Source organism: Rutilus rutilus (assembly GCF_951802725.1).
Source record: "Rutilus rutilus genome assembly, chromosome: 13".
NCBI classification, from domain to species: Eukaryota; Metazoa; Chordata; class Actinopteri; order Cypriniformes; family Leuciscidae; genus Rutilus; species Rutilus rutilus.
Window position 1 is genome coordinate 6,814,082 of NC_140218.1, and position 144,179 is coordinate 6,958,260.

At 38.5% G+C, this 144,179-nt stretch overlaps 4 protein-coding genes and 3 long non-coding RNA genes across 14 annotated transcripts; 3 read left to right on the forward strand and 4 right to left on the reverse strand.

Annotated features, from left to right (window-relative positions):
* Nucleotides 1-6,254: 6,254 nt before the first annotated feature.
* Nucleotides 6,255-32,307, reverse strand: LOC311302615 (E3 ubiquitin-protein ligase TRIM39-like). 5 transcript variants are annotated; one of them, XM_084428603.1, is made up of 9 exons: nt 32,189-32,259; nt 24,528-24,623; nt 24,295-24,403; nt 13,992-14,548; nt 9,549-9,644; nt 9,187-9,420; nt 8,947-9,094; nt 8,606-8,632; nt 6,255-8,480 (listed from the first exon to the last, which is right to left on the reverse strand). In XM_084428603.1, exons 4-9 carry the CDS (start codon nt 14,544-14,546, stop codon nt 7,942-7,944), a joined length of 1,599 nt encoding a protein of 532 aa, XP_084284729.1. In that variant the 5' UTR covers nt 14,547-14,548; nt 24,295-24,403; nt 24,528-24,623; nt 32,189-32,259; the 3' UTR covers nt 6,255-7,941. The 5 variants fall into 5 exon arrangements, with proteins under 5 accessions (XP_084284729.1, XP_084284730.1, XP_084284728.1 ...); XM_084428604.1 differs by lacking the exon at nt 32,189-32,259 and adding an exon at nt 27,515-27,644; XM_084428602.1 differs by lacking the exons at nt 24,295-24,403; nt 24,528-24,623 and having other exon boundaries at nt 32,189-32,307.
* Nucleotides 23,159-25,500, forward strand: LOC311302655. Of its 2 annotated transcripts, none has more exons than XR_014629632.1 (6): nt 23,159-23,258; nt 23,356-23,435; nt 23,567-23,687; nt 23,803-23,872; nt 24,110-24,219; nt 24,936-25,500. It is a non-coding gene; the product is annotated as an uncharacterized lncRNA (long non-coding RNA). The 2 variants fall into 2 exon arrangements; XR_014629633.1 differs by lacking the exon at nt 24,936-25,500 and adding an exon at nt 24,376-24,390.
* Nucleotides 32,308-34,495: 2,188 nt separating the features above from the next.
* On the reverse strand, nt 34,496-48,507 carry LOC311302621 (E3 ubiquitin-protein ligase TRIM39-like). Of its 2 annotated transcripts, none has more exons than XM_084428616.1 (7): nt 48,373-48,507; nt 43,640-44,196; nt 42,548-42,643; nt 42,189-42,422; nt 37,850-37,997; nt 35,749-35,775; nt 34,496-35,646 (listed from the first exon to the last, which is right to left on the reverse strand). In XM_084428616.1, exons 2-7 carry the CDS (start codon nt 44,192-44,194, stop codon nt 35,105-35,107), a joined length of 1,602 nt encoding a protein of 533 aa, XP_084284742.1. In that variant the 5' UTR covers nt 44,195-44,196; nt 48,373-48,507; the 3' UTR covers nt 34,496-35,104. The 2 variants fall into 2 exon arrangements, with proteins under 2 accessions (XP_084284742.1, XP_084284743.1); XM_084428617.1 differs by having other exon boundaries at nt 34,502-35,646; nt 42,548-42,607.
* Nucleotides 44,478-50,921, forward strand: LOC311302648 (protein-glutamine gamma-glutamyltransferase K-like). The gene is made up of 4 exons (XM_084428656.1): nt 44,478-44,695; nt 50,141-50,301; nt 50,490-50,596; nt 50,749-50,921. The coding sequence occupies exons 2-4, from the start codon at nt 50,179-50,181 to the stop codon at nt 50,909-50,911; spliced, it is 393 nt and encodes a 130-aa protein (XP_084284782.1). The 5' UTR covers nt 44,478-44,695; nt 50,141-50,178; the 3' UTR covers nt 50,912-50,921.
* A 131-nt stretch (nt 50,922-51,052) lies between these two features.
* LOC311302626 (E3 ubiquitin-protein ligase TRIM21-like) lies at nt 51,053-62,538 on the reverse strand. Of its 2 annotated transcripts, XR_014629623.1 has the most exons (8): nt 62,346-62,538; nt 59,178-59,497; nt 57,148-57,222; nt 56,809-57,021; nt 55,199-55,346; nt 53,783-53,809; nt 52,781-53,660; nt 51,053-51,465 (listed from the first exon to the last, which is right to left on the reverse strand). XR_014629623.1 is itself a non-coding variant. In XM_084428624.1 (7 exons), the coding sequence occupies exons 1-7, from the start codon at nt 62,431-62,433 to the stop codon at nt 53,116-53,118; spliced, it is 1,416 nt and encodes a 471-aa protein (XP_084284750.1). In that variant the 5' UTR covers nt 62,434-62,538; the 3' UTR covers nt 51,053-53,115. The 2 variants fall into 2 exon arrangements, 1 of the variants encoding a protein (XP_084284750.1); XM_084428624.1 differs by having other exon boundaries at nt 51,053-53,660.
* A 13,724-nt stretch (nt 62,539-76,262) lies between these two features.
* LOC311302705 lies at nt 76,263-77,459 on the reverse strand. The gene is made up of 3 exons (XR_014629655.1): nt 77,363-77,459; nt 76,479-77,277; nt 76,263-76,298 (listed from the first exon to the last, which is right to left on the reverse strand). It is a non-coding gene; the product is annotated as an uncharacterized lncRNA (long non-coding RNA).
* Nucleotides 77,460-102,859: 25,400 nt separating this feature from the next.
* Nucleotides 102,860-105,923, forward strand: LOC311302695. The gene is made up of 4 exons (XR_014629650.1): nt 102,860-104,322; nt 104,418-104,476; nt 104,543-104,589; nt 104,717-105,923. It is a non-coding gene; the product is annotated as an uncharacterized lncRNA (long non-coding RNA).
* The last annotated feature ends 38,256 nt before the right edge of the window (nt 105,924-144,179 follow it).

Below are 144,179 nucleotides of genomic sequence, written 5' to 3' on the forward strand. Positions count from 1 at the left end.
GCAACATACACTTTCATGATGGAGGGAGACAGCCTTCGCTCCAACCCTTCTTGCAGGAAGGACAGCATAGCTCTTATCTGTAATGCTGCCTGGATCATAATCATACACTGTTCGTTCACTGGTCAGAGGAGGACTGGCCCCGACTGAGCCTGGGTTCTCCCAAGGTTTTTTTCTCCATTCTGTCACTGATGGAGTTTAGGTTCCTTGCCACTGTTGCCTTGGCTTTTGGCTTGCTTAGTAGGGGACATTTAATATTCAACAATATTATAGATCTGTCTTAAGGTGGATGATGACACAATTTTCTTCTAGAAGCAAAGTTTGTTGTATTATTTTCATGTTATCACTGTGAAGCTGCTTTGATACAATCTGTATTGTAAAAAGCGCTGTATAAATAAAGGTTACTTGACTTGATTTATCGGGCATCTCCGGGGGTCTTCCCGGTGAGAAGAACAGCACTCAGCGAACAGATTCCTCTTCAGGGTGTAAGCGCGCCTCATAGAGGGGGCTCTCGATGAATAATAGAGTGCTATGATGAGTTACATTTTGGATTTTGTAGTTGTATGTTGTGCTTGTTTGTATAATGATGATTTTAAGAAATGAGTTTTTGAACATGTACTTATAATACTTAGGTGACAATGTTATGCTGTGGAATTCTGTGATGAGTGTTACGGGGAAAGGTTACACATCATGACAATGGTTTGTCCCACTGGTGTTTGGTGGGAAACTTGTATATTTAATCCATTGTCTGAGCGTGTTTGAGAGGGGGGAAGCTGCATCATGTAGGCCTATACTGTGCAAGCTTTTGAGTATGTCTGAGGTGAGACATGCAGTTTATTCTTGTTGATGTGCCACTAAAGGCTTTGTTTAGTGCCAGGTTTGTTGTTTGTGTTTTTAGCACGAGTATAATAGTGTTGCCAAGTCTGATTAATTTCTGCGAACCGGTTCTTTCGGACAGTTTGTTTCAATGAACCGGTTCAAAAACCAATTGTCGGTTTCTGACGTCATCAAGCAACGATGGCATTACGCATTTATTTTCTAACAACTCAGTGCAATGTTATATCAATGAAACATTCAAATAAAGTAATTTGTGTCAATGTATATTAAAACATAAAAAAATAAGTTATTTGTGTGAATGCATATTGCACATTATATCCTTTCATTCACTCAGCCTAAGTTAATGGTATTTGTGGTCACAGTTTAATTCGCGGATCAGATGTGAATTATGTCAGATATGACTGACCACCAACATTGAGTAGTTTACATCCTGGATAAGATTCTAAACATTTTTGCACCTACAGCACACATTACAGACATGCATAAACGCGGATATATTCTACATGTCTAAATTTAGCCTAGAATGAATAAACCATCCATCCATCCATCCATCTTCTTCCGCTTATCCGGGGCCGGGTCGCAGGGGCAGCAGTCTAAGCAGGGATGCCCAGACTTCCCTCTCCCTAGACACTTCCTCCAGCTCTTCCGGGGGGACACCGAGGCGTTCCCAGGCCAGCAGGGAGACATAGTCCCTCCAGCGTGTCCTAGGTCTTCCCCGGGGTCTCCTCTCGGTGGGACATGCCCGGAACACCTTCCCGGGAAGGTGCCCAGGAGGCATCCGGAAAAGATGCCTGAGCCACCTCAGCTGGCCCCTCTCGATGTGGAGGAGCAGCGGCTCTACTCGGAGCTCCTCCCGAGTGACTGAGCTTCTCACCCTATCTCTAAGGGATCGCCCAGCCACCCTGCGGAGAAAGCTCATTTCGGCCGCCTGTATCCGGGATCTTGTCCTTTCGGTCATGACCCACAGCTCATGACCATAGGTTAGAGTAGGAACGTAGATTGACCGGTAAATCGAGAGCTGAGCCGCCTTCTTCACCACGACAGACCGGTACAGCGACCGCATTACTGCAGAAGCTGCACCGATCCGTCTGTCAATCTCCCGTTCCATCCTTCCCTCACTCGTGAACAAGACCCCAAGATACTTGAACTCCTCCACTTGAGGCAGGAACTCTCCACCAACCTGAAGTGGGCAAACCACCCTTTTCCGACTGAGAACCATGGCCTCGGATTTGGAGGTGCTGATTCTCATCCCAGCCGCTTCACACTCGGCTGCAAACCGTCCCAGTGCATGCTGAAGGTCCTGGTCTGATGGGGCCAGCACGACAACATCATCCGCAAAGAGCAGAGATGAAATCGTGTGGTCCCCAAACCTGACCCCCGCCGGCCCCTGGCTGCGCCTAGAAATTCTGTCCATAAAAATTATGAACAGAACCGGCGACAAAGGGCAGCCCTGCCGGAGTCCAACATGCACCGGGAACAGGTCTGACTTACTGCCGGCAATGCAAACCATGCTCCTGCTCCGGTCGTACAGGGACCGGGTAGCCCTTAGCAAAGGGCCCGAACCCCATACTCCCAGAGCACCCTCCACAAGATGCCGCGAGGGACACAGTCGAATGCCTTCTCCAAATCCACAAAGCACATGTGGATTGGTTGGGCAAACTCCCATGAACTCTCCAGCACCCTGTAGAGGGTATAGAGCTGGTCCAGTGTTACACGACCAGGACGAAAACCACACTGTTCCTCCTGAATCCGAGGTTCTACTATCGGCCGGATTCTCCTCTCCAGTACCCTGGAATAGACTTTCCCGGGGAGGCTGAGAAGTGTGATCCCCCTATAGTTGGAGCACACCCTCCGGTCCCCCTTCTTAAAAAGAGGGACCACCACCCCGGTCTGCCAGTCCAAAGGCACTGTCCCCGACCGCCACGCGATGCTGCAGAGGCATGTCAGCCAAGACAGCCCCACAACATCCAGAGACTTGAGGTACTCGGATCTCATCCACCCCCGGTGCCCTGCCACCGAGGAGTTTCTTGACTACCTCGGTGACTTCAGCTTGGGTGATGGACGAGTCCACCTCCGAGCCCTCAGCCTCTGCTTCCTCAATGGAAGACGTGACGGCGGGATTGAGGAGATCCTCGAAGTATTCCTTCCACCGTCCGGTGATGTCCCCAGTCGAGGTCAACAGCTGCCCACCTTCACTGTAAACAGCGTTGGTAGGGCACTGCTTCCCCCTCCTGAGGCGCCGGACGGTTTGCCAGAATCTCTTCGAGGCCGATCGATAGTCCTTCTCCATGGCCTCACCGAACTCCTCCCAGGCCCGAGTTTTTGCCTCCCCAACAGGGTGGGAATTATGTAATTTTAGGGGCAAGGCCATTTGGCCTCCACCTTTTCTTTTTTTTTAGGGGCACCAAGGCCATATGTGATGCGATCTGGGAAAACCCACCACATGGTGAAATTTTACCTATTACAGGTTTTGATATCATATGGATGCTGGTATCAAGCCCTTTCCAAATCAAGTTTTTATTTTTATCATAGCTTGTTGGTAGCAGAAGTTATGTTTATCTGAAGTCGGACGATCTCTATGATTTTCTGGAACGGAATTTTGAAAAAAACAGGTTTAAATAACTGTCACCGTTGAGACGCGTCCATCTCGCGATTGTTATGAAACTGCGTGACGTTATAGTTTAAACAGGATTGGCGCGAAATGCGCACTATACACATTCACTGTACATGTATGTGGTTTATTTTAAAGGTAAACTATCTTTGTAGTGTTACGAGACGGACAGGTGTATGGGATATATTGTTTTGTTTTTTTCACCTCTGCCGGGCGTTAATGGTCGCATAGAATGCATTAGAGAAAGAGTATTTTTAGCTTGACACTATAAATCGCTGTTTTTCTGCACTAAACAAGGGAATTTTGCCAAGATATTTTCAGAGATAATAGAAAAGATGTTATAGAATAATAATTTTATGGAAAAAAAATTTTGACAAAAAAACTGACATTCAAACTATTTTGGAATTTACTGAAAACGGCCCAGCGCGACATCCAACGGGTTTTCCCAGATCGCATCACATATGACAGGGCACAAAGGCCATCGTACAATTCGATGGTTTTCCCATTCAGATTGATACCATAACATCCTAATTTGGAATAAGACATGGATTATGACTTTTTTAATAAAAAAAAAAACATTTTTTAATGAGAGAGAGAGCACCATTACATCCAGAAGGTATACACCCTCACACAACAATAGAAACAACACAAATGCCAATAAAGCATTCAGAAACAACACAAATGCCAATAAAAGCATTCAGAAACAACACAAATGCCAATAAATTAATAATTTCCTGCATTGTCGAACGCTCTTCTTCATGTGTTTCAAATATGGACTATAATGTTCAGTAGAGCGCCCTCAGGCTGCTGGTATGAATTGAAAACACAGCACATCAGTATACAGCGCTCATAATGATTACATCGACGCATTTGGCTATAAATTCAATAAAATATTATTCCTGTCAATAGAAATATATCAATATTTCTCCAAATCTGCACACTTTTGAGCTAAAAGCCGTGAGGGACGTTGTTTTGTGAATCGCTTTCATGACGACAGCACAAGAGTTTTTTATGAATGGGAGCGTCTGACGCTCATAATTCATATTAAAGGTATCGACTCATTTTTGCATTTCATAACTCCTGACACAAATTAAGACATAACTGTCAATATAAATTTCTCAGAATACAATAGTGGTCAAATACTGAAATGTGAGTCTTATATCTTTTTAATGATGTAAGTTATAGTTTGTCAAGGTAATAACATTAAATCTTATAGTAACTGAACTATAAAAAAAAAAAAAAAACGCTTCAGTGCGCCGACGCCGTTACCTCTGGAACCTTGCATAGGGCCCTTTTCTGAAAAGGGCACTTATCTACTAGCAAATAGATTTTGATATTTTTAGGTCAAACCGTTCTTGTCTGTCAGTCTATAATGCAGGTCTATGGTCACGGTCTCAAAGAGCAGCCATCCACAGAGTCCAAATTAAAACAATTCCCCATCGTCCAAATTAAACAATTCCCCATCGTAAGTACACATTGATGGCCTAAGACACGAAACGAGCGGTTTGTGTGAGAAAACGAACAGTATTTATATCGTTTTTACCTCTTGTAACACAGCGACGTCCAAGTGATCTGAGGGCGCCCGCGCTTCCTGTTGTGTGACGTGTGCGCAGACTGGTGCATAGATAGACATATAGATTTCGCCTTGGCTACGGCAGTTCATGAACGAATGCCGTAGCCAAGGCGAAATCTAGTGTATATATCTATGCCCCAGTTTCGACAACAGAGTGTCGTTCTTCTGTTGGTGCTGACGTTACATGCTTCTTGCACTGCTGTTTTGATGCGTGAGATCATCGATGTGATTATGACACTGCACCTGCGCGAATCCACAAACTAATTGAAGTTCAGAGACTACTTGGGTGGAACTTGGACAGGGCCAGGGCACACAGGCCACTGTGGCCGTACGATGATTTTTTTTTCACGAGGCATGAAGGCCAAAGTGTAGGGCAACGGCGGCCATGGCCGCGTGGCCGCGGTATAATTCCCACCCTGCTCCCCAACCACCCGGGCTGCAGTCCGCTTGGCCCGTCGGTACCCGTCAGCTGCCTCAAGAGTCCCACAAGCCAGCCAGGCCCGATAGGACTCCTTCTTCAGCTTGACGGCATCCCTTCCTTCCGGTGTCCACCACCGGGTTCGGGGATTGCCGCCTCGACAGGCACCGGAGACTTTACGGCCACAGCTCCGAGTGGCCGCGTTGGCAATGGAGGTGGAGAACATGGTCCACTCGGACTCAATATCTCCAGACTCCCTCGGGATCTGGTCGAAGCTCTGTCGGAGGTGGGAGTTGAAGATCTCTCTAACAGGGGATTCGGCCAAACGTTCCCAACAGACCCTCACAGTACGTTTGGGTCTGCCGAGTCTGTCCAGCTTCCTCCCCCGCCATCGGATCCAACTCACCACCAGGTGGTGATCAGTTGACAGCTCCGCCCCTATCTTCACCCGAGTGTCCAAGACATACGGCCGGAGGTCAGATGAAACAACCACAAAGTCGATCATCGACCTCCGGCCTAGGGTGTCCTGGTGCCATGTGCACTGATGGACACCCTTATGCTTGAACATGGTGTTCGTTATGGACAAGCTGTAACTAGCACAGAAGTCAAATAACAGAACACCACTCGGATTCAGATCAGGGGGGCCGTTCCTCCCAATCACGCCCCTCCAGGTGTCACTGTCGCTGCCCACGTGGGTGTTTAAGTCCCCCAGTAGAACGACGGAGTCCCCAGTCGGAGCACTTTCCAGCACCCCTCCCAGAGACTCCAAGAAGGCCGGGTACTCTGCACTGCCGTTTGGCCCGTAGGCACAAACGACAGTGAGAGACCTATCCCCGACCCGAAGGCGCAGGGAAGCGACCCTCTCGTTCACCGGGGTGAACTCCAACACATGGCGGCTGAGCTGGGGGGCTATAAGCAAACCCACACCAGCCCGCCGCCTCTCACCATGGGCAACTCCAGAGTGGTGAAGAGTCCATCCTCTCTCGAGGAGTGTGGTTCCAGAGCACAAGCCGTGCGTAGAGGTGATCCCAACTATCTCTAGTCGGAATCTCTGAACCTCACGCACAATCTCAGGCTCCTTCCCCGCCAGAGAGGTGACATTCCATGTCCCTAGAGCTAGATTCCGTGTCCAGGGATTGGGTTGTCTAGGCCCCCGCCTTCGACTGCCGCCCGATCCACTTAGCACCGGCCCCTTACGGTCCCTCCTGCAGGTGGTGGGTCCACGGGAGGGTGGCCCCACGTCACTCCTTCGGGCTGAGCCCGGCCGGACCCCAAGGAATGAATAAACCAGTCTTTTAAACTCCTTGATTTTGCCTAACAACTTAAAATATAATCTGAATGCATAAACTAGCTATAGTAAAATGTATTTACATCTTTTGACAGAAAGGTTTTTGCAGGTTTTAATAAAATGTTATTTAATAACAATAGCCATAATAAGCATATTTCCAGTATGTTCCTCAGGATTGCATAGTATAGGCTAGTCAGCTCACTCATCAGACTCCTCAGTAATCCTCTGCATACTTCGACCGTTGGTTGAACCGGCTCATTGTTTTTTTCATTATGTAGACTGCACCTTTTGAAATGCAGCTTGTAAAATAAATCACATCTGGCATTTGGAAAACTACTCCATTGTACTTCCTTCCTAATGCCTCTTGACAACACTCTACATGTGCATTTGCATAATAATTACAAAGCTTTTTAGTTTACAAGAAAAATCAGTTATAGATCTGAACACTTGTTTTTATTCAGATGCTGCAGTTATTACAATATAAACCAAAAATCACAATATTTCACAAATAGTTCAATGTTAAAGCTGGAGAGGAGAGAGAAAAAGGCTTTAGAAATTTCCAAAATAACTAGTAGAAACTTTGGAAAGTTTGAAAATTCTGTATATTATGTAGAATTTCACTTTATAATATTAAATCATATTATGTAAAATGTCATAGTAAATTTAAAAAGGAAAGTATAAATGAAAGTTCAAGGCATACAAATCTTTCTATAGACTTGTGACAAATTGGCCATACAAAAAGTATTCTCGTCGCTTGATAAACTTATGGTTGAGCCACTGTAGTCACTTGGACTATTTTAAACATGTCTTTACTAACTTTCTGGGCCGGCAAGTTTCGATCCCATAGAAGCCTATGGAGGAGTGAGACAGCTCTCAGATTTCATCAAAAATATCTTAATTTGTGTTACGGGGTTGGAACAACATGAGGGAGAGTAATTACTGACAGAATTTTCATTTTTGGGTGAACTAACCCTTTAACAACTTACTAACTATTAATAAACAGTAATTAGGAGTTTATTGAGGTTCTTAATAGTAAGTTCTTAATAGTAAGAATTTAACCTTAATCAAAAGTGTGAACATATTTGTTTCACACAACATAACGCACAAATATTTAATTATAGTTGATGTTTTTTTTGTTTTGTTTTTTTGAGGGCCTGCAAATAGTTTTTTTTGCACTTGTACACATTCTAAAAACATTTTTATTTTAGTTTTTCATTTTAACTGACAGGAGTGATGATCAGTGGGTTTGAGTTTTTACCTTCATCATTATTGCATGGGCTGAAATATGGATAAAGTTTGTCAGTGAAAGTCTGACCAGTGAAAGAGTAGATATGAGATCTGGACTCCACGTTATAAAAAGAGACCAGACCCTCCTCAAAATCCACAAACACACCAACCTTCTCAGGTGTCTCTATCTGAGGGAATATAACCGCTGGATCATCACAAGCTATATGTTGATTCTCATTCATCAGAATCAGAGTCCAGACTCCATCCTCAGGTCTCAGTCTGATCTCCCCCTTCCTGTTAATGGATTCTCTGGCCACTCCTAAAGCCCACTGAGTCTTTCCCTTCACCTGCACCTCATAGTAAAATCTCCCTGAACTGAATCCCTGCTTTGCCAGAACACGAAGACCCTGATTAAATCTCTTTGGGTTTTCTGGGACTTTCTGCTTAACGTCTCCATGACTGACTTGTTTTCCATCATCAGACAGGATGAGATATGGATTCGCTGTATCAGGATCCAGAGTCACATCCACTGAGAGAGATCAGACATTATCAATCAACTTCAGATCAAACTTTTTCAGACAGAGAGTAAATAATACAGATTATATAAAAAAGTATTGAAGTGTATTGAAGAAAATGGTATCAGTCACACTGTACCTGCAAACTTCTGCACAAACTTCAACCCTGTGGACACAGATGACAATATAATCATAATTTATTCATAGAACTAATTTCAGTTTTTCTGTAATTGAAGCATCAGCGGCATGAAAATGTTGCTCGTCCATTTGTTTGTGAAACATATGTTTCAGAATCTGTTAACAGTAAATATACTTACAATAGAGGTCTAAGACTTTACAAGGTTAGTTGTTTTATTACATTTTTGAAACAGTGCGGTCCTTTACAAACTGACCTTCAATTGGATTTAACCCATACTATTCCTTGAAAAATGTTCTTAGTTAATGACAAAAAAACAACAAGTGTATTTGATATTCACATACCAGTTTGACTGAGCTGTTCATTCAGTGTCTCATGAGTTTTCTTCAGATGAGTCAGGGCTCTATACAGAGAGTTCACATTCACATCAGAGTCAATCCTGATCTCAGTCCAGTTCTTGGTGTGTGGACGACTGTTGAGGGATGAGCTCATCTATAGCAGGATATAGAAGACTGTTAAATGTTAAATCTGAGTTTGTCCTGTAATATAGTACATGATGACTGATGAGACAGATGATGACAGACCTGTATGAGATGTAGATGATCTTCAATGTGTGAGAGCTGCTCCAGCTCAGTGTTCCTCCTCTTCAGCTCAGTGATTTCCTGATGCAGCTCTTTAATGAGATCTTCAGCCTGTTTCTCTGCTGCTTTCTGCTGTTCCTCCATCATCTTCAGCTGATCAGACTGACATCTCTCAGTGGAGCGGATCAGATCAGTGAAGAGCTCAACACTGGTGGATTTCTCTTTCTCTGTATTTCTCTGATGAATGAGATCAAATAGGTCCGTCTATTAAGTTTTATCTTTTTAATTGATAACCTTTATTAAGCAGAATGAAATATAATGATAAATAAAAGTATCAATTTTGCAATGTTTTAACTTCCACTCACCTTTCTCAGCTCTACTGAGTGCTGGATCTCTTGAATCTTATTTATTCTGTCCTGGATCATCTGATGAATGTCAGTTTGTCTCTTAGCCAGATGATTCTACATACAGTGAAAAACATAACTTTATCCTTTGAAAACAATCTTATTAAAAGTGGCTGGAAATGTCTTTGAGGATAACATTCTTAAAAAGATGACAAAATCAGCATTTAGCAGATTTATAATAATAAAAAACAATTGACAGTTTAAAGGTAGGGTAGTCAATTTCAGAGAGGCTAGCAAGCAAGCTAAGTTTTGAAAAGCATAATATCCCACCCTGCCTTCAGAGTGTCTCCACAGCGTCACAAGAGACGGCGATAAATTACCTCATGTATCAAAGCACATAACATTACAATAATAATGAACATAAACTAGCGTTTCCCAACCGCGAGAGCAGGGGTGCCGTGTAAAAACTCCTTCAAACATTTTAAAATTGCAAAAAAAAAATTTTTTTTATGAACAATCAATCTCGGATGTCTTTGATATCAACAAATAACGCACACAAATTTATAATAAAAATGCAAATCGTAAGTTTTCGGCATTGAATTGCGGGCGGTTGCGCATGATTTAATTCCCGTGCTTCATTCCCAGTGCGTCGACATAAATATAAAAGGTATTTTATATAAAAGGTGCTTTATTTTTCATGGCTTGTTGCGCTTGCGGTCAAATCACACATATTGTCACAACGTCCGTCTTGCCGCGTAGTCACGTAAACACAACGGTTAAATCCGTGCGTTCAACGGTAACGCACGCAATTAGGCCTAATGTTTTTCAGTTTAACACGTTAAAAATATTTAACGCAATTAACGCAGCATCCGTTTTTTCTGTTATTTTTTGGCTAGCGTTACATTATATTGTAGAGGTGGAACCTCTTGATTGTTCGGATAGTCCTTGAAGACTGGTGACTCCGGTAAGAGAGTAAGGGCTTGGAGAGCTACATTAAAAAAATTTGTAATATGTTGGGCACATAAATAACATGTGAAAAAAACAAGGACCGAGACGTCGCCCGGCATGGCATAGCCGGGGCCCCACCCTGGAGCTAGGCCTGGGGTTGAGGCTCAGCTCGAACAAGTGACATGGGGCCGCCCTCCCGTGGGCTCACCACCTGCAGGAGGGACCGTAAAGGGTCAGTGCATAGTGGATCGGGCGGCAGTCGAAGGTCAGGGCCCCTACGACCCGATCTCGGGACATGGAAACTGGCTCTAGGTACGTGAAACGTCACCTCACTGGCAGGGAAGGAGCCTGAGCTTGTGCGGGAGGTTGAGAGGTACAGACTAGAGATAGTCGGAATCACTTCCATGCTCGGCTTGGGCTCTGGAACCACACTCCTTGAGAGACTCTCTACCACTCTGGAGTTGCCCATTGTGAGAGGCGGCAGGCTGGTGTGGGTTTACATATAGCCCCCCAGATCAGCCGTCATGTGTTGGAGTTCACCCCGGTGAATGGGAGGGTCGCTTCCCTGCACCTTCAGGTCGGGGACAGGTCTCACTGTCATGTGTGCCTACGGGCCAAATGGCAGTACAGAGTACACGACCCTCTTGGGGGTCTCTGGGAGGGGTGCTAGAAAGTGCTCCGACTGGGGACTCCATCGTTCTACTGGAGGACTTCAAACGCCCATGAACGGCCCCCCTGATCTTAACCCGAGCGGTGTTCTGTTATTGGACTTCTGTGCTAGTAACAGCTTGTCCATAACGAACACCATGTTCAAGCATCAGTGCACGTGGCACCAGGACACCATAGGCCGGAGGTTGACGTTCGACTTGGTTGTTTCATCCGGGAGGGGCAGAGCTGTCAACTGATCACCACCTGGTGGTGAATTGGATCTGATGGCGGGGGAGGAAGCTGGACAGACTCGGCAGACCCAAACGTACTGTGTGGGTCTGTTAGGAATGTTTGGCCGAGTCCCCTGTCAGAGAGATCTTCAACTCCCACCTCCGGCGGAGGTTCGACTGGACCCAGAGGGAGTCTGGAGATATTGAGTCTGAGTGGACCATGTTCTCCACCTCCATTGTCAATGCGGCCGCTCGGAGCTGTGGCTGTCAGATCTCCGGTGCCGGTGCTCCGAACCCGGTGGTGGACACGGGAAGTAAGGGACGCCGTTAAGCTGAAGAGGGAGGCCTGGCTGGCTTGTGGGATTCCTGAGGCAGTAGATGGGTCCGGCAGGCCAAGCAGACTACAGGCTGGGTGTTTGTGGATGCAAAAAAAAAAAAATCGGGCCTGGGAGGAGTTCGGTGAGGCCATGGAGAAGGACTATCAGTTGGCCTCGAAGAGATACTGGCAAACCGTCCGGCGCCTCAGGAGGGGGAAGCAGTGCCCTACCAACACTATTTACAGTGGAGGTGGGCAGCTGTTGACCTCAACTGGGGATATCATCGGACGGTGGAAGGAATACTTCGAGGATCTCCTCCATCCAAAAAGGGAGTTGCCCTGGCCACCTGCTCTACTGGCTCTGCACTGCAGTCTCCAGTCCTGCAACTTCACGCACCTTGCCCTCCTTCCCTCCCCCCAGGTTCCCCTCTGCTCCACCTCCCTCCTGGATTTATGTATCTGTTAGAGGAGCATCTGGAATCCGCTCCTTAATGATTAAGATTAATGATTTGGTGTGCACACCAAAAGTTAATTTAATTATTTGCACGAGTAGTTTACAAAGTCATTGCAAAGATGCAAACAGATGCGAATTCGAGCCGGGCATTGCGAATGACGCGAATTGTGATACTCATCTCAATCATGTCTTCTGCACAAGTTGAAAAATTAGATCAGAAAATTCTCAAGATGCCTTGTCGCACAAGCCAATCAGTGAAGAGCTTATTGACACGTTTGTGCGCTGGGCACCTGTCATCCTCAAGTAGCGCTAGAAGTGGCTGTCATCCAGGCACAGCTCCTGGAGAAGACAGTGAAATTCACAGAGTTGTGTGCTGTGAACTCAGACACGTTGGTGTTTGGTGTTGTTCTTGATGTGCGTGAATACACTCCTCATCGCGCAATGTTTTTATTTACGCCAAGTGATGAGAAAAACAAGACACATCACGCGAGTAATCTAGAGCGAGTAACGCGATGCAAATGTTTGCTTTGCTTTTGGTTTGCACACACCATAAGGGGGAGGCTATGTCACCAGCTGGAGTTCCCTTAATCTCCACCAGAGGTCACTCCTACTGACTCTTTCTTACTCCGTCCTTTGTATGAGACATTAAAATGATCCTGACTCTCTGTGGTCATTAAAAATTCCAGGATGTCCTTCGGAAAAAGGGGTGTAACCCCGGCATCCTGGCCAAATTTGCCCATTGGCCACTGTCCATCATGGCCTCCTAATCATCTCCATATATACTGATTGGCTTCATCATTTTCTCCTCTCCACCAATAAGCTGTGGTGTGTGTTCTGGCGCAATATGGCTGCCGTCGCATCATCCAGGTGGATGATACACATTTGTGGTGGCTAAGGAGATTCCCCCCTTCCATATTTAAAGCGCTTTGAGTATCCAGAAAAGTTATATATATATATATATATATATATATATATATATATATATATATATATATATATATATATATATAATTATATATATTTAATTATAATCCATTGTCTGTTCTAATGATTGTGTGGTTTTGTTCAGCTGTGTGTGATTACCCTTGTCAAAGTCTGCCTTAAATAGGCCTGTGTTTTCATTCTCAGTTTGCGTAGTCTTGTTTTGTGTTACACTGCTATTCTAAGCGCCTGTAACCTGGTTTTCCTTGTCTTGGTCTAGTTCTTCTTCCCATTGTCCTCAATATCCTTGTTTGCCTGTGTTTTTGGACTCTATTGTATGTTTGGATTGTTTGCTCTATGGTTTTGACCCTATTCGTGTTATATGGATTACCATTCTGGATTGTCCCAATACTGCTGCATTTGAATCTTCAATCCAAGTCTCGGAGTAGTTTGTGACACACCATGCATCATATCTCATTGTATTGGTTCAGGAGTGTCTGAAAAGGTGTCTGCTGTTTGTTTGTGGTGCTCGGTGACTGTGGCTGTGTCCAAAATCGCCCCCTACACCCTTGAATAGAGTACTATTTAATGGGAAAAACATTTGTAGTGGTGTCCGAAACCATAGTGAACATTATTGAGTGCACTCATTCAATCCCACAACGCTCAATGGCTAGGGAATACCCATAATGCACTGTGATGTCTATATTCAAATCGCTGTACAGGTCACTTCAAGTTAAATTATATTAAACTTACTTTAAAAAAATGTAGTTAAATCTCATATAACTTAAAAAAAGCTGAAATTTCTTAAATTATTTTGATTTCAACACTTCATTAAAAAAAAAGTTACATTCTTACTGTTCAAAAATAACCAGGAATAGCCAATGTTGTCGTCCTTATAAGGTTGTAAAGCTTATAAGGGTTTAAGTGTTTTGTTTGTATCTTTTTACCTTCTTTTCTCGACTCTCCTCCTCTATAGGAACAGTGTTGTGAGTCCTGTGTTCTCCTTCAGTGCAGAACAGACAAACACACGTCTGATCATCTCTGCAGAACAGCTCCAGAGGTCTCTCGTGTTTCTGGCATATATAATCCTCCAGATTTTCCACAGGATTTATCAGTGTGTGTTTCTTTAGACGTGGGACATTACAATGAGGCTCCAGATGAGACTCACAATAAGAGTTTTGACACATCAGGCAGGTCTTCACAGCTTTCTGCTTTCTTTCACCACAGACGTCACAGAACACCTCAGATTCTCCTAGATTGAGCTTCTCCTTAAAGAGTTGCGCAACTTGTCTGAGTGTTGTATTAATCTTGAGCTCAGGTCTTTTGCTGAATGTTTCTTTACAGAATGGACAGAAGCAGGTCTGTGTGTTCGTCCAGCACTTGATCAGGCAGGTTCTGCAGAAGTTGTGTCCACATGGAGTGTTGACTGGATCAGTGCACAATTCCAGACAGATGGAGCACTGGAGTTCCTCATTTAGTGCTGGACCACTGGAGGATGCCATGACTGAAAAGATAAGTAATGATGACTATATCATCTAAATTTCTGAAGAGAGCAACTTCCATAATACAAGTTGTATGTGATTTAGTTTGTGTTCTAAAATGAAAATTAGCCCATGATTTACTCACCCTGAAGCCATCCTAGGTGTATATGGCATTCTTCTTTCAGACGAATGCAATCAGAGTTATATTAAAAAATGTCCTATCTCTTCCAAGCTTGATAATTGGAGTTAATGGTAATGATAACTAATGATAATGGGAGTTCCCTTTCGTGGTCACTACGAGTTACGTCGTGACGACAAATGGGGTTTCGCTTAGAAAGCCTATCACCTTCAAGAATACAAAACTAGTCAATGGCAAGAAAATGCCATGAGTCTGCAGAATTTCCATAGCGTAACTCCGCCCCACCTTGTGGGTAAATAAGGAAGTACGCTGGCAACATGCAGATATGTTTTCGCTTCGGAGCCAAGAGTTTTCTTTACTCCCACAAGCCATTCTGAATTATCTTAACTTTACGAGACGAGCGGCTCTCTAGTGTGTTGTGGTGCAACTCGACCACGCCCCCACGCAGGGTGTCCCCACTCTCATGTCTGGACTGGTCGATCCGCCACGCACATTACTGACCTCGCTCTACGGGCGACATCGGTACCTGCGTGATCCCTGGGCCAGGTGATGTCCACAAGTTTTGTCTGCGGCACCGCCTGTCTCTGCCCCTTAGCCGGCCAAACGCCAGGCTAAGCAGCACTCCTGAGACGGGCAGCTTGGAGTTAGGGCTCAGTTCCTCTCAGGATCTGGTAGCAGGACCACTCTTTCCCCCGGCCCTACAGAAGGCCGGTCATTCTGCTTTGCTGCCCCATCGAGGGTACATCTGTGGTTCCCATTACCCTGCTGGTTCAGTTCTTGGGAGCCTGGCTAGAGCTTGCCAACCTGTCCCTCTGGGTCGAGAGAACCATCAGGCTCGGCTATGAGATTCAGTTTGCACAATCTCCTCCCCGCTTCCGGTACTACGTACTACTTCCATGCCCCTGTCATGTGTGCGGAGGTCGCTACCTTACTGGCGAAAGGTGCGGTCGAGATTGTCCCTCCAGCCGAAATGAAGTCGGGGTTCCACAGCCCCTACTTCATTGTACCAAAGAAAACATTCGGCCTCGGGGTTACGGCCAATCCTGGACCTGCACGTCTTGAACCGATCTCTTCACAGGCTTCCGTTCAAGATGCTCACGGCCAAACACATTCTCGAATGTGTGCGGCCACAGGATTGGTTTGCAGCGATCGACCTGAAGGACGCCTACTTCATGTCTCCATTCTTCCTCGACACAGACCGTCCCTACGGTTTGCTTTCGAGGGGCGGACATATCAGTACGCGGTTCTCCCATTCGGTCTAGCCCTGTCTCCTCACGTCTTCACGAATGCTGTCGAGGCAGCCCTTGTTCTGCTACGGCAACACGGTGTTCGCATCCTGAATTATCTGGCTGATCCTAGCTCGCCCTCAAGACCAGGTTTGCAAACACAGGGACCTAGTGCTCCGGCACCTACCCCGTCTGGGCCTTCGGGTCAACTGGGAGAAGAGCAAACTTTGCCCAGTGCAGAGGATCTCTTTTCTCAGTATAGAAATCAACTCAGTCGCCATGTGCGCGCAGCTTACAAGCGAGCGCGCAGTCACTGCTGACTTGCCTGAGACAGTTCAAGGGCAAGAGTGCGGTTCCACTGAAGTTATTTCAGAGGCTCCTGGGGCATATGGCATCCGCAGCAACGCCGCTCGGACTGCATCATATGAGACCGCTTCAGCTCTGGCTTCGCGATCGAGTCCCGAGGTAGGCATGGCAACACGGCACGCTCCGAGTACCAGTTACGCCGACCTGCCGTCAGACCTTCACCCCGTGATCGAACCTTAGCTTTCTACGGGCTGGATTGCCCTTAGAACGAGTTTCCAGGCATGTTGTTGGAGTGCCATGCGCAATGGACATGCTGGCTCCTGGACAGGACCCCAGTGCCTTTGGCATATCAATTGCCTCGAGTTGCTGGCTCGCTCTGCACCGCTTGCATGCGTTGCTCAAGAACCAGCACGTACTAGTCCGATAAGACAATACCGCGACAGTAGCATACATCAACCAAGGTTGTCTACGCTCCCGCCGTATATCGCAGCTCGCTCGCCACCTCCTCCTATGGAGTCAGAAGCATCTGAGGTCACTTCGAGCCATTTATCCTCCAGCACTGTGACGTCAACGCCAGAGTTATGCCTCCAGCAGCTTTCGCAATTGGCTAGGTGCCACCATGTGCATGGTTCCCCGTCTGGGCGACCCCCACATGTGTATTTCCACTGTAAGCCTCTCCGAGCATGTGTCTTTCCCTTGGCGTGATTAGGCGTGAAGTGGTGTGATTAGACTGAGAGCCCCAGTCGTCGTCACAACGTAACTCGTAGTGACCACGAAAGGGAACGTCTCGGTTACGTATGTAACCCTTGTTCCCTGAGTAGGCCACTTCAGCTGTACCGCTGGAACGTCCGAGTTCAGTCTCTGCTCCTCAACGAAGAAACATCTGCATGTTGCCAGCTTACTTCCTTGTATACCCACGAGGTGGGACGGAGTTATGCTATGCAAATTCCGCAGACCCATGGCATTTTCTTGCCATTTACTCGTTTTGTATTCTCGAAGGGGATAGGCTTTCTAAGCGAAACCCCATTCGTCGTCACAACGTAATATCTGGCTGTCTGCTGGAAGCTAGTTATTTTAGTTTTAAATATGGACATTTTTCTTACACAAATGCATCGCTTCACTTCAGAAGGCCTTTATTAACCCCCGGAGACACGTCGAGCACTTCAATCATGAATAGATGCGCTTTGATGGACTTCCAAAGACATACCCATTATCAAGCTTGGAAGAGCAAGGACATTTTTTTATATAACTCTGATTGCATTCGTCTGAAAGAAGAATGCCATATACACCTAGGATGGCTTCAGGGTGAGTAAATCATGGGCTTATTTAAATTTTTGGGTGAACTATCCCTTTAAAAGGCCCCTATATACTTCAAGAGAAATCGAAGAATGAACTGATGTGATGATGTGAACTAGAGATGCACCGATTGATCGGCTGGTGACCGGAATTGGCCGATTTTCACGTGATCGGCCATAACCGGCGACCGGCCGGTCAGTCTGACATATGCCGATTTTATGCCGGTCAAATGCACTCGGGCGCCGCATGATTAACCTTTTGAGCGGTACGGTCTCATATATGAGATTTGTATGTCTGTGCCCATGAGAGTACGGTGCGGTGCCACATTTAGATGTTCAGTGACGTCGCATAACTGCCAGATTCAAACTGTGCTTTCGCGCGTTGGCTGGCCCTGAGCCAGAGTCGGACGCGTTCAGCGCTGTTATGGCACAACTAAGCAGTGTTTTCAACCTCATAATGTTTATTTTAGGTTTCAGATATTTAAATACACATAAGCACGATTAAAACAATACATTTGGAGTTTGTAAAACACACACTGATGTCTGTGGAAGCAGCAATAACAATCTATTCAAATATAATTTGCCGACATGTGTGTTATTCATATCAGACAAACATAGGGGAAGTAACTATAAAGTTTACTCTATTCTTCTCAGTTCACCGGCCACTTTCTTGCATTTATTTCGGAGAAACTGATGAATTCACGTGCTGTAAATCCGACTGACAGGACAACATTGCGGCGCCCATCTCATAGATCAAGATTAAAGGTTTTTAAACGACCACTCACTTACACGTATTTGAGAATCGGAATATCAGATAGGCTAGTTGATGACATGGTAAGCAAGTTTGTGAATATTTTGAATAAAAAAGGAAAAGTGAAATAAAAGCGACACATCTGTCATACAGTTTTATTGTGGCTGCGGTGTATCGCGTGACGCGTCGCCATGGAAACATTAAAGGGAACGTTTGCGAAAAAACTCACTCGGGGGGTGGGGGTGTCAGTTAGAATATTTTAAACTAAGTTACGCGTGAAAGGGTTAAAGAAAAGATGGAAAATAAATATTTGTGTGTGCTGTAAAGTGGTTAGAAAAAAATTAAATCGGAATCGGCTAAAATCGGTATCGGCAGGTCAAACTCAGTGAAAAATCGGAAATCGGAATCGGCCTAGAAAATTGTAATCGGTGCATCTCTAATGTGAACTAAACACCTTTTTACTACCATTGGTCTGTGGCGATTACGTAATAGGTAGGTGTGTGCGGAGGATCCGCCATCTTTGACGTGGAAATCTTTTCTGCCGCATTTTTTCTGTTGAATACGTAGAGGTCAGACATCTGCGAGTGATTACATGAACTAGGGATGTCCCGATCCGATCCACGGCATCGGTATCGTGCTGATACTGGCCCAAAATGCTAGATCGGATATCGGAGGGGAGAAATTTTTTTATCCGATACCTATGATCCGATACCCATTAGGGGTGGAACGGTACGTATTCGTACTGAATGTACGTTCGGTGCATGGATTTTAAAATAAATAAATCTCGCGTGCACATTAATTAATGTAATACGGAACTAACGTTACTGTTAGATACGCGCATATGCGGGTTCTTTAGGGACACCTAATCTGTAGCCCGCCTTAGCTCTGAACGCGCGTCTATATCGCTTCAAACGCTCACTTTATCATTATACGCGCGCGGCGCGTCCTATTCGCTTTGGACGTGCGAATGGATTCAAACTGTTCAAGCATCGAACTAGACGCGATAGACGCAAATTTGACGCTCTATTCGCGTTTGGTGTGAACGCAGCAAAATGAACAGGCTGCGATGTCAAGATTGCAATGCTGGAGTGTGTGTGTGTGTGTGTGTCAGAGAGAGAGAGAGGCACGGGCGCGATCGAACAGTGGAAACGAAACATAAAAACATACTCCGTCATTTTCATACAGGACATCATTAAAACTGCAAAAAGTAGTGGCGCAATGGATAAGACACATGCCTTTGGTGTGAGAGACCCGGGTTCGAATCCACTGTGAGACACCAATGTGTCCTTGAGCAAGACACTTAACCCCTAGTTGCTCCAGAGGCGTGCGACCTCTGACATATATAGCAATTGTAAGTCGCTTTGGATAAAAGCGTCAGCTAAATGAATAAATGTAAATGTAAATGTAAGTGTTTAGCCTACTTATATTTGTGTAAAACACAACATTGTGCTTTTGTCAAACTGTAAACTCTTGTCAAACTGTAACTGTCACCCAACCAAAATCTCTCACACACACACACACACACACACACACACACACGCTGTTTAAAAGCAAAAATGATCTCATCTTTTGGACATTCATCATTGCATTGGTTTTCATTTCTTGTCCTAAAAAAGAGCACTAATCTGTTTATTTTTAAGTTACACATTCTACATTGAATAAAAAAGAAAATCAAATGTGTTTTTTTAAAAGTAGTATTATTTTATACAGAAATAAATTATTTATAATTCAGATGAGAATAAAGTTAAAGTTACTTAAAATTTTAAGGAAACAAATATATTGATCTGAAATATAGCAAATTAATTTTAAATTCATTCAAGTTACCAAACATATCTCAAGGTCTTGAATAAAGGCTGGCAGTCTTTCATTATCAACTGTTGTTGTGGACTATATACTGGAGAAGTATTTGTTCTCCATTTGAGTGAGATGTTTTTATGTGGCTAATTGAGCAAAGTGCTTCCATTATATTTTATTATTATTAGTATTAGTTCAAGAATAAAATAAAAATATCGGATTGATATCGGTATCGGCAAATAGCCAAAGCTGCGGCATCGGTATCGGTATCGGAAGTGAAAAAGTGGTATCGGGACATCCCTAACATGAACAAGGTTGGAACATACAGCTCCTTTATAGTAAAAAATTAAGTTGTACTTCTGATGAAACCAGACACTGACACTATTTTTCATCTTTAATACGGTAAAGCTGCTTGATTTTAAGCAATCTATTGTATTAAGTGCTGCTGTATAAACAAACGTGACGTAACATTTGTAAGATCACTAACTTATAATCTCTCAGCAAACTATTTTATTTTATTTATTTATTGGTTTATTTGATAGGGACCATGCATATTCATGAACATTGTTGTATGAAAATACACCATGTAAATATGCCAGAATTAGTAAAAATAAATACTTTTCATCTGCAGTCCCTAGGCCGGTAACATAAAAACGAACATAAAGACAGGCAACAATCCTACAGCATTCATTCACTATAACAAAACAATATACATGGACAACAATATACATTGACAAAACAAACAAACAGTATAAAAATACATGATAACAAAGACATTGTTCATCCACCTCTATATTGCATTTATTTTAACAGTGAAAGTGTATGGGTAATACATTTATAACAGTTAAAAGTGAGTACATCTCTGGTTTTCTAGGAGCCACTGTTTTAAGTTAGTTTTGAAGGTATTGAATGTAGGACACTCTCTTATCGGGAGGGGCAAGCTATTCCAGAGTTTATCGCCTATTATTGACAATACGTTTTGTCCAAAAGTGGTGCGTCTAAATGGTATCACACAGTCCCTATTTACAGAGGCCCGTGTACTACCTCTGCTTGCAAGTCTTTGAAAAAAGCCATGCAGTGGAGGGGGGGCAAGATTATGAAATACTTTATATACTAAACAAGCATACTTGAAACGTTTAAAATTGTCAAAGCTTAAAAATGTATGTATCTCTCTAAAATATCGCAATGGTGAAATGACAAAGCCTTTTTATCAAAAGTTTTTATGGCTTTCTTAAATAGAGATTCAATGCTTTTAAGAGTAGATATGCTACTTAATGACCAATTTGTAAAATACTCAATATGTGAAAAAATCAAAGTATGTAAGAACAACTTGGCAGCTTTGGTGTCAAGAAATGGCCTAATTTGTTTAAAATTCTGCAAATTAAATGTAACTTTATTTGCCACCTTTTTTACGTAACGTTTGAATGTTAGGATGGAGTCATATATGACTCCTAAATACTTGAATTCATTAACAATATCAAGCTCCTGTCCTCTAAAGAACACATTGGAATGTGACACCTTCATATTTTGTTTAGTGAACGCCATACAGACTGTTTTTTTAGTGTTTAGATAGAGACATGACTTAGTAAGTCATCAATGTGAGCCATTGAAGATGTCAGTGTGGATGCTATCTCTTGGTAGTTCTTATCATGTCGTTAGCCTCATAGCATAATTGCCTAAGTCATTTTTTGGCCAAATTGTGATATCTGCCAAACTTTGCTGTCCTACCACTGCTGCATCATCCTGCCTTTCTGCCTATGTTTTCCAAAAACATTGAAATATGACTTAGGCAATTATGCTATGAGGCTAACGATGTGTAAAGATTACAGCATCATCTGCATCTGAACATCAACATTTTTTGCATGCCTCTGGCAGGTCATTTATATACAATGTAAACAAGAAAGCTACACTGCGTAACTTTTTAAGTTGATTCTTAGCAAAAAACACTTTGTTCTATCAAAAGTATATGTGCTCATTCATGTGTAATTACTTCCACCAACTAATAAAGTATTCTCGTAAGCGTAAAATCTGCCATTTATAATACAGCCATGTTGCGCCTCCATCTTGAAAATACATTCGCCAAAGAGGGACATACCTGGAAATTCAAGCTTCGCCTTTCGCGTTTTTACACTCAGTGACATCGTGACGAATGCGAGGGGGAGATTACTCGCGACTGCCGGCAGATTTGAAAGATTGCTGAAGATGGAGGATCACGCCTATTTTCGAGGACATGTAGCAGAGTCGCCAAGGAAGCGAAAGAGAGAATTAAAACGTCAACGCGACGTTGCAAATCAGCAAGACCAAAGTCAATATTGGAGTAACTTTTCCCAGATGGAAAGAGCTCATGAGGAGCAAAGATTTTAAAACGGACGCCGAAGTTGCCTGCTTTCTTCTCGACAGGTAATTCAGCCTATTTGTGTAAATTCAAAGTTTTATAGTTGCTTGTCTAACCATAGCATGGTCGTGCATAACGCCAGAACGACCTCTAGTATAACTTGCATTACTTTTCCTCGCGTCAATGGTGAAAAAGTATTGTTTACCTTGTAACATAAATCTGTGCTGCGACGGATCACAGGTGATGAATAGTTTTAAAGGCGCAATTTTTTAAGCTATATAAAAAAGGACACTGCACAGTAAAATCTCCAGTGTTGAAATCCTGGTGTTAAGGACTTTTAGAGTAAAGAGTTAATTTTCTGGTGTTCAATTTCAAGGGATTAACACTGCTGGTGTAAACCGCACCCTCTGGCTAGTGAAAATATGTGGAGTTAAATTAATAACACCGAGAGAGTGTAATTAGTTACATCCGGGACATTTACGCGCTGGGCGCGACCAGACGAGCTAAAACTTTTTTCAAAGACGCCATTTTCTTTGACTCGCGATGCAAGGCATACGAGGAGGGAAAACGTATCAATTAAGTGTTTTATCGCATTTATACATGCATTTTATAACATCATATTGTTTTATAACAATATGTATATGCTGTGCATGGCTAAACTGCTCTTTCCATTTTCCATGACAACGATGTGGAGCAGACCAGGATGGTGTTGCTTTTTAAGAGTGAAACGACGAAAGTAAGTGTTTTAACTAATTTACAATATGTATTTTATAACATATTGATTTAAACGAGCCGAAACTTTTTTCAAAGGCGACATCTTCTTTGACTCAATACGGAGCTGACGACGAGGAGATTTGCTTGTAATGTTAACAGGGAAAACGCCGAAAGTAAGTGTTTTTACCTAATTTACGACATGTATTTCATGGCATTATATTGTTTTGTAACGATATTTATGTGATGTGCGCGCTTAAACCTTTCTCACAGACTAACGTTAGGCCCTCCATCTTCTTTGACTCGTGACACAGTGCAGACACGGAGTTTGCTTTTAACAGTGAAAACACAGAGTAAGTGTTTTAACTTATTTACAATACGTGTTTTATAATGTTATATTGTTTTATGATAATATTTGTGACGTGCAAATATCATAAAGTAGCCTATGTATTTATCCTCAAACTCTTTTACTCTCGTTTGCCAGCACACCTAGCGTATAACGTTAACTGAAAAACAGAAGAACAACTCCACAAACTGCGGACCGACAATGCACGTGAAATTGTCACCTTATTTCCTTATTTGGAGGACCAATTTTCTTAAAATTGGTAAGTAATTCTTTCATATTAAATATGTATGCAAAATGTATTTATCAGATTTACTATTGGTTGATGTTTGGATATGCTTTAAATGTACTGATTTTGCTATTTGTGTTTGCTATAGGAGCATTTCTATGATGCACCAAGTAGCTAAGAGTAGCAGGCTGGGTGTTTGAGACTAGAACCTGGTGATGGTAAGATTTAACAGATAACATGCATGTATGAGAGAATCATGGACACAAACATAAAAAAGAATCATAGCTTTGTTGCTATTTGGTAGATTTTCTGTGTTTCATAACACTCATTTTGAATTTGTCCAGTCAAAGTATTTTACAAAAGTAAATATATATATATATATTTTTTTTACTTCAAATAAGTTTTCAAACCTTTTCATGATTTGACAGGTATGTTTTCTTGCTGTTTAATTTTAGACTCAACTGACTGGGAAAAATCTGCCCATCACCTGCCCCCAACATCACAAAGCCACAACAACGGAGCAAAGATTCTTCCGGCAGCTGACTATTTAGTGAGATTTCTTAAGGTGCGTGTCTTAATTTATTCTTAAAGGGATAATTCACTTTGAAATTAAATGTTGGTAGGCTATGATTTAGCTTACCTCAAGGGCATCCAAGATGTCTTTGTTTCTGCAGTAGTTTCAATTTTTATATTTTTAGGTCAAACCGTTCTTGTCTGTCAGTCATATAATACAGGTCTATGGTCACCACCTCAAAGAGCATGCACAGAGAAGTCCAAATTAAACAATCCCCCATCGTAAGTACACATTGATGGCCTAAGACACGAAACGAGCAGTTTGTGTGAGAAAACTAACAGTATTTATATCGTTTTTACCTCTTGTACACAACCACGTCCAAGTGATCTGAGGGCGCGCGCGCTTCCTTTTTTCTGTATACCTTTGCGTGGCTTTGGAAGTGGTAGTTGAATAGGCTGTCGATCAAGGGACAAATCTCTTAGATTTCATTAAAAATAACTTCATTAAGTGTTCCGAAGATGACCAAAACTCTTTCTGGTTTGGAACAACATAAGGGTGAATAATTAATGACAGAATACAAATTTTTGGATGAATAAAGTCATTAATTTACTTGGAAATCAGTAAATTCAAGTCTTAATCTTACCAAAATAGTTTCTTGTTTGAGTCACGAAAGTCTAAGATGGTTGAACTTTTTCCACCATAAACTTGCTGTATTTATAAAACACAAATTGTATTGATTGTAATTGGTCTGATTTTGTGTTGTCTAGGGAACCAGCACTTCAGGATTTTGAGAAAGTTGGATCTGCACAGCCTTTCCTTCTCTGTGAAACAACTATGCACTGAACTTTACTGTTAGCAACTGGACAGTGGACACAACTGATCCACTCATATTCTGCATTTGTTTTTCATCTGCTGAATGTTGTTGACTCAAGCACTGCTGTACTGTTGCAAAGTCGAAGGTACTGAATCAACTTCACTGACACAGGACTTACATTCACTGACATGTACCGGATTTGAGGTATTACAGACCATTTGAATAAGCAGCTTTCATATAATTCTGGTGACAGGAATGCATATATTGTGCCTTCATCATTTATTTTAAAAGTTAACCTATGATGTAAAGGGGCTTGTTAGTTAATAATAAACTAGTTTGTTAAAACAACTGTTTGCATTTTGCCTTTATTTTTAACTTTACAATGAACAGAATTCTACTGTGATCCCAGACTGAGGTTACAATTTAACTTTCTGGATTGTTTTGAAATAAAGGTTTGAAAGAGTAATATAGAGTGATGTTTATTTCAAAGAGTTTATTTTACAGTTCTTTAGAGTGGCAGATGCAGAACACTAATAAGAAAAACTGGTAACTCCCTTAGTGTTTTTATTTGTAAAAATGTGTTTTATCAACACCAGGATGGTGTAATATTTGACTCCTATAAGGTTGAGAAGATTGTGATTTCCATTCTATTAAAAGTGTTAGGTCAACACCAGAACAGGGTAGAATTTTAACTGCACCCAGCTCTGTTTTTTATTACTTTATTTCTTAATGAGGTACATTCTTGTCAGTCTGTCGTAAGACCTGATTTTAAAGATTGTTTCAATAATTGCAAACGCAAGACGACGTAAAGTACATGCATCTGATGAGTTTTATCGAGTTTATATCAATAGCGCGTGCTCTCTATAGGCATATTCATACTTTGCCGCTATGTGAAAAAATCCAGCAAAATGCGCCGGCGCGTTTGTCGACCCCAGAGGATTAACTTTAGCCTAACCATAAATTGTGCTTATATATATGATCACTCACATCAAGACGCCGCTGCAGTGGTGGAGTCCATGCAGGAGGAGCAGCGTTTGGCACTGCGTCGCTTTTCAGCGCGAGCTGCGTGGAGAAGCCCATTTCCACCTCTATTGCGTTTCAAAAGCAATTCCGTGTAAAATGCAGGTTTCACACTCACGGTCTTCCAGGCCAAGTGCATGCAACCACTGGCGCCTAATTTCCAAGTCTGCTGGAAAGCTATGCAGTCCAGCAGTGCTGTTGCAACCAGCAACACTACACCTACGTACCCTCCTGACATCTGTACTAAATACAGATAAATCTATGCTAGCTCATCCAAGGGCGTGGTATCTCGTACCAAGGGAGGGCGTGGTGAACTGGAACCTGCTTACGTAGCGTAGTACCGCTTACGTCACGCAGTACCGCAAACATCCAATAGGAAAATTCAACTGCAGTAGCCACCGTTCAACCTGAAGAGGGCAGCACTCAGACGTTTTTACACCATATATTGTAGAATTAAAACACTTTATACCCAAATGTCAAAAAAGTTACTCGAATCAATGAACAGCACTAATAAAGCCCCATTCTTACAGATCATTAACTAAAAAAAGTTGGTTTAGGGTTTAGTTACCCTTTAATAGCTGATGTAAATTGGTCACAGTCACTCTCCAGGTCTCCTTTAGAGAGGACACCATTCCATTCAATCTCTCCTAATGCCACCCCAAGGTTTTCCTGTTGACCAGCTGGGACTGATTCATACATATTGTTGTAGCTGAGGAATGAAAACGATATTTTTTAAGCTTCCTGGCAAAAAGAATAATATTGTGATCTGACAGCCCCGTCATTAGATTAAAGGTCTTAGTAATTCTTGCTGGTAAATTTGTGAACAATAAATCTATTTTAGTTTCAGACCGATTAGTTATTCTTGTGGGTTGTTCAATTAACTGTGTAAGATTAAAATAGTCTGTAATATTTTTAAGCTTTTTTTCTTCCACCCTTATCACTCCCAATTGACATTAAAGTCCCCCATTAATACTTTGTTAAAATCCAAACTGTGAAGGAGGTTTTTTAACTGATCATAGAACTCAGACTTTGCTGAGGGTTTTCGATATAGCCAGATTAAACTAATTTCAGATGAAAGTGAGATGTTGACACCACATTCAATATCAGTTTCCCTAAGCCATTCAATTTGTTTGCAATTAATAGTAGCCTACTTTTCACATATAATAAAACTCCCCCTCCCTTCCCATGGTCTCTATCTTTCCTAAAAACATCATTACAATAAGGGCCTCCGGGGAGGAACAAGTTAACCTGTCAGTCCAAGAAAATCAATATTAGAATTTACAAGCAAGTTTTCCAGTTGTTCGCGTTTGCTTGCCATACTCCGAACATTTAAATGTCCACCAAACAACCCTTTAACTTTGCATCGAGGGTCCCACACAGTTCGAGCCTGATTAAGCTTTTGGAAAAACTTTGTGATGCGATGTTTTTTCATCACGGGATTCCTAGATCTCTTTGAAGGCATAGTCAATGTTAGACCTACACCATAGCGATCCGGTATGATTCGGGACTCACCAATGGAGACGTTAATATTCCACTCTCGCAACGGGATGACCTCCTTAACACTGCCGCTGGAGTTTGTCGAGCTAAACATACATAGCCCTCAGCTGTAGCCTGTAGACGCTTCGTGTTCCCTTTACGCAATACCATCAGAAATGAACACGAGCAAGAAGCACAACTGGATGTACGGGAAGCCAAAAGGTTAAAAAAGTATTGTATTTTTTCCGAAACGTAATTTTTTTTAATTGTTTTGGAAAACGTTTTTCCCCATCTGTCAGTTCAATCCAGCTTCTTTATTTTCAAATTTAAAACGTATTACCGATTTCAATGCAATGTTTATTAAGGTTCTGAAGGCCCAATGAAAGAAATAGGTCAATTTAAACTGAAATTTCAGTAGGCTATAGGTTATTTTTGATGTTCTAGTTGCTGGCAAGTAAATTATAAGAAAGCTATAGTCCATGGACAAGTATGGGCTTTTTGTTTGTATCAAGTCTTGGTATATCACTATACCTCACTCCTGTCTGAGGAATTATCTTGAGTTATCGCCACTGTCTAGAATAATTATAATTTAGAATAGATTACTTAGCATACATTTTGAAATTGGAGGAACGTCTGCGAATGACATATTTATGGTATTTTTTTATGCCAAATGTGCCTTGAGTTTTATAGCTAATGATTTCTTCATACATTTTTGGATCCATTGTTGGAATGTGCCCGCAAGAATAGAAATTCAGGTGACAATGTTGTGTGGTCATCTCCCCAATTTATAACACCATTTATTAACTTGAATAATTGATTGATTTAATTAGTGCCCTCTGCAATTTTATGTTAATTAATTATGATTAAAATGTTATGTTGCACCCATGTATCTTTAAACATGTTTAAAGAAGGTTGTAATAGCAATATATGGTTTTATTCATATTATTATTTTTTTCATACAGGGAACAAAGTTTACAAAGTTGTATATCATAAATCTGTCATCTCTGACGTTTTGCAATCTTTATGAATAATAATAAGACAATAATATGAGGCATTGAGTTTTGACGTCAACACGGACAGATATAAAGGCAATTTGTATGGGCAAATTCAACTCAGACATTCAGACATGATACAAAAACTAAGAACAAGCGAGATTAATTCAATTCACAGAAATATTACTGGAGTGTGAGAACCATTTTATTATGCTGCAGTGTAGCAAGACATTTACATGTTGCACCAATACTTTTTCGCTTTCCGTACATCCAGCTGAGCTTTGATGCATCTGCTACGCATGTTGTCATTAGACGCACACACACACACTAGCTATGTAGTTGGGAGAAATGCACCCCCTAGAAAGTTTGTGCATATGTGCATTTCTAGACATTTAAAGGCCAAAAAATGTATTTACAAAATAGCTTGAATACCATATCAGTGGGCAGTAGCCTATATTATTTATCAATACCCTCTCTCTCCTCATCTCGATCAATCAATCTTTTTCTCTCAGTCTCCTTATATTGCCCTGTTTATTTCCCTCCTAAAGCTGAACTTTGACTGATAGTCTTTTTGTTTTTCATCTGTCAGTGAAGAAAGTAAACATAGGGTCAACTGATATTTAACCTATTTTTTATTAATCATTTTCTTAGACAAGTTAATTTACTGAAGGCTACGAGCGCTTGGTATTCATTCATAATATGTGCACATTCCTTATTAATCTTTTGCATAGTATGATGAAAACTGCTTTGTTAAAGGTACAATATGTAACATTTTTGTAATAAAATATCCAAAAATCACTTGCACAGTGTGATTTATTTCCTGCAGTTGTGTACCTACAATATCCCAAAAGTTCCCAAAGATTTTTAATTTCAGAGAAATTACAATTTTAAATAATGGCTCATCCCTGTTCACTTGTCGCCTTTCAATGACGTAATATCCACATTATCCCTGGTTTCCGCTCGTACTGCCATAGTAACCATGGCGACAGACGTGGACAACTGCGTTACGTCTAGCGATGTGCTCACACTGTTGTTGTTTCATTCAAACATTATGGACCATGGCAAGCAGACTTTGGGACAAAAGGAGAAAAAAATGAGGATCAATATCAGCATGGCGTTTTCGAGATGCCGAGAGGTAGCGTAGGCTAACTTTGACACTTCGACTAATGCCGCACTTGCATGTACTTTATTAGACAGGTGAGCAAATGTACATAAAACTAATCAATGTTATAGCCTATAGCTCAACATTATGAAATGTTAGAATATGATCAGTATGTTATTCTAATGTTGATCTATCTTACTGCTAGCCTCATACAGACAAACTAACATAACTTTCAACACAATCAAATGCAGTTTAGTGTGATAGTGTAGAACAAGTGAAACAGCGCTGCGTTACCTCACAAGTTTCATTCGTCTAATAAACTGACCTGTATGAGTAGGAATACAGCACTTGCGGGTAAGTTAGTTTGGTAGAATGAAATGTCCTTATTCCTTTGTATCCGCGGGACTCACGTGTGCCGCTGATATCAGTCTCTCATTAGCAATCGCGTCCTGCTTCATACCACAGTCATGTTAAAAAATCTGAATGTTTTCACTCATCCATAAACATTATTAGATCCTTCGGCATGACGACAAGTTCCATAATTCCGCTTATGCATCATCAACATACACCTTTGTTATTGTAAGAGGTTAGCGACCCCTAGCGGACGAAAAAAAAGAATACATATTGAAGCTTTAATGTTTATTGTCTCCTCAAATTGACAGTTGCTAATTACTCCATTCCATGAATCAGGTAAATTATAGGCCTATTTTCAATTCAAAATGGCGAAATTAGACAAAAGTTTCAGTTTGCCTGATTATTTTTGACCGTCATCTAACATTTCTATCCTAAAACAGCTGTCAGATATGAAATGTTTAGTTTAGCTACTTGCATCTTATCTCGCATTTTATGACCATAGTACTATTTTATGACGTTCAAACTACCCGAACCCCCCCCCTGTCTACGGGCATTTGTCTCTGGGAGCCACAGTACAGCACATGTAACCAGTTTTTACACACAACACCATTTTATACAATCCCAAAAAGGTCATATATATATATATATATATATATATATATAAAGGAAAACACAGAAAGGGGTGAAAGTGTAATTTTTCAAACAAATAACCCACTAAATAAACATCTGTAAACACCAGGTTTCATTTTTGTTACAGTTTTTTTTATTCGCTTTGGTACTATTTTCACAAGTTAGGTGTACATTTTCCAAACTCTTAGTGCTAATATCACAACAGATCATCAAAAGTGCACTTTTTTCAAACATTTCATCATGTTTTCAATTGTGTTAGCACAACACACAAAATCACAAAGTATCCTTTTCACAACACAAAATAAGTGTTTCGTCTGCATAAATGTTTCATTCACAGTCACTGCCTTTCATAAAGCTATACTATCAAACTTTTGATTTGCATCTCTTCTTGTTCAGTTTAATACATTTGTCTATTATTTAATCCAACTGATCTTAATGGTTAATCAATGAATCATTTGTTACACCTATAGATTTTATAGATATTGATTCTATATACAGTTTCTATAGAACTTGTTTGCAATTTCCAATATGGAAAACCAAATGTAATGAATTATTTTTACATAAGTGATTTATAGATAATAACCTCCATGATGTTCAAAGTGTGTGAACACGCATGTGTGTGTGTGAGAGAAAGAGAAAGATACAGAGAAATTTGCCATTTGTGCAAATACTGTAAAGCAGAATAGAGTATAAGGGAGAGGAAACAGTCAATGACTGTAAAACATCAGATTGATCAGAGATGCATCAGTAGAAGGGAGACGGGCGGCATCAAATACAGCATTTTACATTACAGTATGTATGCCATGTGATACTGTAAACATGGTAGAGACATGGTAGTTACATTACTGTAACTCAACCTTCATCTGTAAAGGTCCACTACTGTATATTCAGGCAAATAGTCAAAATCATTTACTGTATTCATCGCCAGCAAACTCTGTTCTAGCACAAAACCTCATGGCTGTGCTTCATCACACCTTTTGATAACACACTGGATAGATACTATTACAAACATTATGGATTCAATTACATAAGTTAGGTTATGCACATGTATTTTCTAATGTGGCATAGCCTTGTATTACTGTAATTATTTCAGCAACAACGGTGATTTGAAACATGTATCTTGCATTGTTTGCTGTTGAATGAACTGATTGTTAAAAGTACTAAATTGAAAGAAGATCATACTGTTGTGTTTCGATGATTAAACCAAATGTTCTCATTACATATTACAATAATCCTGTGTTTGAAACAATGATTATGTGGACTGAAAACATGTGCAACTGACTGAAAGCATTACATCAGGTTTTGAAAGAATGACTAGCTGTGTTACAAGTGTGATCAGTTTGGATTTTTGTACTAAGAGTTTTGAAAATGTACACCTTACTTGTGAAAATAGTACCAAAGCGAATAAAAAAAACTGTAAATGGACTTTTACTAGAAAAATCATAATTCGGATTTTTTTTTTTTTTTTTTACGTTCATTCTGTCGCCAGTCTAAGAACTTCCTGGTTCTAAAGTCTCTAAAGTGTGACTGATTTACATCCAAAAAATTACTTTTACTTTTACCAACAATCTGATGCTGCTTCCGAATGTTACCAAACTACTGAACTAAATCAGGGTATCTTCCGTCACTTACCTGTGAGTGAATATCAGATCTGGTTGTTAATTTCAGAGTTTCTGAAAATAAATGTTGTAAGAAGCTTCCAGTTCATTTATTCAGTTTCACTTTTACTTGAGTCTTTACTCATCTGCAGTGATGTCATATAGCTCCGCCCATAATCATAATATGGACCAGTTCCTCATTCATCCCTGCTGAGTGTAAACGGTGCAAGAAACTTTTAGAATATAAAGTTACAGTTTACACAATTGCAGCTTGATAGAAACGACACACTAAACATGAATCACAGTGAAATCCTCTGTGATTTCCTGGTTCTTGTACAAAGGTAAAACAAAGGTAAAACAAAACAATTGTTATGTTTATTTAATGTGTATTGATATAAAATTAAAATTTTAAAGACTTTAACAAGAGGATAGAACTCTACAGGGTAAGTTGTGTTATTACATTTTTAAAAAGTGCGGTCCTTTACAAAATGAGCTTAAATCCGTAAAATTTAACCCTTAATATTCCTTGAAAACATTATTTTCTTAGTTATTGGCAAAAAAAATGTACTGTATTTGATATTCACATACCAGTTTGACTGAGTTTTTCATTTAGTGACTGTAAAACTGTAAAAGGCGGCTGTTGTTTATTGCTGTTTTGTTGTCCGAAATCCCCCCCACCCCCGTAAATAGGGCACTATTAGAGTTGCTGCGTATACGGACCAGTACGTGCTTGTCTAGTAGCGGCTGTTTGAAGCGGCCCAGCGCAAGACGTACTGCTATCAACTCAAGGCAGTTGATGTGCCAATCCAGTTGGGGTCCCGTCCAAATACCCAAAGCTGTACGTGGCACCCCAGCCGGTGGTGGAGGCATCCGTGGAGACAATAGCATGCCTGGACACTTGGAAAAACCGAAATGCAAGGTCTGACCATGGGCTGAAGGTTTGGTGACAGGCCGGGGTGATTTTCACACCCATCTCGGGACTCGCCCGTGAAGCCAGTGCAGAAGCGGCCTCATATGAAACAATCCTGTGGCTGCGGATGCCATATGACCCAGGAGCCTCTGGAAAAGTTTCAGTGGGTCCGCTGTCCTGCTCTTGAGTGAATTCAAGCAGTTTAACACCGACTGAGCACGTTCCTCAGTGAGTCGCGCTGTCTGGTTGACCGAGTCCATCTCCATACGGAGAAAAGAGATCCTCTGCACAGGGGAGAGTTCGCTCTTTTCCCAGTTGACCCGAAGCCGAAACTGGCTGAGGTGACTGAGCACCAGGTCCCTGTGTTCTCACAACTGGGTGAGTATGAGCCGTTCGTCAAGGTAGTTGAGGATGCGAACACCATGTTCTCTCATAGGAACATGAGAGAACATGTCACAATGCAACACTTACCTGGCTCCACGGTTGGGCAGGGGGCGCGTGAGAAGGCACCCCGTTTTCATCCGCACCCTCCTGTGACCCTGAGATAAAGCTGCTATTTTAATGATAAGCAACAGGCAAAAAAAAAAGAAAATACAGACACATTTTTTGTGTGTACAATCTACAAATTAGCCACAATGCAGCAAAAAGTGCACAGCAATGAAGGGGTGACACTCTAAAATATCAAGAGTGCAAAATAGACCCCCCCCCCCTCCATATTTTCATATTTTCTGACGTCATATAATGCTTAAGTGAGGAACAGACTACATCTATTCTCTCTATCTTAGATCTCAAATATCAAGATCACGTTCCAGAACCCGCCGTTCCAAGTGTTGAAGAACGTTTTGTTCCATATAGAGGGATTTTGGTTATGCAGTGTCAGAAAGATCCAGTATGGGTAAGACTTTCAGTGTTTAACAGCAGTTTAATTTCAGCTGTGATGTGTTCATGCACTGTAGATATGCTTCAAAACATAAATTGTACTGCATTAAATATGATATTTAAAGAGTGAAGCTTCCAGAGAGTTGATATTGTCTTTGTGTCTGTCAGTGATGTGGAGAAGCTTGCGACGGTTACACTGATGGAGAAGTTTGTTCCCACCGTCTCCGGCTCTCAGAAGCTCCTGGCATCGATGGACTGCCGTCAGCTCACTCAGGTGCACGGATTCACTGATATTGTGCTCAAACCAAAGTCAAAAACACTGTCATTGTGAAGCCTTCTAATGCTCTCGCTTCTCTTGAAGAATATGTAGTTTGAAGGATCATCTGCATTGAATAATAATTCTGTATTTTCATTCACAGCTGATGTAAGTCAACATTAAAGATCCTCCATGTTTAATTCATATCCTGTCTGTTTGCTGTAAAATTCATCTAGATATTCATGTGTATTTGCATAATTAGAAAGCTGTTTAGTTTATACACAATATCAGTTATAGAATTGAACACTTGTCTTTATTCAGATGCTGCAGTTATTACAATATACACCAAAAATCACAATATTTCACAAGTAAACCAGTGTTCACAGCTGGACGAGGAGGGAGAGAGAGAGAGAGAGAGAGAGAGAGAGAGAGAGAGAGAGAGAGAGAGAGAGAGAGAGAGAGAGAGAGAGAGAGAGAGAGAATGGCTTCAGAGATTTCCTTACAAAATAACATGTACCATGTTTGGAAATGTAGTATATCATGTAGAATTTCATAACATAATGTTAAATCATATTATGTAAAATGTCATAAAAGATTTGAAAAGCGAAAGCAAAGTATTAATAAAAGTTAAAAGCAAACAAATAATTGTGTTGATTAGAAATTATAGACTTGTAATAAATTGGCCATTCAAGTGTAACTGATGAAATATTTTTTTCACACAACATAACTCACACTTTAATTATAGTTGATGTTTTGTCAGTGACTGATTTTTGAGGCCTGAATATACAGTTCTTTTTTAGCACTTGTACACATTTTGTCACATATTGTTAGTAAAAACTTCTTGATTGTGTGATTTATTTATTTTTAATATAAAAACAGTAATCTTTTCAGATTTGTTTTTTATTTTAACCGACAGGAGTGATGATCAGTGGGTTTGAGTCTTCATCTTCATCGTTATTGCATGGGCTGAAAAATGGATAGAGTTTGTCAGTGAAAGTCTGACCAGTGAAAGAGTAGATATGAGATCTGGACTCCACGTCATAAAAAGAGACCAGACCCTCCTCATAATCCACAAACACACCAACCTTCTCAGGTTTCACTCTCAGAGATAAAGAGACAGATGGACTTTCACAAGCTTCATATTCATTTTCATTCCTCAGTATCACAGTCCAGTATCCATCCTCAGGACTCAGTGTGATCTCCCCCTTCTTCCTGTCAATGGATTCTCTGGCCACTCCTAAATCCCACTTAGTCTTTCCCTTCACCTGCACCTCATAGTAAAATCTCCCTGAACTGAATCCCTGCTTTGCCAGAACAAACAAACTCTTATCAAATCTCTTTGGGTTTTCTGGGACGTCCTGCTCAAAGTCTCCATCACTGACTTGTTTTCCATCATCAGACAGGATGAGATATGGATTCACTGTATCAGGATCCAGAGTCACATCCACTGAGAGAGATCAGACATTATCAATCAAATTGAACAGTATATAATAAAGATTAACACAGTATTGTCAGTGTATTGAAGAAAATGGTGTCAGTCACACTGTACCTGCAAACTTCTGCACAAACTTCAACCCTGTGGACACAGATGACAATATAATGATGAATTATTCATAGGACTAATATCAGTGAGTTTCTCTCCACTGGCAGCATCAGTGGCATGTAAATGTTGTTTGTAAAACAATGCAGAATGTGTTTACAGTAAATAAACTTACAATGGAGATCTATGGGACAAATTTAATGAGGATTTCACTCTCATACTGTGTTTGTCTCCTGTTTCCTGTCTTGGTGTTTAGGGGTCAATATGGCAAACATTTATAATGATTGTATAAAAATAAACAAGTTTACTTCTCATCTAAACATTTATGCTTTGTTTATATGAAATATTACATTTTTATGAATTCAAAATTAAATACTGAGTCGTTTCTTGATATTGATCTTGGTGTTAGAGGCAGAATTCTGCTTTCTGCTGGTTAGAGAAAAATATGCAGTGAATATAGTTTTAGAAAAAAGTGTAATGATCATATACATCCAGCAGAAGCCCATAGAGATCTATTCATTTTCTGGAGGTGGCTAACTGCTCTTATTACAGCTTTTGTGGTGTATATTTTGTGAATATATATATTTAAAAAGTTTAAATACATTAAACCAGTATATTTCTTTAATTATCAAAGTTTGTTGTTGTTGTTTGAGGTATGTTGTCGTGTTTTTGCAATGCCACATGTATTTATGCCACACAAGTTGCCACTAAAAGTCAAGACTTGATTGTAATCACATATTATTTATTTCAATAATCCAAATGTATAAAAATAATTAACTTTAGAACAAGAAATGAATCAGCATAAGCAGATATGAAAAGGCTTGAAGAGTGAACAGAGTGTGTGTGTGTGTGTGTGTGTGTGTGTGTGTGTGTGTGTGTGTGTGTGTGTGTGTGTGTGTGTGTGTGTGTGTGTGTGTGTGTGTGTGTGTGTGTGATCATGTTTGATCACAAATTTTTATTTTTCCATTAATGTTATATTTTTGGGTTAGGATTATTAAATATCAATTTCTATTTTAAACTTTTTTGTATTCACTCTGCCTGTTTAATTCAGCCACACATGTTTTTGTGCCCATTACTGGATTTCCATTACACATGTACACACGTTACATCCTTCCCTTGTTGTTAAAGTAAAACTGCTTTAACACGAGTTTACAAGGATAGAACTTTACAGGGTTAGTAATGTTATTACATTTTTGAAACAGTGCGGTCCTTTACAAACTGAACTTAAAGGAATAGTTCACTTTGAAATTAAATTTTGGTATGTTTTAGCTTACCTCAAGGGCATCCAAGATGTAGGTGTCTTTTTTTCCGCAGAAGTTTCAATTTTGATTTTTTTAGGTCAAACCGTTCTTGTCTGTCAGTCATATAATGCAGGTCTATGGTCACTGTCTCAAAGCACAAGCACAGAGTCCAAATTAAAACAATTCCCCATCGTCCAAATTAAACAATTCCCCATCGTAAGTACACATTGATGGCCTAAAGACACGAAACGAGCGGTTTGTGTGAGAAAACGACCAGTATTTATATCGTTGTTATCTCTTGAACACAGCACACGTCCAAATGATCTGACGGCGCGGGCGGGTATAGATATATACATAGATGTCGCCTTCGCTACTGCAGTTCATTGGAACGAAACCGTAGCCAAGGCGACATCTATGTATATATCTATACCCGCCCGCGCCCTCAGATCATTTGGACGCGGCTGTGTTCAAGAGATAACAACGATATAAATACTGTTCGTTTTCTCACACAAACCGCTCGTTTCGTGTCTTAGGCCATCAATGTGTACTTACGATGGGGAATTGTTTCATTTGGACGATGGGGAATTGTTTTAATTTGGACTTCTCTGTGCATGCTCTTTGAGACAGTGACCATAGACCTGCATGAAATGACTGACAGACAAGAACGGTTTGACCTAAAAATATCAAAATTGAAACTTCTGCGGAAAAAAGACACCTACATCTTGGATGCCCTTGAGGTAAGATAAAACATACCAAAATTTATTTTCAAAGTGAACTATCCCTTTAAATTGGATTGAACCCATAATATTCCTTCAAAACATTATTTTCTTAGTTAATGAAAAAATCTACTGTATATGATATTCACATACCAGTTTGAGTGAGTTTTTCATTCAGTGTCTCTAGAGTTATCTTCAGTTCAGTCAGAGCTCTATGCAGAGAGTTCACATTCACATCAGAGTCAATCCTGATCTCAGTCCAGTTCTTGGTGTGTGGACAAGTGTCCAGGGATGAGCTCATCTACAGCAGGAGAGAGAGAAGACTGTTAAATATGTTAATTTTTATGTTTATAGTTGGGTTCATACAGATTCTGTAAAATGAAATTCCAGGACTTTCAAGGACTTTTCAAGCACTACTTTTTTGGATTTCAAGGACTTCAAACAGCACTTATCAAACAATATCTTTATTATTTTTATAAATTACATATATATGGTATCACTAATTCACTTCATAGAGATCAATCCATTGACCAGCGCTGTCAGGCATGTGAAATCCCCTTAACCATTGAAAGGATATTGAAACAGATTTCCATGAATATATGATTGACCTGAAGAATGAAAGTTGTATTATATACTTATCATATACTTAATATCAGCTAATAATATAATAATAGCTCTATATCGCAGACGGGCTGCAGCATTAATTTTGCGTGAAACGATTTTATTTTTTCAACAACAAAAAAATCAAAATATTTTTAATTAGTGATTTACAGATACCACTTTTTGCAGAACGAGCCCAATACCGATACTTTAATTTTTGGTACTCGCCGATACCGATCCCTGAATTTTCACTGCATTTGTAATTTTTAAATGTAGTGGTAGATAAACCAAAAGAATATAAATCATATTAGTTGGCTTAATATGTTTATCAAATATATATTTCCTTCAGTTATTTTCATGCTTAATTAAGCCTGCTAAAATGCATTGTTTGAGCTTCTGTTACTGTCACTCTTCATTCTGCTCTATCATATTTTATCTTTCATTTAATAGCACAGCACATATTTAGACGAGAGCAGATGTCACTCTTGCCTGTCTTCAAAACTTGAGAGCCCTGCCTTTGTTTACTAGGATTAGAGCCCGACCGATAAACGATTTTTAAGGCCGATACCGATACAAATATTTGGTGATTTAAAAATCCGATATTCCGATATATCGGCCGATATATATATTTTTAAAAAATCCAGAAACGCGTAACAAAACATGAACAGATTTTCCCTAACATTAGTTATTTGTAGTTATTTAAAGGGATACTCCACTTTTTTTGGAAATAGGCTCATTTTACAACTCCCCCAGAGTTAAACAGATGAGTTTTACCGTTTTAGAATCCATTCAGCCGAACTCCGGGTCTAACGGTACAACTTTTAGCATAGCTTAGCATAGATCATTGATTCAGACGAGTCCAGTAGCATTTCTTTCAAAATGACCAAAGAGTTTCAATATTTTTCCTATTTAAAACTTGACTCTTCTGTAGTTAAACCGTGTACTAAGATCGACAGAAAATGAAAAGTTGCGATTTTCTAAGCCTATATGGCTAGGAACTACTCTCATTCCGGCATAATAATCAAGGAACTGTGCGGCCGTACCATGGGTGCAGCAGGCGTAATGATATGACGCAGCGCCTAAAAATAGTCCCCAGCTCGGTAACTTCTTCCAACGTGACCGGGACTAAGTTTGTCTAACCTATTACACCTATTTTCAGGCGCTGCGTCATATCATTACGCCTGCTGGACTCATGGTACAGCCGCACAGTTCCTTGATTATTACGCTGGAATGAGAGTAGTTCCTAGCCATATAGGCTTAGAAAATCGCAACTTTTCATTTTCCGTCAATCTTAGTACACGGTTTAACTACAGAAGAGTCAAGTTTTAAATAGGAAAAATATTGAAACTCTTTGGTCATTTTGAAAGAAATGCTACTGGACTCGTCTGAATCAATGATCTGTGCTAAGCTATGCTAAAAGTGGTACCGTCAGACCCGGAGTTCGGCTGAATGGATTCTAAAACGGTAAAACTCATCTGTTTAACTCTGGGGGAGTTGTAAAATGAGCATATTTCCGAAAAAAGTGGAGTATCCCTTTAAGAGTCCTCAGCCTTACTAAAATAATATGATAATGCAGTTTAAAAATAAACTTATTTTTTTTTAAATTAACTTTATTGTCACAACAGAACAGAATATATTAAAGTTATGATAAATATAATGTATATTAAAAATATAAACTTAAGATATGAAACTTAAAGTCCTTTGAACAAAAAAAAATCAACTATTATTATTAATATTGACAGTAATAATTTAAATAAAATCAATGATGATGATATTATTATTATCATCATCATTTGTATTATTATTAAACAAGACAAAGGTCACTCCTAATTCTATCCATCTATTCCATCAAGCTACAACAAACCATTTTCAATCATAATTTGCTGCCTGCCTTCTAAAATCTACTACTTAGTGATGCACTAAATACATTATGTGACTCGTTAAAGGACAATTCCGGTGAAAAATGAACCTAGGGGTAATTAACACATGGTCACCGAGTCGATCGTTCCCTGGGATGCGTTTTCATGAAAATCGAATGTAAAGAGTTTTATCTCTAAAAACAGATTAGCTTATAACGCTAGTATATGTGGCACAGAGTAAGTAAAAGTAAATCGCTAGTTAATACCACTAACAAGGCTCAAAATAGCCTCACACTAATACGGTAGCATAGCCTAATGAGGGTCCCTACATGCATTGAGAACTTTGTAAGTGTACAGACAGTTTAATAAGAAGATACTTTATAAAGACAGTACATTACGCGTTTACAGGCATTCGTCATCTTGGAAAACAGTCTCGACTAGTCGAACCACAAACGCCGTGCTAAGTTAGATTTCACAAACGTAATTCCTATCGACCAGCTCACTTAGCACGGCATTCGTGACTCGATTAGTCAAGACTGTTTTCCAAGATGACGAATGCCTGTAAACGCGTAATGTACTGTCTTTATAAAGTATCTTCTTATTAAACTGTCTGTACACTTACAAAGTTCTCAATGCATGTAGGGACCCTCATTATGCTACCGTGTTAGTGTGAGGCTATTTTGAGCCTTGTTAGTGGTATTAACTAGCGATTTACTTTTACTTACTCTGTGCCACATATACTAGCGTTATAAGCTAATCTGGTTTTAGAGATAAAACTCTTTACATTCGATTTTCATGAAAACGCATCCCAGGGAACGATCGACTCGGTAACCATGTGTTAATTACCCCTAGGTTCATTTTGTTCACCGGAATTGTCCTTTAATGCTGCGGCTAAACGAAGTCAGCAACGCACAAAGCTAACTTTTATGCACAGGCTATGTTTGATACTTTTTCTCTATGTCTAAATGTTCACTCCTCGCGTGCCTAACTTACGTTTTACAATGCAGGGACTGGAACTACAGATAAGCTAGTTATAAATACAGTAATCATTACTTTATTTAGGCAGAATAAGTTCGTTGTGATTTCCAAGCTCATTGATGTTAGCAGTCTTCCTTGTAGAGTGCCCTCTGGTGGACAAACTATGCAGCGCCAACACTCATAACATGGTGTTTCGTCCGTTTTTATTTTATTTTTTAAATATTCATTTATCGTCCATTATAAATGCCGATACCGATAGTTTGGAAAATGCCTAATATCGGCCGATAATATCGGCCTGCCGATATATCGGTTGGGCTCTAACTAGGATACTCACCAAGACGGGCGTTTTTACATAATTTTGTGTGACTTCGGTTTATTTTCTTTGCCATTGACATCCGACTGAACTACAAACTTTCCTCTGATGTCTGTTTAAAGGGGTGTGCTTGACCAGCTCGCGCGTCTGTGCGTCTGTTTCAATCCACCGCGCGTTTTTCTCTCATCAGCTCGCACACCACAGCTATGTGTTACTATATTGCGTTTAATATTCCACTAATAAGATACATTTACTTCATAGACATTACAACCTTCTTTTTTATCCCCATTATACTCTCTGCCATGAGTGTTTCTTTGTCTGGACACACACACTGTACACACGCTGCCAGGGCCTACGAGTAGGCCTAGCCTATGAGCTCGGTATCGGTGCATCATCCCTATTTTTAATAATTCATGCACTTTTCAAGTACCTCTTCAAAAATATGGCTGTTTTCCAGGACTTAAATTTCAAAAAGTCAAATTCAAGTACTTCAAGCACTTTTAAGCACCTTGTAGGCCTACATGTTTGTACGTTGTATGTTCGTATGTTTCACACAGTATAGCTACCTTTCAAACACAGCTAACTCATTTTTCAAATTTGACTTTATTACCATTTTATTACCTTTTGTACAATTTCTAACAGACTGTTACAAATACAATGTTCAAGCAGCTCATCATGTTTGTGAACAGAGAGTTTGTCCTGTAATATTGTACATGATGACTGATGAGAGATGTTGACAGACCTGTATGAGATGGAGATGATCTTCAGTGTGTGAGAGCTGCTCCAGCTCAGTGTTTCTCCTCTTCAGCTCAGTGATTTCCTGATGCAGCTCTTTAATGAGATCTTCAGCCTGTTTCTCTGCTGCTTTCTGCTGTTCCTCCATCATCTTCAGCTGCTCAGACTGACATCTCTCAATGGAGCGGATCAGATCAGTGAAGAGCTCAACACTGGAGGATTTCTCTTTCTCTGTGTTTCTCTGATAAATCAGAACAAATAGAAGATATGTCTATTAAGTTTTATATGTTTAATTGAGAACCTTTATTAAGCAGATTGAAATATTATAATACATGATCAATTTTACAATGTTTTAACTTCACTCACCTTTCTCAGCTCCACTGAGTGCTGGATCTCTTGAATCTTCTTTATTCTGTCCTGGATCATCTGCTGCACATCAGTTTGTCTCTTAGCCAGATGATTCTACATACAGAGAAAAACACATAACTTTATCCTCTGAAAAAAATCATATTAAAAGTGGCTGGAAATGTCTTCATTTTGGCATTGAGAGTGTTGACATAGAAAGGCATAAATCCGAGTCTGAGAATGTGAACAGCTCCAGGGAGAACGTCACGGGTTGCCATCTCTTAATTAAGATGGAGTGCCCTTAATCTCCACAAGATTCTCCTGACGCCTGGGCTTTTATATTATGGACCTCATTTCTCAGTATCCTTTTTATCTGTTCTCATGATTGTGTGATTTCGTTCATCTGTGTATGATTACCGTTGTTAAAGTCTGCCAATTTAAGCCCTGTATTTTCATTCTCACTTTGCATTGTCATGTTTTGTGTTACACTGCTATTCTGAGTGCCTGTATCCTGGTTTATCTTCTCTTGTCTTGGTCTTGTTCTTCTGCCCATTGTCCTCGATATACTTATTTGCCTGTGATTTTGGACTACCGTACGTTTGGATTGTTTGCTATATGGTTTTGACCCTATGCCTGTTATATGGATTACGATTCTAGATTTTCCCAATAAAGCTGCATTTGGATCTTTAACCCAAGTCTCGGAGTAGATCATGACACACCATGGCGTGAACGCAGCATAGCTCATTGTTTTGGTTCAGGAGGAACTGTAAAAGACAGCTGCTGTTTGTTCGTGGTGCTCAGTGACTGTGTCCGAAATCGCCCCCTTTACCCTTAAATAGGGTAATGTTTGATGGGATAGCCATTCGTAGTGCTGTCTGAAACGATAGTGGACGTTACTGAGTGCACTCATTCAATCCCACAATGCACCGCAATAATGAGTGTACAACCGATGTACGCTCAATGGCTAGAGAATACCCATAATGCACTGATTGATCATATCATTTTTTGACAGTGTGCTTCAGGGAATTTCATTTTGTAACATCAGCCAATGTGTCATCCATATAAGTTTATAAAGCTTATAAAGGTTTAAGTGTTTTGTCTGTAACTCTTTACCTTCTTCTCTCGACTCTCCTCCTCTATAGGAACAGTGTTGTGAGTCCTGTGTTCTCCTTCAGTGCAGGACAGACAAACACACGTCTGGTCATCTCTGCAGAACAGCTCCAGAGGTCTCTCGTGTTTCTGGCATATATAATCCTCCAGATTTTCCACAGCGTTGATCAGTGTGTGTTTCTTTAGACGTGGGACTCTGAGATGAGGCTCCAGATGAGTCTCACAGTAAGAGCTTTGACACATCAGGCAGGTCTTCACTGCTTTCTGCTTTCTTCCATCACAGATGTCACAGAACACCTCAGATTCTCCTGGATTGAGCTTCTCCTTAAAGTGTTGCACAACCTCTCTGAGTGTTGTATTAATCTTGAGCTCAGGTCTTCTGCTGAATTTTTCTTTACAGAGTGGACAGAAGCAGGTCTGTGAGTTCGGCCAGCACTTGATCAGGCAGGTTCTGCAGAAGTTGTGTCCACATGGAGTGGTGACTGGATCAGTGAACACTTCCAGACAGATGGAGCACTGGAGCTCCTCATTTAGTGCTGGACCACTGGAGGATGCCATGGCTGACAAAACAATGACAATATATCATATACATTGCTGGAAAGAGCAACTTTCATAATACAAGTTATGTGCACTGACTGAATATTTTAGTTTGTGTTCTAAAATGGATGTTGCATGGTTAAAAACTAAAACCTATAACAACTTAAACAATGAACCACTGTCAAGCAGTCAAACCAGCCATTCGTGCCTTAAAAAGGCATATGAGACAGCATTTTCTGAAAGGAAGCTCCTCCAACACTAACTCTAACCTCACTGAGCTATAAGCTCCGCCTCTAACTTCCAGTCTGAGACTGCTGGCCTTAAAGGCCCCGATATTCTTCAAGCGAAATCGAAAAACGAACTGATGGGATGTCATTTTGAACAAAATCAGGCCAAAACGAACTTCCTTTGGAGTTTGTTTTTGGAGTTCGAAACGGCTTGCCAAAGGAACTTTCCGGAAAACTTCGCTTCGGCTGCAAAACGCTTTTGTACTACCATTGGCCTGTGGCGATTACGTAATAGGTGTGCACAGAGGATCTGCCTTCTTTGACGTGGCAATCTTTTCTGGCTCAGGAAAGAGATTCTGTTTCTGTTGAATCCGTATATCATGAACACTCTCTGGAGAGCTGCTTTATAGTAGAAAATGAAGTAAAGCTGCTTGATTTTAAGCAATCTATTGTATTAAGTGCAATATAAATAAACCTGACGAGACTAGATTGGTGAATTGCAGAGCTTGTGCAAACATATCCACGTTGCTATGAAGATGCTTTTCTTATGCTTTATTTAAAAAAAAAAAAAGCTTGCTGTTTTCTGAATTTTGTGGTGTATTTATCTTGTTATTGAGAGGCAAAAGCGCACGGCACATATTTACATTTTCATCTAATTGTCGCTCTCAGCAGTGTGGATGCCGTTGAATGTTCGCTAACAGTCTCTCGCTGGTCACGTATTTCGAACTTCGTTTTACCCCTAAACGAAGAACTAAAAAGATCTTCGCTGTGAGTATATCGAGGACTTGATGCTTCAGATGACTGTGGTTAGATCTATTGGGCTGCAGAAGAAGAATATAAGGCCCTTAGCCAGCCTAGTTTTCACCCTCATTTTGTATTTAATTATGAGGTTCAAATACTTAATTTTGGTGACACTTTATGCACTAATTAATTTGTGCTGGATTAGCTTGTCTGCTGGTATCTTAACGAGCAAACTTCTTGTTGCACCATATTTATTAACTACAATGTTGTCCAATTGCTTATCAGTTCAAACACGGTGTGGAGTCCACTATTTCCATTAGTTTCATTATCTGAAAAACGCTTGTAAATTATTTTGCATGATGAATAACCAACTTTCTCACAAATTCATATGACAGACCTACTAAGCTTCTTTTTTTTAAAGTGTTTTTGTTTTGAATTTTTAAAGAATTCACTCAATTTAAATTAACATTTGTAGGATCACTAACTTATAATTTGTCAGCAAACTAAGTTTGTTTTAAAGGGTAAAGGTGCTTTATTTATTTGGGCTATATCCACACCATAGGCGTCGATTTGTAGATTTCGTCATTTAGTCATTTTTAACTTAACGTCCATAATAATTGGACTTTGGGTTAGATTTTTTTGACAGTTTTCAGTGGTTAGGAGGAGCAATATGAGAGAGAAAATTGGGGATCATTGATCGTTGTTTAGGTACATTAAACCACATTAAGCTTTTTTCCTTACAAGGCTCTAATGAAGCAGAAACGCTTAATGTCAGATTACGTCCATAATTTGACTTTTGGTTCGATTATTTTTTTTTTGCCCGTTTTCAATGGTTATGAGGAGCATTGGAGCAATATAATTTGGTAATCATTGTTTAGGTACATTAAACCACGTCATGTCATATTGTCAACATGGTAGGCTACTTATGAAGCAGAATAGTGGGTCATAGTCTAATGCTTTTTGAAAACTTAGGGCTTTCTTCTTCATAAAACGAGTCGGACATCATCACATTTTTGTATACATTTTTATTTATTTACATTAGTAAGCTACAGGACATCGTCTTTCAAAACATGACCTGCGCGAAAGAGAAAAAAATGAATGCGTCATTGTACCCAGCACTTCTGAAAATGCACTTCCAAATGCATCTCTGTCTCTGTCCCCAGCACATTTCAAAACCAAACCAAACAACGCCCATGATCCACACACACACACACACACACACACACACACACACACACACACACAAGCTAGGTAGGGGGGTTGGTAGAAATGCACCCCCGAGAAAGTTTTGATTTCTCTGATCTACATATGTGCATTTCAAGACATTTGAAGGCAAAAAAAAATCGACTTTGACTGTCTTATTGATTTTCGATTACTTTTTTTAATTACTGATATTTAGCCTATTTTTATTAATCATTTTCTTAGACAAGTTAATTTACTGAAGGCTACGAACGCTTGGTATTCATTCACAAAATGTAAACATTCGTTATTAATCTTATGCCTAGTATGATGAAAACGGCTTCGTTAATGTTTCGTATCCCCTCACAATAACAGTTGCTAATTATAACTGACCTGAACATGAATCGGGTGAATTATATAGGCCTATTTTCAATTCAAAATGGAAAAATTAGACAAAAGTTTATTAGTTTGCCTGATTATTTTTGACGGTCGTTTAACATTTCTATCCTAAAACTATGGAAGCTTGTTTCCGCCACAAAATAAAATAAAATAAAAGATAATTGCGACTTTTTATCTCACAATTGCGAGTTTACATCTCGCAATTCTGACTTTATTTCTCAGAATTGCGAGATATAAAGTCAGAATTGCGTGTTTTAAAGTCGCAATTGCGTGTTATAAAGTCAGAATTCTGAGATATAAAGTCAGAATTGCGTGTTATAAAGTCAGAATTCTGACTTTTTTTCTCGCAATTGCGACTTTATATCACGCAATTCTGACTTTATATCTCAGCATTCTGACTTTATATCTCAGAATTCTGACTTTATATCACGCAATTGGGAGATATAAAGTCAGAATTGCATGATATAAAGTCGCAATTGCGAGAAAAAAAGTCAGAATTCTGAGATATAAAGTCAGAATTGCGTGTTATAAAGTCAGAATTCTGACTTTTTTTCTCGCAATTGCGACTTTATATCACGCAATTCTGACTTTATATCTCAGAATTCTGACTTTATATCTCAGAATTCTGACTTTATATCACGCAATTGGGAGATATAAAGTCAGAATTGCATGATATAAAGTCGCAATTGCGTGTTATAAAGTCAGAATTGTGAGATATAAACTATTCTGAGGTAAAAAAAAAAAAAAAAAAAGTCCGTCTTTTTTCCCCCTTAGAATTGGACTTTATATCTCACAATTCTGAGAAAAGATGTCAGAATTGCGAGATATAAACTCGCAATTATGTGTTATAAAGTCAGAATTGCGTGATATAAAGTCAGAATTCTGAGATATAAAGTCAGAATTGCGTGATATAAAGTCGCAATTGCGAGAAAAAAAGTCAGAATTCTGACTTTATAAGACGCAATTGCGACTTTATATCTCGCAATTCTGACTTTATATCTCAGAATTCTGACTTTATATCACGCAATTCTGACTTTATATCTCAGAATTCTGACTTTATTTCACGCAATTCTGACTTTATATCTCGCAATTCTGAGAAATAAAGTCAGAATTGCGAGATGTAAACTCGCAATTGTGAGATAAAAAGTCGCAATTATCTTTCATTTTTTTTATTTTGTGGCGGAAACAAGCTTCCATATAAAACAGCTGTCAGATATGAAGTGTTTAATTTAGCTACTTGCGTCTTATTTCAGGTTCAGTGAACATTAAGTCCACCTACTTTGATTTGATTGGTCATCTCAAATATTTTGACATTGATGAGTGATTACAGACCAATGAGCCAGCTCAGATGAGATGATCTTGGTGCAGTAGTGTTAATACTATAATTAAGAAATTATTTCACAATATTAATTATATATCACCTCAGGAAAATGCTTTTGGCAGTGAGGAAGAGGGTCGTTCCAACTACCGGTTTTTCTTTCATTCATTTTGTCACCAGTCAAAGTACTTCCTGGTTCTAAAGTCTCTAAAGTGTGACTTTGACTTTTGATTTTTGATTTCAGCCAAAAAATAACAGTACTTTTACCAACAATCTGATGCTGCTTCCAAATGCTACCAAACTACTGAACTAGCTCTTATATTTCCATCTCTTACCTGTGAGTGAATATCAGATCTGGTTGTTAATTTCAGAGTTTCTGAAAATAAATGTTGTTTGAGGAAGCTTCCAGTTCATCTGTACAGTTTCACTTTTACTTGAGTCTTTACTCATCTGCAGTGATGCTGTAGCTCCGCCCATAATCATAAATATGGACCAGTTCCTCATTCATCCCTGCTGAGTGTAAACGGTGCAAGAAACTTTTACAATATAAAGTTACAGTTTACACATTTGCAGCTTGATAGAAACGACACACTAAACATGAATCACAGTGAAATCTTCTGTGATTTCCTGGTTCTTCAAGGTAAAACAATACAAATTTATAAAGCCATTTGAAAAGTAGCCAAAAATTAAATCATGTAAAAATTGTGTGCACAAAGTCTAATATTTCATAAGTTTACATGCATGGCAGTTATTTCTTATAGTTATCAGATTATTAAAGTTTCTTTAATGTGGTTTTCTTTTTTTTATAACATTTGTCTGCTTTGTCAGTACATGTAAAATGGTTTCAAATCACTCAAGAGTTGCTTTTAAAGTCACTTGCTCTTCTTATAATGCTAAACATTATATCCAAAATCAACACGTGTTTCTTTACAATATGTTTTTCGTTATTGTAAAGTGGCATTACCGACAAATGCACTTCACAGCATACAGACCTGACTAATCAATAATAAAACTCATTGTCCTGTTAACTATTTTCATTATAAATCTGTATTAGTCATTGCAGTCATAACATTATATTTATTATTAGGGCAAGTGATCGCAAACTATTTAATTTATTTATGAGCCGTTCGTCGAGGTAGTTGAGGATGTGAACGCCGTGTTCTCTCATAGGAACACGACCTTTGTGAAGACACAAGGCTTCAGGGACAGCCCGAAGGGGAGGACTTTGCTCTGAAATGCCCGACCCTCGAACACAAAGCGACGGAACGGTCTGTGTCGAGGGAGAATTGAGACATGAAAGTATGCGTCCTTCAGGTCGATCACTGCAAACCAGTCTTAGGTACTGATGCATTCGAAAATGCGTTTCTGGATTAACATTTTGAACGGGAGCTTGTGAAGGGCACGATTCAAAACTTAAGGTCCAATATTGGCCGTAACCCACTGCCTTTCTTGGGCACAATGAAGCAAGAACTGTAGAAGCCTGACTTCATATCGGCTGGTGGGACTGGCTCGATCTGGACTGCAATCTCCGCCCGTAAGACAGGAGCATCGCTGGCCAGCATGAGGTGAACTGGATGTCCCTGAACTTGTGGGGATGCTGGGCGAACTGAATCGTGTAGCAGAGTCTGATGGTCCGAATGAGCCAGCAAGATGGGCTGGGGTAGAGGTCTGCTACCCGACCCGAGCCCGACGGGTCCCGAAAAACTCACAGGTTTTGGGTAGGGTTCGGGTCAATGTTTTATGAATACAGAGAATTTTGTATGTGTACAATCTACAAATAACAGCAATGAAGGGGTGACACTCTAAAATATCAAGAGTACCCCCCCCCCCCCACCACCACCACCACCACCCCTCACCACCACACACACACACACATATATGAACTGATGTGACTGTCACACAAAGCAAGTTTTTGCCAATTTTTGCCAAATAAAATCAACAATGCATCCACAATGCAGTTAAAAAATAGACAGCAAGGAAGAGGTTACACTCTAAAAAATAGAGAGTAGAAAACAAACACTCACTCAAACACATACAAAACTACAGTGACACACAGTGTTTTTATTGTTGTCATTAATGCCATGTTCCCTTGTCTCCCTTCAGCCAAGACTATTCCCTGGACTCTGCTGTATAAGGAGTACATGAGTCATCTGGTGGATCAGGGCGCTCTGATGCTCACGGTCACCGGACGGGTCAATCAGACCAAACAGATTCTGGCCACACAGTTCAACTTCAGACTGCGCACACCAGACCTCATTATCACTGTAAGCCAATGAGACACTAGTCTTTATTTGTGATGTATAACAAGCACAAAACAGTTTTAATTGCATTTTGGTTGTATCTGTAAAGTGTCCTAATAGAAGTGAACTATATAATAGTAGTGCACTAGATGATGTTTTCTGAAGTCATATGATGTTTAAGTGAGGAACAGACTATTTACTCTGTATCATAGATCTCAAACGTCAAGATCACGTTCCAGAACCCGCTGTCACAAGTGAGGAACGTTTTGTTCCATATAGAGGGATTGGGAATGCAGAGCGTCAGAAAGATCCAGTATGGGTAAGACTTTCAGTGTTTAACAGCAGTTTAATTTCAGCTGTGATGTGTTCATGCACTGTAGATTTGCTTCAAAACATAAATTGTACTGCATTAAATATGATATTTAAAGAGTGAAGCTTCCAGAGAGTTGATATAGTCTTTGTGTCTGTCAGTGATGTGGAGAAGCTTGCGACGGTTACACTGATGGAGAAGTTTGTTCCCACCGTCTCCGGCTCTCAGAAGCTCCTGGCATCGATGGACTGCCGTCTGCTCACTCAGGTGCACGGATTCACTGATATTGTGCTCAAACCAAAGTCAAAAACACAGTCATTGTGAAGCCTTCTAATGCTCTAACTTCTCTTGAAGAATATGTACTACATTGATTCAGTATTTTCATTCACATCAGCTGTAAGTCAACATAAAGATCCATGTGTATTTGCATATTTAGAAAGTTGTTTAGTTAATACACAATATCAGTTATAGAATTGAACACTTGTCTTTATTCAGATGCTGCAGTTATTACAATATACACCAAAAATCACAATATTTCACAAGCAAACCAGTGTTCACAGCTGTAGACGAGAGAGAAAATGGCTTCAGAGATTTCTTTACAAAATAACATGTACCATGTTCGGAAATTTTGTATATTATGTAGAATTTCACAACATAATATTAAAATCATAATATGTAAAATGTCAAAGTAGATTTGAAAAGCAAAAGCAAAGTATTAATAAAAGTTAAAAGCAAACAAATAATTGTGTTGATTAGAAAATATAGACTCAGAAATATACAGTGGGGCAAAAAAGTATTTAGTCAGCCACCAATTGTGCAAGTTCTCCCACTTAAAAAGATGAGAGAGGCCTGTAATTTTCATCATAGGTATACCTCAACTATGAGAGACAAAATGAGAAAAACAATCCAGAAAAAAATCACATTGTCTGATTTTTAAAGAATTTATTTGCAAATTATGGTGGAAAATAAGTATTTGGTCAATAACAAAAGTTAATCTCAATACTTTGTTATATACCCTTTGTTGGCAATGACAGAGGTCAAACGTTTTCTGTAAGTCTTCACAAGGTTTTCACACACTGTTGCTGGTATTTTGGCCCATTCCTCCATGTAGATCTCCTCTAGAGCAGTGATGTTTTGGGGCTGTCGCAGGGCAACAGATTTTCTATGGGGTTGAGATCTGGAGACTGGCTAGGCCACTCCAGGACCTTGAAATGCTTCTTACGAAGCCACTGCTTCGTTGCCCGGGCGGTGTGTTTGGGATCATTGTCATGCTGAACGACCCAGCCACGTTTCATCTTCAATGCCCTTGCTGATGGAAGGAGGTTTTCACTCAAAATCTCACGATCAGTCATCCTGGTCCCTTTGCAGAAAAACAGCCCCAAAGCATGATGTTTCCACCCCCATGCTTCACAGTAGGTATGGTGTTCTTTCTCCTCCAAACACGACGAGTTGAGTTTTTACCAAAAAGTTCTATTTTGGTTTCATCTGACCATATGACATTCTCTCAATCCTCTTATGGATCATCCAAATGCTCTCTCGCAAACTTCAGACGGGCCTGGACATGTACTGGCTTAAGCAGGGGGACACATCTGGCACTGCAGGATTTGAGTCCCTGGCGGCGTAGTGTGTTACTGATGGTAGCCTTTGTTACTTTGGTCCCAGCTCTCTGCAGGTCATTCACTAGGTCCCCCTGTGTGGTTCTGGGATTTTTACTCACTGTTCTTGTGATCATTTTGACCCCACGGGGTGAGATCTTGCGTGGAGCCCCAGATCGAGGGAGATTATCAGTGGTTTTGTATGTCTTCCATTTTCAAATAATTGCTCCCAAAGTCGATTTCTTCACACCAAGCTGCTTACCTATTGCAGATTCAGTCTTCCCAGCCTGGTGCAGGTCTACAATTTTGTTTCTGGTGTCCTTTGACAGCTTTCCAGGAGTTTGGAGTGTGACGGTTTGAGGTTGTGGACAGGTGTCTTTTATACTGATAACGAGTTCAAACAGGTGCCATTAATACAGGTAACAAGGAGCCTCTTAAAGAAGAAGTTACAGGTCTGTGAGAGCCAGAAATCTTGCTTGTTTGTAGGTGACCAAATACTTATTTTACAGAGGAATTTACCAATTAATTTGTTACAAATCGTACAATGTGATTTCCTGGATTCTTTCCCCCCATTTTGTCTCTCATAGTTGAGGTATACCTATGATGAAAATGACAGGCCTCTCTCATCTTTTTAAGTGGGAGAACTTGCACAATTGGTGGCTGACTAAATACTTTTTTGCCCCACTAGATAAATTGGCCATTCAAATAATTTTTTCACACAACATAACTCACAAATATAATATTTCATTATAGTTGATGTTTTGTCAGTGACTGATTTTTGAGGGCCTGAATATTCTTTTTTAGCACGTGTACACATATTGTGCATCACATATAAAAAAAAAATAAGTAAAAATTTCTTGATTGTGGTTTTTGCTAATTATAAAAACAAAAACAAAAAAACAGCAATCTTCTCAATTTTTTAATTTTTTTATTTTAACTGACAGGTGTGATGATCAGGGGGTTTGAGTTTTTACCTTTACCTTTACCATTTTGGCCTGGGTTAAACACTGGATAGAGTTTGTCAGTGAAAGTCTGAAAAGTGTAAGAGTAGATATGAGATCTGGACTCCACGTTATAAAAAGAGACCAGACCCTCCTCATAATCCACAAACACACCAACCTTCTCAGGTTTCTTTCTCAGAAAAAAAGGGACAGGTGTACTATCACACGGTTCAAATTCATTCTCATTCTTCAGACTCAGAATCCAGAGTCCACTATCAGGACTCTGTGTGAACGTCACGTTCCTGTTAATGGATTCTCTGGCCACTCCAAAAAAACACTCAGTCTTTCCCTTCACCTGCACCTCATAGTAAAATCTCCCTGAACTGAATCCCTGCTTTGCCAGAACACGAAGACCCTGACTAAATCTCTTTGGGTTTTCTGGGACGTCCTGCTCAATGTCTCCACGACTGACTTGTTTTCCATCATCAGACAGGATCAGACGTGGATTCGCTGTATCAGGATCCAGAGTCACATCCACTGAGAGAGAACAGACATTATCAATCAACTTCAGAACAAACTTTTTCAGATGTACAGCATATAATAAAGATTAACACAGTATTGCTAGTGTATTGAAGAAAATGGTGTCAGTCAGACTGTACCTGCATAAGCCTGAGCCCACGTCAACCCTGTGGACACAGATGACAGTATGATGATGAATTATTTATAGCAATAATTTTAAATTAACAGTGAGTTTCTCTCTACCGTCAGCATCAATAGCATGTAAATGTTGCTTGCCCCTCAGTTTGTAATAAAAAATGCAGAATGTGTTTACAGTAAATATACTGTAATGCAGGTCTATGGGACAAACAATGAGCATTTAAGAAAATGTGAAGCATGTATTTTTTTATCAAAGCTATTCTATTAATAATTTAAAAAATGTGTTATTTGAGCTGTAAATTGTCTACATTTTCCTTGTAAGGTGGGAAACTTTTTTTAGACAGATAATGTATTTTTACAGTTTGTACACAGTCACATCCTTTTTTTGTCATTTAAGTAATACTGCTCTAACATGAGTTTACATGGATAGAACTTTACATAGAAAGGGTTAGTTTATGATTATTTTCTTGAAACAGAGATCCTTTACAAACTGAGCTTAAATTGGACTAAGTGGCGGCTGGTGGAAGATTTTCTAGGTAGGGCTGTGTTTAAGAAAAAAGAGGAAAACATTTTAAGACTTAGAACATATTTTGAAGGCTTGAAACATTTTAAACAAAGATAATTGTTTTACCAAGTTCAGGATTAACTTTGAGGATGATTTTCAAAAAACTGTAACGAGATCATCAGTGAACAGTTCCTCTGTCAGATGAGTGTTTGTGTCCGTGCTTGGAGTGACGTCTGACGCCCATATGTCCTACATAAACATCATTGGCCCTCGCAAGCTCATAAATAAAACACTCACCAGACACGTGACCATACTGAAATGTGATGGTGGATAAAGCTGTCAGAACGCCGAGACCGCACAGATGTAACCGGTCGTAATCGACCCTCTCCAAGGTGGATTTGAACCGGAGACCCGGCTCACACGTGGCTGTATGCTATGTAGTAATCGTCTTTACCTTGATTACAATCGTCATCCATCAAAACTTTACTGGTGAGATGCTTGTTTGTTTTATTCAACCTCTACAGACTAGTCCTGACTTTAGCAGTGGCTCGTTTGAGGCGATTGAGAAAATCGCCCACAAGATTTGAGGACGTCGATTTTATGTCATTATGTTAAAATGTTCACAGCAATTGGCTAAACTGCTACATAAACCCGCCTCCTGAACTTGAGACATGCGGACAGGCAGAGGGGACATAGGCTACAGGAAAAGTGAATATTTTGCACAGATGATTTTCTATCATATATATCAATTTACATCACATATAATTATAATTATTGTTTTGTGTGTGTGACTCAGGGAGGGTGGCGCCCTAGCGACTTTTATTGACCAGCCGCCACTTAACCCATAATATTCCTTGAAAATTTTTTTTTCTTAATTACTGATAAAAATCTACTGTATATGATATTCACATACCAGTTTGATTGAGTTTTTCTTTTAATTCCTGATTAGATTTCTTCAGTTGAGCCAGAGCTCTATGCAGGGAGTTCACATTCACATCAGAGTCATTCCTGATCTCAGTCCAGTTCTTAGTGTGTGGACGACTGTCCAGGGATGAGCACATCTACAGCAGGAGAGAGAAGACTGTTAAATATGTTATTAATTTATATTTTACACAGTACCTTTTCTAACTGTCACGGTTCTGTTAGTTTGGACTTTTTGTGTCTCACCACCTTCTACCTGATTAAGTCGTATGTTGTCTTGGTTACTCATTATGTTCAGCTGTGCACTCATCACCCTCATTATAACGTGTACTTAAGTTCTGTTCTGATTGTGTTTCATTGTTCGGTCTCATCTGTGAATAGTGTTCCTGTACATAGTTCCTGTGTACTTTCTCCTGCCTTCTTCATTGTAAACCTAGTGAATTATCAAGTAAAGAGACTGAATGAACTAATTAGCCTTCTTCCTGTTTATATACACTGCCATTTTGTGATAGTGGTGGGCAGATCGAGGCGGGCAGATCGAGGCTTCGTGAAAAAATGAAATAGTTGAAGCAAATGTGCCATATTGTGTTGAGGCGGGTGACGGACGTCACGGACACTACATCCATATTTTTTTTACAGTCTATGGTTGAAACACTGGTGAAACACTACGAAGCTTCATTTAGCCGTAGTCACGTGACATGATTGTTTTGAATCACGCTTTGGTTCAGTGTTTCGAAACATCTGCACTTCGGGATCTCGAAAAGCTTCGGAACGTCAGTTTCACGTCAGCCATCCATATCACCCTGTAGCCCAAGACTGGTTGCCCACTGAAGCTAAGCAGGGCTGAGCCTGGTTAGTACCTGGATGGGAGACCTCCTGAGAAAAACCAGGTTGCTGCTGGAAGAGGTGTTAGTGAGGCCAGCAGGGGGTGCTCACCCTGTGGTCTGTGTGGGTCCTAACGCCCCAGTGTAGTGACGGGGACACTATACTGTCAAAGAGCACCGTCCTTCGGATGAGACGTTAAACCGAGGTCCTGACTCTCTGTGGTCATTAAAAATCCCATGGCACTTCTCGTAAAGAGTAGGGGTGTAACCCCGGTGTCCTGGCCACATTCCACCCATTGGCCCTTACCAATCATGGCCTCCTAATAATCCCCTTACATTGAATTGGCTCTATCACTCTCTCTCCTCTCCACCTGTAGCTGGTGTGTGGTGAGCGCACTGGCGCCGTTGTACTGTGGCTGCCGTCGCATCATCCAAGTGGATGCTGCACACTGGTGGGGGTTGAGGAGAGATTCCCTGATATGACTGTAAAGCGCTTTGGGTGTACAGTAGTACATATGAAAGCGCTATATAAATGCCTCATTCTATTCTATTCTATTCTACTGCAACAGGTAATTCCCACACAACACAAGCATATACACCCCCTAGCGGTAACAACTGGAACGGCTAGAACTGTACTCCGTCTACTACAAAAACCATTTCATTTTGTACAATTTCTAAAAGACTGTTACAAATACAATGGTCAAGCAGCTCATCAGGTTTGTGAACAGAAAGTTTGTCCTGTATTATTGTACATGATGACAGACAGATGTTGACAGACCTGTATGAGATGGAGATGATCGTCAGTGTCTGAGAGCTGCTCCAGCTCAGTGATTTCCTGATGCAGCTCTTTAATGAGATCTTCAGCCTGTTTCTCTGCTGCTTTCTGCTGTTCCTCCATCATCTTCAGCTGATCAGACTGACATCTCTCAATGGAGCGGATCAGATCAGTGAAGAGCTCAACACTGGTGGATTTCTCTTCCTTTGTGTTTTTCTGATAATTGAGAATGATTAGAAGGCTCATCTATTAAGTTTTATCCATTTAATTGAGGTTCTTTATTAAACCGATTTAAATATTATAATGCATTATCAATTTTACAATATTTTAACCTCCACTCACCATTTTCAGCTTTAATGAGTGCCGGATCTCTTTAATCTTCTTTATTCTGTCCTGGGTCATCTGATGAACGGCAGTCTACATACAGATAAAAACAGATAACTACAAAATCGAATTAAAAGACCAAATTAATTCAAAATTATGTGGCTTTTAGTAAATGTCTTTGAGGATAAAATTTTTATTCTCAAAAGTAAAAAAAAAAAGGCAATTTAAAGGTATAGGCAATTTCAGAGAGTCTAGCAATAGCAAGCTAGCTTTGTAAGCTATCATACTCTATCATACGTTCGGATTGTTTGCTCTTTGGTTTTGACCCCATGCCTGTTATATGGATTGCGATTCTGGATTGTCCCAATAAAGCTGCATTTGGTTCTTCAACCCAAGTCTCAGAGCATTTCGTGACAGAAGACAGAAGATGGCGCCCGCAGCTGAATCTTCAACACATTTTCCAAACCACTGGTGGCTACAACATAATACTGTTAGATTTTGGTGTATTTGGCCGAGCAGTGGTTTGGGTGGCTCGCCAATGTATTAGATTTCTCCAATACATAAAATAAGTAAGCTTGACCAGAGTTCTTGTGGGGAGAAGAATTTATTGAAGGTTTGTAGTGTAGCAGTCCTTCAGCAGCGATGTTAGCATGTCGCCCTTCAACAATCTTAACCCAAAGTTCTGTCTGTGTGACTGAACTTTATACATGAAGACAAAAGGGCTACAAACAAAGGAAAACTGTTAGGACCTCCCACAGGAGATCAATCTAACTTGCTAATCCACTCTGAGCAATGCTGATTCTTTTTATTCATTCACACCAATCTGTTTCTATGGGCCATACATCTGAATGGGCCATTTGGCACACACCTTTGCAGACACAGACAGAGTGGATTACATCTGATACACAGTCACAATGTAAATGAATCTAATGACTGAAAATACAAAATCTTTCAATACCATAGTTGTAAATTCCTTTTTACTTGATTATTAAATTGTTTAATTAAGGTTTATACAAGCTAGTTTCCATGAAAGAGTTCAAGATAAATGTTTTCATTTTACTAGAGCTGCCAGTTTGCTAAGTTGCAAATGATTATTAAACAGCAGGCACAAACTATGCAAAAGAGACAGCCCTTCCGGTGCACTAAGTGTCTGAATTCTCTCACTCGTTTTTATTCACTCCTTCAAGTGGACTTTATGAGTGGTGTAATATAGGAAATAGTGGATGGGGGTATAGGGGCCATTTTGAACAAAGCCTGTGGTTCTACAGAACACATGTATTATTATATATATCCGATTCATCTAATATAGGATAACCGTTTCGGTTATTGGCTTTCAAATGTAAAGAATTATCGGTTTATCGGTATCGGCCAAAATGTTCATATCGGTGCATCCCTACAAATTATTAAGAATGAAATCTAAAATTCTTTCACAGCAGGTATAGCTGAATGAAACACTTCAGCCATCTACTGGCCATTATTGTCATAACTTGATTTTGACCTGACATAAAAGTCTTCACCAGATGGCAGCAAAGTTTAAATTTATAGAAGTGTAGATTTATACTGCAAGTTCCCAAAATTGAGTATTTGTTCATACAAATGATACTGAAATAGAGAAATTTACATAAGATCTATGAACTAAATTACCTTAAATCCCCCAAAAGTGCATAATTGTATTGTTACTATACCGTAAACTTTACTCTAAATTTCAATTGCTGACTTTTTAGTATTCAAATCGCTGTACAAGTCAATTCAACTTAAATTATATTAAACTGACTTTAAAAAAATCGAGTTGAATCTTGTATAACTAAAAGTTGAAATTGTTTATAATATTTTAATGAGTTAACGTTATGTAAAAACATAACTTGCCATGACTTATTGGTCATATTTTTTACAGTGTGCTTCAGTGAATTCAGTTTTATAACACTATTTAAAAAAAAAAAAAAAGTTACACTCTTGCAGTTCAAAAATAACCAGGAAGAGCCAACGTGTCTTCCTTATAATGTTATAAAGCTTATAAGGGTTTAACTGTTTAGTTTGTAACTCTTTACCTTCTTCTCTTGACTCTCCTCCTCTAAAGGAACAGTGTTGTGAGTCCTGTGTTCTCCTTCAGTGCAGGACAGACAAACACACGTCTGGTCATCTCTGCAGAACCACTCCAGAGGTCTCTCGTGTTTCTGGCATATATAATCCTCCAGATTTTCCACAGGATTGATGAGTTTGTGTTTCTTTTGATGTGGGGCACTGTGATGTGTCTCCAGATGAGTCTCACAGTAAGAGCTTGGACACATCAGGCAGGACTTCACTGCTTTCTCCTTTCTTTCAGCACAGACGTCACAAAACACTGAAGGATCACTGGAGGACGCCATGGCTGACAAAACAAATGACAATATAACATCTAGGCTACATTGCTGAATAGAGCAACTTTTATATTAATAGTTTCCTTTTGATACAGTTCACTCTTGTTACGTCAGTTTCTAATGCGTATGGGGAATACTGAATACTGATTTTCTCAGAATACTGAAGCCTGATTGGTTCACGGCTGTGCTTAGCACAGACAAATGGCTTTTCAGTCTGCCGAAATGGGTGTGGCCGACTGCATTTACATCACTAAAAAGCCATTTCAGTCCGAATTTCTCTCCTTCAGCCTCTTTTGCTAAGACCGCACTACTCCTGGCTGGCTCTGACATCGGTCAAGTGAATGGTGACCTGCAGGCTCTTTCAGTGGATGCTTCCCCTTGAGTTTGGGCCCAACGACTGCAAAGTTATCCTTAAACCCAGACGAGGCTATGTGCCTGAAGGTGGGCACACACTGTGCGACTCACACTGTACGAGTAGATTGCATGCGATGTAAAGCCAAAGCTCAAAATTTATGTGCTCACACTATGCGGTCAGCAGCCACTTGACTGCTCACACTATATGTGAACGACACTACTGCTACTCAGTCGAGAAATTCTCACTGAAATGGTGAGAGCAGTGGTGAGATTTTTAGTGCGACTTAAAACGGCAGTCGGTCAGCCCATTTCGGCGGGCTGAAAATTTGAACAAATCAGGCTTCAGTATTTGCTTTGGATAAAGGTGTCTGCTAAATGACAATGTAAATTTGGAGAAAACGGAGTTTCCCCATACGTGTCAGAAACTGACGCAATGCTATTTCCCGTTATCTCAGGGAATCAAGATTACGTTAGTAGCAGAACGTTTTGTACACTGCGCAATTTAGTTTGTGTTCTAAAATGGATGTTGCATAGTTAAAAAGTATTATAACTAAAAACTATTATAACAACTTAAACTATGAACCACCGGCAAGCAGTCAAAGCAGCCATACGTGCCATAAATGGGCATATGAGACAGCAGTTTCTGTCAGGAAGTTCCTCCACCACTAACTCTAACCTCACTGAGCCTATAAGCTCCGCCTCTAACTGCTAGTTTGAGACCATGTGCTTCAGATGGTGGCAGTTATGCTGGGTACACACCAAAAGATAATCAGGCTGATTTTGGCCCGATTTCCCCCCTTCCAAGAATCCTAGCTATGTCCCGATTATCTTGATGGTTCTACAGATTATCTTATCAGATTTTCCCTTGGTGTGAGGTGTGTTAAGAGTGTCCGAACCTGATCGGAAGAACGTCGGAGTCGCCCCGATCGCGATCAGAAATCCTGATGTGTGGGGGGAACCCTGAGGACAAACGCGCGCACGCTCTGGAGATTATCATGTGAAACGAAACAATATCCAATCAGAAAGCGAGATGATGGAAGACGGAAGCATAACAAACACAGTCATGGCGCAGCACAACGTGAAATTGATGTGGACAGCAGAGATGAAGGGATGAAAAAAAAAAAAACTTTTCTTTTTTTCGTGAATTTTCTGTGAAAATCATTCCAAACACTATCATCGCAATTTTTTCCTGCATATCGTCCGCCATGCTTATTCTGAGGTCTCGCGAGATTTCCTGTGTTCACAGTCGAGACTCTGGTTGAAAATCTTTTCGTGTGTGGTGTGCTGTCTTTGTCACATCATGGCACACCACACCACACATAGGAGCAAACCGGTTAAATCTGGGATTTTTTGTCCTCATGTTTGTGGTCTAACACAAAATCTTATTAGATGTAAAAAATCTTTTGGTGTGTACCCAGCATTAGATCTATTAGGCTGCAGATGAAGAATCTAAGCACAGAAGACTGAATAAATGCGTCTCTGGGAGCCACAGTACAGCAAATGTAACCGGTTTTTACAACACCTTTTTATACAATCATGAAAATATATTTTTATATATAAAAGACGAAATAAAAATGCAGGGCCAGCCCAAGCCTTTATAGGGCCCTAAGCAGAATTTTATTTGGAGGCCCCTCAGGACCACAAATACGACTGACTATTGTCACTGCTTGATTATTCTCACGCTATAAATCTAACACCCATTAACAATTTTGAACAAAACTTCTTTTCAGCGATGACTAATCTGAACTCCTCTGATTGGCCATCACACTAATAAACACGATTGGTTATAATGCTCAACGCTGCATGACTCATCTCTTCATCCCACCTAACCGCATCCTGTTAACATGGGTACAGAGAAAAAAATGCATACGCACTTGCTCTCAAACGGAGGATGCGTGATAAAACTCAGTACTAAAAGCCATAGCCTATGTGTATGTGAAAATTGAACTGCTTTTGGTTAAATGTTCAAAAAAATTGAAAAAAATCCAAGTCCAGGCACTCAGGTTACAAAAAAAGTTTAAAAAGCCTTTATTAATTAGTAGAGGGCTAAAACATTGAAGATAAAAACACCAACGCGTATCGGCCCACTGCAGTGTTGACTTGGATTTTTTCCAATTTTTTTGTACAAATAAAGTAACTTAGATAAACAGTTGGCATATCTACCTATAAAACAAAACACTCCTATGAGTGTAACTCTACCGCTGTTCTTACATGTGATGTGAATGTACGTCGAGTTGTACAGTACTGAGACGGAGGCAAGAGAACTGCAACTGATAGAATGTGCGCTGTAGCACGATATGATATTTCTTCAAAAGTTGATCGTGGAGACATTTTAATAGTCCACTAAATCATGATATCGCATCGCACACCCCTACAGTCCCTACATGACCTTTCCTTAAACAATAAAATATGCTACATAGGCTGTTAATTTACTAGCCAACTAAAGATAGATAGATCGCAACATAACCTAGTTTAGTTAACATACATTTTCTTAACATTGCCTACCTTTATCTTGCTGTTTTTTCTCTTCCTCAGGTTTCTTCTTTTTTCCTTCCTCTTCACCAGTGGTGGGATGTGGCCTTTTTTGTGACATGACAGTTTTGCTGCTGCCTCAATCAGTCGCAGTCCTCTTCTGAAATGAAATGCTGCCGTTTGATGAAGCTTCCTGTTCATCGGTTTAGTTTTACTTTACTTCCCTGCAGTGATGTCATATAGCTCCGCCCATAATCATTAATATGGAGCAGTTCATAATTAATCCCTGCTGAGTGAGTAACAGTGTAAGAAACTTTTAGAATATCAAGTTATCAGTTTACACAATTGCAGCTAGATAAAAGCGATACACTTAACATGTTTCACAGTGAAATCTCCTGTGATTTCCTGGGTCTTGTACAAAGGTAAAACAACCAATATAATAATGTCATTTGAAAAGTCGCCAAAAATAAATGAAGACATGCTAAAAAAAAAAAAAAAAAAAAAAAAAAAGGTGCGCACACAAAATCTAATATTTCATAAGTTTACATGGCAGCTATTATTATAGTTATCAGATCATTCAAGTTTCTTTAATGTTATATCCTTAATGACATTTGTAGAGATGTATAGAGAGAACTGCTTCATCTCTAGAGAGAACTGCTGTGGGCAAGTCGTTTCTGTTGTAGCTACACACTAAAAGTTTATAAAAATATGTCTTTTCATATCAAATGTTAGACACTGTGTCTGTATGAAAAGTATTGCTCATAGTAGACACGGCTTGATTTGCCGAGAATATTTTCTGTTCATGTGGGTATTTAGATTTTATTTATTTCTGTTTTGATGTACCCTATAATCTTTCCATGTGCAACATTTTTCCATGTGCTTTCTAAAATAGCAAGTCATGTAGTGATGTTACAGCTCCACCTATTCAAAACATATTTCACCTTGCTCAACCTCGTTGAAATGTTTTGAAGAGGTGGAGCTGTAACATCACAACATGACGTACTATTATCCAAATTTACCCAAAATAGTCTCGTTTGTTTGTGCTGTTTTGTGCCGGTAAAGTTTTGTTTGTGCTGCTCTGGTTTTTAAAATATTAGACACCAAATTATAGATGATGACGTCAATCAGCCCCCCCGACCTGGGGCTCGTTCTTCGTACGTTGCTTATTACATCCGAGATCAAATGACACATCCAAGATGATTTCATCGTGCTAATCATAATCCGGCTAATTGAGTTCTTCGAACACACTTGCCGGATAGGATTAGTATCGCTGGATTGAGTTATCTGAGATAACTGCGCGTTCACGCTCTGGCTTAAAAGGGGATATGTATCGATAGTGGAAACATTGATCAGCAACGCTGCCATTGGCTGCTCAGCGTGGCCAAAGAGCGCGCACAGTTTTTCTCATATTATATCTATGTTTTTTTCTCCTCAGCAGAGCAAGAACTAATAGTCGAAGTTTATTCGGAATTTTAATGTTTTAATCAAAACGCCAGGGAACACCTCAAAGTCTGCAAAAGCCAGGAGAGAGGGCTGGCAAAAAGTAGCAGACAATTTAAATCCGTTAGAAGTGGCCATGTTAGATGTTTTTATCACTTATTAGCCTATATTTTTGTATTTTAATAATTGCATAATTACTTTGTTCATTGTAATGTCAGAGTCACCACACTAGAATATGGGAACAAATAAAAGTGAAGTACAAAAATATTCTAATGGTAATTTTTAGTTATATTATAGTCTCTTTTATGAAAGGCACTGTTAAATAAATGGTTGTCTGTTTATAAAAGCAATCAAGAAAAAGGCTGAGAAAAAAGAAAAGATCTTAGTAGCCTACACTGTATTTTTGCTGCATTAAATTAAGGCCATATAGTCATTTCAGCTGTTAAATCTTGAGTAATGATGAATTGCTTTGACTTGTGGAAGTAAAAACTGATAAACTTATGTTAATGTAAAAATATGTATTGAAGAAGAGTTCAAAAAGAGTTATTGATCACATTTTTCCCAAGTGTAGTTCATTGTAATGACATTGTGTTTTCCTCTTTTGTGCACTTTTACATAATACACCAACACTTGTTAACTTAAGTGGACATTTTCTAACTTTCCAAAGGAAAGAAAGTATAAGACTTTGTAATGTCCATTTGTTTCCATTGCACTGGACAGTGAATAAACCCTCTCAGATAACTGTCATATGGAGGAACTAGCCTACCTGCAAGTGCATAAATAACTTTACTTCATTTATACTTGTATGCTTTATGGCTGCAATATAAGTTGCAAGATTCCACATCTACAGAAAGGCCTACAGAAGAGTCTGCACAGACAGAGGAGACATAGGCCTACAGGTGGGCAGTGGATAGCCAACTTTTCCTTTTTATTTGTTGCATGAGGCATGTGTCTAATATCTCTTGTTGCAGGCACTTGACCACTGGCTTTTCTTTACAAAGAACAATTGAAATAAAACTCAAGGAACTAAGCATATTTGTCTTTTATTAAACATTTAATGAAAAGTGTATTTTTTTTTTTTTTGGCAGTGTTGTGTAATATGGCACATGCAAATGCAACAATGTCACAGGCCCTGTCAGGTGTTCAACCCTCAGACTTTTCAGACACTGACATCTTCCCTTTAGTTAGCCAAAGTTCATTTCATTGTGTGCCCTTGTCCTGGCCAGAGCTGCATTGTAACTGGTTTGGGTCAGGGAATGGGGTCTTAAAACACCTGTCTGCAGGCAGGAACATGTCATAATCACCTATGAAGAAATGCAGTTCTGTTAGGATCAGCATAAGTGTATGTAATACAGTGAGCTTGATATTTAATTGTGGAACTTTCCTTACCACTTTCAAATAATGTGCATAAATGTGAATCTCTGAAAATTCTTCAATCATGCACAGATCCTGGCCATTTTGCTTTCACATTTGTGATATGGAAGATTTTAGTCAACTGCCTTTTTTTTATTTGATATAATATTATTAGGAATAATATCTGGAATATTAAGAATCACAATAGTAACTGGGCTGCACATTTACATTGTGAACCCCCTTTCTGTTCACATAATCCCCTTCATTGAGGCCTTGATGGCAGTCTAGCCTATAAGCCTGAGTGACATACTGTAATCAGCATGGTCATGATCGCATGATCTTCATAAAAAAATATTTAAATAGTCTAATAAATAGTAGGCTATAGTCTAATAAATAAAAAAAATAAAAAGCTGCTTAAAAAAAACTGATTTACATTGGGTCTTCAGTGGCTTGGAAATGCCAAAAAAAAAAAAAAAAAAAAAAAAAAAAAAAAAACTGTTTTTTAAACCTAAAAGCGGCAGGTAAACTCCGAATGACACGACAAACAGCACTTTCCATCAAGTTCTCCGCATCTCCAATAGTGTAAAGGAAAGAGCCACTCGCAATTAATCTTAGGGTACAGTTTGTGCTGTAGTGACTCCGACAAGTCGAAAATAAATGTGCGTTTCCAACAAATTAATAATGTAAACGACAATCTCACGAGTCACGAGGAAAAAAAATATCAGAAAGTGCACTATCGCGCTGCGCTGGACTTCCCGTATCATCTCCGTTTATGAGCCGCAGTCTAATCCTGTTTACATGAAATAAGCCTGCTCCCGAGCAGGTTTAAGATTGCGCACCTGTTGCTATGACAGCAAGTCCAGGATGAGCGTCGAAGAACCAAACAATCCAAGATCATGCCAAATCGTCAACAATCAAATCCAGCTAACTGAGTTAGCGACGTACGAAGAACGAGCCCCTGCTCTAAATTCACCCAAAATAGGCTCAATCTTTTGTGCTTTGTTTGTGCCGGAAAACGTTTATTTTGCGCTGCTTTTGGCTTCTTAGATATTAAAGTAATATGTAGTGGTTCTGAGGTCACTCAGCCCACCCACATGATCCAAATTCACCCAAAATAGTCTCAATTGTTTGTGCTTCGTTTGTGCCGGTTAAAGTTTTGTTTGTGCTGCATCTGTGTTTAAAGTATTAGACACTGAATTATAGACGAAGACGTCACCAGCCTCCCGACGTGCTCCAAATTCACCTCAAATTGTTTGTTTGAGCTTGCTTTGTTTGTGCTGGTAAAAGTTTCGTTTGAGCTGCTTCGGTTTTTAAAATATTAGACACTGAATTATAGACGATGACGTCACTGTTACCGGCCTCAGACCTAGGGGATATCTGGGCTCTGGCAGCAAAAGACACACAGGCAGTGACGCACTGTGTATCTGTGAATAAATAAAGAGACAGACAAAATGAGTGTCGTTCCTTTGGTGCGTTAGTTTACTTCTGAGCTCATAAAACTTTAGTAACTGTAAACACTTCTTGAGTTACATACAAAAATAACATCTGCACATTAACTTATGTTATATGACTCATATACGTGTACACATAAGATATATGAATACATACAAACCTGTATTCCATAGCCTGTTTCACATAAAGGCAATATGATTTACATATTATGTGGAAAGAAGTGTGTGTACAGAATAAATCAATAAAGATTCACATAAATGTCACTCTCATTACTCACATAACTAGAAAGATGACAAATGTGTCACTTAAACACACAGAATGCATAAACTAAAATCCAACGCCATTTTACATACACCACTTCACCCTGATTGCCTCGTGTCACTCATTAAACATGTGCGCAAAGCACTCAAAATGGCGATTGAATTGTTAATGCACAGATAATACTCAACTACTCAATTAAAACACAAAAATAACAAGCAACCTCGCACTACCAATGCACTCAAACATCACAACAATGCTGTATGACTTAATACTTTTGAATGCATAACTAAATAAATAATTTGCATTTGAGACCCTCGAGTTAATTCAATTTATATAAAACACATTAGAACATGAAAAAGTTACTCCAAACACTTCACAATTACGTTCCTAAACCTTCCTATAGTCATGTGAACAATCAGAAGAATGTTTAAAGTGCATATTATTTTACCTGTGAATAAATAAAGAGACAGACAAAATGAGTGTCGTTCCTTTGGTGCGTTAGTTCTTCTTCTTCTTCTTCTTCATTTGGTGTTTTATGGCGGTTGGCAAACCAACTTCCGGTGCATTACCGCCACCAACTGGACTGGAGTGTGAAGCACTAATAACAAAAAAACAAAACAATAATCAACTCAAAAAAACAAAAAAAAAACAAAGTATCCCCTATACTTCAAATTCTCCAACCTACTCCTATTGCTTTAAGATACTTCATTATTGGTGCGTTAGTTTACTCAGAGAATGTCTAATATGGCGAGAAGTTTCACTCTCAGTACACTTCCGGCTTCTGAAGTCTGAACTGGTTGCAGTTCCACTCTGATTCCATATGAGGGCGCTCACAGGACGAGTGCAGAATGAATGGAGGTCAATGGCGGTATACCCCTCAAAATCCACTTTTCTCAGGATATAATTTTTTGTCTAGTAATTTGAATGTTGTATTCGAAAGGAGATGCAAAGAAATTACACATTGCTGGGTGTTAGATTTTTTAGAGTCACTTATTTGCTTTAAAAAGTCTTTCAAAATGTCAATGACGTCAGAATGCTGACTGTGCAAAATAAAGTTCAAGGAGAGCACCTTGCTGCATGCTTAAGGATTAGTATAAACAGACCAGCCTCTTTATTTGATAACAAAATTATTTGTTAATGATATTGAGTATTTTCTGTAATAAATAGTTCAAACCTTTGTTTGACTAGTAATAAGTGCCGCGACCCACTGCCCTGCTCTGTGCTGCACCGCGTCACTTCGCCCTGCCCAACACCACAAGTGAAATCTCAACCTATGGGAAACACTGAATTTCACATTCATTTAAGAGTAGCATAAATCTGATGATGTGAGCTGAGTAATCAGTCTCATATTCGACATATTATACTTGCTCTATTTATTCATATTCTTAAAAGACAGAAGGAAAAGACAACACTGAATTATTTAGAAAGTCTGTGTAATTTTCCTGCATGGAGAGACTATACATTGCATTTAAAAAAAAAATGTATTGGTTGTTTATGGGCACCTGTTAAAGGGTACCAAATGATGTTACTTTATACAAGATGTAAAATAAGTCTCTTATATCCCCAGACTGTGTATGTGAAGTTTTAGTACAAAATACTCCACAGAAAATGTTTTGGGGTTGAGCAAAAACGCGCCGTTTTTGTGTGTCTCCCTTTAAATGCGCTGCAGCACCCTCTCAAGAAGAGAGCAGGGGCCCGTTCTTCGTACGTTGCTTAAAACATCCGAGATCAAATGAGACATCCAAGATGATATCATCGTGCTAATCATGATCTGGCTAACTCGGTTCTTCGAACACACTTGTCGGATATGATTAGTATCGCTGGATTGAGTCATCTGAGATAATTGCGCGTTCATGCGCTGGTTAAAAGGGGATATGTATCGATAGTAGAAACATTGATCAGCAACGCTGCTATTGGCTGCTCAGCGTGGGCGTGGCCAAAGAGCGCGCTCAGTTTTTCTCCTTAGCAGAGCAAGAACTAGTCAAAGTTTATTCGGAATTTTAATGTTTAATTAAAACGCCAGGGAACACCTCAAAGTCTGCAAAAGCCAGGAGAGAGGGCTGGCAAAAAGTAGCAGACAATTTAAATCCGTTAGAAGTGGCCATGTTAGATGTTTTTATCACTTATTAGCCTAAATTTTTGTATTTTAATAATTGCATAATTGCTTTGTTCATTGTAATGTCAGAGTCACCACACTAGAACATGGGAACAAATAAAAGTGAAGTACAAAAATTCCAGCGCCCCTATTTTTGAGAATTTTCAGAAAATGACATACCCAAATACAAATGTCTGTAGCTCTTAAACCCTATGGTCCACATTCATAACTCTGATCTTTTATTAAACTAGACACTTGAAACTTAGTTACACAAGAGTCATTATAACTCAAAGTAGCATAGGAACAGAATAAAACAAGGTCAAATTTACATGAAAGTGACTCACGATTTCTTTGAATTAACTTCACTTAGGGAAAAATGTATCAGACTTGTTACAGACTTGTTAAGGGCCTGAAAACACCATATAGATAAAACTGAATGTCTGACCATGTTTAGATTCAAATCTGAGGTTGATACTCCCAAAAATGTAGTTTCTGTAAGCTTTTATTCAAGAAAAGTATAGGCGTCCTTTCCAAAATGCAATTTGGAGACTCCAAATGGACACCTGTCACCCAGCCACTTTAAATAAGGAGTAAACACTATATAGGCCTACTACATACATGTATATCAATTCAGAACTGTTCTGCCCTTCAAACCACACAAGAAAAAAACGATTTCAGCACAACATTTGAACATTTGAACAAAATTCCTTTTATTTTGAACAATTCTAATAGCAAAAACAGTGATTTCTCACTACATGTATAGACATTCCAGAGGTGATCGTTTTCAATAAATGTTTTAGAACATTTGTAATGTAACAAACGTGGTTTTTACTCAAATAAATTGCAATAAACTGATAATTATAATGAATATCCTATTACTTGCTAGGTGTTTCTCAATGTCAAGGATACTTCCTTGGCAGGACTGGTCCTTCCAAGTCACTTCCTTCAGAGGCTAGGCGAGGCTCCTCTTTAGCATTTGGAAAACACGTAAATGGAACAGGCTAGCAAGTGCACGTCAGTGCGTCATTACGTCAGTGAAAATGAAAAACAGAGCGTAGCTATGGACGCAGTTCTGTTCACTCAGGCAATATAATCGTTTTTAAATCAATAAACTCCTTTTTAATCATATTGATTATTTGACTGGTAAGTGTGTTTAAACAGTGCGGGTCAATTTGACACATAACATAATGGATGTAATTATTTTTTAAAACAAATGTTTGGTAACGTAAATATATTTACATTTTTGAAAGCATATTGATCCGTTAACGCTCCGACTCCATTAACGTCCAACATTTTGAATTTTTTGAACAAGATAGCAAAGCTGCGCGCATAGGATTGTGGGTGATTTGAGAGCGAGAAGAGCGCGAAGGCTACACATATGCATCCTTTCCTGTATATGGGATATTTTTCGAACGAAGGACTCAGTCCTTGGTGGAAATTCCGAGGATCCTCGACATTGGAACAGTCCTTCGACGGATGTCGATGACGTAGCATCCTCGAAATTCTGGCTTCCGAGGATCCTTCCTTGACATTGAGAAACGCCTTCTGCTGCTCTTCGTCGCGGCTCCTCTTCATCTTCATCAAAAACACCTCCAAATCTCTTCTGTAGTCGACGATCCATGATAGATATGCTCAGATATATGCTTTGGAGTAAATCCGTGCATTTATGCAAGCTCCATGTGTCAAAACATTGCGTGTATGTGTTTGTTTACAGTCTATGGTCGGCGATAAGGCGTTTCTTCTGTTAAATCTTGAGTAATGATGAATTGCTTTGACTTGTGAAAGTGAAAACTGATAAACTTATGTTAATGTCAAAATATTTTGCCATGAGTTATTGATCACATTTTTCCAGAGTGTAGTTCATTGTAATGACATTGTTTTTTCCTCTTTTGTGCACTTTTACACACCAACACTTGTATCTGTTCCCAAGAAAGTGGTGGCTGAAATATGTAAGTGGACATTTTATAACTTTCCAAAGGAAAGAAAGTATAAGACTTTGTAATGTCCATTTGTTTCCATTGCACTGGACAGTGAATAAACCATAGACTGTAAAAAAAGATGGACGACGTCCCTTCGCTCTCTTCCATTGATGAGAACTGAAGCCGCCAGAGTCCCGATATGGCGCTGACATATTGGAACTTGAGTCTGCGCAGTAGCGATCTCGGGACCAGACCTGCGCAGTCGTGAGCAGGAAGTAAAGCCGCGAAATCAACGCTCCGCCCTCACTCTCGCAGAATGCACTCAGGGAGAGTGGATTCTGCACACTTTTTAAAAAATTGATTGCAGTACGACACGAGACTTGTTAAAATAAAGTAAATACAATCTCCTCAGTCCTCCGAAGATCCCGAAAAAAATGTCCGTTGGTGCTTCTGTGGTGGTTACAAAAGTATATAAGCATTTAAATAAGTAAATAGTAGTAAATATGTTATATGTAAGATATATGGATGACAAGAGAATTTATTTCTTAAATGTGTTTATTCCGTTGATTAATGTTCCCTGCTCAATCGTTCTATGATTTGATTGCTTTCACCTTTGGGGAGTGTTCGCCTGCTTGGGGAGGGGGTGGGGCACGCGCGCGCTGCTCAAACAATACAGACTCTGATAAGTGAAGCAGCAGCAGCTCCGTGTCCTGTATTAATTTATACACATATCTCCCCTCATCAGGTATGAATTACATAAAAGCAATGAGAGTATGTTTTTGACATGTAAGAGTTTAAGAAATGTTAACTACATTGTTTAAAGTGTTTAAGTTTACTGTTATGACGGACATGTAAAAGTTCGCCTCAAGTCATGTCTGTGTGCTGCGTCACGCGTGCTAGTTACACATTTTCATGCTAGTGATGGAGACCATGCGGTCTCAGAGAAAATACGCAATATTAGAGTAAAGTCCACAAATAACATGTGTTTTGGTGAAATAATACAATGAGTAAGTTGTAAGTGCCAAATAACTGTGAAAATGAGTGTCTGTACTAAAAAAGTGTATCAGAAAGAATAATTCTGGCAAACATGAACACATTTTTAGGATTTATTCACATGGAAAATGTCATAAATGTTATCAGTGAATATTTCATAGTACATAATGCTTAATCTGTAGACACCGCAGTAAAGGGAAAATACTGTATGTACTGTATGTAATTCTGTTCTATATTTTGTGATTACTATTGAAGTGATGCACTGTCATTGATTGAGAAAGAATAATTCTATTCTATAAGAGTGATTGAACTGTTTTAAATTGTATTAAAAAACAATACAGACTCTGATAAGTGAAGCAGCAGCAGCTCTGTGTCCTGTATTAATTTATACACATATCTCCCCTCATCAGGCGGTGAGGGTACTACATTTTGGAGGCACCGCTGGGATTGATGTTCGATGGAGTGACTCCCTGACCGGTAGAGCCCATTTTGCAACATCGTCCCCTTTTTAGTGACCCAGATGAGCAGCAGTGTGAGATATTCCAGATGAGTGGTGGTAAAGACTGATTGAGCAGTGTGTGCACTTGGAGTTGTCACAAGGTCAAGTCAGTAAGGTAAACACCCTCAAAAGCCTGTCCACACCGCAGCAAAAAGAAAAAAAATGGATGAGTTTAAACATCTTCAAGAGGAAATTTGTGAGAAATTATGCACACTATCACGGGAAAAACTGACAAAACTCAGTGTCTTTCTTCACCTAACACGAGAAGATGAGACAAATGTGACTCGTTTATTCCTGTTGAGCCTCCTTAGTAACCATTTACTAAGAGCTGAGCTAGAGGAGTTAGAAGATGGCGGTATGGCTGAACTGTTAACAATTAATGACAGACTGATCCAGCTCACGGGAATCACAAGTAATGCTCCTGAAAAAGATACGGAGAGGGAGGAAATTAAACTTGGAGATGTTAACACAGCCCAGAGAACAATACAAGAAAGTGGAGAGAGGACAGCTGAATTGTTTTCTACCATGTATATTAGCCCCGCAGCATCACAAAATATAGCAGACAGACAGACATATGCAGCCCAGAACCCATCTTATTCTTCACCCACATATCAGAGACAAGTGAACGCGACATGGCAGAAAGACTTCAAAATTTCTGGTCTAATAGGAGATCTAGGGCAGAAGGACCGTCTCTCATTCTCCAGTCTGGCACGTCAGATAGAAGGTGGACTTAAAAAGGGCTATGCAGAACAGGAAATAGTAGATTCTGTCATCAGGGCTATCACACCAGGGTTTCAGCTGCGGAGTTATCTTGAGGGGAAGGCAGGGCTGACACTCCCGATGCTAAGGCGGATACTTCGTTCTCATTATCAGGAGAAAAATGCGACTGAATTATATAAGCAGCTCACCAAAGAAGCTCAGCACGCTAGAGAAACCCCACAAAGCTTCCTAATTCGAGCTCTTGATCTGAGACAGAAAATTCTGTTTGCTTCTCAGGAGGATGACTCCGGATTGAAATATGATCCCGCCCTAGTTCAGAATATGTTCTTGCACACCGTCTTGACTGGATTACAAAACGACCGCATCCAAAGCCACCTTCAACCATACCTTTCAGATCCCGCTGTCCCAGACGAAGTGTTGCTGGGTCAATGACGTGACGCCTAAATTTTCTGTCCGGTTGCATTTTTTCAGGCAAAAATGGGTTTAAATGCATAAAAGGATACTGTATATTTATAGTACCTCTGCCATGTATGTACTCACTTTAACTTTTAAAAAACCTTTATTTATTTGTTATTTTTTTTGTTATTTAAAGTGTCAAAACATCATGTGGTGCGACCGTCCGGCCATAACTTCTGTTTTGAAAACGTCTTTGAAATTACTCTGAATTTATTCAAATTTATTTTCTGCACTATTTGGCATGATTTCCAAAATGTTTTGTAATCCTTTAAAAAAATTCAAAGCATTTGTATTTATATTTCCATCATAATATACAAACAAACTTTGTCCGATGATGTCCATTTTATGAAATATCATGTGGTGCGACCATCAAGGAACTACCATTTTGGGACTTATATGTTGAAAACTATTCAAACACAGTAAGTTACATTATAAACCAATTTACCAAGGACCCATGGAAGCAGCAAGCAGGTTTGTAATTCTCTCAAATTGGAAAAAAAATAAACCTTTGTAATGGTTGGTATGTAGTTGCCACATTTGGATGTCATGTGGTGTGACCTCAAAAAAATAATAATATTAAAGTTATTTCTACAAATATATATTTTTATTATAAATTTCATAGTGACCTTTTTTGGCAAACTAGCTTGTTTTGTTAAGGTGGCCAATTCTGTGCCTGTAAATTATGATTGAATTTGAAAATATCATGTGGTGCGACCAAATATCATGTGGTGCGACCACTGCAGACTGTTTTCCATGATCGATATATGTCCTAGATTGGCAGTTTTATGCTTTTATATTCAATTGACGGTTTATATAAAAAAAGTACTTTACTTTAGTATCATTTGGAATAGATTTTTATGCAATTTGGGATCTTTTTTATAGATTTCAGACAGTTTGTGTTTACTCTTTGTACAATATGAGAAAAATGAAAAAAAAAAAAAAAATTAGAGCATGTAATTTCAGTTTAGTAATAATGCATTTATTAGTAGTGTATTTATTATTGCCTATTTATTTATTTTAAACTATTTTAATCTATTTTACCAGATGCCACTGCCAAGCGAAAAAATTCTAACCCTGCAGCAAGAGCAGAGTACCTTGATAGGAAAAGAGTGAAATATTATTACAGTTTAAAATAGCTGTTTTTTATGTGAATATATAGTAAACTGTAATTTATTCCTATGATCAAAGCTGAATTTTCAGCATCGTTCCTCCAGTCTTCAGTGTCACATGATCCTTCAGAAATAATTCTAATATGTAGGCCTACCCCTAGACCACAAAACCACTCAATGGGTCAATGTCACATGGGTAAATTTTTTGCAATTGAGATTTATACATCATATGAAAGCTGAATAAATAAGCTTTCCATTGATGTATGATTTGTTAAGATAGAACAATATTTGGCCGATACAACTGAAAATCTAGATTCTGAGGGTGCTACAAAATCGAAACATTGAGAAAATCGCCTTAAGGTTGTCCATTTATGTTTGCAATATTGCTATATTCACTCACAAAAATAAATGTTTATACATTTATGGTAGGACATTTACAAAATATAAAACATGATCTTTATTTAATATCCTAATGATTTTTTGGAATTAATAATAATAATTTTGACCCATACAATGTATTGTTGGCTATTGCCACAAATACCCCGTGCGACTTGTGACTGGTTTTGTGATCCAGGGTCACTAATGATTTGCTGCTCAAGAAACATTTCTGATTATTATCAATGTTCATATTTTTTTTGGAAACTGTGATACATTTTGGATTACTGTGATACATTTTATATGTCAGGATTATTTGATGAATATAAAGTTCAAAAGAACAGCATTTATTTGAAATAGAATCTTTCGGAACATTATAGCCTGCGCCTGAATGTGACACTGAATGTGTCCTTGATTAATAAAGTATTAATTACTTTTAAAAAACTATTGACCCCAAATGTTACCTGTATGCAATACTTTTATGAAATAATTTATATCTATAACATTATTATTTGTTAGAAAGAAATTCTAAGTCAAGTTAAATTAAATGGTGCACTTGTGTTTGTGAAGTGATTTTTTTTTTTATAAAAGTGAGTTTATAAAATGTTTATGTTCAGGAAAATTCTGTGAAATTTGTATAAAATCTGGTTTAAATAAAACATTTTGTATAAAATGTATTGTTCATTGATCTCTTTAAATAGATTTTTAACTATATAAGATTTTCGTGTCATTTGGAGCGACCAATTATCATGTGGTGCGACCAATAAAAGCTATCACTGTATTAAATTTAAAATAAAATATCTTATTTCTGTGGCTGAAATATGAATCACTGATACAGTATGCTTTAGTAAATTATATTTTTAAAACATTTCTATCAGTTTTATGCGATTTACAGGAAAAATAAGTCTGTTAACTGCATTTTAGAAGGCGACTGAAATTGCAGAACAAAAATATGAGATCATTATATACAAAAACTCAAAAGAAATTCAAATACTCTGTTTTTAAACACTTTAATTACTGAGAACATGTAAAAAAAAAATACATTTATGTTAAGGAAATTAATTAATTTTAAGATAAATCACGGTCGCCCCACATGACATTTTTTAAGCCTATGGACAATTCATCTAGATGAAAAAAACACTAAAATCACTTAATTAAATTTTTTTATTTGAATTTTTATGTACACAACATTCTTAATGATTGAACAATTGCAATATATATTGTTAATTTTCGTATTTTAAAATTGGCCTGTTGAAAATCCTTATACGTCATTGACCCTGCTGGAGAAACTCAATGTAGCTTGTTCCAATGAATCTGAAAGACAAAATAAGCGAAAATATGAAAAAAATGGTACTGTTCATGCTGTACAGTTGAATGAGCCTCCCCCTGAACAAAAGCTTCAGTCCAAACAGTCGAAGTTTGATTTAATGTCACAACTAAAAAGCCTGAGTGATGATATCATACAGATTAAAGAGTCCATCCAGCAGCCCTTACCTGTCCCTCAGCAGTGTTTTGCAGTTTATGACAAAGACCCAGCATCAGCAGTGTCCCAACAGACATCAGGATGGACCCAAGTCCAAGAGCATCAGGCCTGGAAACCCGAGACGGCTACATACCAACGGCAGGGAAGCCCATACATGTCTCCACACCAGTTCTCACAAAGCCAACAACAGGTGAGGGAACAGAAAATACCTCCTCTACCTGCAAACCCAGTTCAGTTGTCCACTGTTCCATCAGAACATTCTCTCCAGCCACGTCAGCATTATTCAATCTTAGAAACTCACCATGGACAGCCATATGTGTACCCTTCTCCTCAGCAGCCCCCCATGTCCATCAATTATGCAACTCAGCCGTCAAACTTTGCAGCACCGCAGTATTATCCACAGCAGTATATGGAGCCACCACGACAGCACCCCCATCAGTTCCGCCAGTCCCATCCCTCACGAGCCAGACAATGTTTCCATTGCCAGCAGCGCAACGCAGAAGAACCTTGCACCCATTGTTACCACTGTGGCAGCAGCGAGCACTTCTCAGCTGGCTGTAAGAGTAAAGGCGCCAGACCTCAGCGTGGAGCTCCGTTAAACAGGAGAGGGTTACCCCCAAGGGACAGGGTGTGACCCGAGCAGCAGAGAAGTCCCAAAAACATGAGAAATGTAGCATTGGCCATCAGAGACAGTTTGAGTCCCAGTCGCTTGATAGTACGCTTGATAGTATTTTAACTGCCCCTTGTCAAGTTAACCAGCATTCTGCCATCACGTCCTTAGTTGGAAAACAGTGCCTTGTTACCTGTTATCTACAGGGAAAAAAGATTGAAGCATTATGGGATACAGGCTCCCAAGTATGCATTATAGATGAGGAGTGGAAAGCCAAATATGCACCTGAAGTGACACTGAGAAATATTTCCGAGGCGACCGAAGCACCAGACAGTCTGCGCCTGGTGGCAGCAAATGGAGCGAACATGCCATACAGTGGATGAGTGGAGTTGACTTTCAAGCTGGCATCCCCTGTAACCAATGAGAAAGAGTTAAACATTCCTGTGCTTGTTTTGAAGGACCAAGAATTGCCCAGACCTATCGTCGGGTATAACGTGATAGAACAAATAATGAGACGAAGCGAAAGTGGATCCCTTGATGTGACTAATGCTTGTTTGTACAGAACTGTCAGAAGTGCTTTCCCTAGCATAAAGAAGAAAAGTGTACATACCTTCATCAATTTGGTGACTGCAGAGGGGCTCAGCGAGTACGTAGTAAGAACCAGGAAGGAACCTGTGAACATAGAGAAGCACACCATTATGCAAATTCAGTGTCTGGTAAAAATGCCTCACGTGAAACAAGATACGGTGCTACTGTTTGAGCCACACGTTAACCCAATGTACCCAGATGGCCTTGAACTCTTTGATACTCTCTTCCTCCTGGAAAAAGGGGCTCGCCCAATAATTACTATCAATGTGCAGAATGGAACAGATCACGACATCAAGCTCGGTGGTAGAACAGAGCTAGGAATTCTGCAGCCAGTTAAGTCTGTTTTACCAATATCAAATGCACAGTGTGAAGCCACCGCATCTGTTACACAGGTCCTACCAGAGATCACTGAGGCATCTCCCAATACAGATCGATGGGACCCTCCAGTGGATGTGAGCCATTTAACTCCGCCCCAACAACAACAAGTCAAGAGGATGTTACGTGAAGAGTGTCATGCCTTTTCGAAGTCAGACGACGATATCGGCTGTGTCCCAGGTTTGCATCTGAGTATCTTATTAAATGATTACACCCCTGTTGCCCGCACATACACATCAGTCCCTAAACCGTTATATCAAGAGATGAAGGACTACTTACATGACCTGATTGCTCAAGGGTGGGTGGCCAAGTCTCATTCCCCTTACTCGTCCCCAATTGTTTGCGTCCGTAAGAAGGATGGCAGCCTCAGGCTATGTATTGATTACAGGGACCTGAACAGCAAAACAATCCCTGATCGCCAGCCAATACCCAGGGTGCAGGATATCCTAGACGGGCTGGGCGGTAATGCGTGGTTCTCACTGCTAGATCAAGGGAAGGCCTACCACCAAGGTTTCATGTCCCCAGAGAGCCAGTACCTGACTGCATTCGCAACACCGTGGGGCCTATACGAATGGATTCGTATTCCTTTCGGCCTTATGAATGCGCCTGCAGCGTTCCAACGGTTTATGGAAGAGAGCCTGGAAGGGTTAAGAGACAAAATTTGCATACCGTACTTAGACGACATCCTAGTCTTCACTGAGTCGTTCGATGAACAAGTGGAAGCGGTGAAGAAAGTACTGCAGAGGTTACAGTCCCGTGGAGTCAAGTTAAAGCCAAGAAAATGTGAGCTCTTTAAGAAAGAGGTGCGATATCTGGGGAGAATTGTGTCAGCTGAAGGCAGTCGTATTGATCCCGCAGACACCGTTGCTGTAACGGCACTGAAGGAACAGACACCAAGCACGGTGGGGGAACTACGCAAGATTCTGGGCCTGCTCAGCTATTATCGGCAATACATTAAAGACTTTTCCCGAATTGCCAGTCCCCTCTATGACCTGCTAAAAAGTAACACGGAAGGTGCTAGGCCACAGAGAAAGGGGAGACACAAAGTAAGAAATAACAAACGAAATCATGTGGTGCCGTCAAGTAAATTAATTGACTGGACAGAAAAACATCAGGAGATACTAGAAAAGTTGATTAACTGCTTGACTCAACCTCCGATCCTGGGATTCCCCGACTTCTCTCAACCGTTCATCCTTCATACGGATGCGTCCAACCAAGGGTTGGGAGCTGTTTTATACCAGCAGCAGAATGGCAAGCTGAGAGTAATCGCCTATGGTTCTCGGACTTTGACGGCAGCTGAGAAAAATTACCATCTGCACAGTGGGAAGCTGGAATTCTTAGCTCTGAAATGGGCCATCACTGAAAAGTTCAGAGACTACCTGTACTATGCACCAACCTTTACAGTTTTCAGTGACAATAATCCATTAACCTATGTCCTGACCTCTGCGAAGTTGAACGCCACCGGGTGTAGGTGGGTGTCAGAGCTTGCAGATTTTCACTTCACCATCCGCTACCGCCCGGGTAAAGAAAACATAGACGCTGACTCACTCTCCAGGATGCCAGCGGATCTAGAAACGACGATGAGAGAATGTACTGAGCAGTTTTCACCTGACGGTGTGGGAGCCGTGATCCAAGCTGTGGAGTCCCAAGGGAATCCAGATGTGACTTTTGTAGTAGCCTGTCAGAGTGTACTGGCAAGTGTGGAGAAAAATGAGGGACACCTCAAACCCCTGTCAAAAGAGGAAATCAGACAAGCACAAAAGGATGACAAGGACATTAGAGTAATAAGTGAACACTTACAAGCAGGATCTAGACCTTCTCAGCAGTGGCGTTCGGTCAACTCGCCAGCCAAAGTTCTTCTGAGAGAGTGGGAAAAGCTGAAGCTAGATGAACACGGCATCCTGTTCCGCCAGACGTCACAAAGAAAACAGCTGGTGTTACCAACACAATTCAAAAGAACTGTTCTGAGAGAGATGCATGATGAGATGGGTCATCAAGGACTTGATCGCACCACAAGCCTCATTAGGGATCGTTTTTTCTGGCCCTACATGCAGAAAGACATTGAAAATTATGTTCTGAGAACCTGCTGCTGTATCAAACAAAAAAAACCCTGTCGTGAGACAAGAGCGCCTCTTAAAAATATCAAAACGACCCACCCGTTTGAATTGGTGTCCATTGACTTTCTCCATCTGGACAAATGCAAAGGGGGCTATGAGTACATTTTGGTAATCGTCGACCACTTCACTCGATTCGCCCAGGCATATGCCACCACCTCAAAATCTGCAAAAACAGTAGCTGACCGGTTATTCAATGATTTCGCCCTGAAGTTTGGGTTTCCATCTAGAATTCACCACGATCAAGGGGGAGAATTTGAAAACCAGCTACTCACCCAACTCAAAAAGTACAGCGGCGTTGCCGGCTCAAGGACCACCCCCTACCACCCCCAGGGGAATGGGCAGGTGGAACGATTTAACCGGACATTATTGCAGATGCTGAAAACCCTGACTGAAAGACAAAAAGCTAATTGGAAAGATGCATTGAACAAATTGATCTTTGCCTATAATTGTACCAGATGTGATGTGACTGGTTTCTCACCTTTCCAATTGCTGTTCGGACGCTCACCAAAGTTGCCCATCGATGCTCTCTTCGGACTCGAATCCGACAATAACTCCCAAAGTTACAGTGAGTACATGGAAAGATGGACAAAAGGAATGCAGGAAGCTTGTGAGATTGCGAGAGAACAGGCAAACAAGTGTGCAGAAAGAAACAAAAGGAATTATGACCAACGAGTGAGGTGTACTGACCTGTTCCCAGGAAGCAGGGTCCTCGTAAAAAACCTGACTCCAAGAGGTGGGACCGGGAAACTGAGAAATTTCTGGGAGGATGAGGTTCATGTTGTTACACGCCAGGTGGCAGATGGTGCTCCAGTCTACGAAGTAAAACCTGAACAGAGTAAAGGCAGATCACGAGTTTTACATCGCAATCTTCTCCTTCCATGTGACCATCTACCTCTTGAAATCACACCAGCTCAAAGTACTAAACTAAAACAAGGACAGCAACCAAGAAACAGCAGAACTCAGCCCGCCCGGGGAAGAGAATGTGAGTCAGAGTACGATAATGAAAGTGAAGAGGATGAATACTACTTTCAAGTGGAGCCCTTCCAGATAAGACCACAGGAAAGCAGTGATTGCCTAGAAAAAAGAAATGCGTTATCACCACAGTCAGTACCTTCTGAGCCTCGATCTAACTCTCCAGTGGTGGAACCAAGGCCACAGTCACCTCCAGCCGAGTCAGAGATGGATCTCCCAGAGTCTGTACCTGAAATAAGAAAAGAACCTAATGAAAATGAACCAACTGCTGACCTAATGCAACAAGACTTACCTGATAGGGAAGCAGCTGCAGCGCCTGGGTCCAGAGACAGGACCTCCGAGGGAGAAAACGGGTACCAGTTCACCAGGAGAAGACGAAGACCGCCTAAAAGGTTTACCTATGACAATCTTGGGTCCCCATCATGCTACAATGTGCAGATAGTGGGCAACAACCACTACCCACACTTTGCATCTAGTGGGATGACAGCTGTGACACCCTGGTCATCAACACCCCTTTGTTACCCCCAGCCTTCATATGTGTGCTATTAACTTTGAATTGCACTACCACATGAAACCCCCACGTCACTAGTTACAGTATGGTCTGTGTTGAAGGTGAAGTACCGCTATACACCACACTACCCAGAGACTGTTTATTGCCCATAGTGTGAAACTATTGAAAAAAAAAGAGCAAACAGAAAAACAATGGACTGTTACCAAATATTACGAAAATGGACTGTTGTGCGGTCTTGAAACTGTGGACACTTTGAGTCACTTTGAGACTTTCTTGTTGACTCTTTTTGAATCTTTTTTTTCTTGCATTTAAGGACTTTTCTGCCATTTTTGCCGGGGCAAATTAATGGACTGTTTTTTCCTCCCTAAAAGAGACTCCGTGGTTTTAAAAGAACTTTCTTTTTTGACACTAAACCATGGGACTTTTACGAACAAGTGCCTCTGGACTATTAAGTAATATGGACTCTTGTATGGTCAAATGATTGCTTGTGAAAAAAAAAAGAATGTTGTGCAAGAAAATGTTGGTAACAGTGTTCTGAAATCTGATGTTACGTAAAACAACTGCTGGGTGGAGTTAAATATTGTAAATTGAGCATTGCTGTAGCCTAACTGATTACTTAATGATGTCGGGACGACATCTTATTTTGAGGGGGAGAATGTGGTGGTTACAAAAGTATATAAGCATTTAAATAAGTAAATAGTAGTAAATATGTTATATGTAAGATATATGGATGACAAGAGAATTTATTTCTTAAATGTGTTTATTCCGTTGATTAATGTTCCCTGCTCAATCGTTCTATGATTTGATTGCTTTCACCTTTGGGGAGTGTTCGCCTGCTTGGGGAGGGGGTGGGGCACGCGCGCGCTGCTCAAACAATACAGACTCTGATAAGTGAAGCAGCAGCAGCTCTGTGTCCTGTATTAATTTATACACATATCTCCCCTCATCAGGTATGAATTACATAAAAGCAATGAGAGTATGTTTTTGACATGTAAGAGTTTAAGAAATGTTAACTACATTGTTTAAAGTGTTTAAGTTTACTGTTATGACGGACATGTAAAAGTTCGCTTCAAGTCATGTCTGTGTGCTGCGTCACGCGTGCTAGTACACATTTTCATGCTAGTGATGGAGACCATGCGGTCTCAGAGAAAATACGCAATATTAGAGTAAAGTCCACAAATAACATGTGTTTTGGTGAAATAATACAATGAGTAAGTTGTAAGTGCCAAATAACTGTGAAAATGAGTGTCTGTACTAAAAAAGTGTATCAGAAAGAATAATTCTGGCAAACATGAACACATTTTTAGGATTTATTCACATGGAAAATGTCATAAATGTTATCAGTGAATATTTCATAGTACATAATTCTTAATCTGTAGACACAGCAGTAAAGGGAAAATACTGTATGTACTGTATATGTAATTCTGTTCTATATTTTGTGATTACTATTGAAGTGATGCACTGTCATTGATTGAGAAAGAATAATTCTATTCTATAAGAGTGATTGAACTGTTTTAAATTGTATTAAAAAACAATACAGACTCTGATAAGTGAAGCAGCAGCAGCTCTGTGTCCTGTATTAATTTATACACATATCTCCCCTCATCAGGCGGTGAGGGTACTACATCTGCAGGCAGGAACATATCATAATCACCTATGAAAAAATGCAGTTCTGTTAGGATCAGCATAAGTGTATGTAATACAGTGAGCTTGATATTTAATTGTGGAACTTTCCTTACCACTTTCAAATAATGTGCATAAATGTGAATCTCTGAAAATTCTTCAATCATGCACAGATCCTGGCCATTTTGCTTTCACATTTGTGATATGGAAGATTTTAGTCAACTGCCTTTTTTTTATTTGATATAATATTACTAATCTGGAATCTTAAGAATCACAATAGTAACTGGGCTGCACATTTACATTGTGAACCCTCTTTCTGTTCACATTATCCCCTTCATTGAGGCCTTGATGGCAGTCTATGGTAGCCTATAGTCTATGGTACCAATCACGTTAGTGAAGCCTGAGTGACATATCTGTAATCGGCATGGTCATGATTGTATGATCTTCATAAAAAATTATGATAGCCAAAAAAAAAAAAAATGCTTTAGCCTACAACATTGGCTTGGAAATGCCACAAAAAAAACTAAAACTGTTTTTTTAAACATAAAAGCGACAAAACCGACAATCTCACGAATCACGAGAAAAAATATATATCTTAGAAAGAAAGTGCACTATCGCGCTGCGCTGGACTTCCCGTATCAGCTCCGCTTATGAAGCCGCAGTCTAATCCTGTTAACATGAAATAAGCCTGCTCCCGAGCAGGTTTAAGTTTGCGCACATGTTGCTATGACAGCAAGTCCAGGATGAGCGTTGAAGAACCAAACAATCCAAGATCATGCCAAATCGCCAACAATCAAATCCAGCTAAGTGAGTTAGCGACGTACGAAGAACGGACCCCTGGGGGCTGTTCCATAAAAGCCGCTTAGAAAAGCGGGGATTAAACTCCAAAACCGGACTTGAATGAGCCTAACAATTAAGTTGGGGCTAAAGTGGTTCCATAAAAGGTAATTGAAGTTCACGCAATCTCACTAATTTGATCCAGGTTTATCAAGTCTCGATAATTGCGTGTGCACGCGTTTCTGAAATCCACCATCAAATCGATCCACCATCAAACAGCCTATATTTTGTGCTGTTTTATGCGTTTGTGGCATGTTTTTTTTTTTTTTCCCTCAGTGCAAAATTTACATTTTACAGTTATATTCTCCATCTGTAAATGTTAGAAAGTCGAGCAAATGTATCCATTTTACTGCTAATCTTCATATTGAACGAGCGCCGCTGCGCGCATGCGCGGCAAATAGGAGCGCAATAATTCTGACTAAAATATACATTTTGCTTGGAAAATTAATATGCGATATTTTATAACACTAGAAATATCTTCTAATTATAATAATTTATCTTTAGGATGTTGGATAAGTTGCAGTGAACTTCTAGTGAACAGAAGTACTTCAGTGAAAAGAAGTAGCCTAATTCAGGGAAGATTTTTTTAAAGAAACTAAATATATAAAGATACAAAATATAGTTTTGGGTATAGGACCTATGCTACTTAATAAATATGATGTATATTTATTTAGAATGCTGAGAATTACAGCTTTTAATGCAATATTTTTTTGGATAAAGCAATAATCCCTAGTTTTCAATGAGTGGTTAGATTTAGTTTCTAGAATGTATTTTTTATATATATTATACATATAATATAATATATTCTTAATGTACTTTACATTATGAAGAGGATAACATGAAATTAAGAGCAAATGTATACATTTTGAAAAGATATGTGCAACTCTACAATCAAAGAATATTCCATGAAATAAAGGAATATAGCCTATATTAGTCTACATTAACTACCTTTTTATATAACCCTCCCTCCCTTTTATTTCTAGGCTAGTTATTTGTTATTTTATTTATTTGCTTATTTTATATTGAATATTTGACATTCAAATAATATTACTTGAATAACTATTAGGAATTATGTGTCATTATAAGAGTTTGATATAAATATGTGAATGTTACATTTTTATTAATATTTATTTATTGTTTTTTGTCTTTTCCCCCTTAAATCATATGTAAAAGTGTCTAACTATGTACTTCTTGGTTATTGTTCTAATCATGTGTGTTGGTGGGTATTATCACAAAAGAAAAAAAGTAGAAGGAAAAATAAGGAATATTTATTGGGGGAAAATATGATGTCTTTAAAGGAACTGTCAATTTGTATAATTGTGTTAAATGTGTTTGAATTGAGTGGAATTGAAAGACATAATAAAGTACATAATATATATATATATATATGCTAAAATATTTGTTATTTGGACATTAGATGTGCCTTATTTAGAGTTTTAAACCTACAAGTGTATTTTTATGATATATTCAAATGTAGGCTAATATACTGTCAATTACTAAGCTCAGATTCATCTTACCGTGTGCTTTTGTAATTATTCATTTTTAATTTTGTGATTTTAACTTCTGCTTTACAAAGCTTTTTTTTAGATTGTGTTCTAATGTTCTTCTAATAATCATAAACATGTACTACAGCTGCCAAACAAACCAGAGAGAAATGTATTCATAAGTCTATATTGTCTAATTTATCATTGTAGCCTTATTTAAGTTGATTTTCTGTATACTGTGTATTTATTTTTGGACTAATAATGGTTATAATAATGGTTAATAAAGTCCAATAATGGTATGAGAGAGTGTCAGTGGTGATATCATTGTGTTCTTGTCGGTCAGTGTTAGAGGATCTGTGTAACAACTGAGGCTTAGCCTGACAGTTAGCCTGCCCTGCCTGGACCAGGCTAGTTTCCCAGCATAAGTTTCCAGGGTAACTGAGTTTGAACTTTTTTAAGTTTGATTTATGAAACCGAATCTACCAAAAAAAGCCTGACAAACCGAAATAAGCCTGGCTTATACTCTAATCTTGGTTTATGGAACAGCCCCCTGGTATAGTTTAAATACGGTTATTATAATGTGGCAGTATAGATGTTTGGCTTCAGGCTACTATTGGTTGCTTCAGGTTTATTTATTAAGCCTATCACAGCTAAAGGCGGAGCATATATACCTGCCCTGATTGAGTCACGTCACGGAGTTTCTTCCTTGCTTCTCCGATTCCGCATGCTGTGAAGAGGCATGCAGGAAAATTATGTGGTCCCATGGCATGTAGGAGAACGAGTACTGTTTCCCATGGGTGATGTGTCTGCAGCCTCTTCACAGGTAGGAACGCGGTTGTTTGTAGCGTCTATCCTTCCCTTATAGGGCAGTGGGTAAACTGAAATGCCTTGTGTTTCATGTTACAGCGTGCACGTTGATTTATGGGCACTTCGGACTGCCGTGACTGGGATTCCTCGGTCCGTGTACGTTTTGATAGTTTGTTTTTTCGTTTGAAACACAAAACAAAATAACGAGAAACCACCTGTTTTTTGTTTGTCGTTTCAAACCAAAAACAAAGAAACGGTAAAAAAAGAGCCGTTCTCCCGTTTTTGGTTCTGAAACCAAAAACGAAAAATTACAAAACCAAAATCAAATAACGGTCCGATTTTGTTTTGTTTTTAATTCCTTTTTCCATTTTTCCGTTTGAAGATCTACATTGAAATATAGACAGGTTGGCCACGTGACCCGGAAGTAATAGTAAATATGGCCTATCAAAATAAAAGCCAAGCTTTTAGAACGGTCATAATATTCAGTGCTAACGTTATACCAGAGTAACGTTAGAAGAAGAAAAATCAATTAATAAATAGCCTTATATAAACCTGGACCGGAATAAATGTTAGCAACAGTAGTTTTTATTTTTTTTATTATTTTTTACAAATTTTATTAACATTTTGTCAAATTACAATTTTAACACGTATACGAAATTGAATCAATATACAGCTTCATATATCTGGGGGCGTATTCACAAAGAATTTTAAGGCTAAAAGTAGCTCCTAACTGGCGAATTTAGGAGCAACTCCTAAAAATAATGGGCGTGTCACTCGTAACTTTAGGACTCCTAATATTTTTTGACTAAGAGTAATTCACGAAGCGTTTTAGCCCTAAAAGTAGCACCTAAGCCTGGGACAGCTTAAAAGAAGTCGAGAGGACTCCTAACTCACTAAGACCTATTCACAAACCGCTTTTTGTGGCATTTCACGTTGCGATGTTTTGAAATGCGTATACGGCGGCTACAGGAGCTTCCAATCGCAAGGGAACAATTTTGCATTGTAGGCATAACTAGGGATGCAATAACGCCACCAACAACAACCAAAACTATAGGCTACTCATTGCATGTAAACTATTTGTAACGTTTCATTGTGAATCAAATTAAAATGTTCTTCTCTTTGCAAACGTAGGCAGTGACAGATTAATTCAATAATGTTGCAAAGATAGTGCATCAATCCATATGTTTCATTAGGCTACTAGGCTATTTGTTTTGCCTTACTCTTTATTCATTTAGGCTATTTATTCAGTTATTCATCATCTTCCGTCCTTCGCAATACTTGTGTAGCGCACGCATTCTCAGACCTGTCACTCATCATCGTAGGGGAGGTGTTTGGAATCATTCCCGCGTTACAATCATCAGCCAATCAAGGTGGTCACTTCAGTCAAGCTCGTGCATGAGTAATGACGTCATCCATAGCAACGAAGACTCACTCTTAGTTTAGGAGTTGTCATTTTTCTTTACTAAGAGTAGGTCTGAAAGGCGTTGTGAATAACTTTTAAGAGAAAACTCCAAGCTAAAATATTTTAGTGAGATTTAGGAGTACTCCTAGTGGTAAGAAAAAATGCTTTGTGAATACGGCCCCTGATCTTAACAAGGTGAAAAAATAAAAAATAAAGCAATAAAATAGAAATAAAATAAAAAAACACATAGAAACATAAATGAAAAACACTTAGGGGTCTGCTTATGCATTAAAGTTAAAATAATGAAATAATTTGATTGTTTTGTTTAATTTGTTGTTCTTTTTTTTTTTTTCAATGCTGTCCCAATATTTTTTAAGGTATGTAATTTTGAAATTGTAAAAGGAGGGTTTGCTTCTTTGCCAAATCATTTTGTGCAGATATTATTTAGCTAAAATAATTAAGTTAATTACATATTTTTCATTGGCTGATAAATATGGCTCAGTGACTATAAGAAGTATTTCAAATTTGCTTAGAGAAATATTCTTTTTTATCTTTTGGGAAATAAATCTTTGTAAATGGGAAGCTACAAGGGGACAATCAACAAAAACATGCTCAATGGTTTCTCCTTCACAGCCACAGAAAGTACAAATGTTACACACAGTTGGAAAAAAAGCACAGATGTTTGCTTTTGAAGGGTAATACCTGTGAACAATTTTGAATAAAACTTCTTTTACAATAATATACTGATGAGGTAGCAGGAAGATCATGTTCCGTAGTTTCTTGACCAGTAAAGTCCATTGGTGTTTACATATAGGAGTACTGGTAGGATCAAGTATGTTTCTAATAAAAGTATTGTTACATCTCTTATCTGTAAGTGGAATGCCAGAAATAGCAGGAGAACGACTGTTACAGATAGAGAAGTATCTGTCTGTATGCTCTGTGCTAAAGAAACAAGACTAACAGGAATAGACTCAATAGGGCTGGGTATCGTTCAAAAAATTTCGATACCAATACCGATACCGATACCTTGATTTCGATACCGGTTCCTGATCGATACTTTTTTCGATACCAATTTTATGAATATTATCCATTTTAACAAGATTACATAACACATTACCTCAGAAAAACTTTGGTTTTATTTTTTCAGTTTGACTCATGCTCCTTAGTGCACAAAGGAACAAAAAAAGCACAAAGGAACAAAATATTCCTTATACATATACATAAGGTACAAAATATTTTTTTTATAAAGAGCTCATGCTCACCAAAGCTGAATTTATTTAATCAAAAATACAGTAAAACTTGTAATATTGTGGAATAGTATTACAATTTAAAATCTTATTTGAATATATTTCAAAATGTAATTTATTCCTTTGTTGTCAAAGCTGAAATATGAAAATAGTTTTTGGAAGGTCATTTTTGATCACTTTAATGCATGCTTACTGAAAAAAAATTCTGACCAACACGTTTTTGAACGGCAGTGTACATTCAGTAGGTCATTATTGCAATATAAACACAGTCAGAGTGATCAACAAGGTATCTCTTCATTTACCAGTCGAAGACGCAGCAACTTTCTGCTCTTATGTTTACTCCGTGCACTGTCAAGGGCTTCATCATATCTGTCGCGGTACCGTCTTTGCAGTCATTATTTTACCACAAATACTGCATCGCGCGCTGTTGGCATCGAGCCTAGAGAAATGTAGCCACACTTTTGATCGACTTTTCCACATCTTTAGGGTATTGTGAGTGTGTGTGCTTGCGTGTCATTGAGTATGTGCGCGAGTTTGTGTGTGTGTGTGCTCGCGTCCATAGGCTCGCGTCTCATGAGAATGTGCGTGGACAGTTTGTGTGCGCGCGCGCGTCTCATAAGAGTATGTGCGGAGAGTTCCGCGCGTCTCGTGTGTGTAGAGTTTGCGTGTATGTGCGTGAGCGAATTTAGGCGTGTCGTTGTGCATTTCATATGTATTTGTTTGAGCACTGACGTTGACGAGTTAACCCCTTAGGTATCGAAATCTGGTACCGAAAAACAAGTCATTTTTCGATACTCGATAGTATCGAGGCAATTCGGTCGGTACCTAAAAAGTATCGAACTCGGTACCCAGCCCTAAGACTCAATCACCATTTCGAATTCTTCTTGAGATGTATCAATACCATATTTTTCCATGAAGTGCTCATAAGAATAAAATTCATTTTTTGTATTTAGCAGATTGTTTACTGTATTCAGATTACTCATAAACCAATTATTCAGAAAGAGTGTTTTGTTTTTGTGTGTATATATGCATTGTTCCAAAGAATACAGTTGTGAGGGGAGAAATTGTGTTTAAAGATAAGATTCCAACATAACAAGGTTTGTTTATGAAAATTGCTTAATTTCACGGGGAGTTTTCCTACCGAAAAAGGACATATCAATAGAAAGTTAAGACCACCAATAGTTTCAAATAAGCTGTTTGGAATAATATTCCACATACTATTTGGACACTTGAGGAATCTTTTAATCCAGTTGATTTTTATAATTTGGTTAAATGAAGTAAATGTCAGTACATTCAGACCACCTTCAGCCAGAGGGTTTGAGAGAACAGACCTTTTAACCTTGTCAGGCTTATTCTTCCATATAAATTTGAAGAGAATTTTATCAAACTGGGAACAAGTGGATTTTGGAACATCTAGAGATGAGAAAACATAAGCTGCTCTTGACATCCCTTCTGCCTTACTTAACAGAACTCTGCCATAGCCTATATGGATAGATCTCTGGCAGACCAACAATAAATTTGGTTTTGATGGTCTGAGTCACCGGGAGCATATTTAGGTCCAGAGTTTCTCTAGGATTTCTCGATATTTTAATACCAAGATAAGTTATAGTGTTTTTGAGCGAGATATTACATATTTCAGATAGGCTGCTGTCTTTTAGGGGCAGAATTTCAATTTTTTTAACGTTTAGTTTTAATCCTGATACTTTTGAGAACTTTGATATTGTAGATAAAGCTAGGGGTACTTGTTCGATATTTTGCAAACATAAAGTAGTTAGCAACAGTAGTTTATTACAGCTATTTAATCTCGTGCCTATCCAGACATCACCAGTCACGTTTAATGAGCGCATTGTTTGGCTCAATACAGTTGGTAATATAGGTTAACCTAAGAACTTATTGTGTGTGCAGAGTTGTTACTGTTAGCGCTATATTATATAATAAAATTTATATTTAATGTGGTTTCCACCGTAATGGACAGCGAACTGACAGCGATTGAATGAATACTTGTCAACGTGAATTCCCACGTGACGTCATGCGTAGGCCTAATAATATCAGTCCCTATCTCGTCTTTGCCATTCGATTGACACCCTCGTAAAACTTGTGTTGGTCCTCAAATATAATTTTATCCTAACGCATCATATCTATTTTCAAAAAGCCCAAGGACACGCTGTTACCTCGCTCACGTTATACAGTGTTAATCAGTCATTTAAATACTGCCACCTGCTGGTAGAAAGGGGGAACAGTTATCCATTACGGTGGAAACCACATTAAATACATTTAATCATATAATATAGCGCTAACAGTAACAACTCTGCACACACAAATTGAGCCAAACAATGCGCTCATTAAACGTGACTGGTGATGTCTGGATATTAAATAGCTGTAATAAACTACTGTTGCTAACATATTTATTCCGGTCCGGTTTATATAAGGCTATTTATTAATTGATTTTTCTTCCTTTAACGTTACTCTGGTATAACATTAGCGCTGAATATTATGACCGTTCTAAAAGCTTGGCTTTTATTTTGATAGGCCATATTTACTATTACTTCCGGGTCACGTGGCCAACCTGTCTATATTTCAATGTAGATCTTCAAACGGAAAAATGGAAAAAGGAATTTCAAAAAACCAAAATCGGACCGTTATTTGATTTTGGTTTTGTAATTTTTCGTTTTTGGATTCAGAACCAAAAACGGGAGAACGGCTCTTTTTTTACCGTTTCTTTGTTTTTGGTTTGAAACGACAAACAAAAAACAGGTGGTTTCTCGTTATTTTGTTTTGTGTTTCAAATGAAAAAACAAACTATCAAAACGTACACGGACCTTCCTCGCACCCCAAGTAGGTTATTTGTATATGTGCGTCATGCTCTGATATGTCTTTTAAAGTTGTCGTTTCAGGTCCGTGTACGTTTTGATAGTTTGTTTTTTCATTTGAAACACAAAACAAAATAACGAGAAACCACCTGTTTTTCGTTTGTCGTTTCAAACCAAAAACAAAGAAACGGTAAAAAAAGAGCCGTTCTCCCGTTTTTGGTTCTGAATCCAAAAACGAAAAATGACAAAACCAAAATCAAATAACGGTCCGATTTTGTTTTTTTGAAATTCCTTTTTCCATTTTTCCGTTTGAAGATCTACATTGAAATATAGACAGGTTGGCCACGTGACCCGGAAGTAATAGTAAATATGGCCTATCAAAATAAAAGCCAAGCTTTTAGAACGGTCATACTATTCAGCGCTAACTAACGTTAGAAGAAGAAAAATCAATTAATAAATAGCCTTATATAAACCTGGACCGGAATAAATATGTTAGCAACAGTAGTTTATTTTATTTTATTTTTTTACAAATTTTATTAACATTTTGTCAAATTACAATTTTAACACGTATACGAAATTGAATCAATATACAACTTCATATATCTGATCTTAACAAGGTGAAAAAATTAAAAATAAAGAAATAAAGAAATAAAATAGAAATAAAATAACAAAACACATAGAAACATAAATGAAAAACACTTAGGGGTCTGCTTATGCATTAAAGTTAAAATAATGAAATAATTTGTTTTGTTTAATTTGTTGTTCTTTTTTTTATTTATTTTCAATGCTGTCCCAATATTTTTTAAGGTCTGTAATTTTGAAATTGTAAAAGGAGGGTTTGCTTCTTTGCCAAATCATTTTGTGCAGATAATATTTAGCTAAAATAATTAAGTTAATTACATATTTTTCATTGGCTGATAAATATGGCTCAGTGACTATAAGAAGTATTTCAAATTTGCTTAGAGAAATATTCTTTTTTATCTTTTGGGAAATAAATCTTTGTAAATGGGACCAAAAGGAAGCTACAAGGGGACAATCAACAAAAACATGCTCAATGGTTTCTCCTTCACAGCCACAGAAAGTACAAATGTTACTCACAGTTGGAAAAAAAGTACAGATGTTTGCTTTTGAAGGGTAATACCTGTGAACAATTTTGAATAAAACTTCTTTGATTTTATTTACAATAATATACTGATGAGGTAGCAGGAAGATCATGTTCCATAGTTTCTTGACCAGTAAAGTCCATCGGTGTTTACAGGAGTACTGATAGGATCAAGTATGTTTCTAATAAAAGTATTGTTACATCTCTTATCTGTAAGTGGTATGCCAGAAATAGCAGGAGAACGACTGTTACAGATAGAGAAGTATCTGTCTGTATGCTCTGTGCTAAAGAAACAAGACTAACAGGAATAGACTCAATCACCATTTCGAATTCTTCTTGAGATGTATCAATACCATATTTTTCCATGAAGTGCTCATAAGAATAAAATTCATTTTTTGTATTTAGCAGATTGTTTACTGTATTCAGATTACTCATAAACCAATTATTCAGAAAGAGTGTTTTGTTTTTGTGTAGTATATATGCATTGTTCCAAAGAATACAGTTGTGAGGGGAGAAATTGTGTTTAAAGATAAGATTCCAACATAACAAGGTTTGTTTATGAAAATTGCTTAATTTCACGGGGAGCTTTCCTACCGAAAAAGGACATATCAATAGAAAGTTAAGACCACCAATAGTTTCAAATAAGCTGTTTGGAATAATATTCCACATACTATTTGGACACTTGAGGAACCTTTTAATCCAGTTGATTTTTATAATTTGGTTAAATGAAGTAAATGTCAGTACATTCAGACCACCTTCAGCCAGAGGGTTTGAGAGAACAGACCTTTTAACCTTGTCAGGCTTATTCTTCCATATAAATTTGAAGAGAATTTTATCAAATTGGGAACAAGTGGATTTTGGAACATCTAGAGATGAGAAAACATAAGCTGCTCTTGACATCCCTTCTGCCTTACTTAACAGAACTCTGCCATATATGGATAGATCTCTGGCAGACCAACAATTAAATTTGGTTTTGATGGTCTGAGTCACCGGGAGCATATAGGTCCAGAGTTTCTCTAGGATTTCTCGATATTTTAATACCAAGATAAGTTATAGTGTTTTTGAGCGAGATATTACATATTTCAGATTGGCTGCTGTCTTTAAGGGGCAGAATTTCACATTTTTTAACGTTTAATCCTGATACTTTTGAGAATTTAGATATTGTAGATAAAGCTAGGGGTACTTGTTCGATATTTTGCAAACATAAAGTAGTTAGCAACAGTAGTTTATTACAGCTATTTAATATCGTGCCTATCCAGACATCACCAGTCGCGTTTAATGAGCGCATTGTTTGACTCAATACAGTTGGTAATATAGGTTAACCTAAGAACTTATTGTGTGTGCAGAGTTGTTACTATTAGCGCTATATTATATAATTAAATTTATATTTAATGTGGTTTCCACCGTAATGGACAGCGATCTGACAGCGATTGAATGAATACTTGTCAACGTGAATTCCCACGTGACGTCATGCGTAGGCCTAATAATATCCGTCCCTATCTCGTCTTTGCCATTCGATTGACACCCTCGTAAAACTTGTGTTGGTCCTCAAATATAATTTTATCCTAACGCATCATATCTATTTTCAAAAAGCCCAAGGACACGCTGTTACCTCGCTCACGTTATACAGTGTTAATCAGTCATTTAAATACTGCTACCTGCTGGTAGAAAGGGGGAACAGTTATCCATTACGGTGGAAACCACATTAAATACATTTAATTATATAATATAGCGCTAACAGTAACAACTCTGCACACACAAATTGAGCCAAACAATGCGCTCATTAAACGTGACTGGTGATGTCTGGATATTAAATAGCTGTAATAAACTACTGTTGCTAACATATTTATTCCGGTCCGGTTTATATAAGGCTATTTATTAATTGATTTTTCTTCCTTTAACGTTACTCTGGTATAACATTAGCGCTGAATATTATGACCGTTCTAAAAGCTTGGCTTTTATTTTGATAGGCCATATTTACTATTACTTCCGGGTCACGTGGCCAACCTGTCTATATTTCAATGTAGATCTTCAAACGGAAAAATGGAAAAAGGAATTTCAAAAAACCAAAATCGGACCGTTATTTGATTTTGGTTTTGTAATTTTTCGTTTTTGGATTCAGAACCAAAAACGGGAGAAGGGCTCTTTTTTTACCGTTTCTTTGTTTTTGGTTTGAAACGACAAACGAAAAACAGGTGGTTTCTCGTTATTTTGTTTTGTGTTTCAAACGAAAAAACAAACTATCAAAACGTACACGGACCGTTTCAGAAGCGCAGCGTATTCTGTCGAGTAGCGGGGAGGATTTCCGTTGCTGGTGTTACCCGACGTTCGCTCGTTGATTACGGAGCGCTGCTGTTTTGCTGCTGCCTCAACTATATTAAAACGAAAGGATTCGCGTCAATTTCATTCCACTCTGGCTGCGGCCGAACAAGAAACTGTTAGCGCTTTATAGTCCAGGCATTTTAGGAAAAAAGGGTGAACAAATTGCAACAGAATCAAACTCAACTGATTTTGTATCCTCCATATGTCCTGAGTAAGGAAAAAAAAGCCCCGAAGAATCCGATTAGGGGAAAGTTCCGAAAAAGACCCAAATATAGCCTATTCATACGCCTATTCATTATTTTTCTCACATGAATAGGGTACAAATTTTAACCTTTAGATATCACCATGAAAATGACTGAGTTGATTACTTATATCAAGACAAACAAAAAATGTATTACAAGTTTTTTTTAATTGTTTGTTAACATGGACAAACGGTGCATAATCTAATTACAGATGTGCTAATTTGCATAAATACCACAACAGATCTAAACATTTGGTCTAGCCAGGTGAAAATGTCTTGTTGACAAATAACAGTAAAATACTTAATGTTAAGGTCTGAATGGAACCCATTTAGGCTACCCATGAGCATTAATACATAGAGGCAGGAAGAAGTACTTTAGAAACCAGCCTTTATTAATTTTTAAGAGATTGGGTTTGGGGCTGGGTCCATGGGACTGTTTCTGGGGGACGAGTCTGAGGCAAGAACAGGAGACAATGGTAAGGAGAATGCAGAAGACAAAAGGTAAGTAAAAAAAAAAGTGAATCCCCGGAAACAGTCCCACAGACCCAGCCCCAAACCCCATCTCTGCAATAATAATTAATAAAGGCTGGTTTAAAGTACTTCTTCCTGCCTCTATGTATTAATGCTCATGGGTAGCCTAAATGGGTTCCATTCAGACCTTAACATTAAGTATTTTACTGTTATTTGTCAACAAGACATTTTCACCTGGCTAGACCCAATGTTTAGATCTGTTGTGGTATTTATGCAAATTAGCACATCTGTAATTAGATTATGCACCGTTTGTCCATGTTAACAAACAATTTAAAAAAACTTGTAATACATTTTTTGTTTGTCTTGATATAAGTAATCAACTCAGTCATTTTCATGGTGATATCTAAAGGTTAAAATTTGTACCCTATTCATGTGAGAAAAATAATGAATAGGCGTATGAATAGGCTATATTTGGGTCTTTTTCGGAACTTTCCCCTAATGGGATTCTTCGGGGCTTTTTTTTCCTTACTCATGACATATTGAGGATATAAAATCAGTTGAGTTTGATTCTGTTGCAATTTGTTCACGGTTGACCCTCATTTTGGCTTAAAACGCCTGGGGCCTGTTTCAATAAGGAGGTTTAACCAACTCTGAGTTAAAACTTGAACTCTGAGTTGACTTACCCTGAGATGGGAAACTCTGAGTTTTCGGTTTCAGAACAGCTGAAATGAGTTAGTTCAATCAACTCTGAGTTAACTGACTCTGAGTTAAGCGCGTGCACCACAACTATAAAAAGCCATTATCAATGGAGCGCAGATATTATGAGTCACCATGGCAACAGCGCCAAACAAAAAGAGGAATTACTGTTATACAGTGTTGGGTGTAATTAATTACCAAGTAATCTAAATATTGTGATTTAATTAAAGGGATAACTCTTAATTCTTCTGTAATTTAAAATAAAATCTGATGTAATTACATTAAATAGGCTACTGCATAGACTATAGATTTAACATACATTTTTAAAAGGTATATTTTTTTATGTAACCTTCTCCCTCTACACACTTTGGTCAATTCAAGAATAGTTCATGCAATTGTATATTGTTTATTTGAAAGCATTAAAAGTGCAGTTTCTTGTCTCTCCTTGTATTGTTCAAGTGGTTGAGGTTGATATGGGATTTAGTAATTAGTAATAAGTAGACCAATACTTTCTAAAGATAGTCATTATTACATTCATCTAATTACATTGTTGAAAATAACATTAATAACTATTTTAGAGTAACTTGCCCAACTGTTATAATATCAGAGGTGAAACTGGAAGAACAGTAGGCCTATGTTATTCAACCTGTAATGGGAATTTTAATTTTCACACTCTAGGTGTGCTCCTGATTTTTCAATATAATGATTAATGTGAACACTGTGAGACAAAGGGGGAGACAGCTGTAAAAGGAACCTCTGACCCCTTGGGATCAGAGGTGGTCCCATTTGGGACTTCTGAGTTTGTAGGAATAAACTCAGCAGGATTAGGTCACTAGCAGAGAAACCTTCCCTTGTTTAGATAAGGGCCTGTGAGCAGAAGACCTTGAAGGTACTATAAAGGCTCCTCTGCCCTCCCTCCCTTCATCGCACTTGTTCCACAGACTGTACTAATGACTTCTGTGTGGCAACTGGACCTTCTTGCAAGAATAAAATACTTTTTTAATGATCATTTGAATTTCAGAGTGTCTCTTACGCAGTTGATGATTGTTTAATGAAAAATTGCCACAACAATTTTGGTGTCAGAGTATTGGGATGAGTTTTCCTTGAGGGCTTTCCGGGTCTGATCAGCGGACGGTGGAGGGAAAACGCCCTGAAAGCAACAGGCTTCAGTCTCACCTCGAAAAATATTGAAAGAAGGAGAACCAGCCGCTTCAGACCCGGGGAGGACTTCCAGAGGGAACTCAAAAAAAAGAACCCGAGTGGCGACAGAAAATCTCTGGTAAGAGACAGTAAATTCATTTACTTTTGGGGTTTTGAAAAGAATTCATTTTGAAAAAGAAAATGTTATGGTGGACCATAATGGCTGTATTTGAAAACTGAAACTAAAGCTGTGGTACGAGGGGAGAAAGGCTTTTAAGTAGGGGACGGAAATTGAGACCACAAAAGGTCAAGATATTGTCCAGACCGAAGCCGAGTACTCGTTATAGAAGATTAATTCAAGGCTGAAATAATTTATCACTGGAACGAAGTTTTTAAAAAGGGCAGGGAATTGAGACCTCACAGGTCAAGGAATTTCCAGGCCGAAACTGAATTCCAGAGAAAGATATTGAGAGTATAGCGGAAATTAATTTTCAACCTTCTGAGCTTGGGTGAACAGTCAGTTAGTGCGCGCTAATAAAAGATTAAAATCCACGGGCAATAGTGACAGGAAAAAGGCAGCCATTATGGGAACATCCAACAGTAAATATTGCACACCAGTACTGTGCAATGAAGAAAACTATGGGGAAAAGGGCATGTTAGACATAGGAAAGTTGTGCCTGTGCAAAACATGTGTGTAAAAAACTGTGAAGCAATGGTTGAATGTTGGTTTGAATGAAAAGCAGAGTGAAGTATGTGAAAAGTCTGTGCCCACGGCACCTGAAAGTGTGTGCGTGAAGTAAATGTGGGAATGAGGGAAAAAATAAATCATGTGAAACAGCAGAGATAAGTGGGACTGAGAAAATAATGATAACATTAAGTTGAACCATTTGATAGAGGAATACTGTTTCCAACCAGTGCTAATGAAATTGATGGCATTTAGTACAAATTTTATACTCTATGAAGAGTCCTGAAACAAACAGTGAGACAGAAGAGAGCAAACGCTGTAAGCAGCTGTGGTCTGAAGCTCTGACTTCGAAGAAATGTGAAGTTAAAAAAAAGAAAATGTTTAGTGAAAACCTTTAGAATATGTTGAATGATTTTCTTTACAACTTATGGAAATTAATGTGCTGCCAATAATAATGATGAAGATTATGATTTGGCTGTTGTGATTGAATCCACACTGGTGGACTGTAAAAGAATACAGAGACCTGCTTATCAGTGGCTGTGTTTACATTCCTGATGGGGACACACTGCTTCAAGGGTGTGCAGTAAGTTGGAGCCGTTTGCAAGCTCAATGATCAAACTATAGGCAAAGTGAGTGTTTTAATTGTGGTCAGCAGGGCCATTTAGTCCGTAATTGTAAATGGACACTCAGAAAAGAAAGTGATAACGTGAAAGTGGCGTGTATTAATGTGGGTTTGAAAGTAGATCAGTGTTTAAATGACGATATTAAAGTTTTCGTCTGAGAAAGAACTAAGAATGTGAACGCAGTGCTAAAGTAAGTGAAAAGAACGTGCAAGTAAATAAGGGAGAAAAGAAAGTTAAAGGAAAGTTGATAGATGGAAGTCGTAAGAAGATTGAAGGTTAAAAGAAGGTTGAAAGATTTAAGTCTTAAGGGAATCCTTTTGAAGGAAAGAGCTAGTGAATTGATGAATACAGGTTAATGTAAAATGTTTGATATAGAGAGACTAATCTCACGGATGATTTAAAATGACAGCTTGTAATAGAATGTATCACAAGCAGAGAGGGCAGCCTCAAAAGTTAGTGTGAATCCTAAAAGAAGATTGATAAACTCCAAGAGAAAACACTGAAGTCAGGTATTAAATTATGGTAATTGAGAACTTGACAACTAAAATTGAGATGAAATGTGATCAAATAAGTAGAAGAAGTATTACTGGATTAACAGTTGCTAAATGTAAAATGTGTAGAAAGGCATCTGATTAAACAAACAGTTTGTTAATGTTTTGAACGTGGAGGAATAGTTGACCATGAAAAAACTAAGAGCTGATGTTTTGCTTTCAAAAGATAAGCTTGTGATTGGTTGAAACAGTTTGCTTATCTGAATCTGGTGTGTGCTGTGGCTGAGACGTCCAGTGCGACAGAGACACGATCTGAGAGGAAATTTGTAATGTCTAAATTCCCTGATGTGGGCAAAAGACAAATATAAAAATTATGTTTATTTGAAAACGCATGTAATTTCTGGCAAAGATGCCTTACGCTGGAGTAGAGTTAAAAGATGGTAGATAAAGTTTGATTTTAGAAGTTTATGAGAGTGCAGTGTACCAGTCCTGAATGCCTCAGAGTCTCTCATTCAAAGTCAGCTAAAGGCTGTTATCTGAGCCTGTGTCATAAGTGATAATAAGCTATTTATAGTAAAGCACAGTGTTTCAGTTGAAAAATCATAGACATGGAGATGTTAAAAGAAATAATGTTACAGGATTTTATATTAGCATTTTTTAACATATGTTTTAAAAGTAAAACTGAATGACTTTAAAGAAGTTTTTTTTTAAATAATAATGACCTTAAATGATAGAAGGTTACGTTTTGACTAGTTTATTTTAGGCCCAGTAACTTCTTTGTCTGATCTTAGCTTCCACCATGATACAGGGCCGATGGCTCCGGCTACAGATGTAACAGTACACTGAATAGATGAATGTGATTAAAGTTCACTGAGATTTTGCTGATTTGAAGATGTTTAATGGATTTTAGAGATTAAATACTGCTGTTAGTAACCTGTCTCCCTGTGTTAACACTATTAGGCAAGTCCGGGTGAGGTGACTCTTGAATGTGACTTTCCTGAGCTCCAGAGAACAGCTGAGTTCTGTTGAAGAAAACTGATTGCGTGATGATGAAAAAAAGAAAATGAAAATAACCGCGATGACCAGTACGCATGAGGTGTATATCCGATGACGGGTAAGATTCTCCAAAGGCTTTAAAAGGATGGACGCCTAAAGCAGGATTGCATCGCTGCTGGGCGCTTTGCCAAATAGAGAAGGCAGGTGTTTTATATGTGAGAAAGGTATGAGAGTTGAACGCTGAAAGACTGCACTAGCCACCAGCATCAGCAGGTCACTGAGAGGGGAGATGCTGTGCCGACGAGTCATGGCAGTCTGACCCGTAAAAAGTGTGAGTTCCTCTATACCACTCACCAGAAAACCGCGTTTCCATCACTGCAACGATGCCAGGGGACACACCGTGATGGAGATTAAAGATAAAGAGCTAACGGGAATGGGCTTTCAAGAGCCAGCTGAGACCATGAGGTGATTGTCATTATTTGTTGTGGAGACAGTAACAAAACTTAATTTATGTCAGGAACACGATGCTGGTTGCCTTATGGGCAAAGGAAAATTATAGAAGTAATATTGAAATAATATGCCTGTAAGATAGTTTTAACTCCTGAAGGTCATTAGACATGTTGGTGGCTAAAGATGAAGACAGCTTTTGTAGATTCAAGAAAAGTCTGGATAAAGGTTAATGGTCAAAGGTTATTGTAATGAATTTATTATTATGTTTTGTCTAAATTACAGTCTTAGGAGGCTGTTGAAAAGATTATTTGTGAATAGTGAGAGAGACTGAACGTGGAGGAAGGGTACTCTGTCTGTCTTTCTGTTATCGGCCTGCTAAAGCAAGCTGAAGCAAAATAATGATAATGAACCAAAACAACCCAGCTGACTTCTGAGAAAATGAATAATGAACAAACGTGCTTTGAAACTGGTAAAGAGACCATGTAAAATTAGATAAAAGCTACAGGAAAATGAGAAGTTTAAAATCTTATTATAAACGTAAATCTTTTTAGGAAAAGATGTGAATATGAGTGATTTATAGTCAGGTATGTGTGTTTGAGGGTGAATGGACTAGGTCTTGGTAAGTGTTAGGTTATGGGAGCTATTCCCATCATTAACCTCTGGAACGAGAGTTTTATCATTACAGATGGGTTAAGGCAAATGACAAATTTGAAAGAAATATTGGTCATCAAGCTCTGTAGATTATTGTGAACAAAGGGAGGAGAATGTTGTTTGACTGATACTGACCAAGTCTGTACACCACGACCTGACCTGATAGAAACAATTGATGACTTTGACATTGGAATATGTTTGTAGATGACTGACTTAAGAGACCAAATAACAGGCCTGAAAAGCAGTGAGACTCAGGGCCAGTGCCCTTCAAATTATTAGATAAGAAGATGAGATTGTGGCTTACGTAATGTTTTGTTTCAGGGGCAGAGAAAGATGTCTGGGGGAAATTAGGCTGAAGGACAACGTTTGGGTTAGTGTTGAAAACTTTGTTTACCCAAACACCATTATGTTAAATTGATGCACGTATCATGCATCAAAAGGGGGATGGTAACAATTGCCAAATAATGGTTTATCAAAGGGGTTCACATTTGCTGAAAAACCATCGCACAGGTGGGACGATAAATGCTGGGAGGACACTAGGTTTAACTGGGTAAAAGCCCTGCAAGAAGTCGTTCTTCTCCCTAACAAAATTTGCTGTCTGTAAGTGTGCTAAAAAAACAAGGACTGTTTCAATAGGGAACGCCAGGGCAGATTCGGCAGCGAAGGCCGCGGCAGCACAGCAGACAAGAGAAACTACGTACTTTACTATCTGACAATAACCTCGACATTTGTTTTTCTTTACAGAGCATGCAGACTTTTGATACAGGGCAGAATGTGCCCATAATGGCTATGGATGAATTTGGCTAACTATTCTGGCCTGGGTTATTAGTGTGGCAGAAAGTAACAGTGCCACACCTTGCGCAGCGCATAACTTAAAATTTTCCCTTTGCAGAATGTCAGGATGGATTGTCGAACAGAACTGATTCTGTTCCAAATGTATAAATATTGTTTTGTTGATTTGTTGCATAGTTGATTTAACAGGTCACACCAAAAGGGACGACCGGCTAGACAAGCGGTCACTAACAAAATAGCTAGGGTCTGCATTCACAGGTGACAGCAAACAGCAAATGGCTGATTCCAGTGGAGGTGCAGTCGGGATCGGAAAATGTACGGAGAGGGTGACAGCTGGGTCCACGCCTCTCACCTTAGACTACACCAACCAACCTCAGCAACCCCACGCGCCGACGCGGAGGGCAGTGAGGGATCAAGGACGTTTAGCAGAATAATTTGTTTTGTGACGATTTTGATGATTTTATTTGATTGAATCAAACTAGGGCTTAGTATTGAGATAAATCTAATGATTGTATATGTTATTCTGATAATTTTGTTATTCATGGGTGAATACGAGTACTGGAATGTCTGTTAAATTGGCGAAAATGACAGCCTATCCAAAGGATGAACAAAATTAGGCAGATGATACAAGTAACAGAAGCTACAGTAATGTGGTAAATTGGGGGGTGTTTTTCAATTTCTTTTTCTTTCTTTCTAAATTCTTTATTTCTAAGGACGATGATAATGTGTAAAGAGGGTTAAAAACAGCAGCCATCCGTGTTACGAGGTGGCGTACAATGACAGAGTTTGAAATGAGGGACTTTTATTTTACTTTTATCTTTTCCTAATGATGTTTTTCTTTCTAAATATAATCTATACTATTTCTTGTTTATATTGAGGTGACTGAGGGTCCGACCTTGTGTTGGGGGTGCGATAACAGTGCTTATCCACCTAGCCCGGGTTTATATAAACCTTTACTTGCTTGCTATAAAATTAAGGGCCTATCCTTACAGAACAGCCTAAGCTTATTTCATTTTAATCTTTTTCTGTTCCTGCAAGTTTAAGAAGAGTGATCAGAGTTGTAGTATTAGTATGATGTGTTTTGATTGATCAGTTATCAATGAATGATAAAAAGGGGGGATTGTAATGGGAATTTTAATTTTCACACTCTAGGTGTGCTCCTGATTTTTCAATATAATGATTAATGTGAACACTGTGAGACAAAGGGGGAGACAGCTGTAAAAGGAACCTCTGACCCCTTGGGATCAGAGGTGGTCCCATTTGGGACTTCTGAGTTTGTAGGAATAAACTCAGCAGGATTAGGTCACTAGCAGAGAAACCTTCCCTTGTTTAGATAAGGGCCTGTGAGCAGAAGACCTTAAAGGTACTATAAAGGCTCCTCTGCCCTCCCTCCCTTCGTCGCACTTGTTCCACAGACTGTACTAATGACTTCTGTGTGGCAACTGGGCCTTCTTGCAAGAATAAAATACTTTTTTAATGATCATTTGAATTTCAGAGTGTCTCTTACGCAGTTGATGATTGTTTAATGAAAAATTGCCACAACAAACCTAATTTTAATTTTCATGTAGGTTCGATCCTGCAGGCATTAAAAGAACATGGCAGCAGCTGAAAATTAAATATAAAAACATAATTCAATCAGGTAAGGCTTGAGCATATCATGGGTGTAGGCTACCTGACTTCACAAACATTTGACATATTAAATAACTAAATAGCATCCAGTGTCTAGCAGTGCAGCAGCATTTTTGGCTGAGGGAATTCCTGGACGGACTTCAGAGCCAGTCACTCCCAAAGATCCAAGGGCCTTCATAAAATGTAAGAGGTTTACATATGTGTTATTTTTATATAGGCTATTTTTGATATTTCCATTTATTTTACTTTGAGGTTGGGTTTTTTGTTGGTCCCAACAGATTCTGATGATAATATCTGTCTTTTGGAGCCTCCTGTCCCAACAGAACCCCCGGCAGTTGTAAGTACCAGAAATTATGACAAATAGTGTTATAAAGTGCACTCGACCAAATGCTCATCTTCACAGGACGATGGGGATAAATAGTTTCTGCTGCCACAGAGAGGCCTACAGAGGTAATGCTAATATTGTGTCTACACATCAAACAATCTACACATTCAGATTTTTTCTAATTTTTATGTGGATAATCTAAGTTTAAATCTTAGTATAAACGGGTATTCTTATCTCGCCCTCCACCCTCAGAGTGTGGAAGAACAGCAGGAGGACGGTCCATCATCTTCTGGTGCACAGATCAACACAGTTCAGTGATTTTCAGTAAATGCCAGTTTAATTCTGTAGAATTTGTTTAGAACTACATTATGTAACTCTAATCTACTACTGTGTTTTCAGTTGCCAGTTAAGGAGTTATATAGACTTCATCTTATAAAAAAAATATAAAAAAACTGCAGTAAAAATAGCAATATTTTATTTATTAATAAAAGATTAATTTTATTAATAAAAATGTACTGAAAGAATGAATGAGGTGTTTAAACACCGCTTCCACTTTAAAAAAGGGGAGGAGACCGAAAGAAACTCTGGGTTTACCGAAGAAAACCTGCTCCCGACCAGGTTAGGTTCACAGAGTAAGTTACCATGGTAACTGACTCTGAGTATAAGTTACCTCTCTTTCAGAAACGGGCTTGACTTACTCTGCTTTCTCAGGTTTAACATACCTCCCATTCTGAAACAGAAAACTCAGAGTTTCCCTCATTTCAGGGTTAACATACTCAGAGTTTTCACTTAACCTCCTTTCTGAAACAGGCCCCTGGACTATTAATGGCGTATGCAGGTTGACAGGAGGAATATCGCCGCCCTGCAGTTTTAGCGTGTTTGTTTGTGTGTGTGTAGGCCACGTGCGTGTGTATATGCGTGTGCGTTTACAAGGAGTGTTGTGTTTTGTATGGGAATTGTATTTTTCTTACAAATGTTAATTGTTTAGTTAATTTTTGTATTTTCCTTTTTTTTTGTTATTTTGTATTCGTGTTTCGATTGTGAACTGTATTCAATTATTCTATGTACATGTGTTGTCATATGATGTCATTAGGGGTTGAGTGTCTAAGAGCAAACAGTGGTGGGGCTTGCCTTGTGGATTATCTTGTGCTGTGCTGTGGATGTGCACCGGTGTGAAGGTGATACTGATGTGGTTATTGCTTTGGTTTTTCTTCTGCATCTCTGGTGTTACTTATGGAGTGTTGTGGTGCTCATTGAGTGTCCCCCTGCTGGCCTCCTTCAGTCCTGTTGTCTGATTATTGTTGGATGTTGTTCTTTTGACTGTGTATTTATTTTTGTGTTGATGTTGTGAGGTTTGTGTATTTTGTATTTTGAACATTTTCCTTGTATTGTCTTTGTCTTGAATTATTTATTATATTTGTGTTTATTATATTTGTATTATATAAGAAAAGTAATTTATTCATCCACGTCTCTTGTCCTGTTAAGGGAATAAATCTGTGCAGCCTATTTATTAGGTTGGTTTTCCTGGGTTGAGAATTCCCAGGTGGCGTAGTCATTACAATAGATCCTTAGTAACTCCTCTTAATGCCACAATAACTTATACTGTCACCTTTTTTCTATCCTCTACATGCCTGTTGTAGCAGAGTAGACCCTGTCTGAATGATGGCAAAATCACTGTTAGAGCTGAATAAATCATAATACAAGAAGTGAGCATTACATTCTTATCCATAAACTTTCTCTCTCTCCCTTGTATTATCAACATACACAGCAAATTACACAAAACCACAAATATATACAGACTTTATGCCTTTCCGGGGGACGCTTAAACTGGTAAATCCATAAAATAACTGTAATAAAGTGTGCGCTCTCCCTTTCATTACTGCCATGACCAGTATCGCTCTGGAGACTATAAGCTGGATCACGAACAGCTGGTACTGATCTATCCTTGAGTAACAACTCTTTAGCAAAACCTATGCTTTGTATTGTCCCTTTGTATTGATCCTCATTCACAAAGCAGTCTGGAGTGAAATGATTTGCGCAGACATAAACGAATGTAGGTACTGTATATTTTGCGGTGCATTACCTTAAAAAATAAAACAAATTCACTGTGTCCTCAGTGGCTTGGATAATGGGAGAAAATTAAGACTTTAATGTTCATAACAAAGTCAAGACTCAGAGGAGTCCCCATCCCTAAGGTACACACCAGCGTCGTGACTAATTCCCTATGGCCAGAGTTACCTAATTACCTAGCTACAAAAACCCTGACTACAAAGCTCAAGAGTTTGGTATTTCTAAGAACACATTTTAGGGAATATTGTCATAGACCAGAACTTCTAAAGAATAAAGGCCTCAGCAGGGTGACTAAAAGAGAGGAGGCCTGACTACGTTCTATATCAGGCCAGCTTCCAAGGAGGCTCACAGAGAGCATTACCACTCTGAAATTATGTTCAGACAGAGTCCTGAAGATCAGAGGCCTCAAAGAAGGACTACTTTCAAGTAAGAGCTCTAGAGATGCTGTTATGTCCCTCGTTAGTTAGATGTTATTTGTCTAGGAATATTATAAAGACATAAAAGTTTTGCATGTGTGTGTTAAGACAGTGACAGGGATTGCAAAAGAAAAGGAACGGACAACAAGCCAACAACTTAGTTGAAAGATTTAATTCTTTAACTGCAATAAAGTGAAGTAGTAATAAAGTAATGAAGTAATGAATATTTACAATTTATTCAACGTAACAAGGACGAGCAAAATCAATAAACAATCTGGTGGAGAGGAAGGAGCAAGAGAGTGACGCTTAAATCAAAAACTGAATATAACAAAAACCCATTTAACTTAAGTTAAAGAACTAAACTAACTATCAACAAAAGACGTAGAAAGAAACATCTTCAGCGTACGAGACGCTATAGCTAAACTATACTAACTAAACAAAAAAATATATAATAATTAGCACCACTTCTAACACTAGTGTGTCTAATACATTTCATGAAAACTACATTTGCAAATGTAGGTCGCGACCTGCTTACCTCACTCACAACTAGGGCTGCAACAACGAATTGATAAAATTTGATTATTAAAAGAGTTGGCAACAAATGTTATTATCGATTCGTTGTGTAGCGCGACTATTACATCACTCAATAAGTGGCAGAGATGTTTGAGTATTAAAAAAAAGTTGAGTTGAGTGCAGAGCGGAGCAGTATAACAAAGAGGCCTAAGGCTAACTTTTTACAAGCAGTACCCAAGGAGGCTCACAGGGAGCCTAACAACTTGGTCCCTAGCTGAACTCCAGGGAAGGATTCCTAGTAGTACATCCTACACCTGCCAAGAAGGCTACATAGCAGCCTTATTAATACAGGCAGAGCTCAGGGGAGCAGATAGCCAAAAATGGTGCCAGTAAGTCTGGGCTACCCCTCGAGAAAGCAAAAGGCTCTCCTGAGAATTAACATTTGAACTCTCTCTTGCATATGTAACGGCAACATCCGAGACGCAGCACACAGTGCAGCTCACACCTCACACTTTTACAGTCTCATCATCTCCCCCTCTTCTCCTCCTCCTCACCTAAAACTCACTAAAAACCTATGCAATGTTAAATGTGTACAATAAGTAATTATACATGTTTGGTATCATTTGAAATGTCTCAATGCGACTGGTACAAATGTCTCATTCCCAAAGAAGTAAAACAAAAGGTAATACAGTTTTTTAAGAGTTTAGAAATAACTTGCACACAGAGCAGGGTGTGTCTTCCAGGCAAATGGCCTCCTGCTCTCAAAAAGTGTAAACTCTGAATGCAAATTCCCATTGTTAGCTAATGTTTCCACGTGAAAGAAGTTTCTGTCTTTCTGTTTCTTACCTAGAGATTGGCATGTACTTTCCATAAGATCATCTCTCAATGCAAATCAAACCAGCTATTAGGCTAAGTGAAATAAAACCATGCCCATCTCTAGGTATGGTGAAGGCTATGTGATGATGTGCGGCTATTTTAATTCCAAAGGCCAAGGGAACTTTATCAGGATGCATAGTATCCTGGATCCATGAAGTAACTGGCCTTTAAAAATAAAAATCTGCCTGCCTCTATGGGAATTTAACATAGGGGTGTCCAGACTTATGCACCCTGTATATTAAGGAAGAACATTTATTTATTTACGATACATTATTCATTCAAAAAGAAAATTGGTGTCCTTAAAGGTTGGATTTTTCCTTTTTTTTTTTTTATTAAGGCATTAAGGTCAATTTCCAAAAGATGATTTTTTATTCCTCTTTTTAGTCAACTTTAGCATGTGTAACAGATGTTATATTTATTTATTAATTTCACTCAAAATCTCCTTTGTTATTATCCTTTGTTATTATCATTTGTTATATTTCTTTCATTATTTTGTATTCTGGAATTTCATTTATTCTTCTAATATTGATTTCTATTAATTAAGATGTCATATTTCTATGGTTACATGGTCATTTTTCAGTTTTGTTAAATAGGGTGCGTGACTCCTTTAAGATGAATGTTCTTTCATGTTCCGGTTCCGGTTGCTCTCCTTCAGTTCGCGGTAAATGCAAGGGTGCAGGGATTTGTATTATTTTGAAGCACCCCCGGACGCCGCCATTGGCTAACGGTGTTGTACCGAAATCCGACTCCCCGGACAAATCGCACTCCCCTTCGCGTGCACGCGCAAGCGAGTTTAAATCAGTCTATGGTTTAAATGCACTTCCTTTGCCATATATCCGTCTATCGATCGATTTTTCACACAGCAAGCACCTAGATCATGCATGGAAGCTTTGTATACACTTAAATAAATTAACAGAAAGTGAACTAGTGTGGATAAAAGATGCAAAAAAAAAAAAAAAAAACCATGGCAGATCGATTCAAACTATATAAACTTCGACGAAGGAATAACGCTGCAGCTATCAAAACAAAACTGTTAATTTCACTTAATTTAACCGAACTTATCGTTTGTGTTAAACACGCTGTGGTTCATAGGAAAATATTCTCCCCATTGCACATGAATGTCATTAAAAATAATAATATTTAACCTTTTTTTTCCACGAAGATAGGCTTTAAGAGTTCATCAGATACATACTGAATATATATGATCTTTTTGTTTGTTTGTTTTTTGCTTAACTGCGTCTTAAAAATAGAAATAAAACAAATTATTAGTGATAATCGACACTTAAAGCTAAGAATGTAAAAAAAAAAAACTTAGGCATTTTTTAAAATAAATTAATAGTTATTTTCCAGCACATTAGGGCCCCAAAAAGCATTATTTATTTCATTCATTCTTTCACTTTTACATCTTATGGATATAGCCTACAATTAAAATAGCTGGAGTAGCACACTACTGCCCCTGTCACATCTTGGTTTACTGATTGTGTGGTGACAAAAGCATTTGATTATAACTTCATTAAGATGGGTTTTCCAGGGGGAGTCGGATTTTCACAGCATTAAAATACGGACTGGTGAAATCACACTCCCCTCTCCAGCACAGGTGTATAAGGTCATTTACTCACCACACTACTGCCCCTGTCACATCTTAGTTTACTGATTGTGTGGTGACAAAAGCAGTTAATTGTAACTTCATTAAGATGGGTTTTCCAGGGGGAGTCGGATTTTCACAGCATTAAAATACGGACTGGTGAAATCACACTCCCCCCTCCAGCACAGGTGTATAAGGTCATTTACTCACCACACTACTGCCCCTGTCACATCTTATTTTACTGATTGTGTGGTGACAAAAGCAGTTAATTGTAACTTCATTAAGATGGGTTTTCCAGGGGGAGTCGGATTTTCACAGCATTAAAATACGGACTGGAGAAATCACACTCCCCTCTCCAGCACAGGTGTATAAGGTCATTTACTCACCACACTACTGCCCCTGTCACATCTTATTTTACTGATTGTGTGGTGACAAAAGCAGTTAATTGTAACTTCATTAAGATGGGTTTTCCAGGGGGAGTCGGATTTTCACAGCATTAAAATACGGACTGGTGAAATCACACTCCCCCCTCCAGCACAGGTGTATAAGGTCATTTACTCACCACACTACTGCCCCTGTCACATCTTATTTTACTGATTGTGTGGTGACAAAAGCAGTTAATTGTAACTTCATTAAGATGGGTTTTCCAGGGGGAGTCGGATTTTCACAGCATTAAAATACGGACTGGAGAAATCACACTCCCCTCTCCAGCACAGGTGTATAAGGTCATTTACCCACCACACTACTGCCCCTGTCACATCTTGGTTTACTGATTGTGTGGTGACAAAAGCAGTTAATTGTAACTTCATTAAGATGGGTTTTCCAGGGGGAGTCGGATTTTCACAGCATTAAAATACGGACTGGAGAAATCACACTCCCCTCTCCAGCACAGGTGTATAAGGTCATTTACCCACCACACTACTGCCCCTGTCACATCTTGGTTTACTGATTGTGTGGTGACAAAAGCAGTTAATTGTAACTTCATTAAGATGGGTTTTCCAGGGGGAGTCGGATTTTCACAGCATTAAAATACGGACTGGTGAAATCACACTCCCCCCTCCAGCACAGGTGTATAAGGTCATTTACTCACCACACTACTGCCCCTGTCACATCTTATTTTACTGATTGTGTGGTGACAAAAGCAGTTAATTGTAACTTCATTAAGATGGGTTTTCCAGGGGGAGTCGGATTTTCACAGCATTAAAATACGGACTGGTGAAATCACACTCCCCCCTCCAGCACAGGTGTATAAGGTCATTTACTCACCACACTACTGCCCCTGTCACATCTTAGTTTACTGATTGTGTGGTGACAAAAGCAGTTAATTGTAACTTCATTAAGATGGGTTTTCCAGGGGGAGTCGGATTTTCACAGCATTAAAATACGGACTGGTGAAATCACACTCCCCCCTCCAGCACAGGTGTATAAGGTCATTTACTCACCACACTACTGCCCCTGTCACATCTTAGTTTACTGATTGTGTGGTGACAAAAGCATTTGATTATAACTTCATTAAGATGGGTTTTCCAGGGGGAGTCGGATTTTCACAGCATTAAAATACGGACTGGAGAAATCACACTCCCCTCTCCAGCACAGGTGTATAAGGTCATTTACTCACCACACTACTGCCCCTGTCACATCTTATTTTACTGATTGTGTGGTGACAAAAGCAGTTAATTGTAACTTCATTAAGATGGGTTTTCCAGGGGGAGTCGGATTTTCACAGCATTAAAATACGGACTGGAGAAATCACACTCCCCTCTCCAGCACAGGTGTATAAGGTCATTTACTCACCACACTACTGCCCCTGTCACATCTTGGTTTACTGATTGTGTGGTGACAAAAGCAGTTAATTGTAACTTCATTAAGATGGGTTTTCCAGGGGGAGTCGGATTTTCACAGCATTAAAATACGGACTGGTGAAATCACACTCCCCTCTCCAGCACAGGTGTATAAGGTCATTTACTCACCACACTACTGCCCCTGTCACATCTTATTTTACTGATTGTGTGGTGACAAAAGCATTTGATTATAACTTCATTAAGATGGGTTTTCCAGGGGGAGTCGGATTTTCACAGCATTAAAATACGGACTGGTGAAATCACACTCCCCTCTCCAGCACAGGTGTATAAGGTCATTTACTCACCACACTACTGCCCCTGTCACATCTTATTTTACTGATTGTGTGGTGACAAAAGCATTTGATTATAACTTCATTAAGATGGGTTTTCCAGGGGGAGTCGGATTTTCACAGCATTAAAATACGGACTGGTGAAATCACACTCCCCTCTCCAGCACAGGTGTATAAGGTCATTTACTCACCACACTACTGCCCCTGTCACATCTTAGTTTACTGATTGTGTGGTGACAAAAGCAGTTAATTGTAACTTCATTAAGATGGGTTTTCCAGGGGGAGTCGGATTTTCACAGCATTAAAATACGGACTGGTGAAATCACACTCCCCTCTCCAGCACAGGTGTATAAGGTCATTTACTCACCACACTACTGCCCCTGTCACATCTTAGTTTACTGATTGTGTGGTGACAAAAGCAGTTAATTGTAACTTCATTAAGATGGGTTTTCCAGGGGGAGTCGGATTTTCACAGCATTAAAATACGGACTGGTGAAATCACACTCCCCCCTCCAGCACAGGTGTATAAGGTCATTTACTCACCACACTACTGCCCCTGTCACATCTTAGTTTACTGATTGTGTGGTGACAAAAGCATTTGATTATAACTTCATTAAGATGGGTTTTCCAGGGGGAGTCGGATTTTCACAGCATTAAAATACGGACTGGTGAAATCACACTCCCCCCTCCAGCACAGGTGTATAAGGTCATTTACTCACCACACTACTGCCCCTGTCACATCTTATTTTACTGATTGTGTGGTGACAAAAGCAGTTAATTGTAACTTCATTAAGATGGGTTTTCCAGGGGGAGTCGGATTTTCACAGCATTAAAATACGGACTGGTGAAATCACACTCCCCTCTCCAGCACAGGTGTATAAGGTCATTTACTCACCACACTACTGCCCCTGTCACATCTTGGTTAACTGATTGTGTGGTGACAAAAGCAGTTAATTGTAACCTGCATTAAGATGGGTTTTCCCCTCAAAACTTCATTAAATTATGACAATTTTCATTTTTGGGTTACCTATTTAAGAATTTGAACAAAAACAAATTACAGTTGAACAAAAACAAATTACAGTTGAACAAAAACAAATTACAGTTGAACAAAAACAAATTAATCTCTATTTACATTCTATGCACTGAATAACAATAACAAAATTACACTAAACACTTAACTAAAATGAAGTATTTACAGTCTGTTTACAGTTGTCATTTCTATGTGCAGGCCCGGCAGATGAAGCTCTTCACTTTCACTGTTGTGTTTGCACAGTTGCAGTGAAACCACCTTGCGCAGACATCACAGCGTATCTAAACATATTAATATACATATTTAGTAAATACTCTTACAGTAAAACTATAACTGCAATGCAAATATCTTAAAAATCAATTATGTTTTATACACACAAAAAATGTGGTAAACTTACCCAGTAAGTTCCATTGTCCCTCTCCCCACAGATGAAACACAGATCCATCAGGTTTTCTAACAATGATTCCAGAATAGAAAATAAGGTTGAGTGTCTATATTAAACACCACATTTAATTTGAAAACATGCTTACAGTTAATATAGACTCATTGCAAATCCAAAATTCTTACCCGTGTTTTTTAGCAGACAAGTGGCAATTTCCCACCTGATCAATTTAATGGCTTCTGCAGAGGAGGAAAAGTCTACAGTCTCCTCCTTCAAGATGCATTCTGCAAACTAAAAATAACAGACAAGTTCTGAGACAAATAGTTATACAGTGTTACGTTTTATAATCACTATATTAATCACTATATTATTTTTTTTTTTAATTAAAGCTGGAGATAGGTGTGTGAGAGAGAGATATTAGAGAGAGAGAGAGCGAGTGTGTGTGTGTGTGTGTGTGTGTGTGTGTGTGTGTGTGTGTGTGTGTGTGTGTGTGTGTGTGTGTGTGTGTGTGTGTCTATTTCTGCTTTTTCAACATTATATAAACACTGATCCTGTATTAAATGCACTTTGATCGTTTAGTTACTTTTAAGACAAAGGCCCCACAGGAACTGCTGTCTTTTTGCAGTGGGTGTGGTAGTGTGTCACACATCCACCTTGATCTGTGATGCAGACCCCTTTGTCTCATGAATGATCTGTATGAAATGGAAAAGAAAACTGTAAAAGTGGAACAGTGCTCTGCAAGTTTTTACGCTTTCAAGTTTCATGTAAGTTGCTATGAAGGCTGGATTACCTTGTCACATCCCGACATCTGTTTATATTGGTTTTGCTCTCCCCCAAGGGATTCAGGTATAAAGCCCTCCTCTCTTGGGGGATCATGACCTTAATGTGAAATTTTTAGGATATTAAATCTCACAAAAACAAAGACATGGAACAGCTTGACCACAACACAGACAGTATATAAACATAAACAATGTGTAAACAACATGTTTTTTTTTATTGCAAAACAACATAAATGTTTTAGGAACATAACTGCATAAAAAGACAAATGAGGTAATGAGAAAATTATAGTACCGTCAGAGTCCAATGGTTGCAATCATTAATGATCCCAAGGATGTATTTATAGTCCTGGGGATCCAGCTGGAATAATTTAATGTAACATCACATTAATCAAAGGTATTTCTATTTTGGAGAGTTGCCAACAGTTTTTACATTAAGCTTCAAGTGAATCAGACTGGCAAAAATTATTATAATACACCTTAGATGAAGTATATGTATCACATCATTTTTTGTCATAATGGGCAGTTGGACTCATTTAAGCGTAGCCTACCATGTCAAATTATAGTGCTGGTCTCTTTACCTAAGTGTACAAAACATGCCGTTTCTGGTTCAATAACAAAATGTCACACGACAACAAAATCAGCCTAAAGTATTTATTAAGCATCTTACATTTATTTACATAATAAGCATATCAGAACACAAACATCATAACAACATACTACCGTTTTGCTTTGTGGTCATTTAATTTGCATTTTTTCCCAGTTCAGTTCATGTTTACTGCTATTGAGTCCTAATAAATGCAATTTCAACTATTTCTGAAGTGCTTCTTTCATAAAGAACACTGCTTTCTCACATAATGCAGAGAAACAGCCCCTGCACGAGAGAATAATTGATTCTCGAGTCATCGATATCAACCAATTCAGCACCATCGCCACGGACATGGTAACGTTGTACGTAAGAAGGTATAATAGTTGTATTGTATTGTATCTTCTGTTATAAAGGTGAAGATTGACCTTTCGTTGATTAAAGAAATAAACACATAATGTTGTAAATAAGCACATAATTAGCACATAATGTTAGGTGTTATGTGTTTTGACTAGCCTACTTTTTGCATTTTGTATAATAATATCTCTAGGTAATGAATATATATTAACAAAATTGTTTTATATATTATATATTAAATATAAAATACATATATATAAAAAGGGTCTAGTTGATTAATTTTGCCTGGGGCCCTCATTCAACAACGATGTCATTTTTGCCGCGCGCACCTATGGGCTCATGCGGACGCGGCGAGTAGGCAGATAAACCTAGCTTTAAGCAGCTTCCTAAGGTAATTTATGGTTTGGAGAACACACCTAAAAATTATAAACCTTTAGTTAAGTTATTCCCTTAAGTTAAGAGTCTTCGTAGTGCGCTAAGTGACGACGTTATCGGGAAATGCAGCCTTGGTCTTTCTTGAGGGTGCTGAAGCACCTGCTAACGTCGCCACCCATGCTCAAACATATTGTGTGGCATTATGTTTTTTTTTTTTAGTGTGGCCATACCATTATCATTTTATTGTTTTGTGATTTATATGTATTAGGTATTTGAGCTGCATTTTCTAAATACTGGGTGGCAGTTGAGACCTTGTTAATTACCATGACAACTCGCGCATCTTCAGACCAGCTGGAGCGAGCTCTTCCGACAAAAAATGGCTCTGCCTCAGACACCAAAGAGGACAGCAAACCAAGGTTAGTTACTTTAATTTTCGTGAAAACTGCAGTTATTAAATATACTGAATGTTTACTTTATTTCTAATAATTTGGGATTGGTACAAAAATTGCTTGTAAGCAATGTCACTCAATAATTCACTCAGTTAACGTTACTTCAGAAAAACAATTCGATGAATATTGATCAATAATTATAAAAATTAAGAGATTACCTTGACAAATAGGCTATATGCTATGTAAGACCTATATTTTTACCTTATGTCTTTTTATGCATCTAATATAAGCAAGTTTGAATAAATACGTCATGGAAATGCCTAACGTTAACGTAGGCCTACTTGTAAACTTTGCCGCCTGTTGAACGTTAATGGTTTGGCATTTTGCTTAAACTGTAATAGATTGAAATTCTTGTATTGAAGCTTTTTGTACTCTACCAATAATACAATTGCTAGGTTTTTTTTTTTTTTTTTTTTTTTTTGAGGTAACGTTATGGGGGCCTTTGAGCTTCTTTATGAAAACATTTTATAACTACTTGTGATCTAGTTTTGAAATTGTGTAGCCTATAACATTACATTGAAAGTAGTATTTTAGGTGTGGGTGTGGCATGTTGAGTTTTGATATTTAGGGTCACTGGGTTTTGTTTATATGAAAACCACTATCAGAGTGTTAAAAAAGTAACACTGAAGCAGAGTTTAAAACGACTTTAAAATGCAAGAAGGGGATTGCAATGGTCAAAGAAACAGGCATCAAAGGCTATGGCAAGCCGTTTTAACATTTAATTACTACAAAGTTAGTACTTATTTTTTAGATACTAGTATCTTTTCATTAGCTACTAGTGCTTATCCTTTAGGTACTAGTTTATGGCAAGCCGTTTTAACATTTAATCATTTCAACCGACTAGTATCTATTTTCATGCTACTAGTACTTATTTTTTAGTTACTAGTATCTATTCCATTAAGTACTAGTACTTATTCATTAGGTACTAGTGCTTATTCTTTAGGCACTAGTGCCTATTCTTTTGATACTAGTGCTTATTCTTTAGGTACTAGTACCCTTTTAAAGATACTACTTATTCATTAGATACTAGTTCTTATTTATTAGATCCTAGTACTTATTCATTAGTTACTAGTACTTATTATTAGATACTAGTACTTATTCATTAGATACTAGTACTTATTATATAGATACTAGTACTTATTCATTAGATACTAGTACGTATTCCAATAGTGACTAGTACTTATTCATTAGATACTAGTAACAATTTTTTTTTTTGCCATTTACTTCTATGGGGATCTGTCATCAGATATCAACTATTCAGTTCTGACTAGTATGTATTACAATTGTGACTAGAACATATATATTAGATACTAGTAGTTATTAATTAGGTACTAGTACTTATTTTTTAGATACTAGTACCTATTACTAGATACTAGTATGTATTCAATAAATACTAGTACTAAGTCATTAGATACTAGTACCTATTAAATAGATACTAGTACTTACTTATTATTATTTATTAGCTACTAGTAGTTATTCAATAGATACTAGTACTTATTCATTAGATACTAGTACTTATTCATTAGATACTAGTGCATATTAATACTAGTACTTATTCAATAGATACTAGTACCTATTTATTTGATACTAGTATTTATTCCAAATGTTACTAGTAAGATTTTTTATTTTACTAGTAAGATTTGTAATTGAACTCTCCAGTGGCCGTTCTGACTAGTCATAACATAAGACGAGTAAAAAAGCAGTTGTTACTAGTAAAATAAAAAAATCTTACTAGTAACATTCGGAATAAATACTGGAGATGACTATGCTATGCCGAGGAGCTTTTATTGAGGAACAATGGCTCCTTAGTTTCGAAATGGTTTGGGTACGAGGTGATCGCGTTGAAAATAAAGGCGTTTGTCTAGCGTTAGAAGCTCATTTGAAACATTGCCGCGGTTGTAATAAAATGACAGCTCCGAAGAGACACCGCTTTAGTTTGAGGTAACGTTAGTGCTAACAATAATAAAGAAAGATGATGATCATCATCACCTTACATCATAGATGATGTGCTACTACTGTATTTAAGCACTGCATCACACAAGTTGCAACTTACATCTGTGTCATTCCTTTTGGTGAAATGGTCCCACACACTACTTTTCTTTCCACGCTTCATCCTTTCGTCTGCCCTGGCTCTAACCTGGAGTGTTTTAGCCTGTAGCCTTTACTTTTCACAAACCTTGTGAGCGCGTGAACCCAAACACTGTGACCTCGCGCTAAATGTTTTTATTGGTTTATTAAGTACACTTCATACAAAAAGATCTTGGAATGAGATGGCTAACTGTAGTAGCATTTAGTCCACTGTCTATAATAGCCTAATTTAGAGATCACTTTTTTTTTTTTTTACCGACTACCGAAAACTTTGATCGGTTAACGTTGATACGGTCAACCATCGGTTAAACGGTCATCGGTTAACATCCCTACCGCGCGCCAAATGTTTTTATTGGTTTATTAAGTACAAACAGGCGAGTGACAAAACATTGAGTGTGAGGGATAATTTGTTCAATTCACACGAAAAGATCTTGGAATTAGATGGCTAACTGTAGTAGCGTTTAGTCCACTGTCTATAATAGCCTAATTTAGAGATCACTTTTTTTTTTTTTTTTTTTTTTACCTACTACTGACAACTTTGATCGGTTAACGTTGATACGGTCAACCACTGGTCAAACGGTCATCGGTTAACATCCCTATTAGATACTAGTACATAGTGTTGTCACGGTACCAAAATTTCAGTATTCGGTACCGATACCAGTGAAAATCCACGGTTCCAATTTCGGTACCAAAGCTTAATTTAGATTAAATTTACATAATTATATTAAAATGTATATCACAGTTACAAAGATGGAAACTGTAGTATTAAAAACACTTTACAATAAGATTCCATTTGTTAGATAACATTAGATAAAATGACCTAACAAAAAAACAATAGTTATATACTGTGCTTTCGCAATTATTCTCCTTTAGGGGTTAATTTAAAAATAAATTTTTAAAATCAAAAGTTAACATTAATTCTGTTAACATTATTTAATGCACAATGAATGAAGTGAACAAACATGACCAATCAAGTGTTTGTATTAAATAACATTCACAAACATTAATTAATGTTGTAAAAATATATTGTTCACTCAATTTGTTATGTTAGATAATGTATTAAGTGATGTTAATGAATGACTTATTGTAGCATTACCAAACTATACAGGAGATAAAATGTTTTATTTGACTTGACTATACTTTTATTTAATCCAAAACTGCATTCATATTTAACTTTAAAAGGGCTTTTTAAACCTGCTAAGAGTTATCCAGCCAAGAATAAGACTAGAACTGCTTTTCTGACGGACTGATATTAATGACGGCTTTTTATTTCTCATCTCCATAAATATACCTAGTAGTAAAGCTAATGCAAGGGCTAGAAAGAAATTAATAGGCCTATGTCACACTTCCTCGTCGTCATGGAGAGCGCAGTTCGCACAAGCGTTTGTACTCCCGTGGCATCTGTCGTTGCTATGCATCCATGAACGCGCATGGATCAAACGAGCGCGCTGCTTCTATTATGAGCGCGCTTGCCGCGAGCCATTTGAAATAACGTATCTGCACGCGCAAAAACATCAGCACCACACCAGCAGCAGCACCGCCGATCGCCATCAGCGCTTTTATGAAGAGGACGCAACTGCACGCGCTTCGGGCATGCACGCGCATCAAGTACCGGATTTGAGAAAACCTGGTACCGTGACGTTTAAAAAAAAATTAGTACCGACTTGGTACCGAAGTACCGGGTCTTTTGACAACACTACTAGTACATATTCAATAGATACTAGTAGTTATTCATTAGATACTAGTACTTATTCCAATAGTGATTAGTAACTATTATTTTGTTACTAGTAACAAATAAAATTTTTTGCCATTGACTTCTATGGGGATCTGTCATTCAGATATCAACTATTCAGTTCTGACTAGTATGTATTACAATTGTGACTAGTACTTATTTATTAGATACTAGTAGTTATTTATTAGATACTAGTAGGCTACTTATTTTTTAGATACTAGTACCTATTACTAGATACTAGTATGTATTCAATAAATACTAGTACTTATTCATTAGCTACTAGTACTTATTCAATAGATACTAGTACTTATTCATTAGATACTAGTATAAATAAGAACTAGTATCTAATGAATAAGTACTAGTATCTAATAAATTAGCACTAGTCACTATTGGAATAAGTACTAGTATCTAATAAATAAGAACTAGTATCTAATGAATAAGTACTAGTATCTTTAAAAGGGTACTAGTACTTAAAGAATAAGCACTAGTACCTAATGAATAAGTACTAGTACTTAATGGAATAGATACTAGTCGGTTGAAATGATTAAATGTTAAAACGGCTTGCCATAGATACTAGTACCTATTACTAGATACTAGTATTTATTCAATAAATAATAGTACTAAGTCATTAGATACGAGTACCTATTAAATAGATACTAGTAATTATTAGATAGAATCTAGTACTTATTAATTAGCTACTAGGGTACTTATTCAATAGATACTAGTACTTATTCATTAGATACTAGTACCTATTCATTAGATACTAGTACTTATTCAATAGATACTAGTACCTATTTATTAGATACTAGTAGAGGTGGGCGATATATCGTTTAGACGATAATATCCAAATTGTTGTCTGGACGATATGCAAAATTGGGATATCGAATATTTCATAACTTGTACAATCCAACCCCCCAAACATGAACAGAGCTGAAAGAAGTTAAAGAGAAATCGGTAACACTTTAAAATAATGGTACATTAGTTAACATTAGATAACATATTAACTAACATGAACTAACAATGAGCAATACATTTGTAGCAGTATTTATTAATCTTTGTTAATGTTAGTTAATAGAAATACAGCTGTTCATTGTTTGTTCATGTTATTTCACAGTGCATTAACTAATGCTAACACACACAACCTTTGATTTTAATAACGTATTAGTAAATGTTGAAATTAATATTAACTAAGATTAATAAATGCTGAATAAGTATTGTTCATTCTTAGTTCATGTTAACTAAGGTAGTTAACTAATGTTAACTAATGAACCATTATTTTAAAGTGTTACCGAGAAATCAAATAACGCACACTATAACCTTCTAAACAATTATATGTAAAAATATCGAGATATTCATTTTTGTCAATATCTCCCACCCCTAGATACTAGTATTTATTCCAAATGTTACTAGTACGATTTTTTATTTTACTAGTAAGATTTTTAATTGAACTATCCAGTGGCCGTTCTGACTAGTCATAACATGAGACGAGTAAAAAAGCAGTTGTTACTAGTAAAATAAAAAATCTTACTAGTAACATTCGGAATAAATACTAGTATCTAATAAATAGGTACTAGTATCTATTGAATAAGTAGTACTAGTAGCTAATTTATAAGTTTACAAAAAGAGATTGAAAATTCACCCCTTAAATCCTTTTTGATCACTGCCGAGCACCGTACGTAAGATGTAAACTTTTATTACTGAAATGCTGGAAAGTATTTACAAGAACAATATTTCATCGCAGCTCCAACTCGGCAAACAAAAATGGGAAAGAGATAATAGTTCGGTGACCACGCCTAGTAATGGTATACCTTTAGTTAAGTTATACCTTAAGAGTCTTTTTAGCACGCTAAGAGACAACGTTATCGGGAAACCCAGCCCTAGTACTTAACCCTCTTATGACCTTAGTTTCCTGTTTGCACTCAGTGGTATTGTCTGTCTCTGTCTTTGTATTTCTTTCTAATCCTAACCCATCCTGCTGTAAGAAGGGGATCAGAGGCTCACCTTCACTTTTGCCTGCTTCTGTTTCCAGATATCGCTCATCTCGAAACTGTCAATGGCTGCAGCTCTGTTGTGTGACTCCTTGTTAAATTTTTGTACCAAGAGGTACAAATATGCATTCATGACCTGATAGAAACAAAATTTTGGTAATCACATTACAATAAAGTATGCAGATTTGAATTAGCAGATGAATTGATAAATTAAATGATCCATGACCTGACTTACTTGAAATTATAGTTCACCCTAAAATGAAAATTAAGTAATCATTCTCTCACTCTGGTGTTGTTACAATGTTGCATGGGTAGTAACGAAGTAAATTTACTTGAGGTTTTTTTTTGTTTTTTGTGACAAATTGCACTTTTAATAGTAGATTTGAATGTGGCTACTACTTTTACTTTAACTCGAGTACATTACTGTAACATATCAGGACTGAAGAAAGCGTACTACGAAGGATATTCATAAAAAAAATAAAAACTCATCGATCTAAAACTTTTGACCAGTAGTGTGTGTGTATATGTATATATATATATATATATATATATATATATATATATATATATGTAGGCCTAATCATTTACTCACTCTGGTGTTGTCTATACCCTTCTTTCTTTTATGCACCACAAAAGGAGAAAAAAAAAAAATATATATATATATTTTTTTTTTTTCTTCTTTTGTGGTGCATAAAAGAAAGAAGGGTAGAGACAACACCAGAGTGAGTAAATGATTAGGCCTACATGCTTTTTCATTTTAGGGTGAAATGATGAAATGATGTGGCAATACGATTTGTTTTTACGAGTAAACATTTAGTTTTGACAGACAGTTATTAATAGAATGTACTGTTAGCTTGGGCCAAGTCTAACCTCACTTTCCAGTTCCATTGTAGGTACAGTGCGATGAATGTCAGCATAGAACAGCTTGAAAGGTCCGATTTTGGAAACGAGTATGTATACCTTTTTCCCATTCCAAGCCTCTTTCACACCTGTAAAAGGGAAACAATACAGGTATGTATTCTCTTCTTAACATTATATTGCATACGGTGAAAGGACAGCCAAAACAGTCCAACAAATCCATGTATCATATGACCAGAATTAGATAAATATTAAGTCTGCTGTTTAAAACAAATAAAGAACGAAGAAGAATGATTATTTAGCGACAACATCGGGAAACTTTGTATATTTGTCTTTGTAACTTTGTATAAATATCTATTCCGATTTGATTTATAAACGCGCACATCAACCCGATCTCGTGTTTAGTGTTCATGTAAAAAATAATACATTTAGATTCATCAATCGGAATGAATTCAGTCTGATTGAAACAAAAGTTGTGCAACATATCCAGTCTCTGCAGAGATGCCAGTTATGTCTTTCCAGCTCTTAAAGGGATACTTCACCTCTGGGAAGATGAATGTGGATAGGTTTAGTTACCTATGATCACGCGCGTGAACTCGGCAATCGACTACTTTGGGCTTCAACCGAAAACAGGATGTAAACACAGGTATTTGCGCTGGCTTAAATAACATCATTTTTATTCATATCTTTCACATCTTCTGCAGTCAGATTCACTCGTGTTCACTCTGAAGTAATCACTCACATTTTCTGTGCACTTGTAATGACACATCAAGGATGTTAAGAGGCTAAAAGCAGGTTTAATACTTGCCCTATTGAAGTCAACAGGGTGCAAATTTTAAAAATAGAATAACTCGGTGTAGGCAACGTTCAACTGTTAAGTGCTTTGACACAATCTTTATTGTTAAAAGCACTATATAAATAAAGGTGACTTGACTTAGTTCATGTCGATCCAGTGAGCATTGTTTTCGCATGTGATGCACGCACGTTTGTTTAAATCTGTTCATCAAATAACGTTAATGTATTAACCAGCATTTATGACCGATAAAAAATGCATTTGTTACAGTATATTTTAAACTTTATTACAGTAGGTAATAAAAACACAACGGCTCATGTTAGCTCTGGTCCAATGAAAAAATATTAACAGATAGAACTCAGGACATTTTTGTAAAATATACCTCATTGTCATGTTCTAGACTTGTTATATTCAGCTTTAAATAAAAAAAATACCCCCTTAATATCGTGGCAGTTTTTTCTCCGTGGTATCGAAAATGGTATTGAATATCGATATTTTTTAAGGTATCGTATCGAAGTTAGAAATTCTAGTATCATGACAACACTAGTCTGGGCTGTTGTCGGAGCATTGACCGGGGAGTAAGGATGGGTATCGTTAAGGTTTTAAAGGTATTATTACCGATACTGCTTATCAATCCGGTACTTTAAAGGTATTCTTATCGGTTGTTTTTGTTTTATATATATTAGTGTTGTCAAAAATATCGATATTTCGATAAATATCGATACTGAAATATCTGAACGGTACCAATACTAATTTCCTGAAGTATCGATACTAGCCGAGCTGCCACTTTCACTTCTCTCCAAAGGCGCGTTGACAACACCACACGCGCACTCGTCTCATTCGCTCTGGTTAAATAGCAAAAGTGAAGTGAATGGGGCCGATCACACTTGACGCGTTTTTTGCAGTGAGAGGCGCCTATTTTTTTGGTTTCCAGCGAGCGTTCTGCGCGCTGTTTATGCGCCTCGCGGGCCTTTCCGTTAGTGATGAAAGCTAGTTGCTTGAACGCCCGGAGAGTGCGATGATGGAGGATAAACTTGTGGTGCTCTCGCGGGTTACCAGACTTCGACTTCACGAACCGTAACTACCACAATGTTAACGGAAAGTAAATAAAGTTAATAAAAGGCTGATTTGACGTTTACTTGACTGACAGGAAAGCTGTTTCAGTGGTTGCCGAGCAACATAACAAACGCAGCGCACTGCTCGTTCTGTGTGATCGGGGCAGTGCTGTGCACCTCGCGTTTTCGAACCTGAAAAACGCGTTATATATAATATAAATAATATATATAATATAATTTAACATTTCTGAAACATTAACCAAGATGGCCTAGTATTGTTGTTGATATGAGTGTGTGTTGTCTCTTTTTTTTCACCGTAACTCTTAAAGTTAGGCTAATATAATCTGACTGATAAATCTCAGATAAGTAACGTTAAATAATTTAACTGTGGTCAAATGTAAATTAACTTGTGCTTATTTAACTTTATTCAAAAATTAGTATTTAATTCTGCAATTTGCCTTCATATCTTATCAATTTGATTACACAGATACTAATTAAACTAAACTGAGCTATTGAATGACATCTTTGAATTCAATAATGAAATGCCTTTAATTGAAAATTTAATGTTTAATCTTATTATTATACATTACTGACACTCTATCCTCCAATTTGATACTGTTAAGTGCTTTGACACAATCTGTATTGTTAAAAGCACTAATAACATTGTTTTCGTGTGTGATGCACACATTTGCGTTAAAATCTGTTCATCAAATGTTAATGTATTAACCAGCATTAATGCTTTTGAACAAGTGCACTACTTCAGGACATTTTTGTTCATGTAAAATATACCTCATTGTCATTTTTTAGACTTGTTATATTTAACTTTAAATAAAAAATAATAATAATATTGTGGCAGTTTTTTTCTCCGTGGTATCGAAAATGGTATCGAATATCGATATTTTTCAAGGTATCGTATCGAAGTTAGAAATTCTAGTATCGTTACAACACTAATATATATATACTGATATATACTTCATATATCGGGGTCCGTACGGGTGCTTGAAATCCTTGAAAATGCTTGAAATTTGATGTTGTGTTTTCAAGGTTTGAAAAGTGCTTAAATTTTGTATAAAATGCTTGAAAATACTTGAAATTGTAACTGTATTTCTTTCACAACAAATAGCCTACCTATCTGACTGAACAAGCGCATTTGATAGACATTCGTAGCGCCCAATAAACGGCTCTGGGCATTCGTAAACCACGCCTCAAATACGAGAAAATGAACATGTGGTTCCCAGACCACGTCCTAAATGAGACTAGGTCTGACGTTAGCCAGGCTAGAAAATCACTTATCTGGAAAGCAATATTTTTAACATTAATATAATGAAAAGTATTATTCATAGGCATTATCTACTTAGTGATACATTTTGAAAAGTAAAACTTTTTGATTTGCTTAAATATCTGATCCTTCTGCTATTATGAAACACAAATTTGGCTGTTTCTAGCCTTATCTCTTTTAATGTGATAAAAACACGAAATAATAATTTTGACTATGTATTGGTATGTAATTTACGGTGGTGTAAGCTGTCATTTGTGGAATACTAAACACATACATGTTTCTATTACTGTGCCTGATGCCTGGACAGACATCTGATCTGAAGAGCTGAGTGGAGATGGAGGATTGCCATGAGGAGGAGATGTTGCTGTGGAACTGAGTGGAGATGGAGGATGGCCAGCAGGAGGAGACGGTGCAGTGGAGCTGAGTGGAGATGGAGGATTGCCATGAGGAGGAGATGTTGCTGTGGAACTGAGTGGAGATGGAGGATGGCCAGCAGGAGCAGACGGTGCAGTGGAGCTGAGTGGAGATGGAGGATTGCCATGAGGAGGAGATGTTGCTGTGGAACTGAGTGGAGATGGAGGATGGCCAGCAGGAGGAGACGGTGCAGTGGAACTGAGTGGAGATGGAGGATGGCCAGCAGGAGGAGACGGTGCAGTGGAGCTGAGTGGAGATGGAGGATGGCCATGAGGAGGAGATGTTGCTGTGGAACTGAGTGGAGATGGAGGATGGCCAGCAGGAGCAGACGGTGCAGTGGAGCTGAGTGGAGCTGGAGGATGGCCAGCAGGAGGAGACGGTGCAGTGGAGCTGAGTGGAGATGGAGGATGGCCAGCAGGAGGAGACGGTGCAGTGGAGCTGAGTGGAGATGGAGGATGGCCAGCAGGAGGAGACGGTGCAGTGGAGCTGAGTGGAGATGGAGGATGGCCAGCAGGAGGAGACGGTGCAGTGGAGCTGAGTGGAGATGGAGGATGGCCAGCAGGAGGAGACGTTTTCTGGAGCTTGTGAGGCACTTTTGGGGTCTCTTCACAATGGGCCCTCAAATGGTCTGTGTTAATTTTTGGTACCTTGACACCCTTCTCATCCTCAAGGTCAGCGCTCTTTCCCACCAGTGCTGTAATGGTGAAGGGACCCAGGTAGTTTGCCTCCAATTTCCCACCTTTTCGCTGCTGACTTCTTACATTTTGTCTCCAAACTTTGTCTCCCACTTTAAAGTGGTTGGCGGATGGAGACAATTTTTGTTTTACTTTTTTTTGTGAAGTTTTAATGTTTACCTCAGCCTCACGCAAAACTTCACTAATCCTTACTGCTGATTCTGTCACTTGCTCCACAGTCATCGTTTCTTCCACGCTTTTTTTGATCTAAAAACAATTTCAAAATCACTCCGACAAAATATCTTCATTTGATAAACATGAAAAAATTTATGAGTTTTTTAACATTACATTATCATTTTGATGAATAATAACTTTAATTTTCAGTTACCTTGTATTGCTCTGGAATCTCACAAGGGTAACGAGCCTCTCTCCCAAACATTAAAAAAAAAGGTGAGAATTTGGTCGTCATTTGTTTTTTTGTTCGAAGTCCGAACATGACGGCGTCAAGATGTTTGTCCCAGTCCATTGGTCGGTCCTGGCAAAGCTTGCAAAGGGCTCTGTTGCCACAAAAAACATTGAATATAATATAGCTTGAATATAATATAGCTTCTGGTTTTGTTTTGTTTTTTAAAAAAAACTATCACACCCTGCAATTAGATATTAATTTTTGCCTTCCCCCTTGTTACACAGACAGTAGAGTATGGCGATAGAAATAAACTGTCAAGGAATGCATACATTTATAGAATTTATACTGGAAATGCAATGTTTGTTTGGTAAGATTTTGGCTAAAGATATCTGCCAAACATAAATGCAATATCATATATAAACAGGCACCTTTGAATTGTGGCATTCATCCTTTCCACAAGCCCATTTGTTTGTGGATGATAGGGTGCACACAAGGAGCGCTTGATATTAAGTGTTCTGCACACATGTTTGTTCAGCTAGAAATGTGAAAGAAACGTATTGACATTTACAGGCAAAAGCACATTGTAGTTGTTATAGGTGATAAAAGGCCATGTTCTATGGACATGTCATGTTTACATAAAACTTACCTTATTCACAAACTCTTTCCCCTGGTCAGTTAGGACCCTCTTAGGGGCTTCAAACTGATGGACAAATTTTATTAAGCATTCGGTGACCTCTTTGGCAGTTTTGGAGCGCAAAGGGTAAGCTTGGGGCCACTTTGTGAGGTAATCAATGATGACACAAATATACTGATTACCGTCACCTGTCAATGACAGTTTGCCAATGAGGTCCATGCCCACCAGCTCAAAGGGCTGTTTAACCTAGAGTTAATAAAAAAAATGTTATTTACCTGTGTCTTGTTTTGTTCCTCAGGTAGGGTGTACATTTATTGCCCCCAGTTTCAATTATATTTGTACAGCCTTGTTTCAATATCTGTTATATAAAATAATTTGTACCTCAATAGGTGTGTAGTCAGTCCCCTGTTTTAGAGAGGATCTATTGGCTTGGCATTGTTCACACTGCGCCACCTTTTCAAAGCAGATAGAAGTGTTAGCCTAACAAAACATTTGAATTTGTTGAATTGGAAATGATTAAAATTATTAAATTATCAATTGGCTTATAAATAGAGTGTTAAAATAAACACAGAAAAACTGCAGTAAAAAAAAAATTTTTGTCTTAGTTAACATAAACAAAAAATTTCTCCACTGAATCAGCAAATGTGTTATTACCCATTTGTCAATGTCCTGTGACATGCCAGGCCAATAAAATCTGCAGGAGACTGCGTCTCTTGTTTTATTTTGCCCAGTATGTGCTCCCATACTGCTGGCATGGAACTCCGTGAATATGGTATTTGCTTCTTCAGCCCCTTTGACAACCTTGGCTTTTTTTTCTTTTGCAGTGTTTGGGTTCCGTATATAGTATAATTGGCCATCTATGACAAAAGAAAGAGTTGTTCATATATGTTGAATAGAATAGGTGTTATTATACTGTAGGCTATATAACGTTGTTTACAGTTTTTGATTTTGATTGATAGTGGAACTTTTTTTATGTTGGAATGTGATTAATAATGTTATCTGTTTTAAACCCTCAAAAAATGTAAAAAAAAAAAAAGATATCACCTTGTGTGTGGTTATTTTTGACGGAATGTATATTTTTAAGTAGGCTATTCATAAAATTATATTTATTTTGGAATGAATATAATCATTCGTTTGTTAGACCTAGATAATGAATGTAATCAGAAACAAATCGACAAAATACTCTGTCTCTCTCTCTCTCTCTCTCTCTCTCTCTCTCTCTGTGTGTGTGTGTGTGTGTGTGTGTGTGTGTGTGTGTGTGTGTGTGTGTATGTGTGCCCTTGTTTATATTACATTGTGGGGACCAAATGTCCCCTTAAGAATAGTAAAACCTGAGATCACCTACATTGTGGGGACCAGCCAGCGGTCCCCACTTTTCAAAAGGCTTATAAATCACACAGGATGAGTTGTTTTGAGAAAGTAAAAATGCAGAATGTTTCCTATGATGGGTAGGTTTAGGGGCAGGGGCAGTGTAAGGGGACAGAATGTACAGTTTGTACGGTATAAAAACCATTACGTCTATGGAGAGTCCCCACAAAGATAGTGAACCAGACATGTGTGTGTGTGTGTGTGTGTGTGTGTGTGTGTGTGTGTGTGTGTGTGTGTGAGAGAGAGAGAGAGAGAGAGAGAGAGAAAAGCCTAGGACGGTCATCATGGTAGGCTACTTTAACTCGTCATCACGGTACTTTACCTCGATGCCGTGGATTCAAATAATTTAGCTAATAAATATGAACGTAGATATTGCATATGCATACAGTATCTGTAAATAAACATATTCACATAGATTGGGAAACTTGGAACTTTTAACACAACTGCAGTAACCTACTGAATTTAATTAAAAAATATTTTGTTGTGTATTAGAAGTAACACTAGTAAAATTATGAATTATTTATTATAGCTTAAATCGTTTTTTCTGTTCTATTAAATAGTTTAACTAAACCCTGATAACGTGGTGTGTATGAGCTGTAGGCTAAGTTATAAAGTGTACGGTATGCCTAACGTTATATTGAATTGGTGAAGCCAACGTACATTTATATGAAACATTTTATGATATATCAATTACAATAAATATATATACAAATCACATCACATTACAAGTAAAAAATTTTCAATATAAAAAATATATATTTTACCTTCAATCACAAAGTTGTGCGCTTTTTTGCGCAATGTGTTTTTTTCGGTCTTGCCCAACCCATCAGGGTATGTCCCATGGGACTTGTAGGAAAAAATGCCATCGTAGATCCCAGGATCCATTGGAAAACGTGTTAATGAAGCGTGAAAACAGGTACCGTTAGCTATGCCTGGAATGAATTAGCGCGCGCGATTTTCACAAGTGCACATCCCCCCTTAGATGAATTTGACATTCAGCCAATTTCTAAGTAAAACTATATATGTATATTTTTAATTATTCGTAAATTAATATATAAGCGTATATTATATTAATTATTAAAATATATTTTCAAAATAAATCAAATAAAAAAATAATACTAATATAATAAATATAATATAAAACCAATTTCCAAGTAAAACCGTATTTTTTAATTATTATTAAGTTATTATATTTATTATATTAATATATTATTAATATAATATATCATAAACTAATTCCTAAGTAAAACTATATACATATATTGTAATTATTATTAGATTATTATATGAATTATTATGAAAATATTTTAAAATAAAAAATACATTGGATATTAAAAAATATATATATAATCATAAAATTATTAAATACATTTTATTTGGATGCAGTAACATGTACAGTATCAAAATGAGTTACAATCAACTGATTTCACCAGTCCGTATTTTAATGCTGTGAAAATCCGACTCCCCCTGGAAAACCCATCTTAATGAAGTTATAATCAAATGCTTTTGTCACCACACAATCAGTAAACTAAGATGTGACAGGGGCAGTAGTGTGGTGAGTAAATGACCTTATACACCTGTGCTGGAGAGGGGAGTGTGATTTCTCCAGTCTGTATTTTAATGCTGTGAAAATCCGACTCCCCCTGGAAAACCCATCTTAATGAAGTTACAATTAACTGCTTTTGTCACCACACAATCAGTAAACCAAGATGTGACAGGGGCAGTAGTGTGGTGAGTAAATGACCTTATACACCTGTGCTGGAGAGGGGAGTGTGATTTCTCCAGTCCGTATTTTAATGCTGTGAAAATCCGACTCCCCCTGGAAAACCCATCTTAATGAAGTTACAATTAACTGCTTTTGTCACCACACAATCAGTAAACTAAGATGTGACAGGGGCAGTAGTGTGGTGAGTAAATGACCTTATACACCTGTGCTGGAGAGGGGAGTGTGATTTCACCAGTCCGTATTTTAATGCTGTGAAAATCCGACTCCCCCTGGAAAACCCATCTTAATGAAGTTATAATCAAATGCTTTTGTCACCACACAATCAGTAAACCAAGATGTGACAGGGGCAGTAGTGTGGTGAGTAAATGACCTTATACACCTGTGCTGGAGGGGGGAGTGTGATTTCACCAGTCCGTATTTTAATGCTGTGAAAATCCGACTCCCCCTGGAAAACCCATCTTAATGAAGTTATAATCAAATGCTTTTGTCACCACACAATCAGTAAACCAAGATGTGACAGGGGCAGTAGTGTGGTGAGTAAATGACCTTATACACCTGTGCTGGAGAGGGGAGTGTGATTTCTCCAGTCCGTATTTTAATGCTGTGAAAATCCGACTCCCCCTGGAAAACCCATCTTAATGAAGTTACAATTAACTGCTTTTGTCACCACACAATCAGTAAACTAAGATGTGACAGGGGCAGTAGTGTGGTGAGTAAATGACCTTATACACCTGTGCTGGAGAGGGGAGTGTGATTTCACCAGTCCGTATTTTAATGCTGTGAAAATCCGACTCCCCCTGGAAAACCCATCTTAATGAAGTTACAATTAACTGCTTTTGTCACCACACAATCAGTAAAATAAGATGTGACAGGGGCAGTAGTGTGGTGAGTAAATGACCTTATACACCTGTGCTGGAGGGGGGAGTGTGATTTCACCAGTCCGTATTTTAATGCTGTGAAAATCCGACTCCCCCTGGAAAACCCATCTTAATGAAGTTACAATTAACTGCTTTTGTCACCACACAATCAGTAAAATAAGATGTGACAGGGGCAGTAGTGTGGTGAGTAAATGACCTTATACACCTGTGCTGGAGAGGGGAGTGTGATTTCACCAGTCCGTATTTTAATGCTGTGAAAATCCGACTCCCCCTGGAAAACCCATCTTAATGAAGTTATAATCAAATGCTTTTGTCACCACACAATCAGTAAACCAAGATGTGACAGGGGCAGTAGTGTGCTACTCCAGCTATTTTAATTGTAGGCTATATCCATAAGATGTAAAAGTGAAAGAATGAATGAAATAAATAATGCTTTTTGGGGCCCTAATGTGCTGGAAAATAACTATTAATTTATTTTAAAAAATGCCTAAGTTTTTTTTTTTTACATTCTTAGCTTTAAGTGTCGATTATCACTAATAATTTGTTTTATTTCTATTTTTAAGACGCAGTTAAGCAAAAAACAAACAAACAAAAAGATCATATATATTCAGTATGTATCTGATGAACTCTTAAAGCCTATCTTCGTGGAAAAAAAAGGTTAAATATTATTATTTTTAATGACATTCATGTGCAATGGGGAGAATATTTTCCTATGAACCACAGCGTGTTTAACACAAACGATAAGTTCGGTTAAATTAAGTGAAATTAACAGTTTTGTTTTGATAGCTGCAGCGTTATTCCTTCGTCGAAGTTTATATAGTTTGAATCGATCTGCCATGGTTTTTTTTTTTTTTTTTTGCATCTTTTATCCACACTAGTTCACTTTCTGTTAATTTATTTAAGTGTATACAAAGCTTCCATGCATGATCTAGGTGCTTGCTGTGTGAAAAATCGATCGATAGACGGATATATGGCAAAGGAAGTGCATTTAAACCATAGACTGATTTAAACTCGCTTGCGCGTGCACGCGAAGGGGAGTGCGATTTGTCCGGGGAGTCGGATTTCGGTACAACAACGGAACCCCACCTGCAGTTAGCATCCCATTGACTCCCATTCATTTTGGCGTCACTTTGACAGCGAATAACTTCACATCTGAGGCGTTTAAAGACTCCATTTGTCCATTATTTATTTCTAAAGAAACACGAAAATGTATAAAAGGCTCCATTACCTTGTAGCTTACGTTATGGCCCTGTAGAAGCAGTTTTTGTAAAAGTAGGCTAACGATTGCGTCACAGCCACGCGACTCTCTGTCGCACAGTAGGAAATTACCGTATGGACAGGAAGAGAAGCTCGCGGGCAATCGGGAGGACGTCGAGGCAAAATGACAAAGTTATTAATCAGAACACCTACAAAAAGTTTCTCCTGCTCCAAGATCATGGACAGCTCCTACTCACGCTCTCCGTCTCTGCGAGTTTCGGAAGGTAATGATTCAGATTGATCTTGGCACAGCCACTAGAAGACAGACGGTTTGCTCACGTCACATCTACGTCGTCGAGCTCAGTTTGAGTCTGCGCAGTACGCTGGACCCCCAGGAAGTAAAAGTTTCTAATGGGCTTCACTTTGTCTCCGTTGAATCCAATGGGGTCGCTGTGTCCATTTCTTTTACTGTCTATGGGTAAATGCGACTGAAGAGAGGTGGGTTGTACTGACGCTCTGTCTGAAAAGTTTTATATGAGTTTTGTTTATTGTAATATAACATGTAATTTGTTCTAAAATGCACTTGAATCTTATTCAAACATGTATTAAGTTTGTGTGAATGATGTTATGAGTTATAGCATGTATTTTTCGGAGAGAACTCAATTTAATTTAAGAGAAGAGAATTTAAGCATGAGTGTGCATCTGTTGGTTAAAATAATGCCTTTCACTAACAGGCTGGATTGAGAGGCCACAGATTGCAGTTTGCTTTTCATTTGTCTTTTTATTCATACAGGTATGTTCACTTTCATGTTTCTGTATATTGTTTTTAATTTATGTAAAATGCTTTATTTTTTTTATGAAATATGTTAAAAAATATTGAGTTGTTTATTTGAGAAACTCAAATATGTCAAATGAGTAAAATGTTTTTCAGTTCGCGGTAAATGCGACTGAAGAGAGGCTGGATTGAGAGGCCACAGATTGCAGTTTGCTTTTCATTTGTCTTTTTATTCATACAGAATAAAAACCGGCCTGTGAAATTCCTGTTGCCCGGTCTCATTTAATACAAACACAACGCAGAGTGAAATGAAGACCGGTCACACATGGGTGTCTAAACTTATGCACAGGGTTGGGGAGTAACGGAATACATGTAACGGCGTTACGTAATCAGGATACAAAAATCCAGTAACTGTAATCCGTTACAGTTACGTCAAAAAACGTAGTAATCAGATTATAGTTACATTTTAAAAAAAGGGGGAATACTTTCAGGATTACAATGGTTTAATTTAAAACTAAATAAATAAGTATTTTGGCATAATAACACTATATTAAGCGCTGCTTGATTATACAGTAGTTCCTGGTTCTGTTGCCAGTAATGACTCACGTGTGCCACGCGCTGGTGAATGCGCAAATAACAGCTGTCTACAATCTCCTCAGACGCAGATTGAATCACTGCTGCTAGTAGAAACGATGCTGCCTGCGGGTAAAATCGCTTTTAATTCATGGAAATTCCGCTGCTATTTTGTAGAAATTAGGAGAGTATCTTTTTTAGTACTCAAAATGTCCTTTCTTAATCTTTTCTCACGTAACGGGATGTTCGCTGTCTATGTAACGTAGGGGAACTCCCACTGCCAACGCCCCAAGTTCAGTCAGGCAAATTGAGAAAGATCACGGCTTTAGTCAACATGTAGGCCTATTTTAAAATAAACTAATATGTAGATTGTGTAAAAATGTTAAATGTTGTGTTTTTATTTTTTAGTTAAAAATTAGTTACAAATAAAACAAAATAATCTGTAATACCATACATTAGCCACTAGATGTCTGTATAGCCCTTTACATAAATATATATTCAGGCCTGTGTGTATATTTTGAAAATATTGTAATGTACACTGAGCCAAATTCTTAATAAATAAAAGTTTTTTAATATTTTTTTTTATAATATTTCTTCTTGCTTGACTTTATTTATATACGTGACCTTGAAGTAATCCAAAAGTAATCAGTTACATTACTTTCATATTATAGTACTTGGATTACGTTACTGAATACTTTTTTTATGAAGTAATTTGTAACTGTAACGGAATACATTTTTAAAGTAATCCTCCCAAGCCTGTGCATAGCACTGTATCTATAGCGCCTTTAAAACACCCAAGGTCGCTTTACAAAGATGGGTTAAGGCAGTGGTTATCAAACTGGGGTGTGTGGGGTGACAGATGGGTACGCATACGCAAACAAAATGCTGAATTTTGCCGTTCATTTAATTCTACTCCACCTTAAAATAACATTAAAACTGAGCATGTATTTCTAGCAGGTAAAATGCCATGAATAGGCTACGTGACATTCGATCAAATTACCTTATCTATCGCGGTCAGAACTGACTGCATTCACACAAGCAGCATATATGATAGGTTGCGTGCAGATTATAGGTTGCGTGCAGATTATGCTGCCTTGGCAAATCGCGCTATACTGCCAATTCTTGGCTATGTACCTTTGTAAAAGTGGGGATTTAGCACTTACTGCCATAAAGAACAAATATACACAAAGGCTGTGCATAGAAATCGATTTAAGATTCAAACTTTCTTATACATAAACATACCCTGTGTGAGTTACTGTGTTTAATGTTGATCACATTCTACAAATATCCACACGATTGCAAATGTGACATTGATTTTATACAAAAGTTCAACAAACGAAAGGTATTAATATTAAGTGATTTTCATTTTAAACACAGTATTGTCAGTATTTTTCAAACAAAACAATAGCTCCAACGAAAGCCATAGCAGAACTGCAAAGTGTTTGTAAACGAATCTGCAGCTTTTGAACAAATCGTGAGAGTCAATGATTCATTCATAATTACAGCCACTTGTTTTTGTAACTGAATGAATGAATGACTCACTCATACAGACAGTGACTTGCCGTCACCTACTGGCGGGTTTTAATTTAATATTTAAAAGCATCACTTCGTTTTTACAATCATTGCATATTTCACTATTGAACATTTTTTTATTTAAAGCATTATTTATTTTATAAAGGTATTTGTAAAGGTAAAAAAAAATGCACTGGAAAAATCGATTTAAGGGGGCAAATATTGTCCCTTACTGAAAAAGTCGTGACTGCAGAAATGGGGTACTCAGAAGGATGTTAAAAATCCTCAGGGGGTACGACACTAAAAAGTTTGAGAACGCTAAAAGACCTGATGGCTCACATCATGGTTACCAGACTATTGAAACTGACTGAATATGGCACAGCCACCTAAGATATTTTTCACCAGCCGCCACTGCATTTCATTCTATTATTTTTCAGATGATGCATCACTACTACTACACCAATATAATGCGGACCGCCGAGTGAGCCTATCTGCGATCAAGTGACTGGTGGGAGAACACTGCTCAAAGATTCACAGCTGAGCAGTGGCTGGGCGACTTCAGAGTTTCCAGAGAAACATTCACATACATTTGTACAATTCTGAAGCCTGCACTACAGCGACAAGATGCATCATATCGATTATGCATTTCTCTGGAGAAATAGGTAGCCATTGCATTGTATAAACTAGCATCAACAACAGAGTACAGGACGGTAGCTAACCTGTTTGCTGTCAGTCGGACTTCTGTTTGTCACTGTGTGCATGACTTTTATAAGGCTGTGATCAAAACACCAGACCAGGGGCCCGTTCTTCGTACGTCGCTAACTCACTTAGCTGGATTTGATTGTTGGGGATTTGGCATGATCTTGGATTGTTTGGTTCTTCGACGCTCATCCTGGACTTGCTGTCATAGCAACAGGTGCGCAATCTTAAACCTGCTCGGGAGCAGGCTTATTTCATGCTAACAGGATTAGACTGCGGCTTCATAAGCGGAGCTGATACGGGAAGTCCAGCGCAGCGCGATAGTGCACTTTCTTTCTGAGATAGGCTATATATTTTTTCTCGTGATTCGTGAGATTGTCGTTTACATTATTAATTTGTTGGAAACGCACATTTATTTTCGACTTGTCGGAGTCGGGCTTTAACTACAGCACAAACTGTTTGCATTGCCCTAAGATTATTTGCGAGTGGCTTTCCTTTACACTATTGGAGATGCGAAGAACTTGATGGAAAGTGCTGTCTGTCGTGTCATTCGGAGTTTACCTGGCGCTTTTAGGTTTAAGAAACAGTTTTAGGTTGTTGTTTTTTTGTGGAATTTCCAAGCCACTTAAGACCCAATGTTGTAAAGCATTTTTTTTAAAGCATTTTTTTTTTTTTTTTTTTTAGGCTATCATAATTTTTTATGAAGATCATGCAATCATGACCATGGTCCATGCCGATTACAGTATATGTCACTCAGGCTTCACTAACGTGATTGGTAGACTATAGGCTATAGACTGCCATCAAGGCCTCAATAAGGGGAGTGAACAGAAAGAGGGTTCACAATGTAAATGTGCAGCCCAGTTACTATTGTGATTCTTAATATTCCAGATTAGTAATATTATATATAAAAAAAAAAGAAGGCAATTGACTAAAATCTTCCATATCACAAATGTGAAAGCAAAAGGGTCTGTGCATGACTTAAGAATTTTCAGAGATTCACATTTATGCACATTATTTGAAAGTGGTAAGGAAAGTTCCACAATTAAATATCAAGCTCACTGTATTACATACACTTATGCTGATCCTAACAGAACTGCATTTTTTCATAGGTGATTATGACATGTTCCTGCCTGCAGACAGGTGTTTTATGACCCCATTGACCCAAACCAGTTACAATGCAGCTCTAGCCAGGACAAGGGCACACAATGAAATGAACTTTGGCTAAAGGGAAGATGTCAGTGTCTGAAAACTCTTGAGGGTTGCACACCTGACAGGGCCTGTGACATTGTTGCATGTGCCATATTACACAACATTGCCAAAAAAACACACTTTTCATTAAATGTTTAATAAAAGACAAATATGCTTAGTTCCTTGAGTTTTATTTCAGTTGTTCTTTGTAAAGAAAAGCCAGTGGTCAAGTGCCTGCAACAAGAGATATTAGACACATGCCTCATGCAACAAATAAAAAGGAAAAGTTGGCTATACACTGCCCACCTGTAGGCCTATGTCTCCTCTGTCTGTGCAGACTCTTCTGTAGGCCTTTCTGTAGATGTGGAATCATGCAACTTATATTGCAGCCATAAAGCATACAAGTATAAATTAAGTAAAGTTATTTATGCACTTGCAGGTAGGCTAGTTCCTTTATATGACAGTTATCTGAGAGGGTTTATTCACTGTCCAGTGCAATGGAAACAAATGGACATTACAAAGTCTTATACTTTATTTATTTTGGAAAGTTAGAAAATGTCCACTTACTGCACATATTTCAGCCACCACTTTCTTGGGAACAGATACAAGTGTTAATATTTTTACATTAACATAAGTTTATCAGTTTTCACTTTCACAAGTCAAAGCAATTCATCACTCAAGATTTAACAGTTGAAATGACTATACGGCCTTAATTTAATGGAGCAAAAATTATTTTACAGTGTAGGCTACTAAGATCTTTTCTTTTCTCAGCCTTTTTCTTGGTTGCTTTTATAATCAGACAACCATTTATTTAACAGTGCCTTTTATAAAAGAGACTATATAACAAAAAATACCATTATGTAGAATATTTTTGTACTTCACTTTTATTTGTTCCCATGTTCTAGTGTGGTGACTCTGACATTACAATGAACAAAGTAATTATGCAATTATTAAAATACAAAAATATAGGCTAATAAGTGATAAAAACATCTAACATGGCCACTTCTAACGGATTTAAATTGTCTGCTACTTTTTGCCAGCCCTCTCTCCTGGCTTTTGCAGACTTTGAGGTGTTCCCTGGTGTTTTAATTAAACATTAAAATTCCGAATAAACTTTGACTATTAGTTCTTGCTCTGCTAAGGAGAAAAACTGAGCGCGCTCTTTGGCCACGCCCACGCTGAGCAGCCAATAGCAGCGTTGCTGATCAATGTTTCTACTATCGATACATATCCCCTTTTAACCAGCGCATGAACGCGCAATTATCTCAGATGACTCAAACCAGCTATACTAATCATATCCGGCAAGTGTGTTCGAAGAACCGAGTTAGCCAGATCATGATTAGCACAATGATATCATCTTGGATGTCTCATTTGATCTCGGATGTTTTAAGCAACGTACGAAGAACGGGCCCCAGAACAAACTGAGATGGCAGATTACTTCAAAGAGAGGTTAGGAATTCCACAGTGCGTGGGTGTTATTGATGGTTCTCACATATAGCGTTATATGTGTGCCTCAATCCTGAGCGAGTAATTGTACGTTTTGAGCACAGAGAACTATATTTTGCAAGCACATTACATTATATTTTGAACAGAAATTAACAAATCGCAAAAAAAAAAATTCGTTTGAGCAAAGAATTTTGTATTTGCTTGTTTGCTATTATCCATATTAACGTGCAATAATAACCCCTCTCACGCAGTTTACTCAAGTGCTCTCTCACAAACTTATTCTCTGTCAATCCCTCTCTCTCTCTCTCAACCTCTTAATTCTGTGCGCGCTCAACTCTTGACACACGCTTGCTCAACTTGCAACAGCGTTACAAGTGTGCCACAAAATCAACCAATCGGAAAATTAAAGGTCAATTGTGATTGGCTGTTGGTCTCCAATCAAATCGCTAGTAGAACCAAAGCCCGTCTTGTAGAACTATCCATGCATACATTTTTGACCGCTTCAGTCCCCTTTTAAAAAACTCATTTGAAACGGCGCCAGTCTCGGCTCCTCCCCTTATCTGAGTCTGCTTGGATTTAGCGAATTTTTCAATCTGCTGCAGGGCGGAGCGAACATCAGAGAGTACAAGGTTATGGGGTTCCATTTGTGCCGAAATTATGTCGACATGCTATCTGTCTATGCTGTGTGTCGTCTTCCATGTCTATGTGTCTGTTCACTGTCTATGTGATTGCCCACATGACTCAACTTTTGTCTTTGTCCACTGTAGTGGCAATTTTTCATTAAACAATCATCAACTGCGTAAGAGACACTCTGAAATTCAAATGATCATTAAAAAAGTATTTTATTCTTGCAAGAAGGTCCAGTTGCCACACAGAAGTCATTAGTACAGTCTGTGGAACAAGTGCGACGAAGGGAGGGAGGGCAGAGGAGCCTTTATAGTACCTTCAAGGTCTTCTGCTCACAGGCCCTTATCTAAACAAGGGAAGGTTTCTCTGCTAGTGACCTAATCCTGCTGAGTTTATTCCTACAAACTCAGAAGTCCCAAATGGGACCACCTCTGATCCCAAGGGGTCAGAGGTTCCTTTTACAGCTGTCTCCCCCTTTGTCTCACAGTGTTCACATTAATCATTATATTGAAAAATCAGGAGCACACCTAGAGTGTGAAAATTAAAATTCCCATTACATCCACTCAACTTACTCCTGTCATCTGTCCTTGTCGTTTGACTGTGTCGTCTTGCGTGTCAATGCTGCATGTGTCATGACTATGTGTTTTTTTTCATTCTGTCGTTGCTATGTGTCGTTGCTATGCGTCGTTTCCCTCTGTCGTTACTATGTGTCGTCTTCCATGTCTATGCTATGCGTCGTTACTATGCGTTGTTTCCTTCTGTCGTTGCTATGTGTCGTTGCTATGCGTCGTTTCCCTCTGTCGTTACTATGTGTCGTCTTCCATGTCTATGCTATGCGTCGTTACTATACGTTGTTTCCTTCTGTCGTTGCTATGTGTCGTTGCTATGCGTCGTTTCCCTCTGTCGTTACTATGTGTCGTCTTCCATGTCTATGCTATGCGTCGTTACTATGCGTTGTTTCCTTCTGTCGTTGCTATTTGTCGTTGCTATGCGTCGTTTCCCTCTGTCGTTACTATGTGTCGTCTTCCATGTCTATGCTATGCGTCGTTACTATACGTTGTTTCCTTCTGTCGTTGCTATGTGTCGTTGCTATGCGTCGTTTCCCTCTGTCGTTACTATGTGTCGTCTTCCATGTCTATGCTATGCGTCGTTACTATGCGTTGTTTCCTTCTGTCGTTGCTATGCGTTGTTTCCCTCTGTCGTTACTATGTGTCGTCTTCCATGTCTATGCTATGCGCCGTTACTATGCGTTGTTTCCTTCTGTCGTTACTATGTGTCGTCTTCCATGTCTATGCTATGCGCCGTTACTATGCGTTGTTTCCTTCTGTCGTTGCTATGTGTCGTTGCTATGCGTTGTTTCCCTCTGTCGTTACTATGTGTCGTCTTCCATGTCTATGCTATGCGCCGTTACTATGCGTTGTTTCCTTCTGTCGTTGCTATGTGTCGTTGCTATGCGTTGTTTCCCTCTGTCGTTACTATGTGTCGTCTTCCATGTCTATGCTATGCGCCGTTACTATGCGTTGTTTCCTTCTGTCGTTGCTATGTGTCGTTGCTATGCGTTGTTTCCCTCTGTCGTTACTATGTGTCGTCTTCCATGTCTATGCTATGCGCCGTTACTATGCGTTGTTTCCTTCTGTCGTCTACTCAACTTTTGTCTTTGTCAACTCAACTTACTCCTGTCATCTGTCCTTGTCGTTTGACAGTGTCGTCTTGCTGTGTGTAATTTATGTAAACGAACAATGTTTACGCTTTACATGTACTAAGATATCCCCGTTTATTTGAATCAAATGTAAACTATATAAATATAGTATTTATAACTGTATACATATTTTGAACCATCTTAACTGAAAGTACGTGAAGTTGTTTTTTTTTTTTTTCCTAAAGCATGTTTAAAAAAAAGAAAGAAGCTTCTTAAAGGGAGTTTAAATGAACAATATGAAGCAAGAGAGAGAAGACGACACATAGTAACGACAGAGGGTAACGACGCATAGCATAGACAGATAGCATGTCGACATAATTTCGGCACAAATGGAACCCCATACTAGGTGTGTCGTGACTCGTGAGTGCATTTATTGATAGATTGCTATGATATTACATCTGCATCGGTGCAGTTCTTTGTCATAAATGCATTGCAGTTGACATAATGTAATGTTACTAGAGCATTGGGAGCAACACAGGACGGTTCGGCTTCTCATCCGAGAAGGGCCTAGTGACGCCCCTGCCCATAGATATATACACTAGATGTCGCTACGGCAGTTCATTTGAACGAATGCGTCAATGGAGCCGCCATCTTGGAACAGGGGAACCCTTCCTCTTTAATGCATCAGTGTCAATGTGGGCAAAGGTCTAACGGAAATAAAATCACCATAAATCATCATGAATGCGATTTTCTAGGTTTTTTTGGTTCGTTCCAACGGTCAGACATGTATTTATCATCGAGTCCAGAAAAAAATTAAGGTTTTGATATTAAGATAATCTACTTCTTTTTCAAAATATAATGCATAGTGCTAGTAGGCCTAAATTTATTAGTCACATTCTTCCACTTGAGTAAACTTAGAATGAACCTATCGCTACTTACCTTAGCCTACTGCATGCAAAATGGCTACAATGGTGTGACTATACATGTTAATTTAAACATTTAAATTGTATTGGTTTATTAAATATGATACACAAAGCAATTTGCAGGTGGAAGCAAATCAAAAATTTGAGAGGAACATAATGTGAACGTTAGATAGTTGAGGTGCCAAAGACCATTTCATCTTTTCTTTATTCCTGTCCCGCAATACTTTTGGCACATTAAATAAGTAGGCTACTGAAGTAGTAAATACATCTTAAATAGCTAAACAGTTGACATTTTCACAAATTCCAGTGTCCTTCCACACCACCATCCCCAGTTTGCAAGGAAGAAACAAGCCCTTGAACCCATTGTATCCTTGTGGAATTCTATATAATAATCATGGATGTAGGGGCGGCACCAGATAATTTTTAACGCATGTTAATGTTTCTTGTCCCCTCACAATAACATAACGTTATATAGGCCTAATTTCAGCTCAAAATGGCGAAATTAGACAAAAGTTTATTAGTTTTCTAATTATTTTTGTCATTCGTTTAACATTTATGACCTAAAAAACTGTCAAATATAAAATGTTTAGTTTAGCTACTTATTCTTAACTCGCACTTGACCGTAAACTGAAGCGTCAGTCGTGCTGCTAAAATTCGCGCTCAAAATTTTTGACCCTGATTCAAAAGCGACGCCAAATGCACCCTTCGTTTCCCCGTGAAAGGAAGGATACATAAATGGACACTTTAGCGGCCTATCCTACCCTATTCTACCCCATAAGTCATTGCGCGCCGTTGACGACAGCATTTATTTATTTATTTTTAAAGGCGGCCGAGACTAGAGTTTGGTGGTGGACAGCAAATTCACATTTAAATGTAAGTATTATGTTTTCATTTACTCAAATAGCTAGTGAAACCACAGTTAAAGTTTATTATAAACTTCATCTTAACTTCTTCGTCACCATTGCATGGCTTCATTTGTCAGGTAGTTTTAGGCAAAACTTGTGGTAATAACGTTATTAGTTTAACGACCTATTTGTAATATTTGCACTAGTCTATCTCACTTGTGTATTATAAGAAATATCATTCACCCTATAAAGCCTAAACCAATAAGAAAAGCAGTAGATAATGCAATGGGGTTTCACTTTTATGTGTTTGTAGTGCTGTCATGCAAGCTATGTGTTTTTAACCAAATTTGAGTATACAGAAATATTAAGTATATTTTGCATGTCTTGATGTGTCATATTTTGCAGTGTTAACAATGCACTTAAGATTGCACCCCGTGTTAAGTACCCTTTTCTGCTTTTTTAGAACAATTATAATTCGAATAATTTGCTCTGCCTTAGGATTGCACATGTCCTGGGACAGGAGAGGGTGTGAGTGGGAAACCCACTGCTGAAACTTGGCCCTGGTTTGTCCTCATGGATGAGATGTTGGGACAGAGGCATTGCACCAACCCCCCTGTCCTCATCGCCTCAATCCCTGAGGACACACCAGGGCCGAGTTCAGCAGTGTGTGACCAAGAAGAGGAAGAGCCAGGGGCATCAGCATCAGCACCAGCAGCAGCACCACGAAGAAGGCGAGACAGAGAGGACGAGTTGTTTTTGGACTTGATTAGAGAAGACATGGGACTGCAGAGGCGAGGAGAGCACAGGAGAGTAGGGAGAGGATGGACAGGCTGTTTTCTCTTTTTGAAAGAA

Coding starts and splice junctions, on each gene's coding strand:
- LOC311302621 (XM_084428616.1), bottom strand. CDS start 44,194: ATGGCATCCTCCAGTGGTCCAGCACTAAATGAGGAGCTCCAGTGCTCC. Junction 42,644..43,639: donor AGGAGAGTCGAGAGAAGAAG/GTAAAGAGTTAC, acceptor CTCTGTATGTAG/AATCATCTGGCTAAGAGACA. Junction 35,776..37,849: donor TGAAAAACTCACTCAAACTG/GTATGTGAATAT, acceptor CTGTGTCCACAG/GGTTGAAGTTTGTGCAGAAG.
- LOC311302615 (XM_084428601.1), bottom strand. CDS start 27,593: ATGTTTAGCTCGACAAACTCCAGCGGCAGTGTTAAGGAGGTCATCCCG. Junction 14,549..27,514: donor GAATATTAACGTCTCCATTG/GTGAGTCCCGAA, acceptor TTATCTTTTCAG/TCATGGCATCCTCCAGTGGT. Junction 9,095..9,186: donor ATCATCTACATCTCATACAG/GTCTGTCATCAT, acceptor ATCCTGCTATAG/ATGAGCTCATCCCTCAACAG.
- LOC311302626 (XM_084428624.1), bottom strand. CDS start 62,433: ATGTCACAAAAAAGGCCACATCCCACCACTGGTGAAGAGGAAGGAAAA. Junction 59,498..62,345: donor GAAAAAACAGCAAGATAAAG/GTAGGCAATGTT, acceptor TTGTTTTGTCAG/CCATGGCGTCCTCCAGTGAT. Junction 57,022..57,147: donor ACTCATTAAAGCTGAAAATG/GTGAGTGGAGGT, acceptor CTCAATTATCAG/AAAAACACAAAGGAAGAGAA.
- LOC311302648 (XM_084428656.1), top strand. CDS start 50,179: ATGAGTCATCTGGTGGATCAGGGCGCTCTGATGCTCACGGTCACCGGA. Junction 50,302..50,489: donor CACCAGACCTCATTATCACT/GTAAGCCAATGA, acceptor TCTGTATCATAG/ATCTCAAACGTCAAGATCAC. Junction 50,597..50,748: donor GTCAGAAAGATCCAGTATGG/GTAAGACTTTCA, acceptor TGTGTCTGTCAG/TGATGTGGAGAAGCTTGCGA.